A 142533-nucleotide genomic window follows, 5' to 3' on the forward strand; every position below is an offset into this window, starting at 1 on the left:
TTCAAAACCCTTCGACCCAATTGACAAAATGGCGCCAAATTAACCCTAGAACACCCTGGAAAGAGATGACACCTACCCTAGGACGCTAGACACGACTTGACACCACTTTTGTCTCGGTTCGGGCCTAGCTGACACAGCAAACTTCTCCCCTCTCTATCTCCCTACCCCGACCATATCTCGACTTGGAACTCACAGCAAAAAGATAGGATTTGGAGCAGAGAAGTGACCGTACACAGTGACTTTGCCAAGATACGCACGCTATGGCGCTCTAATCCGCCGTTGAACCATGACAGAAGCAAGCTTCCACGTGTTCGACGCGAGCTGACATCCGGGGGCGCGCTCAGAGCACGCCCGTGCGCGAACCCCCGCGCGCCCACGGTCGCCCATGACCACGCCCACGCCACGGCTATAAAGCCCGCCCCAGTGCTTGGCTGCCTTCCCCGTTGCCTCCTCCGTACCTCGCCGGACTTACCCGAGCCAGCCATTAGCTCCGGCGACCTCCCCGCGACCCGCCAGTGCCGCCCGAGAGCAACCACCGTGGCCAGCCCCTCTCCCGTCCTCCTCCGTTCGATCCCAGCCCCCAGATAGCTTCCTGGTGAGGCCGTGAGGCTTACTCAAGCTTGACCCGTGGACCCGCGTCACCGGAATAGCTCAATCATGCTCACCGGTGTTCAAGAACCCGCCGGCGCACGTGGGCCGGGTAAGCCCCTGCACCGTTTTCCAATTCGTTGCGCGCATGGCCTCTACATCACCCCGTGAAGCTCCCCGTGCACCTTAATTGAACTATACCGCCGTGTTTTGGCCGGAGCAGGAGCCGCCGACGACCCCCGCCGCCTGTGTTCGTGGCCAGGGTAGCTCCGACCACCTCCGACGCTGACCCGCACACCGGTGTGACCGTCGCGACCTCCCGGACGTCACTGACCACCCCGCCGGAGCTCTACTGCCGCCGGTAAGCCCCACCGCCGTAATCTATGTCGCGGGTACTGTTTAAGCCGGTCAGGGAGCGCGGGTTAGATTTCAGTTAAGTCCAGGGGGCTTTGCGCAATGTCAGTGACCCAAGCCAATAGTGGACCGAGGGCTGTTCTGTGAGAAAAGAAAGAGATAAACCCCAGGGGCCTCAGCGTAACTTGTTTTCTTTTTCCATTTTCGAATTTATTTTTCTTTTGATATAACAGGTAGCTAAATAAATGCATAACTTGATGAATAATCATCCAAAAATGTTCAAACCAGTTTTGCTAGATTCTGGAAATTATGAACTATCAGATAAAAATAATAGAACCCATGGTTTCTGTATTTCTTTCTGAAGTTTTGAATTAAATAAGAAAACTACTCAAAACTCAATATTAGGAGGAAAAATAGGAATAATGTTTGACCAAGGTTAGAAAAATTTTGAGAAGTTTGTATCTACCTACTAAACCAAATAAAAAAATGTTAAACCTCTCTGTCCACTTCATTAAGTTAGTTTTTACCCCTTATTTCCAAATATGCTTAAGGGTAAGAAAAATAGAAAATGTACTTTAAACAAAGAACCAGAGAGTACCTCTATTTTTGTTAAGATACTTATTCAATATAGTTCACTGGAAAAATATATCATACCCTGTTTTAGTATAAAACAAGTAGGATCCCTTTTGTTTTAATAAAACAAGTGAAACTTAGAAAAACCCTACAAAAATGACCCCAAGGTAAAAACACCCCCACCCTTGGGATAACAAATGTTTTATTAAGGAGAATTTGGGAAAAATAGGAAATCTGCTGTTTGACATTTTTCAAATAATAATGTAGTAGAAAGAGCCTTTTTGACCCTAAATTTGAGAAAATCATAACTAAATAACCACCCCTTAGTTTTCTGTGTTTTTTAACATAGAGACCTATTATTGCTATGGGATGCCAGCAAAAATAACCTTTAGGACAGAACCTACCCCTAACTAAGAGGTGTAGTGTAAAGTGGCCCATTTTGCCTAACTTTTGTTATTTTTGTTTAAAGCCTAGCTTTTGTACTTTAAGCCTCAAATTCTTAAAACAAGCTAGAGTAGCAAGTGACAACCCACTGTAATTTTTACAGAATTGTTAGAAATTTTTAAAACACTGTCGTAGTTCAAACCTACACTAGAAACCCTAAATGGAAATTAAAGAAAGGAAAATGAATAATGGAAATTAATGTCATCCTAAAACCTTTATAAATTGTCCACTGAAATCTATAAAGACAATACCAATCCACTATGTTATCCTCACTGAAAACCCAAGCCTAAGGAGTATTAAGCCTAACCCACTGGAAGCCCCGCATGACTAAGAAAACCCTAAGTTACTTCTTAACTTAGTTCTCTTCCGCATAATATTATTAAATCCTGCATAATCATGACATACATGTTCATTGCATTTCGGTAGACTGTAATCTTGCTGACGGAGAGTACATCCTCGTGCCGGAGCAAGGAGCTGCTCAGGAGGTAGCCCCAGATCCAGCACCCGAGCCTGCTCCAGAGGACCTGCCAGCCACTGCTTTGGAAGGCAAGCCCCGGTTTTATGCATAACCTGTTATTTATGCTATTTTACTTCACTTAATGATTGTAGGATTGATTGTGCACTTAGGTGTAGGAATTGTTTGAAACCCTAGTTGCATGATCTCAGGAATCCTTTTGAGATGAATACTAGTATGACAGGTCGAGTAGTTGCTTTATTTAATTAGGATCTCGGTAGAAGACGAGTGATTTTTCTAGCACTCGCGCGAGATCAGGAAATTGATTGTACACACTTTCACACTGTCATGATACTAGTTGATGGACAACAATCCATGGGGATTGGTTGTTCACGAGATGGAAAATGGAATAAGGATTAACGTGCGGATACCTGTGTCAAGCGTTTGAACGTACTAAACACATACCGAGAAATATGGTAAATCGGTAAGCCTAGTACCTGAGTGAACCTGCCCGCAGATTGCCCTCCTCACGCGACCTGAGACGAGGTCTCCCATTCCGGTTATGGTGGGTACAAGTGCGGTCACTGCACGACGGCCAGTCGGGGTCAGTGAGGCATTGTACGCCAAGGCGGTGAGCCCCTTTCTGTTGCCAGGGAATCGATGGGGACGGTTGATATGTGTGGGGATGGAGTGCCCCTGCATGTCGTGTGTTTAGGTTTACCTTGCAAGGATAAAAACTCGATTCGAATCGTCTGCTTCTCGCAGCTAATGAGACTGCTTGATCCATTGTACTGCATTGAGTAATAAGTGGAAGTATGATGAGTTGAGATAAGATGTTGATTGTTAATAATGCTTGCTACCATGTATGAGTAGATAGTCCACTTTTAGCCTTAAGAGAGTCACACTTAACTTGACTAAGTTAAAATCTTGATTTAGAAACTCAGCTAGTGCTTTTGGCAACCAAACCCCACAGCCAAACAGCTGCATGTCTAGAGGTAGAGGAGTAGACTCCTCACACCGGGTAAGTCTAGCTGAGTATTAGTATACTCAGCCTTGCTTGTGGCATAATTTTTACAGGTTCTCTGGAGGAGATGGTTGCTAGGATAACTTGGCCGTCCACCTTGCCACCGGGTTGGACTGTCGAGTGGGACCCTGCCTCGGCTGAGGAGGAGCATGAGGAGTGATGGGACAGGCTTCCCCATCTCTCTATTTATTTACCGTTAGTTTATTTCCGCTGCACTTCGAACAATGATGGTTAATTTTGCCAAAAAAAACTCCGATGATGATGATGATGTAATAATTTAATACTCTGATATGTATGGTTTTATGCTTTATTGTATTTGCTCTGTGACTCACCTTCGAGTGAGATTGTGGTACTTGATCCTGTCAGTGGCCGTGTCGGACTAGATCCGAGGGATTGACGGGTTATTCCCATTTAAGTGTGGTCTAGCCTCTAAGGCGGGGCTTAGGCACTTAAGTTGGAATAATTCGGGCAGTTCCGCCACAGAGTTGGTTTTTGTTTGCAGGAAGAAAAACGTATCCTTGCTGCTTCTCGTGACAATTTAGACAGATTGTATCGTGATTCTAGCAGCTCGCTGTCAATCTTGGAGAGGAGTCACCGCTTTACAATGGAGGAACTGGACAATCAGCGTTGTAAGCTGCAAGAATCTGCGGACGAAGTGACCCGCCTTAAGCAATTGATATCAGCGAAGGATGCCACCATCAAAGAACTCCGAGCTTCCAAGAAATCCATTGCCCAGGAGTTAGAGGCTGCTCGGCTGGCTGCTAAAGTTGCCGAAGAAACTGCTGCTACTCTCAAAGCCCAGCGCGATAAAGCCATGGACAAGGCTATTCGGGCTGGACGAATCTTAATGAGGAGACCCGGCGTGGTTGTTCCTGAAGACATAAAGGCTGACGTGAATGCTGCCCCCGATTCCTCGAGTCGTCCTTCTTCGTCGGTCGCTCCTGAGAAAGACATTGCGAAATAGAGAAACATTTTGCGTGCTCTGAGCGCGCGGTTAGCATGATCGAGTATTTGTTAGAGGACATCAGTTTATCATTCGAATGACATAATTACTCTCTTATTGTATCAGAATTTATTGGTTCGTAAATTTGTGGTAATGACGCATGATGATTATGAAATTTGTTTGCGGGATATGGAAGTCATCCCCTGAATTACATAGGCGCGAGTATGTTGCACCGGCTTAAGCCGCCACTGACTTTAGCCGATAGCTCCGTTAGTAGGGTATAGTGGTCACCCCAAGTTGAGTAAGCGTGAGCATGCTGCACCGCCTTAAGTCGTTGTCGACTTAAGTCGATTGCTCCGTTTGTAGGGCATAGTGGTCACCCCGAGTTAAGTAAGCGTGAGCATGTTGCACCGCCTTAAGTCGTTGCCGACTTAAGTCGATTGCTCCGTTTGTAGGGCATAGTGGTCACCCCGAGTTAAGTAAGCGTGAGCATGTTGCACCGCCTTAAGTCGTTGCCGACTTAAGTCGATTGCTCCGTTTGTAGGGCATAGTGGTCACCCCGAGTTAAGTAAGCGTGAGCATGTTGCACCGCCTTAAGTCGTTGCCGACTTAAGTCGATTGCTCCGTTTGTAGGGCATAGTGGTCACCCCGAGTTAAGTAAGCGTGAGCATGTTGCACTGCCTTAAGTCGTTGCCGACTTAAGTCGATTGCTCCGTTTGTAGGGCATAGTGGTCACCCCGAGTTAAGTAAGCGTGAGCATGTTGCCCCGCCTTAAGTCGTTGCCGACTTAAGTCGATTGCTCCGTTTGTAGGGCATAGTGGTCACCCCGAGTTAAGTAAGCGTGAGCCTGTTGCACCGCCTTAAGTCGTTGCCGACTTAAGTCGATTGCTCCGTTTGTAGGGCATAGTGGTCACCCCGAGTTAAGTAAGAATGCAAGTCAATCGTAAACGAGCCGAGTATCTTTGAAATCTCTCTTTATTGATGACATATTTCCACTTTACAGAATACATTGTCGCCCCAGCAGTTTTGAAATACAGCTAGGGATAAAACTTTCTGAGGTGCTCTATGTTCCAGGAGTTCCCAACTTCTGTGCCATCCATCTGAGTGAGGCGATACGATCCGGGCCAAGTGACTTCTGCTACTATGAAGGGTCCTTCCCATAAGGGTGATAACTTGTGCCGTCCCTCCCCCGTTAGAATTCGGCGGAGGATGAGGTCTCCTAGTGAAAAGAACCGTTGCCGCACAGCCTTGTCGTGATAGCGCCTTAGAGTCTGCTGGTACCGTGCTGATTGGATTACCGCATTCAGCCGTTCTTCCTCAAGTACGTCAATGTCCTCCAACCTGGTGGCCTCAGCTTCTGCTATGCTTTCGAAGATCAACCTTGGCACCCCAAACTTGAGATCAGTAGGTAGCACTGCCTCCGACCCATAGACCATGAAAAAAGGAGTGTTTCCATGCAGAGCTCGGCTAGGTTGGGTTCTTAGGCTCCAAACAACATAAGGCAATTCTCTTATCCACTTTCCTGCGAATTTTTCATTCTTATCGAAGACCTTTTTCCTGAGTGCCTCCAATATCATTCCGTTGGCTCGCTCAACCTGCCCGTTGGCTCTCGGATGTGCTACAGATGCGTACTTGATCTGAATGCTCTTTTGCTCGCAGAAGTCGAAGAATTCTGAACTGGTGAAGTTGGATCCTAAGTCGGTGATGATGTTGTTTGGTATCCCGAATCTGAATATTATGTCTTGTATGAATTCCACGGCCTTAGCAGAGGTTAAAGAAGCAATGGGCTTGAACTCTATCCATTTAGTGAATTTGTCAATCGCCACCAATACATGAGTATATCCCCCTTGAGCTTTCTTGAAAGGTCCAATCATATCCAGTCCCCAGCATGCGAAAGGCCAGGTTACTGGTATGGTCTGTAGTCGCTGTGCTGGCATGTGTTGTTGCTTTGACAAGTATTGGCAAGCTTCACACCTCTGGACTAACTCGGCCGCATCGTTCTTCGCTGTCGGCCAATAGAATCCTGACCTGAAAACCTTCCCGACTAGTGTTCTGGATGCCGCATGTATTCCACATTGCCCTGCATGGACCTCCTCCAGAAGTTGCTTCCCAGTGGACGGGAGAACGCACTTCATGAGGATGCCTGATGCGCCCCTTCTGTACAATATCTCCCCAATGAGTGTATAGTGAGCCGACTGCCTGGCAATGCGCTCTGCCGAGTTCTTGTCGTCTGGTTCTTCTTCATTCTTTATATACTTAATAATCAGCCTTCTCCAGTCATCAGAGTCTGACTCGGGTTGATCTATGATGTTGCACTCTTCTGTTTGATCCATTGAGATACTCGGCCGCAGAATTTCTTGCACGAAGACTCCGGGTGGGACCTGAGTTCGACTGGATCCGAGCTTGGACAGTACATCGGCTGCTGTGTTCCGATCTCTTTCTATATGATGAAATTCCAGACCCTCGAATTTATCTTCCAGCTTTCAGACGGTAGCGCAGTATTTTCCCATTGAATCGCTTGAACAATCTCATTCCTTGTTTATCTGGCTGATGACTACCAGAGAATCTCCGTATACCATCAATCTCTTGACGCCCAGTGATATGGCGATGTTCAATCCGTGTATCAAAGCTTCATACTCGGCCGCATTGTTAGAGGCCGGGAATAGCAACTGGAGGGCGTACTTGAGGTGTTCGCCTCCAGGTGCAGTGAAGAGAATCCCTGCTCCTGCTCCCTGCAGCTTCAGCGAGCCATCAAAATACATTCGCCATACTTCTGCAGTTTCTGGATTATCCGGTACTTGCTGTTCTGTCCACTCTGATACGAAATCTACCAGTGCTTGAGTTTTGATGGCAGTGCGAGGTCGGAACTCGATGTCGTGGGATTCCAGCTCGCAAGCCCACTTGGCTATTCGGCCAATGGCTTCCTTGTTGTGAAGAATATCCCCTATTGGGAAACCAGTGACTACTATGACTTTGTGGTCGTCAAAGTAGTGACGCAGCTTGCGGGCAGTTAGAAGTACTGCGTATAATAGCTTCTGAACCTGAGGATACTTTTTCTTCGAGGGGCCTAGAACTTCATTGATGAAGTAAACAGGATGTTGTACTGGATAGGCATGTCCTTCTTCTACTCGCTCGACTACCAACGCGGTGCTTACCACGTGAGTCATGCAAGAGATATACAGTAGCAAATCTTCAGCCGGTTGAGTCGACGTAGCTCGTCGGGGTGGTTTCAGTACTGGTGGTGTTGTCAAGAATTTCTTCAGTGCATCTAGAGCTTCTTGTGCTTCTGAAGTCCATTGAAACTTATCCACCTTCTTGAGTAGCTTGTAAAATGGCAAACCTTTTTCTCCCAGCCTGGATATAAATCTGCTCAGAGCTACCATACATCCAGTAAGTCGCTGAACCTTCTTTTGTGACCGAGGAGCTTCCATCTTCATGATAGCTTCAATTTTATCTAGATTAGCCTCAATTCCCCGGTGGCTGACAATAAACCCGAGCAATTTTCCTGCTGGTACCCCGAAAACACATTTTTCGGGATTGAGCTTCCATCTATATCGTCTCAAGCTGTTGAAAACCAGCTGTAAGTCTTCGATGAAGTTTTCCGAATTTTCTGTTTTGATTACCACATCATCTACGTAAGCCTCCACACGCTTGCCCCAGTGATCGGCTAAGCATGTTTGAATGGCTCTCTGATAAGTCTCTCCAGCGTTTTTGAGGCCGAACGGCATGGAGGTATAACAGAAAGCACCAAACGGAGTGATGAACGCCGTTTTTTCCTCGTCTTCTTTTGCCAAACTAATCTGATGATACCCGGAATAACAATCTAAGAAAGACAGCACAGAACATCCAGCGGTGGAGTCCACCACCTGATCTATCCTCGGGAGCCCGAAGGGATCCTTCGGACAGTGTTTGTTGAGATCAGTATAGTCGACGCACATGCGCCAATCCACTTTATTCTTTTTGAGTACAAGAACAGGGTTGGCTAACCACTCGGGTGTAATACTTCTCTAATAAATCCAGCCGCAACCAAGCGAGCTAACTCGGCGCGAATGGCCTCTCTCTTGTCGGGCGTGAAACGACGTAGCTTTTGCCGGATCGGCCTCGCCTGGGGATAAACCTTCAACTTGTGCTCGACCAGTTCTCTTGGGACTCCCGGCATATCCGCAGGTTGCCATGCGAATACATCTCGGTTATCTTGCAGGAACTGGACGAGCGCGCTTTCCTATTTGTCGTCCAAGCTGGAGCTGATGATGGCTGTCTTGCGCTCATCAGCGAACCCCGGGTTAATTCGCTTGGTTTCTTCAGTCGGCCGCATAGAGGTCGCGGCCTGAGCTTCGTTTGCCGGTACGGCGAGGTCCTCCTCAGGCTTAGAATTCGCCAGTGTAGAAGGGACCGTTGACGGCTTGGTGGTGAGGGCTGCTTGGATGGCCACTCGGAAACATTCAGCGGCGCCTTGGAAGTCGGCGCGCACAGTTATGATCCCTTGCGGTCCTGGCATCTTCAGTATCATGTATGTATAGTGCGGAATGGCCATGAATTTGGCCAATCCCGGCCTTCCAATGATGGCGTTGTACCCGCAGTCGAAGTTTGCCACTTCAAACCTCAGGAACTCGGTTCTGTAGTTCTCCGGAGTTCCGAAGGTGACCGGCATGTAGATGTGGCCCAGCGGGTATTCCCCCTCCGTCGGCACGATGCCGAAGAAAGGAGTGTCCGACTTGTGGAGCTCTTTGAGGTGAGCCTCCAAGCCTTGGAGTGTCCGGGGGAAGGTGACGTTGATGCTGCTCCCCCGTCCACTAGCACCTTCTTCACCCGGCTCTCTCGGATCATCGGATCGACGAGGAGCGGGTATTTGCCCGGATGGTCGAAGTTGAGCCATTGATCCTCCCGAGTGAAAGTGATCGGGTGCTCCGACCACCGATATGGGGCGGGAGGACCGGTGGTCGCCACCAGTATCTGGCGGTCGTTGAGCTTTTGTTGTCTTTTGTTCTCCTGCGACCCATGTCCGCCGAAGATGACGTTGACCTCCTTGTCGACGCGTGGGAAAGCTCCTCCTCCTCCCTCCTCCGGCTGATGAGGTTGTCGTGGTTCATCCGGTCCTCCCCTCGGCGGAGGAGGAGGTAGAGGTTGGAAGGGTCGGCCATGCCCAACGGAGTGCTTGAAGTCCCGACAGTTGCGAAGAGTGTGGCGCATGTCCTTGTGGTATGGGCACTGGGCGTCGAGGATGTCGTCCAGCGTGCGCTCGCCTCCGCGAGGTCCTCCTCGGGCGCGAGAGGCAGGTGGTCCGGCGGCGTGTACTTCTTCGCGAGGCCTCTTCTCCCAGCGTTTGTCGGGTGGCTGGTTCGCGTCGCGTCGTGGGGCTGCCGGTGCAGGCTTTGCTCCTCCGATGAGGTCCTGAGCTCGCTCGTCGGCGGTGATGTAGAGGTCGGCTTCCCGGAACAGCTCCTCGGAAGTAGTCGGCGCCTTCTGCAGTATGGCTCGGACAAAAGCCGAGTCGTTGGATCCTCTGTAGAAGTCCTCGATCACGGCCGCCTCCGTGACCTCGGGGATGCGATTTCTCATGGTCTGGAACCTTTTGAGGTACGACCGGAGAGTCTCATCCCCCCGGCGCTTGATGGATTTGAGGTCCCACGGTTGCGTTGGCTTGTCGGAGAGGGACTGGAAGTTGGCGGTGAAACGTCGACTGAAGTCTCCCCAGTCGTCGATGCAGTGTCGGGGTAGATGTCGTAGCCACTGTAGCGCATCTTGCCCAAGGACGATGGGCAAATACGCGGTCATAACGTCCTCAGATGCCCCGGCAGCTCGAGTAGCGGTGGTGTAGACAGCTAGCCAACCCCCTGGATCCTGCTTAGGTTCATATTTGTCGACATTGGATACCTTGAAGTTGGGAGGCCATTGGATGGCCCTAAGGCGCGGAGTAAGAGCGGACACTCCGCACGTGTCCTCCTGTCGTCGGGGACGATGTCTGTCCCGGGGAGAGGAGTTGTGATTGTGGTTCCTCGACCGTCCCCGAGTGGTACCGCCAGTTGAGGCCGTTGCCGACTCAGTCCTGGTGGCCTGACTCTGAGTCGGGATGCCATGATCCCGGTCGTACTCCTCCCGACGGCGAATCTCGTTCTCATGCCGCCGTTCGCGCGAAGCATTGATGGAGCTTCGCGTGTCTCGATGACTGTTGATGGCGTGTCGTAGATCGTTCGGCGGGTGAGCGAGCGGTAGAAGATGGTTGGCTGCCTGGGTGAACAGGCGTCGGTATCCCTCGGCGTCGGGAGTTCGAGGAAGTCCGTCAGCTATCCGAGCTAGTACCCCTCCGACTTCACTCGGCGTGTTCATAGCTCGGGCGAAGTCGGGATTCAGGTTGCGCCCGAAGAATGGATTCTCCCGGCGTTGCCTTGCGTCTTGCTCGGCCTGTTCCTGAGCCCGCCGGCGATCACGTCGTCGGGAGTTCCTTCGTTCTCTGAAGACGCGTTCTTCCGGAGTTTCTCCTATCTCCGAGACCTCGTCTCGCGAGACAGGCTGCTCCGGATCCCGTTCTCCGGCCGCGTGATGTCGTCGAACGTTCCTGCACCGGTTCCTCCGTCGGCGGGATTCTCGTTGAGGCGGTTCTTCTCCGGGCGCGGTCGGTTCGTCGTCAGAGACGGTGGGCGACTCCACTCTCCCGATGAAGAGGACGTCGGGGTAGAATGGTGCTGCTGTCGTGGCGACTTTCTTTCCGTTCTCCTTTGAGGCCGGAGGAACGGAAAGAACGACTTGCTTTTCCCTGGTCTCCTTCTTCCTCGTGATCCGTGTCCATTCTTTTGTCGAGGAAGTAGACAACGGAGTCTTCCGGGTCAGCGAGCCCTCGGCCCTCGACTTTCCGGAGACGATCTTTTTCCGAAGAGCTGGAGGTTGCACCTCTCCGGCATTTTCGGAGTTCGTTGGAGGAGACTTCTTTTTCGGCGGATCCTCGATACGGTGTAGAATTCCCTCTTCGTCCGCTACAGATGAGATTGTCCCAAAGCAGAATACGGATCCGGGACGCATGGTGATCTTGCTGTTGAAGGTGACGGCCATTGAGCTAGCTTGGATCGTCGACACACCCCCTACCTGGCGCGCCAGCTGTCGGTGTTTTGGGTCCGACCGCACACCCGGGGTTGCCCCTCAAGGTGTTTCTAGGAGTAGGACGGTGTCGACGACTGTAGCAAAATGGTTCGTGCCGATCGCACGAGGGACAGTGGACAAGATTTACAGGTTCGGGCCGCTTAGAGATGCGTAACACCCTACGTCCTGGTGAGTATGTGAGCGTGGTTACAAGAGGGCTCTCTGGATTGAAGACACAGAGAGTTGATGTGGGTGGCTAAGTAAGATAGGGTCGATCGTTCTGAAGGGGTGCCCCCTAGGCCTTATATACTCGACCGTGGGGCAGTACACGTGGATATGATAACAACAAGTAGCTAAAAGGTAGTGAACCTCTTGAGTTTATCCCTACGTAACCCTCGCCGACTTATCCTCGCATGGCTCCGTTGCATGGGGGCTTCAGCGCGGGAAAGTCGGGTCTCTGTTGCGATTTACTCGCTCGACGTTGTGGGCCATCCGGGTTTGCACCAATCCGGTATCACGTCGCTCTGCTTTGTTGGTTGTTTCTCCCCAGGCCCACGAAAGAATGACCTTACGATTTATTGGGCCCTTGGGCCTTTCGTGAGGTCTTTTACTCCTTTAGTGGACCCGGGGGATATCTATCCCCCACACCGTGCGTGCAACCAGCCTTCATAAAAGCAACAGTTGTGCCACAAGAAGCTAGCAGAGCGCAGAAGTCACCATGCCCAGCTATGACTTCATCATGAGCATCAACTTCGCCTTCAATATGATCAAATATGCCTAGCAGGTCTTCAGCTGAAGGTTTAAACTTTTCAGAACTAGCTCCAACTGAGTTGAAGACCTGCTTCAGTCGTTGCATGCAACGGTTGCCGAAGTTCAGACATTTATCTTGAAGTTCCTTCAATGACTTTTGCAAGTTCGAACTCTTTGCAATTTCAGCTTCAAGCTTTGCATCAAAATCCTTCTTCTCTTGTTCGAATCTTTTTGATTTCGTGGAGAGTTCATTGTTTAATCTAGCAATCTCGGCTTGGGCTTCTGCTAGCGAACCCTCCATTGTTTGAATCACGAAATCCTTCTTCTCCAGAGCAGCTTCGTGATCTTTAATTTTGCCCTCTAAGCCCTCAATTATGATCTCATTTTTCTTGTCTTCGAGGTCTTGTTGCATCCTCAAGGTTTTACTTAGCAGTAGACTCTGAAAAAATAACCTTCATCAGAAGTAACCTTCATCTCGAAAACAATAAAAAGTTAAGGTAAGAACTTTATGTTAAAATTAGAATAAAACAAGTTGTCGGCGATATGTTGCCGCTGGTATCTACTGAGGTCGGCCTCAAGCTTCGGAAAGCCAACACTCTTCGATAGAGTGCTGACAACCTTCGCTCCAGTCCAGTCCCGGAGACATCCAAAGCTCTCTTCGTCAACGCCACCAAAGAGCAATGCTCCTGGTTGATAGCCGCATGATATTGCATAATCCCTCAGCTCTTCCTTCTCAGCCTTAGACAGCTTTTGCCCAAGTATGTTTTGAAAATTAAAATCCTTTTCCTCTGAAGTATCTTCGGCAATCTCCTTCTTTTTCCCCTTCTTTTTCCCGAGCGCTGGGGCCAGAGTCTCTTCGGCAGCTATAGCAGCTTCTTCTGCAGCCATGTTCAAAAGCATCTTATCAATATCAGAAAAAGTGCCCTCCAGATTTGTATCTTCGGTCGTCTCAGCTTCGGCAGTTGTAGCTTCGGCGGAGGCAGCCTCGGTAGCTGCAGTGTCTTCGGCAACCGGTGCTTTTGACGCCGAAGCCGATGGTGGCGTTTCTTCAATAGCATCAATAACAGTAATAATCCTTCGCCTTTTTTCAGCAGGCTTCTTGATTGCCGCAGGCTCCTCCTTCTTCTGTAAAAGCTTCATCAGTTGTGGCCCTAGTGGACTTAGCATGAGAGGTAAAGGCTCGGTCATTACCTTTAAAATTTCCTCCACGTCAGCAGCAGGAGGCATTGAAGGAATTTCTTCCTCTATATCAGTTGTTTTTGGCTTCGCAGCCGAAGCTTTTCTTTTCTTCAGAACAGCCACCTTCGGCTCGGGGCTGGATCTTTTCTTTTTCAAAGCTTTCTCATCTTCTTCTATTATTCTAGCAGCTTGCCTCTTCATAACACTGACAACTCTTTTTCGCTTTGGCCCTTTGGCACCCTTGCTTAACCGTTCATAGTCAGGGTATTCAAATTTCAGGGCATCCATTACTCGGTTCAGCCTTCGTTTCGGTCGGGTGCCAAAGGCCGCGGTCATCAATTGATCTTCTTTCTTAGTATAGTTGCCCAAAATTTCATTGCACATGGCTTCAATCATTTCCAACCATTCTTGGCAAGGCTCTTTGAAATGTTTCTTGAACTTGAAGTGATAGGGCAATCGAACAAGTTCATTCTTTTTCTTTTCTCCTTTAAGCTTCGGCATATTCCATTTCTTTAACGTTAGAAATACTCTATTGGCTAAGTATTCCTGCACCAAATCTCTAGTACCGATATGCTCAGACACAACTCGAAATTCGCCCACAGCTTCTCGGCATGGTGACCCTTGCAGCATGTCGCACAGGGGCCTGGTTAACCCGAAGGTTAGGTCCAGTGGGCTATGAACTATATTCTCCTTCTTCTCATCAACCTTAACATAAAACCACTCATTCTTCCAACCGGTTGGCCATTTGGTGCGATAGCTGATCACCGGAGTCTTCATATCTTTGCGGTAAGCAAAGTTGTAACAGCCGAAATTCTCATGTAGCCCATCTTCTCTAGCCTTCGTCTGATAATGAAGCTCGTGCACCCGGCAAAAAACTTCGGCAAGCGGCTCCACTCCTTGGCTTCGAAGAGCCCAGATAAAGACGCTGAGCCTAACGATGGCGTTAGGAGTCAGCTGATGTAGATAAATTTCGAAATCTTTCAAAACATCCCCAATTATTTCATGCAAAGGAAACCTCAATCCTGCTTTGAAGAAACTGTCACACCCGTTTCTAAGGGCAGAGCCGGGTGCATCGCATATGTGTGCTAGGATCTATTTCCACACATATGTTGATGTCACAAGTGTAATATATCAAAAGAACAATGCATAAAAGCGTATATAACGATTATATTAACATATTACACTTCGAACAGACATAATGTCTTAACCTTTATTCATCAAAGTACAGCGAAACATGGACATCCATCCACAGGAAGATGACCGGGGGTATCACTAGACTAGCATCCATGGAGGTCAGCATCATATCTTCATCTACAACTTCTGATCAAAATTAAGCAAGGGTGAGCTCACTTATGGTCGGGGCTCAGCAAGTGGGGGAAAAACTAATGCAGGTATAACAAGGTGAGGCTAAGGTTGAGCAGTAAGCATTTTAGTTGGTCAACATTTTATTAACAACACTTGTCTTACTAATAAGTGTGAATCCCAAGTATTCCCATTAAACAAAGGTACAAGAGTATATCAAAAACACTTAAGTGAAACCACTTAAGCAAACCATTGGCAGGTCATCGGATCTCGATTTATTTCCATCTTCAAGTTCAATTATCATGTGAGGAGTCCAGGCTGCTCATAACCGTGAGCACGGCTGATATATCAGTTTTACACTCTGCAGAGGTGGTACAACTTTACCCACAAGCCGTGTATCCCCTCTAGCCTGGGTCGGCCAAAACCCGTAAACACTTCCGAGGTGAGTGTCTAGGGATCCACTATGAGGCTTTCACAAAATACACTTAATACGAAGCAACCCGCTATGGTTTCTAAAGACGATGGTGGAAGCCCCCTAGGTGAGGTACCTTAGACAAGAATACGTCCCCATGTTAACGTGGGTTGCCACCACCTACCGCTCCCCCTCTTGCCCATATTTCAGGTAAGGTTGCCAGGCACTAAGCATATAAAGCTAATTACCAAAGCCAGAGCCATGATAGCACTCGTGGTTGCACTGTTTTCCCGGGTGGTCACTCCATGTTCCAATTAATATGCAATAATCTTGTTTAACCATCGGGTTAACAATAATAATGTAAACTTACCACTTTGGAACATTAATATCATAAGCGGGAGTGACTGCATAAAGTTAAGTTGTAGCAATAGCATAGCTATGAAGGTAGAGTATAATTCCCAGGTTTGATCAAGGAATAAGGTTGGAAAGGTTATCTAAATAGGTAACCCGTCAAATTATGCATATATATCCAAAAGAATAAACTTTATTAAATGTATTGTTTGGGATCAAACAGAGTATGCATAGGGAGAAGTCCACTTGCCTTTCTTATTGAAAATTTGAGGTTCTTCCACGGAATAGCACTTGATTCTCAACTATTAGATCAATCACTGAATATCACACAAACAAACAAGAAGAAACAAACACCACTCAATAACATACAACATTCACCATACGTAAAGCTAAAAGAAAGCCTAACGAAAAGAGCGTTCGCTTTTCAAAAACATCGCAAGTAATAGTTATAATGAGAGGGTATTCTTATCAAAAATGTGTGATCTATATACTTTATAAAACAAGACTTGAGCTAAAATATCTTAATTAAAATATACAAATATTAGGTTCACCAAATTAATCTTTTATAAAACGTTATATGTGATATGCCTAAGATTAAGGGTTTATAAGATGATAAAACATGTTATAACAATATTAAACCTTTTTAGAAAAGATATAAGTTATATATCTAGGATTAATGCGTTATGAAATACATTGTTAATTTATGAAGCATTATGGAACATATAATTCATTGTTAAACCTATCACTTATGATAAATTAAGATATAAGTCTAAATAGGTTTTATGTGAAAAGGTCATTATTATTATTAAACACCTATTTATGGAAAGTTATGGTATATGCCTTAAATGAACTTTTATGAACAAACAATTATCTTTTAATTTCATTTGAAAACACATAGCCTATATTATTATATTCGAAGTCAATATATAAAGTAACATTTTAAGTTATAAAAGAACTTAAACTCTTATTACTTTATTTTATCCTTTAGGAAAAGCTAAGTGATTTATATAATGTGGACTAAATTCTATAAAACCATTAATCATGCCATAAATCTAGTTAAGAACAAATTGACTATCGGTTTAACTAATAAATTATGATAAAGGATAATTAATCTATTAATTATCTTAAATTCTATTGTAGGAACAAATGATCTAAATGATCTAATTCATTAGAAAGGAAATTATACATAAACTATCATTTTAGTTTATAAAAGTAATGACCCTTGTTATCTTTTAATTAAGAAAATATAAATAATATATTAATTGGACATATATGTATCTTCTATTTTTAATAAGAAACATATGGTCTACATATTCTTTTAAGTTTTTGTTTAACATGGCTATTCTTAAATATCTATAACAAACCTTGTTAAATATGATATCTATTAAAAAGGTCATTTTTAAATTAGAAACAAATTATCTATCTTATTAGTAAGAAACCTATGTTTAACAACATAACTATCAATCTCTTTATTAGAAAATCATAAGCGCCTAGTTAAGTCATTATTAGAAATTCTACTCTTTCGATTTCTCCTTTCTTTCTAAATAGAATTTATACGTATAACTAAAAATTGTTTATTTATAATTCTATTAACATTAATATACTAGAATTAATTGTAAATTCCTAAATGAGACTTTTAATAACATAATCATGGTTATTATGACATAAATAAGCATTTTACTATTCTAAGTAATTAAGTGCTATACTTATAAATTCATTTATTATGAATAGTAAAATCTATATCCTCATTTGACCGGAAATACGTGGCTTAATTCCTATTTCAATTTCTTATATCACCAAAGTTATACTTATATCAATACTAACCAACTATCGCTCCACACACTAAAGCGAAATTTATTATAAACATTTCTAGTATGAAAACCACTGAAGTAATAAATAGTGACCGTGTTCATTTTTAGAATTATAAAATCATATGCATATACAAAATAGTGCCACGGGGTTTGATTTCGGTTACACGTATACATCGCAACTCTCTAAAATCGTACACGTGAATCGCTAAATCACATCATCTCAAAATTACAACAATAATTCACAAAATTCATAACTTCAAACATGATAAAAATAAACTCAAGTTGTTTTGGGTTGTCTCCAACCTTTGATGAACGGCGAATGGCTCGACGGGCAGGGAACGACGAGGTTTGACGGGGTTTGGACACGTCTCTGACGAGACACGATAGCGAGGCACGACGGCGAGCAGGTCGCTGCTCCGGCTTCCGTCCACAACGGCGTTGACAGTGAGCGAGCGTAGTGGCAGACACAGGCGAGGGGCGTGGACGGTCCAACGAGTCGGCGAAGGCGCGGGTGACGGGACGTGCTCCACTGCGAGAAGGAGGAAGGCACGAGGTGGCTGGGGTTGGGTGCGGATGACAGGGCGCGAGCTCAGGTGAACGACGAACACGTGCGGGTGAGGTAGCGATGGGGAAAAGCTTGGACAGGGGAGGGAGAAGACAGAGGAGCTCGACGGATTTTATAGGGAGAGGGCGCTACGGAGAGAAGAAAAACGGCCATGGCTTAAAGGCACCATGAATGTCGTTCATGAAGGAGAGGGAGTAACAGGGAAAACGAACGCACTGAATCACCATTAACGCAGAAACGGTCGCGGGCGGTTTTGGCTGCTCGGTCGGTGCAGCGCGCGTGGTCGGGATTGGTCGGGCGGCGTGCAGGGCGTCGAGGTGAGCGGGGAAGGGCGCGGTCGGCTGGGTGCGGGTCTTCGGCGCTGCGAGTCGAGTGTGCAGGTTGGCCGGCTCCATGGCGCGTGCGCTCGGCTGGAGAAGTGTGCGCGTCGGGCGGGCTCAGTGCAGTCGCGCGGGGGCTGGGCGCCGGTGTCGGGGCACGCCTGGGCGTGGCGGCTGGGCCGCTGTCGGGCTGAACAGCCAGGGGCGCGTGCTGCGTGGCGCTCCAGAGAGAGAGAAGGGAGGAGGAGGGAGTAGGAGAGCATGGAAGGAGAGAGGAAGGTGGGGCCCGCACGCAGAATAGGGGAAAAATTGTCCCTGGCGGCGGTGGCTTGGAGGAACCAGGGGCGCGCGGCTAGGTCAAGGTGGCGCGGCTAATGGGCCCTAGTGGGCTGATTAGAATTAGGGTTTTGTTTTTTTCTTTTTTTTTATTTCGAAATACCTACTCAAATAATCATAAAATTTATAATAATCAAACCAAAATTATTTATAAATAAAATATTAATTCTTGGACTAATATTTATTATATTATTTATGTGAATTTTAATTTAAGAAGAAATTATATTCAATATTCAAAATTACTTATGAGCAATCAAAAATCATTCCGAATGAAATAAATAACAAACACTTCAATGGAAAATTTATTATCATAAATACCATTATTAACTAAATGTATTAGTTTTATTTAATGATTTTCATAGTGTCACAGAAACTTCTGAAAACTACCACCTCATCAATTTCTGGCTTCGGAGTGGTTTCTTCCCCGCCAAAACGAATCAGCTTCTTCTCGGCTTCCCCGAAGTAGCCTAGCTTTAATATCATGGGCATATCAGCCTCAGAGACAGTAGACTTTCCAAAGTCCAAGTGGCTGGGTTTGGATGGCATGACGGTGTTATAATCTATCTCTTCTTCATCAGCATTACCCTCTTCAATGTCAGCCTGTTCGGCTTCGGCAGTAGGTGCACCTTCCTCAGAAGCACCCTCTATCACAACCAGTCCCGATTGCCTCATTACTTTTGAGATTGGGGCAGTCTCAACAACTTCGGCCTCCTCTCCGTCGCGCGTAATTCTAGCTATTGAACGCACTCTGGCCATTTGATACTGAATTTCTCACGGTTTTGACGAAGTTGATGACTTTTTGCAATTATGCCGAAGCTCCCTCTTATGATGAAGCTAAAACAAGACGATGCTTTGATTGAGAATACGATGAATAAGCTTCGGCTATGGTCAAATTTTTCAGCAGCACAACAGTGCAATAGTAATAAATGTTGTGGTAACTTCACACCTACCCGTCTGTTTATATAGTGCTACAGGTGGGAAGGTGAATCGTCAAGCCGCTCGCACACGCTGAACAGTCGCTCGCAACCACTAAACGGTGGACCATAGTGCACAAGAAGGTGAATCACCAGATCGCGCGTACCCGTCATATGGCGGGACCGCCTCGCACTCGGAATATTTAATCGTTTCTCGACAACGAGCTTAGGGAATGTGTTTTTTGGACCTTCGGCATTCCAAAGCCTAAGCGAATTTTCACGGGTCGAGCTCGTTACGAAAAACGATCTGGCACCGTGAAGGGGCTATACTGTTGGGGGTGTGCTTCGTCGCCGAAGGTCCTGTGAGAAGAAACACCTTCGTAAGATCAAAACAGAAGCAGTGCCGAAGCTACCAAACAGGGAGCTTCGTAGCGTACCTTCAGATGCACCGACTTAAAGATAAAAAGATCAATTGGCCCATGATAATTTGTGTTATGATTGTAACTGGTTGTAAAGGACACAAATGTAAATCCACATAGGCTGCGCCCTGTGCCTATAAATAGATGAACAGTACCTATATACTGTTCATGCTGACTGGTATTCACTCGCACGTTGTCGGGGACCATAATTAGGGGTACCCTCAAGGCTCCTAATTCTCAGCTGGTAACCCCCATCAGCATAAAGCTGCAAAGGCCTGATGGGTGCGATTAAGTCAGGGATCAGTCCATTCGAGGGACTCGATCACGCCTCGCCCGAGCCTAGCCTCGGACAAGGGCAGCCGACCCCGGAGGATCTCCGTCTCGCCCGAGGCCCCCCTCCAGCGGCGAACTTATTTCCGGCTCACCCGAGGCCCTGTCTTCGCCAAGAAGCAACCCTGACCAAATCGCCGCACCGACCGACCAAATCGCAGGAGCATTTAATACAAAGGTGGCCTGACACCCTTATCCTGACGCGCGCCCCCCAGCCGACAGAGCCGAAGTGACCGCCGTCACTTCACCGCTCCACTGACCGGCCTGACAGAAAGACAGCGCCGCCTGCGCCGCTCCGACTGCGGTGCCACTTGACAGAGTGAGGCTGACAGGCAGTCAGGTCCGGCCGCAGGCACCATAGGAAGCTCCGCTTCGCCCGACCTAGGGCTCGGACTCGGGCTAAGCCCCGAAAGACGGCGAACTCCGCTCTGCCCGACCCAGGGCTCGGACTCGGGCTAAGCCCCGGAAGACGGCGAACTCCGCTCCGCCCGACCCAGGGCTCGGACTCAGGCTAAGCCCCGGAAGACGGCGAACTCCGCTCCGCCCGACCCAGGGCTCGGACTCGGGCTAAGTCCCAGAAGACGACGAACTCCGCTCCAGGGCTCGGACTCGGGCTCAGCCCCAGAAGACGACGAACTCCGCTTCGCCCGACCCCAGGGCTCGGACTCCGCCCTGGTCTCAGCCGACGGTCTCCACCTCGCCCGAACCAGGGGCTCGGACTCGACCTCGGCCACGGAAGACAGACTCGACCTCGGCTTCGGAGGAGCTTCCACATTGCCCAACCTAGGGCGCAGACAAGCCACGTCAACAGGAGGCGCCATCATCACCCTACCCCGAGCTGACTCGGGCCACGGGGAACAAGACCGGCGTCCCATCTGGCTCGCTCCACCAGATAGGCAATGATGGCGCCCCGCATACTCTGTGACGATGGCGGCTCTTAGCCCCCTTATGGAAGCAAGAGGACGTCAACAAGGACTCAACAGCCCCGACAGTTGTCCCTCCGCCAGGCTCCAGCACTCCTCCGACGGCCACGACATCACACCAGCTGGGTGCCAAAATCTCTCCGGCTGCCACGACGGCATGTACTTAGGGCGCTAGCTCTCCTCCGCTAGACACGTAGCACTCTGCTACACCCCCATTGTACACCTGGATCCTCTCCTTACGCCTATAAAAGGAAGGACCAGGGCCCTCTTAGAGGGGGTTGGCCGCGCGGGGACGAGGACGAGACAGGCGCTCACGTGAGGCCGCTCGCTCCCTCTCCCGCGTGGACGCTTGTAACCCCCTACTGCAAGCGCACCCGACTTGGGCGCGGGACGAACACGAAGGCCGCGGGATTTCCACCTCTCTCACGCCCATCTCCGGCCACCTCACTTCCCCCCTTCGCGCTCGGCCTCGCGTCCACCCATCTGGGCTGGGGCATGCGGCGACATTCACTCGTCGGCTTAGGGCCCCCCGGTCTCGGAACGCCGACAGTTGGCGTGCCAGGTAGGGGCCTGCTGCATGCTGACGAACAGCTTCCCGTCAAGCTCCAGATGGGCAATCACCAGCGACCTCTCCAACCCGGGACGGTGCTCCGTTTCGGGAGTCTTGAGTTCATGTCCCTCGACGGCAGCTACGACATGATACTCTTTCCACCGCCGGGCGGCAGCGACAATGGCGGCCGACAGCCCGCCCGCCGGCGGCGGAATCGACGACGTCTTCCCCACGTGGTGGAAGAACAACATTCGAGCTCGCCCCGTCCTCTCCCCCGCCAACGGAGGAGGAGGCGGGGCAACCAAGGCCAAGCGGGAGGCAGCGCCCCGTCGACTGTCGAGCGAGTCGACGGCCCCAGCGCCCCAACGGGGGGCGCGTTGGGCATCGACCTCGCGTTTGAGACGAAGGCGAGCGCCGTCTCCCCGCGACTCGCCAACTCCGGGCAAACGGACGACGCCAGCGCGCTCGCGAAAGGCTTGCTGGACATCACTCTCGTACCTGAGACGACGGTGCAGTCAGTCCCCGACGTGACTTCATCACCGCCCGTCGACCAAGAGGTACCGACCGATTCCCATCCCACGTCTTTCGGATTCAGCCTCGACCCGCCTAGCGGCTTCGCTTTGGCGGACGCTCTCGTAAAGGCGAGTCCGAACCCTCTGGGGTTTCGTATGCGGTCGCCTTGGGACCGGCTGACGGACGTCTTGACCTACGGGCCCTCTAGGTCCGAGGAAGACGACGAGCCCAGCTTCTGTTGGGATTTCTCTGGACTTGGCAACCCCAGTGCCATGCGGGACTTCATGACCGCATGCGACTACTGCCTTTCCGACTGTTCCGACGGTAGCCATAGCCTCGGCGACGAGGACTGCGGCCCAAGTCGCGAATGCTTCCACGTCGATCTAGGGGGTCCCTCCGAAGGCAACCATCTCGGCATGCCAGAGGACGGTGATCTCCCTAGGCCGGTGCCTCGCGTTGACATCCCACGGGAGCTAGCTGTGGTCCCCGTTCAGGCGGGGGGGGCACGACCCACAGCTCGAGCAAATCCGCGGGGTGCAGGCCAGGCTCGACGAGGGAGCAGAAGCGCTTGAGCCGATCCGCCGGGACGTCAGGCAGGCATGGGCGGGCCAACCTCCGGCCGGAGAAATACGTCATCTACCCCAGGGCTTCCAGCACCGCATCACCGACGACGTCAGGGTCAGGCCGCCACCCGCATCTAGTGGGGTCGGCCAGAACCTGGCGGCAGCGGCAATGCTTCTCCGCGCGATGTCGGAGCCATCAACCACCGAGGGGCGGCGAATCCAGGGAGAGCTCAAGAATCTCCTGGAAGGCGTCGCGGTCCGACGGGCCGAGAGCTCCGCCTCTTTAAGGCAGGGGTACCCCTCGGAACATCATGCCGCGACTTCTCGATTCATGCGGGAAGCCTCGGTCTACACCGGGCGCACGCGCAACACAGCGCCTGCGGCCCCGGGTCGCCTCGGCAACGAGCACCATCACCGCGACCGTCGGGCCCACCTCGACGAGAGGGTGCGCCGAGGCTACCACCCCAGGCGTGGGGGACGCTACGACAGCGGGGAGGATCGGAGTCCCTCGCCCGAGCCACCCGGTCCGCAGGCCTTCAGCCGGGCCATACGACAGGCGCCGTTCCCGACCCGGTTCCGAACCCCGACTACTATCACAAAGTACTCGGGGGAGACGAGACCGGAACTGTGGCTCGCGGACTACCGTCTGGCCTGCCAACTGGGTGGAATGGACGATGACAACCTCATCATCCGCAACCTCCCCCTGTTTCTCTCCGACACCGCCCGCGCCTGGTTGGAGCACCTGCCTCCGGGGCAGATCTCCAACTGGGATGACCTAGTCCAAGCTTTCGCCGGCAACTTCTAGGGCACGTACGTGCGCCCCGGGAATTCCTGGGACCTCCGAAGCTGCCGACAGCAACCGGGAGAGTCTCTCCGGGACTACATCCGGCGATTCTCGAAGCAGCGCACCGAGCTGCCCAACATCACCGACTCGGATGTCATCGGCGCGTTCCTCGCTGGCACCACCTGCCACGACCTGGTGAGCAAGCTGGGTCGCAAGACCCCCACCAGGGCGAGCGAGCTGATGGACATCGCCACCAAGTTCGCCTCCGGCCAGGAGGCGGTCGAGGCTATCTTCTGAAAGGACAAGCAGCCCCAGGGCTGCCCATCGGAAGATGCCCCCGAGGCGTCAACTCAGCGCGGCACCAAGAAGAAGGGCAAGAAGAAGTCGCAAGCGAAACGCGACGCCGCCGACGCGGACCTTGTCGCCGCCGCCGAGTACAAGAACCCTCGGAAACCCCCCGGAGGTGCCAACCTCTTCGACAAGATGCTCAAGGAGCCGTGCCCCTATCACCAGGGGATCGTCAAGCACACCCTTGAGGAGTGTGTCATGCTTCGGCGCCACTTCCACAGGGCCGGGCCACCCGCGGAGGGTGGCAGGGCCCACGACGCCGACAAGAAGGAAGATCACCAGGCAGGAGAGTTCCCCGAGGTCCGCGACTGCTTCATGATCTACGGTGGGCACGCGGCAAACGCCTCGGCTCAGCACCGCAAGCAAGAGCGCCGGGAGGTCTGTTTGGTGAAGGTGGCGGCGCCAGTCTACCTAGACTGGTCCGACAAGCCCATCACCTTCGACCAAGCCGACCACCCCGACCATGTGCCAAGCCCGGGGAAATACCCGCTCGTCGTCGACCCCATCATCGGCGACGTCAGGCTCACCAAGGTCCTCATGGACGGAGGCAGCAGCCTCAACATCATCTACGCCGAGACCCTCGGGCTCCTGCGTGTCGATCTGTCCTCGGTCCGGGCAGGCGCTGCGCCTTTCCATGGGATCATCCCCGGGAAGCGCGTCCAGCCCCTCGGACAACTCGACCTTCCCGTCTGCTTCGGAACACCCTCCAACTTCCGAAGGGAGACCCTGACGTTCGAGGTGGTCGGGTTCCGAGGAACCTACCACGCGGTACTGGGGAGGCCATGCTACGCGAAGTTCATGGCCGTCCCCAACTACACCTACCTGAAGCTCAAGATGCCGGGCCCCAACGGGGTCATCACCGTCGGCCCCACGTACAAACACGTGTTCGAATGCGACGTGGAGTGCGTGGAGTACGCCGAGGCCCTCGCCGAGTCCGAGGCCCTCATCGCCGACCTGGAGAGCCTCTCTAAGGAGGTGCCAGATGTGAAGCGTCATGCCGGCAACTTTGAGCCAGCGGAGACGGTTAAGGCCGTCCCCCTCGACCCCAGCAGTGATGCCTCCAAGCAGATCCGGATCGGCTCCAAGCTCGATCCCAAATAGGAAGCAGTGCTCGTCGACTTTCTCCGCGCGAACGCCGACGTCTTCGCGTGGAGTCCCTCGGACATGCCCGGCATACCGAGGGATGTCGCCGAGCACTCGCTGGACATCCGAGCCGGAGCCCGACCCGTCAAGCAGCCTCTGCGCCGATTCGACGAGGAGAAGCGCAGAGCCATAGGCGAGGAGATCCACAAGCTAATGGCGGCAGGGTTCATCAAAGAGGTATTCCATCCCGAATGGCTTGCCAACCCTGTGCTTGTGAGAAAGAAAGGGGGGAAATGGCAGATGTGTGTAGACTACACTGGTCTAAACAAGGCATGTCCAAAGGTTCCCTACCCTCTGCCTCGCATCGATCAAATCGTGGATTCCACTGCTGGGTGCGAAACCCTGTCTTTCCTCGATGCCTACTCAGGGTATCACCAAATCAGGATGAAAGAGTCCGACCAGCTCACGACTTCTTTCATCACACCCTTTGGCATGTACTGCTATGTCACCATGTCGTTCGGCTTGAGGAATGCGGGCGCGACGTACCAGCGGTGCATGAACCATGTGTTCGGCGAACACATTGGCCGCACGGTCGAGGCTTACGTCGATGACATCGTAGTCAAGACGAGGAAAGCCTCCGACCTCCTTTCCGACCTTGAAGTGACATTCCGATGTCTCAAGGCGAAAGGCGTCAAGCTCAATCCCGAAAAGTGTGTCTTCGGGGTGCCCCGAGGCATGCTCTTGGGGTTCATCGTCTCCGAGCAGGGCATCGAAGCCAACCCGGAGAAGATCGCAGCCATCACCAGCATGGGGCCCATCAAGGACTTGAAAGGCGTACAGAGGGTCATGGGATGTCTCGCGGCTCTGAGCCGCTTCATCTCACGCCTCGGCGAAAGAGGTCTACCTCTGTACCGCCTCTTGAGGAAGGCCGAGTGCTTCACTTGGACCTCTGAGGCCGAGGAAGCCCTCGGGAACCTGAAGGCGCTCCTCACGAAGGCGCCTATCTTGGTGCCCCCAGCTGCCGGAGAAGCCCTCTTGGTCTACGTCGCCGCAACCACTCAGGTGGTTAGCGCCGCGATTGTGGTCGAGAGGCAAGAAGAGGGGCATGCATTGCCCGTTCAGAGGCCAGTCTACTTCGTCAGCGAGGTACTGTCCGAAACCAAGATCCGCTACCCACAAGTTCAGAAGCTGTTGTACACGGTGATCCTAACGCGGCGGAAGCTGCGACACTACTTCGAGTCTCATCCGGTAACTGTGGTGTCATCCTTCCCCCTGGGGGAGATCATCCAGTGCCGGGAGGCCTCGGGGAGGATTGCAAAGTGGGCGGTGGAAATCATGGGCGAGACAATCTCGTTCGCCCCTCGGAAGGCCATCAAGTCCCAGGTCTTGGCGGACTTCGTAGCTGAATGGGTTGACACCCAGCTCCCAACAGCTCCGATCCAGCCGGAGCTCTGGACCATGTTCTTCGACGGGTCGCTGATGAAGACAGGAGCCGGCGCAGGCCTACTCTTCATCTCGCCCCTCGGGAAGCACATACGTTATGTGCTACGCCTCCATTTCCCGGCGTCCAACAATGTGGCCGAGTATGAGGCTCTGGTCAACGGGTTGCGGATCGCCATCGAGCTAGGGGTCCGACGCCTCGACGCTCGCGGTGACTCGCAGCTCGTCATCGACCAAGTCGTGAAGAACTCCCACTGCCGCGACCCGAAGATGGAGGCCTACTGCGATGAGGTTCGGCGCCTGGAAGACAAGTTCTACGGGCTCGAGCTCAACCACATCGCCCGGCGCTACAACGAGACGGCGGATGAGCTGGCTAAAATAGCCTCGGGGCGGACAACGGTTCCCCCGGACGTCTTCTCCCGAGACCTGCATCAACCCTCTGTCAAGATCGACGACACGCCCGAGCCCGAGGCACCCTCGGTCCAGCCCGAGGTACCCTCGGCTCAGTCCGAGGCACCCTCGGCTCGGCCCGAGGCGCCCTCGGTTTAGCCCGAGGCACCCTCGGCTCGGCCCGGGGCGCCCTCGGTTCAGCCCGAGGTACCCTCGGCCCCCGAAGGCGAGACGCTTCACGTTGAGGGGAAGCAAAGCGGGGTCGCGCCTGATCAAAACTGGCAGGCCCCGTACCTGCAATATCTCCACCGAGGAGAGCTACCCTCCGACCGAGCCGAAGCTCGGCGGGTGGCACGGCGCGCCAAGTCATTCGTCTTGCTGGGAGATAAGAAGGAGCTCTACCACCGCAGCCCCTCTGGCATCCTCCAGCGATGCATCTCCATCGCCGAAGGTCAGGAACTCCTGCGAGAGATACACTCGGGGGCTTGCGGCCATCACGCAGCGCCTCGAGCCCTTGTCGGAAATGCTTTCCGACAAGGTTTCTACTGGCCGACGGCGGTGGCCGGCGCCACTAGAATTGTCCGCACCTGCGAAGGGTGTCAGTTCTACGCAAAGCAGACCCACCTGCCCGTTCAGGCTCTGTAGACGATACTTATCACCTGGCCTTTTGCTGTGTGGGGTCTGGACCTCGTCGGCCCCTTGCAGAAGGCACCCGGGGGCTACACGCACCTGTTGGTCGCCATCGACAAATTCTCCAAGTGGATCGAGGTCTGACCCCTAAACAGCATCAGGTCCGAGCAGGCGGTGGCGTTCTTCACCAACATCATCCATCGCTTCGGGGTCCCGAACTCCATCATCACCGACAACGGCATCCAGTTCACCGGCAGAAAGTTCCTGGACTTCTGCGAGGATCACCACATCCGGGTGGACTGGGCCGCCGTAGCTCACCCCATGTCAAATGGGCAAGTAGAGCATGCCAATGGCATGATTCTACAAGGGCTCAAGCCTCGGATCTACAACGACCTCAACAAGTTCGGCAAGCGATGGATGAAGGAACTCCCCTCGGTGGTCTGGAGTCTGAGGACAACGCCGAGCCGAGCCACGGGCTTCACGCCATTCTTTCTGGTCTATGGGGCCGAGGCCATCTTGCCCACAGACCTGGAATACGGCTCCCCGAGGACAAGGGCCTATGCCGACCAAAGCAACCAAGCTAGTCAAGAAGACTCGCTGGACCAGCTGGAAGAGGCTCGGGACAGGGCCTTACTACACTCGGCGCGGTACCAGCAGTCCATGCGACGCTACCACGCCCGAGGGGTCCGGCCCCGAGACCTCCAGGTGGGCGACCTGGTGCTTCGGCTGCGACAAGACGCCCGAGAGCGGCACAAGCTCACGCCCCCCTGGGAGGGGCCGTTCGTCATCGCCAAGGTTCTGAAGCCCGGAACGTACAAGCTGGCCAACAGTCAAGGCGAGGTCTACGGCAACGCTTGGAACATCCAACAACTACGTCGCTTCTACCCTTAAGATGTTTTCAAGTTGTTCATATACCTCGCTCCTACGCAAAGTTTAGTCATCAAGGAAGGGTCAACCTTGCCTCGGCAAAGTCCGACCCTCCCTCAGGGGCTAAAAGGGGGGAACCCCCTCTGCGTCGAATTTTTTCCTCGAAAAAAGATCCTTTCTGCCAGGAAGTCTTTCGTGCTTTTTGACTACTTCGAAAGTGGATCCTGAAAACGACGGAGTACACGTAAGCAGCCAAGGCTGACCGAGCCGAGGGACTCCTACGCCTCCGGGATACGGATACCTCACTCATCACCTTCTGTGATAAGTAACTCACGTTCGGATAAGTGATTCCGTGGACCGAACAAGTCTTCACGCTCGGAAGCTCTTCTGCCGGAGCGATTCTTCGAGCCTTCTCGACTGCGTCGGTGACAGAACCCCATGGACGGGTAAGAGTGCGCGTAAGCGGCAAGGCCGACTGAGCCGAGGGACTCCTACGCCTCCGGGATACGGATACCTCACTCGTCACCTTCCGTGAGAAGCAACTCTCACTCGCACAAACAATTCTGTTACCGACAAAAAAGTCCGGGTACTCGAAACAAGAGGAAAAGAGACGCAGCTTTACAACACAGCGAGGGTGTGTTTTGGCCTCGGCGGCCGCAGGAAACACACGCTACAAGACAATCCGATCCTGCAGGCTCGGATCTTGACGCTTGAAGGGAGCAGCAGCACCCTCAGCGTCGACAACACCTTCGGCGAGGTCCGACCTAGCCTCGGACGGCGACGCGGTCCGAAGATCTCCACTCTGAAGGACGGCGTCATCACCAAGCCCGGGCCGTCGCCGCCAGGGTCTTCTTCGAGAATCCGGCTCGGGCAGGCGACTTGGCTGGCCACCCCTGAGGCCTCGGCCAGCTGTCCCCCGAGGACATCAGCCCGACCCGAGGCCTCGGCAGGTCAATTCCGGCGTCGGTCCCGCTAACGGACGACCCAGACAGGGTCCAGCCGACCAGGTCTCCTTTCCGAGCCAACTCTGCCTCTGATCGCGCTGACACCGCTACCCCTGGCCTCGGCTCATCGAAGAGCGGCCGAGGGGTTCCTTTAACTGAGCAAGAGAAGCCTCGGGTAACAAGGCCGACCGAGCCGAGGGACTCCTACGCCTCCGGGATACGGATACCTCACTCGTCACCTTTACACGGGGCGACTCACACTTGGTGAAGCGGTTCAGACAACCAACAGGCGAGTCTTAGCGCTCGAAAATGAGGAAAAAACACGGCTCCGTGCCGAAATTACATACATGTTCAGGCCTCGACAGCCATAATGAACAAAAACGCTGGCATTCAAAGTGCCATTACAAACGGAACTCCAGTTCCACCTTCGCAGGTACGAACAACCCCACTCGATGGGGGGGGCCTGCGGAGCAACAGAAGACCGACGAACGGCGCGCCGTCGCCCGCTCCGGCAGCGGCGACGATAACGACTTCTGCTCCGGGGGGCCGAACAGTGGCAGCGATGACCTCAGGGTGGATGCTGCTGCCAGGAGGCCCCCGCCCATGCCCAAACTCGTGAGGCAAGGACTGGCAGAAGGCCGTAGAGTTGGAGGTCGGTCTGTGGGCGGCCCTGGCTATCTCGTCGGCGGAAGAACCTCTTCCAGCTGTCGTGGCAGACGCCGGCGCCGGGAGCGGCTCCGAAGCCACTCGCGTCCGAGAGCCAGGCACGTGGCAGCTGCCAGCACCACGGACAACAACTGCCCTTCCCCCCGATCACTGAGGGAAGGAGCGGGCCGCCGCCCACGCAGGGGCCGACCCCAACTCGGCACACTCCCCTCCCCAGCCTTGGTGATGAAAACCCTTGAGGCTGAGGGAGGGGCAGAGGCCGCGGCCCGGTTTGCTTTCCCCCGCCATCGAACTGGAGGTCACCATCTTGGGTGACCGCCGGTGGAGGGGTGCAACCGGGCCGCATGATGAAAATTCTTGAAGTCGAACGATGGCTGAAAGGTGCCAACTCCCATGGAGTTGCATTCTTTCAACGACGAGGCGGGAAGACGGCGGGTATCCCCCATCCGGGGGCTTGGAAGGTGGAAAGACACGATGCGTAAGGGAGCGCGAAGACATGGTCGCCTTCCAAGGGGGTCACCCTCCTTTTAAAGGCGACTCTCCCTACTTGCGTCCCCAGCCGTCGCGGGCTGAGTCTTCTCCAACACGCTCCAAGGTCCTCCCCTGCGGCGCGGGGGCTGGGTCCCACACGTCATGCAAGCCGGCTCAGAACAGAAGAAGCCAAACCGCCGTGCGCGGTGCGTACAACCGCCCAGCGGTTACAAGCGACTCTCCACTTTTGCCCAGACCAGCGGGCGAAAGGGGCGGGCAGCCATGCAGGCGGCATGCAACCGCGCCAAGTGGGCGCACTTCTCCGACTCCTAACACGCCCAGCATGGAGGCCCAGGCCCACGCGTCATGCAACCGGCGCGCCGAATGCTTCGTGCATGCAACTGCACCGCCACTTGCGCCACTACCGCGCCTCCTCGACTGCGGAACCAATACCGCGACTCGAGGCGACCCAGCAGCGCCAGCCTGGTGCGACGGTCAATGCGGCCAAAAATGGGCCGGCAGTAATGGCGGTGGCAGGCGGGCAGGACCAGCGGCCACGTCATCAGCCAAGCTCACGTCCCATCTGGGGGCAGCGAGAGAACCCTCTCTCACGGCGTGAAGACAACGCGCCCGTGTTTTGTTCCTCGAACGGCTCACGCACGCGCAACGGACGCCCCGCCAACCACTCGCCCCATCGCATTAACTTCGCGGCGGGACAGGCGGCGCCTCTGGCAGGAGAAGCGGGCGACGCTTCACCTTCGCCATAATGACCGCGTCAGAAAAGGTACGCCGCGTCGTTCGATTTCGTATCCTTTTCCTTTTTTCCTCTTTCTCTCTCTTGCAACAGGGATCGGGAAAGGGGGATACCCTGGTAAGGATCCTTCCCCGTGAAGGAACCAGGCTCCGAGCCTCCCTACTGATCAGAGGTTCGAAGGCTGGCCCCTCGGAGGGGTTCAACAGCCGCCTCAGATCGCGTGGGCTCCACACCCACTACTGGTCAGAGGTTCGAAGGTCGGCCCCTCGGAAGGGTTCAACGGCCGCCTCAGGCTACTCGGGCTCCGCGCCCACTACTGATCAGGGGTTCGAAGGCTGGCCCCCGAAGGGTTCACAGCCGCCTCAGACACAGAGCGAGGGATGACCATGGGTACGTTCGATACATAACCGAGGCTCGGGCTGTGCTCCCGAGGTACCCTAGGACATTTCCGAGACCAGTGGGAACGATCTTGTAACGGAATCCCATCGGAGGGAGGCATCAAGCCCTCGGACCCCGTCGCCAGGGGACCGGGTCCGGTAGATCACCCGCAGGTACTTTTGGGCGCGCCTCTGGGCCCCTAGCCAACCCCTAACGAATGGGGCACGGACGTCCACTCGGATTACCCGCTTGCAGCTCACCGGAGACACCATGTTCGGCGCCCATCGAGGGCAACATGGCGCTTTCCCCCCCCCTCCTCCTTGCGGAAAGGCGACGCAGGGGCGTATGTAAAAAAGTCGAGTCTGTCCCTGATCGACCTCTCGCCCTGTGCAGAGGCTCGGGGGCTGCTCTCGCAAACCCGGCTCCGGCCGAACCGTTGACAGCGTCAACATACCAGCCCGAGAACTTGGGACCCGACCGTACACCCGGGCTACGGCCAGCTCACATGAGGGAACGACCAGACCAGTCGAAGCATTGCGCGAGGCATTAAGACCTCGGAGGAGTCAAACCACTCCTCCGAGGCCTCGAGGGCTACACCCGGCGGGTGCGCTCGCGCGCACCCACCGGAACAAAACACAACCAAGATAGGCTGGTCCCCTTGCAAAAAAGTGCGACGAAAGCCTCCAAGCGAGTGCTAACACTCCCTTCGAGGCTCGGGGGCTACTGTCGGGGACCATAATTAGGGGTACCCTCAAGGCTCCTAATTCTCAGCTGGTAACCCCCATCAGCATAAAGTTGCAAAGGCCTGATGGGTGCGATTAAGTCAGGGATCAGTCCATTCGAGGGACTCGATCACGCCTCGCCCGAGCCTAGCCTCGGACAAGGGCAGCCGACCCCGGAGGATCTCCGTCTCGCCCGAGGCCCCCCTCCAGCGGCGAACATATTTCTGGCTCGCCCGAGGCCCTGTCTTCGCCAAGAAGCAACCCTGACCAAATCGCCGCACCGACCAACCAAATCGCAGGAGCATTTAATGCAAAGGTGGCCTGACACCCTTATCCTGACGTGCGCCCCCCAGCCGACAGAGCCGAAGTGACCGCCGTCACTTCGCCGCTCCACTGACCAGCCTGACAGAAAGACAGCGCCGCCTGCGCCGCTCCGACTGCGGTGCCACTTGACAGAGTGAGGCTGACAGGCAGTCAGGTTCGGCCGCAGGCACCATAGGAAGCTCCGCTTTGCCCGACCCAGGGCTCGGACTCGGGCTAAGCCCCGGAAGACGGCGAACTCCGCTCCGCCTGACCCAGGGCTCGGACTCGGGCTAAGCCCCGGAAGACGGCAAACTCCGCTCCGCCCGACCCAGGGCTCGGACTCGGGCTAAGCCCCGGAAGACGACGAACTCCGCTCCGCCCGACCCAGGGCTCGGACTCGGGCTAAGTCCCGGAAGACGACGAACTCCGCTCCAGGGCTCGGACTCGGGCTCAGCCCCAGAAGACGACGAACTCCGCTTCGCCCGACCCCAGGGCTCGGACTCCGCCCTGGCCTCAGCCGACGGTCTCCGCCTCGCCCGAACCAGGGGCTCGGACTCGACCTCGGCCACGGAAGACAGACTCGACCTCGGCTTCGGAGGAGCTTCCACATCACCCAACCTAGGGCGCAGACCAGCCACGTCAACAGGAGGCACCATCATCACCCTACCCCGAGCTGACTCGGGCCACGGGGAACAAGACCGGCGTCCCATCTGGCTCGCTCCGCCAGATAGGCAATGATGGCACCCCGCATACTCTGTGACGACGGCGGCTCTTAGCCCCCTTACGGAAGCAAGAGGACGTCAGCAAGGACTCAACAGCTCCGACATCTGTCCCTCCGCCAGGCTCCAGCACTCCTCTGACGGCCACGACATCACACCAGCTGGGTGCCAAAATATCTCCGGCTGCCACGACGGCATGTACTTAGGGCGCTAGCTCTCCTCCGCTAGACACGTAGCACTCTGCTACACCCCCCATTGTACACCTGGATCCTCTCCTTACTCCTATAAAAGGAAGGACCAAGGTCCTCTTAGAGGGGGTTAGCCGCGCAGGGACGAGGACGAGACAGGCGCTCGCGTGAGGCCGCTCGCTCCCTCTCCCGCGTGGACGCTTGTAACCCCCTACTGCAAGCGCACCCGACCTGGGCGCGGGACGAACACGAAGGCCGCGGGATTTCCACCTCTCTCACGCCCATCTCCGGCCACCTCACTTCCCCCCTTCGCGCTCGGCCTCGTGTCGACCCATCTGGGCTGGGGCACGCGGCGACATTCACTCGTCGGCTTAAGGACCCCTCGGTCTCGGAACGCCGACACACGTCACCTAGATTTTCACCTTCTGTCAAGCCGAAGGTACAAATGTAATTCGATATTGTTCATATTTGTTCATGATGATATAATAAAAATATCTTAATGATGTCATATGATTATTCATGTTATTTTCCATGTTTCATATGCTTCTACTTTCATTATTATAATACTGAGATGATGAAGGTACATCCTTCATAACCTTTGTTTGAAGATCATTATATCCTAAGGGAGATAATGCTTCGAAGGGCGAAGGTCTTTAACCATTAATACTCTATGTTGCCTTGTTCTTATCTCATAGCATTTGAGAACAAGTCCCCAATAGAACTCATGTTTGTTTGATGATCATGTAATAATATGATGGACATGGCTGAGACCAATTTTTTTTCATTCCCATTTGTCTTTTCTTGTTATGCTGATATTATTATCCTAATTTGTACATGCAAACCAGTGGTAAGATGCCTTCAGTCCCAGCTGGTGATCAGGGTGGGTTTGTCCCAGCTACTGATGTGATGACTGAGATGATAAGGGTTGGTGCTAGTGCAGCAGCTAACGCTGATGATGCTACTGCATCTAGTGCCGGTGCTGCTCCAGTAGCAGCTGGTCTTGTTGCTGCTGTTCTTGGGGGTCCTACGGCAATGAGATGGAACAACAACACCTTTGGATTTATTCTTAGGAGGATGGCTCAACTTCTTAGTGATGGTAGCAGGCCTAACAAGGTCTTCAAGGACAAGGATGTCAACTCTGTGGCCAAAGCCCTTAAGGAGTACAGTGGGGAGGCAGTGAGCCCAACTCAGGTGTATAACCACTTGAGGAAATGGAGGCAGAAATGGTCTAGGGTGTCTAAGCTCAAAGACCTTAGTGGGGCTTTATGGGATAGTGACTCCAATGCTATCTTGCTTGATCAGGAGCACTACCTTGGCCACTGCCAGGTAGCACTATGATTTGTTTCCTATGTCTCCTTGCTTTTTTACTTGTCTAAAACAATATCTTTTCAATTACTTGATCAGGACCATCCAAAAGATGCAGAGTTCCTAAACTGCCCTATTAGGTTCTACACTGATATGGAGGCCATTTTTAGCCATGATATGGCCACTGGCAAATTTGCACTTGGTTCTGGTGAAGCCTTAGGACAAACTGATGTTGGAGAGGGTAGCAAGGCCACCGAGATCCCCTCCATAGCTATGGGTAGGAAGAGGAAGAGAGGGAACTTCAGTGAGGATGAGATGCTTATGTTGACCAATATGTCTGATGCAGTGAACAATGTGGCTAATGCTCCTAGAGATACTAGACCTGTTCATGTGTATGCTAACCTCTACCTAGCTGTGATGGAGATGCCTGGCTATTTTGAGGAGGCACTGATTGTTGCCTACACCTTCCTCCTGGACAACAAGGCCCAAGGCAGGGGCCTTGTTCACATGACTGAGGCACATAGAAACATTTGGCTTAGGACCTTCCTAGCCAAGAACTACTACATGTAGGTGAATTACATATTAGTGTGCACCACCACCCACTCTCTCTTCCTACCCACTCTCTCTTTTGACTACAGCTGGGAATAGTTTGTTGTAGACATTTTGGTGTGCAGTCTGGTTTACTCCCACCAGTCCTTTTGTCTAATTTACCTAGGAGGGTGGCTAACAATAGGTAACATTTGGGTGTCGTGGACACCATTTGAACCCTAAGCTATTGGGCTCAAACTTATTGTAAGGCACTATTTGTGTAGCCTCTGTTAGCTAATGTGGTAAGTTTATATTATTTCATCCATTTCATACTATGATTGAAGTTTTTACTTGGCCAATGATGCTATATACACTAATCTGAGGTACATTTGCATTTGATGTGTTGTACTGCAGCTGAGGCCCATGTTTACTTGTGCTTTCCTTTATGCCTATGATGACATAATTGCCATGGAACCATGTTGTCATTATTGCCCGTGTTAATGTGGATGATCTTTAAATTATGAGGTACTGGGCATATGCTGAAAATTATGTTGTTTCCACCATGTTGTGATTATTGCCATGGAACCATGGGGCACATCCATGCCCAATGCAATTGTTATCCACGAAAGATGACTTGATGGCTGGGTTGGATGAATATCATGGTTTCATGGCTGCCCAGCTATGTTCCTTATGCCCCAAGTTAAAAGATCACATGAAAATGGCAATTATATTTGAGGAAAATCATTACTGTTGTTAATCTTGCTCTTTTCATTTCATCGATGATGACACAATTGGTGGATGCATTTGTTGGATACATGTGCTGCCTGACTATGTTGCAGATGGATATGTTATTCTTTCATGGCTTCTTTGATTGTAACTTGTAGCCAGCAATGACAATAATTGATGAAGTTAAGTTAAATTTGTCTGAGGCTAACTCAGCTGATGCTTGTATTGTTCAATTGACATATGTTGTTGTAATGCTCTTGCAAACTCATGCTCATTCTTTTGTATTCATCTATGTATATCTCTATTTTCTGTCTATGGGCCAGGCCAACCACAGCCAGCTGCCAAACACATTCCCGGTTTGGCACTTCAGCAGTTGGCCTCTTAGCCCAGCTGTCAAAAAGGGTCACAAACACGATCTTGCCTGGGTTGAGCTCATTTTGTACAGGAACACAAACAAGGTGACTTGCACCAACTGGACCAAACCAACCTAGGGCTGGGGCCAGTAGGGCAGGCCGAGCCAGCCTGGTACAGGGTCGCAAACACGGCCTAAGTGTGAGTGTGTGACCATCTCTACTCCACCGTCACCCGCCAAGCGCCAAGCCAGGGGCCGAAGAGGCGAGAATGGAAGCGGGCTCAGAAGGCCCATACTACTGTACATGGTCCAAGGTGGGCCAATCTTTAGAAGCGACCCTTCGCGGGGCCCGTATTAACTCGCCCGAATGGCCCGTGGGGGAGCTGAGACAGTCAGACAACGCGCACACTTGCCGCCGATGCCCAGGCAGGTGACAGTGAAAACGCCGCACCAAATTGCCACACTCGGTCGCACGGTGGGACGGTGAGAAATAGTTGAAGCACTTCCCACGTAAATCAGCGGGAACGGGTCTGGGGGATGTGAGGGAAGAGGGGGATAGGGACTCCGATGGTGAGACCGACGTCCCACTACCCTCACCCAGCCACCGTTACCAACGTCAGCGCCGCAGGCAGTGGACCTTCCATCCACCAGCGCCTCCTTATAAGAGCGACGTAAATCACTCCGACACAGGGAAGCAGCCAAAGGAAAATCATGTTCACACCATCGTTGTGCCTTTGAACGGCCACCAGGAAGAGCCGCAACAGACTGGGCGGTGAGAGGAGAGGAAGATGACGCGGGGGTAGCAGGTGGGGTGGCCGCCGGCCTTGGGAGGAGGACCGGCGTGAGGCTGTGGGGTGGAGGGGCTGAGGCGTCGGCCGGAGGTGGAAGGTCAGGGGGCGGGAGCGGAAGGGACGGGAGCGGAAAGGACACCATTATGTCATCATGATTGAATCTCTGGTACTCACCTTTAGAAATTTTTCAGGTTGGTCTAGCTGGTGTAGCCCTCACTGATGAATAGAAAATCAAAATTTCTATTGCTCGTGTTGTGCTAAACCAGAAATTATTGAGGCATTGGTTTGTTGTAAAGATTGGAAGATTGCTTCAGAGAAAGGTATTGTTATATTTATAGCGTTATGAACTTATGATTCACCGCATCATCATGACTAATAAACATGTTTTCTATTAATTTCAGATTTGGAGATTGAAATTATGGATGCTGTTGACTTGGAGGATGATTTTGCAATTGGAACTTGAGATGTTCAACTTCAAGTTACCATGGATGATGTTGAACTAATGAACTTGTTACTTATTTGTAATGTTGTGGAGCGGAGGCTTGCTGGCTGTTTGGTTGTTGGAACTATATTTTCTTATTTGCACTTCTTCACTTGTGTTGTTCTGAACTGAACATGATCAAATGACTCTATCTATTGTGATTTGTGTTGTTTCATTTTGTGATGTGAAAGTGTTGAACACTTGAACATGTTAACTAATGTCAAGTTGTCAACTATCTACTATCTGTTATATACTTGTGGCCTTGTGGATTATGCCTAAAACAGGGGACATGCTGCTGAATTTTTTTAATATTGTGTTGTTGGTTCCACAATGTCTTTGTGATTAGTAACTTTGAACTGCATGATGACAATTTTATCGGTTTCTATCATATACATGATTATGTATTGCTTAATTTATGTGTTTGTTGGTTGGTTGGACAATTAATGTCGTCGGTACGAACTACCCGACAACTATCCGGTACATACCCGTGTAATATTCGTTATCCGTTTCTTACCCGTCCGGATTATTACCCGGTCCCGTCCTGTATCAGTCCCGATTCTTAACTACCCGTATCCGAGAGAAATACATTATGGTAGGATACGAGATGACCCTCTATCCGGCTGTATCCGTCCCGTTTTCATCTCTAGGTTTAGGTCTCCATTATTTTAGTACAATTATCTTCTTGCTCTCTGTTGGAGATCACGAGAGAGAGACGCTCCACCAGTTCACCGCCTCCGTTTGCCGCTACTGGGTCTATTTACTGCATGATTGGTTGGGTGTACCTCTCTAGCATGGCTCTCTGCGTGCGTTGACTAGCTCCGAGAGCATGTTCGGTTAACTGCATGCACTTGGTTAGACATGCATGCGCAGATACAACTCACCTATTTGCGGTAGCTTTTTGCCTGCATGCACGGATACGGGTAAAAGTCACGTATCTATTAGGCTAGGCTCATGCGAGCACACCTACACAGTCATCCAATCACACGTTAAGTGAGTGTGTGACCATCTCTACTCCACTGTCACCCGCCAAGCGCCAAGCCAGGGCCAAGGACCGAAGAGGCGAGAAGGGAAGCGGGCTCGGAAGGCCAATCCTACTGTAAACGGTGCAAGGTGGGCCAGTCTTTAGAAGCGACCCTGCGCGGGGTCCATATTAACCCGCCCGAATGGCCCGTGGGGGAGCTGAGACAGTCAGACTCAGACAAGTCATGAACCGAGCGCGCACACTTGCCGCCGTTGCCGGCGGTGGCGGCTGCGGCTGCGGCTGCGGCTGCGGCCATTGTCCGATTATCTATCCAGTCCCACTCCATGATTACTAGCGATCTCGAGTTTCCTATTGAGTTCGGCAACAGCCTCTTGCGGCGCCGGCGGACACACAGGCGGCAGAATTGATACAGACGCTGTTCAAGCCCTTGGCTGTGTCGGCGCCCGCGGCAGGTCCATTCCGTCTTGGTCGCAGACTTGTAGGCACCTTCGGATCCCCTCCTGGCGGAGGCCAATGCTCTGGTCAGGCCTGTTAAAGGTATGGATTCCAATTCCATCATTTTTCCATGCGTTCTTAGTGCCCTGAATCATGTTCTCAACCTCGTCACGTCAAGTTGTCCTGTGATACTAGAAAATGGTATGAAATGTTGGGTACATTAGAGACTCTGAAATAGCGTTGTCAAATGCATCGTACAGACTCTAAGGATTCCGAGTTCGAAATGGTTCCGAATAATTATAGTGTACTGCGACAGCATTATCATAGGTAAACATTATTAACTGGGTGTTGACGCTTTTTCGGAGCGCCAAACACTCAACAAGAACCGTGGCGGTGCCCTCTGCACAGGGGCGGACGGTCCGCGCGCAGGGGCCGGACGGTCCGCGGCCTGGTGCGAGGCGCGGTGGTGCTCTCTGCGCAAGGGCGGACTGTCCGCGGCCTGGGGCCGGACGGTCCGCGGCCTGGTGCGCGGCTGGGACTTCTGCCTGACGGCCGGACGGTCCGCGCCCTGGGGCCGGACGGTCCGCACGTACGCAGGGACGACGGAAGATCGCCGACGGCGCCTGGATCTCGCTCCCGGGAGGGACCCCGTCGGGGAGTAGAGATCATAGGTGGTGTCTAGGCTCGGGCAGACCGACCTAGACTCCTCTAATCGACGTAGAGTCGAGGAGAGGCGGAGAATTTGGGGATTGGGAGGCTAAACCTAAACTAGACTAGAACTACTCATAGGATAAAATGCGAATAAAAGTTGTATTGATTCGATTGTTGATGCTTACAAATCGGCCGTAGACCTCTCTATTTATAGAGGAGGGGGGCTGGACCCTTTACACAACTGATTCCGAGCTAATCCCGCGAATATAGCTAACAACCGTAGCACAAAACTCGGAACCCTAATCTATTCTGCGCACGCGCGGACCGTCCGGCCCACAGGCGCGGACTGTCCGGACCGCGGACCGTCCGGCCTCAGGGCCGGACCATCCGCAGCTCAATTCTGGTTCGAACATATGCCCCCCTGCCTTTTGGTGGAGCTGGGCGAACCAAAAGCAACTAACTCGATGTGATCACATCGGTTCTCTTAGGCATCTTGCCACATACTAGGATGGTACTGTTTGAGGAAACGCCCATTCAAAGCCTTTGGTAAATCCTTGCCTTGTAATGTTTGTAGCAAATAGGTGTTACCAGACATTACCTGTTTTACTTTATAAGGACCCTCCCAGCTTGGCGACCATTTTCCAAACTTCCGGTCTTTATTCCATAGAGGCAAGATGGTCTTCCACACCAGATCCCCTACTTGAAATGACTTTGCTTTGACCTTCTTATTGTAGGCCCTGGCTACCATGATCTTGTCCTTTTCTATTGCTCCTAAAGCTATCATCCTCTTGTCGGTCACCTCATCAATATTATCCATCATTGAATTATAATAATCAGTAGCAGTTAGATCATTTTGTCTGGCAAACCTGACAGCATTCAAACTTATTTCCACAGGTAACACTGCTTCCTGCCCATAGACAAGCTCAAAAGGAGATACCTTAGTAGCACTATGTTTAGATATTCTATGAGCCCATAAAGCTTCGGACAAAATCTTATGCCAATGTTTAGGATTATCAGATACCTTCTTCTTTATCAAATTAATCAACGTCCTATTACTAGACTCGGCCTGTCCATTGGCCTGAGCATAATATGGAGACGAATTGAGCAGCTTAATTCTGTATAATTTAGCAAATTCACGTACCTCCTTTGACATAAAAGAAGTACCTTGATCTGTAGTCAAGGTCTGGGGGATGCCGAATCTATGAATAATATGCTCAGTTATGAACTCAATTACCTCCTTGTGCGTCATGTTCTTTAGAGCAACGGCTTCAGTCCATTTGGTGAAATAGTCAGTGGCAACTAACACAAACCGATGCCCCTTTGATGATGAAGGATGAATTTCTCCAATAAAGTCTAATCCCCATCCTCTGAATGGCCAAGGCTTGATGATAGGATGTAATTCGGCTGCAGGGACCAACTGTAGGTCGCCGAATTTTTGACACACTTGGCACCCCTTGTAGTACTTGAAACAATCAGCTGTCATACTAGGCCAATAAAAACCAGACCTTCGCAACAACCACTTCATCTTTGGAGCTGATTGATGGGTACCACAAATTCCTTCATGTACTTCGGCCATGGCTAATATAGCATCATCTGGGCCCAAGCACTTAAGCAGGACATCATTAACCGTTCGGCGGTAAAGTTCACCACTCATCAAAACATACTTGAAAGCTGTTCGCCGAATGTTCTTATCTGTCCTGATATTGGGATTTTGCAAATAATTAAGTATAGGTGTCCTCCAATCACTTGCATCGGCTTCATTGTCAGCCGAATCGATTAAGAGAACCTTTCTGGTAACCTCGGACGGTCCGGCGTCAACACGCGGACGGTCCGCGACCTGGGAATTTGGCTCTGCACTGGTTATCAGATTTTCAGTCTTATGAAATTTCCCTCTCTTTATCCGATAACCCGATGCATCTTGTGCCAAGTCGTTAGCTCTATGATTCTCAACTCTAGAGATATGCCGAATACTGAATTCGTCAAAAGAATGGATTATGCTCCAACATTTCTCAAGATAACTATTTAGAGTACCATCAAGACATTGATATTCTTCTAACACTTGTTGGACAACCAGCTGAGAATCACCAAATACCTTCACATGTTTTACTCCCATATCATTTAACAGTTCTAAACCGAATAGGAGGGCCTCATATTCAGCTTGATTATTAGTGCAATACGTTTTCAATCGGCTAGAGAAGTCAAAGGAGACATTACTTGGTGAAACAAGCACAATGCCAATTCCTTGCCCTTCATTGCAAACCGATCCATCAAAATATAAAGTCCAAGGAGTAATAGTGAGGTATGATATGTCTAGTTCATGAATATCATTAACCCGATGTTCTACCAAAAAATCCGCTATGACTTGGCCTTTCATAGATTTCAATGGTTCATAAGCCAAGTCATATTCTATGAGTGCATAAGCCCACTTACCAATTCTACCACTCATAATTGGGTTATGCAACATGTACTTGATTACATCGGCTTGACCAGAAACAGTGCAATGACTAGACAGTAAATAACATCTACATTTGGTGCATGCATAAAACAAGCATAAGCATAACTTTTCAATAAAAGTGTACCTTGTTTCAGCATCCACCAACCTTCGGCTTAGATATGTCACCACATGCTCCTTCCCCTCAGTTTCTTGTGTCAGAACAGCCCCAATAACCTTGTCTTCAGCTGCAATGTATAATCTGAATGGTGCTCCTACTTGTGGTGCTTTTAACACGGGAGCCGAAGACAAGTATTTTTTAATGAGATCAAATGCTTCCTGCTGCTCTGTCCCCCAAGTGAATTCAGCATCATTCTTAAGCCGAAGGATAGGGGTGAAGGCATCAATCTTCCCGGCTAAGTTAGAAATAAACCTTCGTAAATAATTCACCTTGCCGAGAAACCTCTGCACTTCGACCTTACACGTCGGAGGCCCCACATTCCGAATAGACTTGATTCGGTCAGGGTCTATTTCTATACCATGTTCATGGATGACAAATCCTAAAAACTTACCAGCCGACACTCCAAAAGCACATTTACGTGGGTTCATTTTTAAACCATGCCGACGCATTTTATCAAAGGCTTTGCGCAAATCAGCTATATGAGAACTAAACTCAGCCGATTTGACTACAATATCATCAATGTAGACTTCCACAGTGTTTCCTAACAACTCATGGAAGATCAGATTCATAGCCCTCTGATAAGTAGCACCAGCATTTTTAAGACCGAATGTCATGACAACCCATTCAAATAAACCAATGAAGCCTGGACATATAAAGGCCGTTTTAGACGCATCTTCTTCGGCCATGAAAATCTGATTATATCCGACATTACCATCAAGGAAGCTAATAATTCTATTTCCTGATGCATTATTGATTAATGTGTCGGCTATGGGCATGGGATATTCATCTTTAGGAGTTGCTTTATTTAAATTACGAAAATCAATGCATACTCTAAGCTTACCTGACTCCTTCTCCACCGACACAATATTGGAGACCCACTCTGCGTATCTGCAAGGTCTAATAAAATTAGCTTCTAGCAGCCGGTGGATTTCGTCCTTGATTCGTGGGAGAAGATCTGGACGAAATGTTCTAGCTTTCTGCTTGAAAGGTCTGAAACCAGGCTTAATAGGCAGCCGATGTTCGACAATTTCTCGGCTTAGTCCAGGCATTTCAGTGTAATTCCAAGCAAAACAATCTGAATATTCCTTCAATAGACCGATCATCTCATTTCTAGAATCGGTCTCCAGGGTCTTGTTTACAAAAGTCGGCCTTGGAGTTTTACCATCTCCTATGTCAATCTCCTCCAAAGGATCGGCCGATGTAAACCCCTGTCCTAGTTTATCAAGATCTCTGAATTCCTCTATCATGTCCCCCACAGAGGAATCAGATGATCTTTGTGTGATGGCGGACTTTCCGGTCTCGGGGATCGGATGATCCGTAATACTGTCTTTTCGCTGTGGTAGATGTTCGGTCTTAAAGTCCGAACTCTTTTGTGAAAGGCCAGACCATCCGGCCTTAGCGGCCGAACTGTCCGTGACCAAAGACTCATGAACTTTGTGTGTATTCATCATTTAACTTTATTTAGGATTTAGCCGATTCTCCATCGGCTCTAGCATTACAGGAATGAAACCTTTCTTATCTATACTTATGAATTGATAATCAGAAAAGTCTACTCCTGTGAGACATGTAGCAGTCTCATAAGTCCAGAGTACAGGGGCATCGGCCACAGCGATGCAGGCCGATACATCAACATGTACTTGTTCTATGTCATCGCCTACCCATTGTATCAGCATTTGATGTAATGTAGAAGGTATACATTGATTGGCGTGAATCCAATCTCTGCCTAGGATTAAACTGTAATTTCCTTCTACATCAGCGACGAAGAATGCAGCAGCAAGGGTCTTAGTCCCGATGGTTAATTCAACGGACGTGACTCCCCTGGCTTTGATCGAACTATCAGTTCCAACACCGCTGAGGGTCATGTTGGTCTTGACAAGTTCGTCATCTTGTTTACCTAACTTTCTGTACAATGAATAAGGCATTAGATTTACAGCCGCCCCTCCATCTACCAACATCCTAGCAATCGGTATCCCATCAATGTGGCCGCGCACGAAGAGCGGCTTTAAATGGTTTACCTAAAGGCGGCTTCTTTAGGACCAAAATCAAACTGGGCAACAACAGGTTCATCGTCGCCGATAATAGTACAATCAGCAGAAAATGTAATGATATTTACATCCATACCTGGGCGTTCTGGAGAAGCCTCGTAGTCGACCAGGTCTTCTCCCAGCAGGTCGTCCTCCTCCATTGATGTTGTCGTGTCGTCGGAGGCCTCCTGGTGAACGGTGGACGATCCGCGCGCGGAGGCCGGACGGTCCGCGCCTGGTGCAGGTTGTCCAGATGCTTCCTGGTGAAAGCCGGACGGTCCGTGCGCAGGGGCCGGACGGTCCGCGCCTGGTGCAGGTTGACTTTCTATTTCCGTGGCCGTTTGTTTTTTCTCGACGGCCTTTGGTCTCCATTTCTTTTGCGGTGGCGGGTATAGTGGATGCGTGTCATTGAATATCTTTTCCGCCTCTTTCTCCTGGCTCTCCTTCACTCTTAGGCGCTGTAATTTTCTCTTTTGGGATCGTGTCAATCCCGCCGGGCACCATCGAGGCATGGAGTATTTTGGATCGGCTGTTTTGACGATAGCCGTATCCTTTTTGGTTGTGTTATCCTTTTTGGTTGTGTTGGCCGATTCACCAAAAATCATCGGCCCTTTATTGTCCCCCTGTATGACAACATCTGCAGTGCCTATTTTGATGATGTCTTTTTTCGTTGTTCTTTGAGTTGCTACAGACATATGCCCCCCTGCCGGATTGGTCGGCCTAGGAGGTCGAGTAGTCCGGCAATCTTGTTGGGCCTGTGCCTGGTGACCAGATTCGGCAGCGCTCAATCGGTCTTGCACTAGCGGCGCCAACCTATCAAAAACGGATGTTTGGGGTGCCCCCCAGGCGGGGTACTGAGGCATCCCAAATGGATATGGTGGCATGCCCCACATCTGATTTGGGACATATGGTGGAGGTAAGTATGTGTATGGATATGGCATAGATGGATAAGGGGGTGGAGGGGTCCATGTCGGTATGTTAGGTCTCAATTGTACGATAGGACCTTTCATTTCTTCCGATTGGTGAGGTGGTCCAATCGGCCTGACCTGACGTTGCTCATGAATGGGTGAGCGGGGTCGCTTTGGTGGCCGGTCACTGGGGCCGGCCTTCTTTTTCACGTATTTAGACAACAATTGATCGAAAGTCGGGCCAGGCTTGATCAGCCGACCAGCTGCTTTAAATGTATTTGTTTTCCACGTACCTATCTCGGGTCGTCGTGGTTTGAAGGTACGTGGTTGCTGCGGGTCCTGAGCACGGCCAGACCGTCCGCTGGAGTTCGCCGGACCGTCCGGAGAAGCGTCGGACCGTCCGCGTCTGGATGGCGGACCGTCCGCGATGCGCAGAATGGGTTCTTGCGCCTGTCTCCCTATCTGTGTTTGCCCCCCAACGCCAGAGGCTGTGATGGTCACCTTCAAGGTCTCCCCTCCATCAGGAGTCTTCTCGGCCACCACTTTTCTGCAAGAAGTTTTATGATTCCCACCGGCCTCTCTTGCATCGCCGATGACTATTTCTTTGCCTTTGCCTTCATCGGCTGTGTTTGGCCGAGTCAGGACTTTCTTGCCCTCAAAGTCGATCATGTTCATTGGAAAGGGCTCCGTGTCCACCTGCATTTCCTGAAATTTCAATCGTCCTTCGTTAATGGCCGATTGAATCTGTCGACGGAATACATTACAATCATTAGTGGCATGAGAAAACGAGTTATGCCACTTGCAATATGCACGACGTTTTAGCTCGTCGGCGGATGGAACAGTGTGATTTATTTTAATGTTGCCATTTTTAAGTAATTCATCAAATATTCTATCACACTTACCAACATTAAATGTAAACTTAACCTCCTCTTGCCGTTTCTTTTGAACCGGCTGTAAGGAGGCACAAGCCGAAGATTTGGCCTGCTTTGGCCAAACCATTTCAGCAGCATACACTTCTGCTGATTCGTCTTCTGAGCTACTTTGGTCGTATTCTACTACATGTACGTTGTGACGAATTGTTTTAGCAGTTTCTTTGCTTCGGCTTTCACAAGCCAAAGCTCTCTGGTGTAATTGTGCTAGTGTAAAGAATTGGATGCCTTCTAATCTTTCTTTTAAATAATATCGCAGACCATTAAAGGCTAATCCTACTAGCTGTTTCTCTGCTAAATGAATTTGAAAGCATCGGTTTCTTGTATCTCGGAATCTCCGGATGTAATCATTAACCGATTCATCTTTTGTTTGTCGCAACGACACTAAATCTACCAAATCCAACTCATAGTCACCGGAGAAAAAATGATCATGAAATTTTTGTTCTAGATCCCCCCATGATGAAATGGAATTAGGAGGTAAAGTGGCATACCATGCAAACGCGGTTCCTGTTAGCGATAATGAAAATAAACGTACGCGAAATGCCTCTGTGTCGGCCAATTCTCCCAATTGTGCTAAGAACTGGCCTATATGTTCGCGTGTGTTTTTCCCTTGATCACCCGAAAACTTTGCGAATTCGGGTATCCTGGTTCCCTGTGGGTATGGGTGGTGATCAAATCGGCTGTCATAAGGTTTCCGATATGATTGCCCCCCAGGGACCATGCTTACTCCGAGCTTATCTCGGAACGCCCCGGCTATTTCTTCCCTTACTATATCAATGGCAGCCGGTGCGAGACCACCGGCTCTCTGGTCAAACATAGGTGGGGTCGGTTGCATGTTGGTATGTTGTCGTTCCCCCCATTGGTTTGAGCTACGTGGTGCATTGTCACTTGCCCTATATGGTTCGTATGTTTGATCGTTCCTTTCCGGCCTTCTAGGTGGGGCCGGAAAGTTTTCCTGGGTTCTAGATCTCGAATTAATAGGTTGATGCATTGTATAGTGCGATGGGAAGTGTTGCTGGGACGGGTGAGGATTCAGGTAGCAATCCTCCTCAAAAAGGTTATATGCGGACTGTCCGGTCATTAGTCCGGACCGTCCGTGATTATGTGCAGACCGTCCGTCGTTGTACGCGGATGGTCCGACTGGGTAGTTTGGGTTCTGTGCCGTGTGTGGTGGCTCGGGCGCATATCTAGGTAACTCATTAAAAATAGGCCCGACTGTTGCTGGCCCGGACGGTCCGCGCTCACGTGCGGACGGTCCGGGCATGTGCAGATCGGCTGGTTTGCTGCCGATTTGCGGTTGCTTAGGGTATGTGTCCATCGGCATCCCATAAAGGGGTTGCGACTGGTCGTGACAACCTGTAGCCGATGTGTTACGCGCGTTATCTCCTAACTCAACCTCGTGCGAAGGAAAATTTGCGGTACTAGATTTATCAAATGCACGTACTAGTCTCTTAAGATCGCTTTGCATACCCCCTATGATGTCCTGCATTTGTTCACGCTGATCTTCTACATAATTTCTAAGAGATTGCAGATCGTTGGTATTACTTACATTGGGGATATCTGGCGTGGGTTGGAGCGAAGCCGGATCCGTCGCCCGATGTCGGACGACCTTGTTGTTCCTGTCCACTTTGAAGTTGGACAAGAACTTTGCTTTCGCCTCCTGGATCATCCGCTCCTTGTGCTCCTCAAACTGGAGCTGCTCGTCAGCCGACAAGGTTTCCCAAGTCGGCTCTATGATGTTGCTTGGAGAAATATCAGAGCTTTCCCTTGAACCGGCCATTGAGGGCCGATTTGATGAGCTTAGATGTTTTCTCCCCAGCGGAGTCGCCAAAAAGTATGTTGACGCTTTTTCGGAGCGCCAAACACTCAATAAGAACCGTGGCGGTGCCCTCTGCACAGGGGCGGACGGTCCACGCGCAGGGGCCGGACGGTCCGCGGCCTGGTGCGAGGCGCGGTGGTGCTCTCTGCGCAAGGGCGGACTGTCCGCGGCCTGGGGCCGGACGGTTCGCGGCCTGGTGCGCGGCTGGGACTTCTGCCTGACGGCCGGACGGTCCGCGCCCTGGGGCCGGACGGTCCGCACGTACGCAGGGACGGCGGAAGATCGCCGATGGCGCCTGGATCTCGCTCCCGGGAGGGACCCCGTCGGGGAGTAGAGATCCTAGGTGGTGTCTAGGCTCGGGCAGGCCGACCTAGACTCCTCTAATCGACGTAGAGTCGAGGAGAGGCGGAGAATTTGGGGATTGGGAGGCTAAACCTAAACTAGACTAGAACTACTCCTAGGATAAAATGCGAATAAAAGTTGTATTGATTCGATTGTTGATGCTTACAAATCGGCCGTAGACCTCTCTATTTATAGAGGAGGGGGGCTGGACCCTTTACACAACTGATTCCGAGCTAATCCCGCGAATATAGCTAACAACCGTAGCACAAAACTCGGAACCCTAATCTGTTCTGCGCACGCGCGGACCGTCCGGCCCACAGGCGCGGACTGTCCGGACCGTGGACCGTCCGGCCTCAGGGCCGGACCGTCCGCAGCTCAATTCTGGTTCGAACACTGGGCTTCATGTTGCCTGCCGGCTACGCTTCCTCTTTGGTGCTTTCTGCTCGAAGGTTTGGATCCTAGGTACATGGATGACATGACATGCCCTTCACCTTCAGTGCTGCTTTCTGCTCGAAAGTTTGGATTCTACCGCTGCATTTCATCTTCACAGTAATTGCCCAAGCTCAAAACAGCCATCATGAACCTTTCGCCAATGCAACCCGCCCTATTTTCGGTGGAGGCACATAAGGTTACCCGTAGACACACAAACGAACCATACTGCAAAAGGTGATACCAATTGTCAATGCTTTCATATGGTGCTGAGTGTGATTTTTGCAAAGTGATTTGTGACCAATTTGCTTAGCGTCTTGTAAGCTGCTAACAGACGAGACAAACTAAAGTAATTAGTGAAGGCCGCATCCATAGTCTTATGGTTGCACAGTTATACATCCTAAGTGGCCACTCCATGGACCAGTCATTTCTTCATTACATTACAGCAAGCAGACATAAGCATCTCTAACAATGACCTAGATGCTCAGTGCCCTAAGATCTAAGTTGCTAACAAATCACATTTTAGTTACTATAGTTGCATAAAAAATTAGTCACAAATCTTCTCATTTATCATCCATGTTCGGCTATCTAAAAAAATATCATCTATGTCGCCGAACAAAAAAACTTCAAAGTTATTGATGTTTGTAGTTTTAATGTTTGACCAAATCTTATCTAAACATATTTTTGTGGTTGTGGGGAGTATGGTTTTTAAAGCGGTATGGCGAGACAAGGTCTTGGACCGCCGCATGGATGCCTAGGTGGCGCCTAGGCGAGGTAGGCGAGCAGGGCCCCTAGGCGTTGGACCGCCGCATGGACGCCTAGGCGCCCGCCGCCTTAAAAACAGTGGTGGGGAGTAGTTATTCAGGGGAATTTTCATTAATTGCAAGAGGACTTTACACTTGTAGCCCTACACAAGAAAACATCCAAACTTAAAAACAGTTAAGTGGTTCCTCAAGGTATCTGATGACATATAAAGCTTAAAAAATTTAGTAAAGACATGAAAATAGTTTAAGCTGTAGGTTGAGAAGCTTTCACTTGCCTTATGACGATGCCATGTATATGTATGGGATATGATCTACATTTCCTTTAGAATGCTGCTTTCAAAATCAGGATGCATATTACGAAAAAGTTTTGTTTTTAGGGACTTGAGATATCTGAAACCGACTGGAACCTGCTGTAGCTCCCGGAGGCGAACAATTCCTATACGTTCAAGGCTGGCCAAAGCTCCCTCTTGTATGTGTATTTGATTCAGACGGGGCAAATCCTCCAAGTAAAGATCCTTCAAATTTAGGAACCAGCCTGCTTCGAAGTATAATTCCTGGCCGGTGTATGCCTTTACAAGAGATAACTCAGTCAAGTTTGACAGTTCAGAGAGGCGTGGTACTGGATTTTCTGAAAGCTGACTGTAACCCAGCCTTAGCCTAAGAAGCCCATTGTTGGCACCTTTTTGGGGCGCCAATCACTCAATACGAACCAGCGGCGGTGCTCTCTGGTCAGGCATGGACGGTCCGCGGCACAGGATCGGACGGTCCGCGACCTGGCGCAGGGCTAGGGTTCCCTGCCTGATGGCCGGACGGTCCGCGACCTGGCGACAGGGTCGTCTTCCTCCTCCTTGCTAGAATCTAGATCTCGTCCCCTGGGGGGAAAAGATCTTAAGGTGCTCCAGGTCGACAGGTCACCCGGGGCGTCCCTAGACGACGTGGAGTCGCCTAGGAATTAAGAGATCAATTCGAGGAAGAGGTCTTGGATGGACAACTAGATCTTGCCCCCCGGGAGGGGTGAGATCCTAGGGTCGTCTTGGGATCGGCAGGCCACCCAAGACGGATCTAGACGACGTAGGGTCGAATAGGGATGGAGGTGGATATGTGGAAGACTACAACTAGAACTATGCTACATCTACTCCTAGGGTAGGAAAAGTAAATAAGGTAATTGGTTCGATTAGAATGTGTTCGGGGGTTCTCAATCGGCCGTACCCCTTTATATTTATAGGGGAGGAGGTCTGGACCTTTTCCTAATAGATAGCCAACAAACTCTCACGTGATTAGATGGATAACCACGCACGAGATAAGGATAAACATCCGAGTTAATCTAATCTCGGGACACGCGGACCGTCCGGACCCATGGGCCGAACCGTCCGCTCATTTTGGTGTCCAACATATGCCCCCTGCCTTTTGGTGGAGCTTAGCGAACCAAAAGCATCAGCGAAAACTTCAGAAACAATTGACCTCATGAGGTTTTGTTCCCGAAGTAAGGACTCAGCTCGATGCAAGTCATCGGCTCTTACGATCAGATAATATAAATACTTGATGGGACTTTAATGTATAGAGGCCGTTTCGGATCGCATCCTCTTCGGCCATGTCTACCTGATCAACCTGTCAATAGGCAAAAACTTGTGGTGCCCCTAGCCCAAATAAGCAAACGGATTGGGCCAGTAATACGAATTCATCGCCGTACCACCCCACACATGAGCAGGACGACACATCGGCGATGGATAGAACGGGACACACCATGCCATCCCTGGAGGAGGATGACAAGGCGATCTTGGTTGTGCTACCCTTTGGGTCCGTTTAGTCGGCTTTTGCTTTCGCACAGGTCGCCCTTTTGACTTCGTTTGTTTTACTGGCCGGTTGTGTGGAACGGCCTTCTTCATATATTTGGCAAGCAACTGACCAAAAGTAGGGCCGACTCTACTGAGTCGTCCAGACATCTTAGTAGTGTTTTGTTTCCTAACACTTGTGTTGGAACGTTGTGGTCCGATGGTCTGAGGTTGCTGCTTCTGACCATCTGCGGGCCGGACTGTCCGCGCCTGTCTCGGACTGTTCGACCTTAGTACCCGGATCGTCCGGCGTACGCAAGACAGGTGACCGTGATCGGGTGTCCGATCGTGCTTGCCCCCCGGTGCCTCCGGTCTTTCTTTTGTCCGGAGCCTTCAGAGTAACCATTCTGCGTGACATATTTGGTGTGCGAGGATCACCAATGACGATATTTTTATTTTTACTTTTATCGGCCGCACAAGGCCGAATTATGGCCTTTTTGCTCGTTGGCTCTAATGTGGTGACAGGAACAGGTGGCCTGTCAATTTTCACCTCTTTTTGAAACCTCAACCGGCCTTCGTTTATAGCCGATTGTATTTGCCGACGGAAGACGGCACAATCATTGGTGTTATGGAGAAAGGAGCCATGCCATTTGCAATAAACACGCCCTTTTAATTGTTCAACCAGAGGAATTACATGTGACAATTTAATATTACCATGTTTAAGCAACTCATCAAATATTTTATCACATTTAGTAATATTAAATGTGAACTTAACCTTTTCCTTTTGTGTCGAGTGCGGGTGAGAGCGAACAGAAGGTTTGGCCTTAGTGGGCCAAACAAGCTCAGGGACGTGTGACTTTTTTGGTTCTTGGGGCTTGGGTGGCCGGTTATATTTATGCCGGCCTTCCGCACTAGGCGGATCACAGGTGACTTCTGATGCTCCGGACGGTCCGACCTGCGCAGTCGGACGGTCTGTGGATGGATCGGACGGTCCGGTACTATCCTCGGACTGTCCGGTCACGTCAGGTAACACATGTGACCCTTGTGGTGGGCTCTGTGTAACTCCGGACTGTCTGGCGTAGGGTGCCGGACGGTCTGACGGAGGGCCGGACGGTCCGCTATTGTGTGCGGACGGTCCGGCCGCGCTCAGAGTTAACTCACCATTTAGCGAAGATAGTGGTGACGGTCGTCCTGGATATGAGTCCATCGGCATACCAGAGTATGGCTGGGGAAACCCATTTGTTGCCGATGTGTTTGGCGCAATTGTTTTGGCGCCTAATTTATGTGATAAAAAACTAGGCATGTGAGTTTTTCCTAATGCATGTGCCATCCTTTCTATATCCTCTGTGATACTTTTAATCCGATTATCAAAAGAAATTTTAATAGATGGAATATCATCGGCTGACCTGACATCACCTATCGTGGGGAGCTGTTGCAGCACAGCTAACATATACTCGGCGTTTATCTCCCTCTCTTGGACGGTCTTCTGGTGGCAGTCTACCCTGAAGTGCGAGAGGTACCACTTATCCGCCACTTTGAGCACCTGATCCTTTTGTCGATGGGCCTCCTCGTCTATTTTCTTCATGTCATCTTCTAATCTTTTATGCTCAGCGGCCGATAAATTAGTCAGCCTTGTGTTGCTGTTTGGAGAAGCACCGTTGAGATCTTTAGAATCGGCCATATAAGCCTGATTTTGTAGATCTGCAACTTCTTCCCCAGCGGAGTCGCCAAAAAGTATGTTGACACCTTTTTGGGGCGCCAATCACTCAATACGAACCAGCGGCGGTGCTCTCTGGTCAGGCATGGACGGTCCGCGGCACAGGGCCGGACGGTTCGCGACCTGGCGCAGGGCTAGGGTTCCCTGCCTGATGGCCGGACGGTCCGCGCCCTGGGGTCGGACGGTCCGCGACCTGGCGACAGGGTCGTCTTCCTCCTCCTTGCTAGAATCTAGATCTCGTCCCCTGGGGGGAAAAGATCTTAAGGTGCTCCAGGTCGACAGGTCACCCGGGGCGTCCCCAGACGACGTGGAGTCGCCTAGGAATTAAGAGATCAATTCGAGGAAGAGGTCTTGGATGGACAACTAGATCTTGCCCCCCTGGGAGGGGTGAGATCCTAGGGTCGTCTTGGGATCGGCAGGCCACCCAAGACGGATCTAGACGACGTAGGGTCGAATAGGGATGGAGGTGGATATGTGGAAGACTACAACTAGAACTATGCTACATCTACTCCTAGGGTAGGAAAAGTAAATAAGGTAATTGGTTCGATTGGAATGTGTTCGGGGGTTCTCAATTGGCCGTACCCCTTTATATTTATAGGGGAGGAGGTCTGGACCTTTTCCTAAGAGATAGCCAACAAACTCTCACGTGATTAGATGGATAACCACGCACGAGATAAGGATAAACATCCGAGTTAATCTAATCTCGGGACACGCGGACCGTCCGGGCCCATGGGCCGGACCGTCCGCTCATTTTGGTGTCCAACACCCATTTTCCTGATTTAAGAAAAAGGGAGATGCGAAAGTTCCTTCTGACAGTCGTCCATATAAAGTAAGGGTTTGAAGCGAATTTGGAAATGTCGAATCATCCAGCTGTAGCGCTTCATCTTCATTGCATGCTCTTATCATTAATCGTGACAGCTGACACATCTTTGACAAAGAGCCACACAATTGTGCACAGAAGTTACTCCTTACATCATAAATTGTAAGGCTCCTCAGTTGGGATAAGTTTCCAAGTTTTGCAACTAATACTTCACTTGCAGTAATGGCAAACAGAGTTTGCAGTTCAACCAAACTCCACAAGCCCTTAAATGGCTCCACAGCTTCCCAATATTTGAAACTGCTGTAAATTACATCTCGCAACCGTGAAACCATAAGATGTCGCAATTTCTTCAGGTTTGAAAACCCTTGTGGGAACTTCACTAACTCTGCCTGCTCAAGGCTCGATGTTTGTAGGTTTTGAAGCTTTGTTATAGATTTAGGGAGCTCTTTCACTTTGGTGTCATCGAGGCACAAAAGCCTAAGGTTGAATAGCTCCCCAATTGAATTTGGAATAGTCTCAATAGGCAAGCCTGATAAGTCTAATACTGCAAGGTACTTTGGTTTGGAGGAAATAGAAGAATACCACAAAGATAATGTCGTGCTGGTGTCGAACGTTATGAAGGTGCGAAGCCTGGATGGATCAATGGTTGATAGAATGTCCTTGCTTCATTGGAGCACAGCCACTCGTCGGGAATATGATTCCACTAGCATTGCTTCATTATTTCCATCATAAGTTGTACTAAAACCCTCTCGTTTAGATTGGAAAATGGCTAGTTCACGCACAAGGTCATGCATTCGGATACATCTAATCCTACCAAAGTTGTTCCTCTCTGCAACGTGAAGCATGCTCCGTCGTATGAGTTCTCTAAGATAACTTTCAGCAGTGTCTTCTAAGCTGCATGCCCCTTTTTGTTCAATAAATCCTTCAGCTATCCACAATCTAATCAATCTCTTTCTGTGTATTAGATAGTCTTCTGGAAACATGGCACAATACAGGAAGCAGTTCTTCAAATAGTCTGGTAAGTATTTATAGCTTAGATTTATAATTTCTCCACGCGATTAAGGTTCTCATTGTTGTGTAGCTCCCAGATAAGCTGATCATAAAATAGCTTCCACTCAGCAACATTCTTTGGTCACAACGACAATATGCTTCCTATTGCCACAAGGGCTAATGGCAGACCATCACATTTCTCCACAATGCTTTCACCACACTGACGTAACTCTGAAGGGCAGATATGGTTTTCAACTTTAGGAAATGCCTTCCTACAAAATACAAGCCAGGAATCATGGTCACCAAGAGGTTCTACTTTGATCTTACAACTATCCTCAGCTAGTGAAGCTACCTCCTCAGTTCTTGTTGTGATTATTACTCTGCTTCCAAGGCCATTATCTACAAGAACTTCTTTAATTCTAAAAAAAACATCAGCCGTCCAGACATCATCCAGTATGATCAAGTACCGCTATTTGTCTAGAGTTTTTATTAATTTCTCCCTTAGTTCTGCACTATCCATTGTTCCAAGATCAAATTCTTTCTTATCTTTCTTGAGGATATCTGTCAGCATTTTCTTCCATATATCTTCGAGTTTATATGACTGAGATATAGAAACCCATGCACGGCAGTCAAAGTTGAACCCTTCATTTTTGTACACATTATTGGCAAGACTGCTTTTTCCAATGCCACCCATACCCCAGACAACAATGATTCGAAGTGATGGATCTTCAAATTTTAATGAACTAATCAAGGTTTGCTTATTTTTATCAATTCCTGCAAGCTCCTCATCTCTGATTGAGTAATCGTGTCCAGGAAGATACATTTCCTTTTCTGTTTCATAGCTTCCTGCAGGTACATCAGTCCCGCCATCCAATGGTTTAGTCCAGCGGTCTTTACTTTCAGATAGTTGTATAAGCTCTTGCTTTATCTTCTTAATCTCACTAGCAATTTCATCTAGTGAAAGCAGACGCTGAGGCTTCTTGGCTATCTTCTTCAAGTAATCCAAAGGTGATCCTATCTGATTATGTGTACCAACTACATAAATAAAATGGTCTACAGTGTCTTCCATATTGTAAGCCAGTCTTCGGACTTGCCCTATCCATGTTTCTTTTTTTTCTCGAAAGCGCAGGGGAACTGCGCCTTAAATATATTAAGAAGAAGATAATAAGGTCTAAAATAGACCTCAGGTTACAGCATGAACTCCTTACGGAGGCCAGTAACGCACATAAGCGAAAGAATCCATGGAAACCGGACTCAAAAACACTACTAGAGATGAAAGAAACCAGGGGGGTTCAGTCATCAGACAATGGAGCTGCCAAAAAGGAGGGACCCTTGGTCCCAGCTAATTCCCAAAGTCTTCTCTCGTCGTCAGCCTACCGAAGGATAGAGGGGAGACTGGGAGTTTGACCATCAAACACACATCTATTACGGTGATTTCAGATCATCCAGGCCCCCAATGAGATCAGAGAGCTCAATCCTTTCTTGACCATTCCTTGAATTGTTTCAGAAGTTGTCTCCCACCAGTCCAAAAAGGATGTCAGGCCCGGTTGGGGGGCAAGGTTATCCAACCCAAATGTTCTGAGCAGATTATACCAGAAAATCCTTGCAAACACACATGAGACCAGCAGGTGGTTAATGGATTCAGGTTCTTGGTCACATAATGGACAATTGCTTGGATGAGTGAGCCCCCTTTTTGCCAATTTGTCAGCAGTCCAGCACCTGTTATGAGCCACCAGCCAGAGGAAGAAACGACATTTTGCTGGAGCCCAAGTTTTCCAAACCCTCTTATAGTGGCCAAATGAGCAGGATCCCAGGAAGAGGCCCTTGTAAGCTGCTTTAGCTGAATACTTTCCATCTGGGGCTACACTAAAGATATGTCTGTCTTCAGTGAGAGGGTGCAACTCAATTTCGGAGAGACAATCCCAGAGCTTTAAGTAATCTGCCAAAGCTCCAACACTAAGACTACCTCTAATGTCGGATATCCATCTTCTGTTTAACAATGCCTCATGGACTGTTCTACTTTTTGTTATCCTCTTTGGGATTATAGAGTGTAGACTAGGGGCAATGGTCGAGATGCTTTTACCCTGCAGCCAATTATCAGACCAGAAAAGGGTACTATACCCATTTCCCACCTCAGAGACAAGGATCTTACTGAAGAAAGTTCTGGCTTTACTTGGAACCTGAATAGGAAGCCCTGTCCAAGGTCTACTGGAGTCTGTTTTTTGAAGCCACAACCAACGCATCCGGAGGGCCCATCCAAGCTCTGGGAGGCTTGATATTCCCAGACCTCCAAGCTGAAGAGGACGACACACCTTGCCCCAAGCCACCAAACAGTGTCCTCCTTTGGCATCCTTTCTTCCTCTCCACAGAAAGCCCTTTCTTATTTTATTAATCGCATCAAGGGCCCAGTGGGGTATATCAATTGCCATTGCAAGATATACAGTCATACCTGTAAGAACATGTTGCACTAGGATTCTCCTGCCTGCTCTGGTCATCAAATCAGCTTTCCAGTTAGGAAGTTGGTCAGCAAATCTATCAACATATGGCTGGAACTGCTGCTTGGACAACTTGTGTAAGGATAGAGGAAGCCCCAAATATTTGCAAGGAAAAGCTGCAAGATCACACGGTAGCAAGTTTTGGACTTCCAATAGAGTTTCCTCTGAACACTATATGGGGTAGACATTAGATTTTTGCACATTATTTTTCAGACCAGAAGCACTGCCAAAGAGCTGCAATATATCTAAGGTAGTGGTAATTTCATCAGCCGTAGGGTGTAAGAAAAGGGCTACATCGTCTGCATAAATGGATACCCTATGTAACTTTCTTCTTGCTGCTAGCTGTTGTAGTAGACCTGCCTCCTCTGCCTTCAAAAAGAGGTAGCCAAGGACATCCATGACCAATATGAATAACATCAGGGAAAGGGGGTCCCCTTGTCTAAGCCCTCTTCTATGCTGAATTTGATCTCCAGGAAACCCATTGAGCATGACTTGTGTGGTGGAGGAAGCAAGGAGACCACAAACTATGTCTCTCCAGATCTGTCCAAACCCAAGCTGCTGCATGACTTCAATTAAAAAAGGCCAGGAGACTAAGTCAAAGGCCTTGGTGATATCCAGTTTGAGGAGCAGCCGGGACATTCTCTGTTGATGAAACAACCTTGATGTCTGTTGCACTAACATAAAGTTGTCTTGGATGAATCTCCCCTTAATGAATGCACTTTGATTCGGGGAAACCAATTCACCCAACCTTGGTGCCAATCGGTTTGCGAGGGTTTTTGTAATCAGCTTTGCGAAGCTGTGGACGAGGCTAATTGGCCTGAAGTCCTTAACTTGCTCAGCCCCTTCTTTTTTCGGTACCATAGTGTCGGGTGAAAGGATCACGATGCCCAAGAGGGGGGATGAATTGGGCTTTTCTTAAAATCAACACTAATTAAAACCTAAGCAAGAGCTAAACAAGAGCCCAACTTCACCCCAACAACTAGCACTTAGAATATAATACTAGAAATGTAACAAAGCTAAGATAATACTTCAAATACTTGCTAAACAAATACACAATGTAAAGTGCTTGAATTAAGTGCGGAATGTAAAGCAAAGTTTAGAAGACTCCTCCAATTTTTCCCGAGGTATCGAAGAGTCGGCACTCTCCACTAGTCCTCGTTGGAGCACCCGCGCAAGGGTATCGCTCCCCCTTGGTCCTCGCAATAACCAAGTGCTCACTACGAGATGATCCTTTGCCACTCCGGCGCGGTGGATCCCTCGAGACCGCTTACAAACTTGAGTCGGGTCACCAACAAGATCTTCACGGTGATCACCGAGCTCCCAACGCCACCAAGCCGTCTAGGTGATGCCGATCACCAAGAGTAACAAGCCGTAGACTTTCGCTTGACCAAGAGAAGCCTAATGCAAGTGGTGTGTGCTCTAGGTGGCTCTCACTAGCGCTAATGAGGAACAAGCGCGGATTATGATTCTCTAATCTCCTCACTAGGCATTTGGTGCTTGCAATGCTCTAGCAATGTGCTGGAATAAATGTGGAGTGCAAGACATTGAATATGGTGGGTGGAAGGGGTATAAATAGCCCTCACCCACCAACTAGCCGTTACAGGCAGTTCACTGCGCGATGGTGCACCGGACAGTCCGGTGCGCCACCGGTGCGCCAACGGTGCGCCAACGGTCACTTCCAACAGCTAGTTCTGACAGAGAGCCGTTGGACTCATGGCGCACCGGACAGTGAACAGTCCACTGTCCGGTGCACACCGGACAGTCCGGTGCGGTGTCCGGTGTGCCACTAAAATTCATCTCTGAGAGCTGCGCTCTCGGGTTCCTGCGAAGGGGAAGACTCTGTCGTGGACCAGCCTGGCCCCACCTGGCAGAGGGTGCACCGGACAGTCCGGTGCCCCAAAGCCAGAAACACTAACTCTTGTTTTTCAGCTGATTTTCAAATCGGTTTTCGTTCTAACTTGTGTGTGAGTTCTAGAGTGACACCTAGCACTGTATATGAGTGTGATTGTGCACCAACACTACACTAGAACTCTCTTGGTCAAACTACTCATCGACAACCCCTCTTTATAGTACGGCTAAAAGAGAATAAAAGACCTAACTAAATCGCGAGTGTCCACATCTCCTTGACACTCGGACTCCGTAGACCTTCACCTTTTGTTCCGTCGTTTTAGCCGTCGCTTCGAGTTCTTATCTCCGGGATTGTTTCCACCGTTGTAGTACTTCTACCTGTCATGCGACCTAACTTACCATTTGTTTCTGCAAAACACACGTTAGTCACATATATTATTACGTTGTCATTAATCACTAAAACCAACCAGGGGCCTAGATGCTTTCAATCTCCCCCTTTTTGGTGATTGATGACAACCCTACAAGTTTTGTGAGAGTAGTTTGTTTTGAAGTTTCTGTCAATAGAAAGAATGGTTAGTTATTCTCAGTAATCTTTGACAGAAAGAACGTGTACCATAATAATAAGAGTGAGCGCATACACATCATCAGATTCTTGTTCATATAAAAGTGAAGTTAAAACAATGAAACAAGAACTAGAGGACTGGTGATATATGACGAGTCAATCATAAGCAACGAGAGAGTATATGACGAGTTTGTGAGCCAAAAACATCAAGCTAGTACAGAGAGTAGCAAGCACATATATTACATCAAAATGAGTCTCTCTCTAACTCTAACTCCCCCTAGCTCTCACAACTTATATCTCTCCCCCTTTGGCGTCAAACACCAAAAGGGACCTGAACCTAAACATCTGAAGCAGGAGGAGGCGGCGGGGGCGCATCCGGTCGAGGTCGAGGTAGCAGAGCGAACGCCGACGGAGGGTCAGAGTCAGTCTCGGATCCAGGATCTGCGGCAGAAGCTGGAGCTGGTACTGACTCGGACTGAGGCTGCGCCGCAGGAGCTACCGGAATAGAAGCGGTCACAGATACTGCCACAGCGGTAGTGATAACAGCAGATGCTGGTGGCACTGGCGGCTGCGGACAGACAGAGCTGAGAACCGGAGAGGTGAACGCCAAAGTGACCGGCCGGAGCGGAGAGGTACCAACAGGGGGTCCTGACAAAATCGATGGCACCACTGGAGCGTGAAGCGGAGGAGGTGGAGCAGACTGAACCGGAGGTGCTGAGATACCAGAATGCTGAAGCATAAGAGCCATGAATGCCCTATTCTCAGCCCGATCCTGAAGTAGCTGCTGCTGAAGTGCATCCTGCCTGTCCTGCATGCTTTGAAACATCGAGAGCATCGTCTCGGATAACCGGGCCTGCTCGGCTGCCAGGTTGGCCAGAATCGTCGCAAGAGCAGGGTCCATAGCCGGAGGAGGAGCAGGGGCAGCACGAGAACTCCCAGCCTCATGATCATGTGAGCGTGGAGGCATAGGAGGCGGAGGCGGAGGAGGAACCCCAAAATCATCATCATCATCATCATCATCATCATCAGCTGCTGTACCCTGAGTGTCAAACTGTCGAAGAGCTGCATCCTCGGCCTGAGAGTCAAATACAGTAGCAGAAGCTGGCACAGGAATCTCAGGAGCAGGACGATAGGATCCAAAAACAAGGCGAGAGGCCTCAAGGGTGCTCTGAAATCGAGGTGGCTGAATCAGCTGCGCAAAGATGTGGCACAAGTAGTGAGCATACGGCAACTGCCGACGAGCACGAATCCCATCCAGAACGGTGTCCTCAATCTCACAAATCAGGAAGTCCACAACGTCAAACTCAGAGTGGGAGACCAGGGCACCAAGGAGCCAAAGCTGAATATGAGTGGTAGCCTCCCTGTATCCCATCCTCGGCAACAGAGTCTGTCTGATGAGCTCATATAAGTACTTCGCTGCTGTAGTAAAGTCTGCCGGTGAACGTCGCGACCCATCTGAGAAAGGCGGGCGGAACAGAGCCGCGACATGAGCTGTCCCCGGAGCCACACCGCCGTGAGGGCGACGAGGCGGGTCAGAAGTGCCGTAGCAGAGGCTGTGAAGGCGAGTCGTCGACTCTGGGAATCCAAATAGCTGACGGATCTGACTGGCAGTAATTGTGACATCCTCTCACTCAAAGCGGAACCTCATCCACTGATGATCCGGGTCAATCCAAACAGAGGCATAAAAGACGCGGACCCACTCCTCAACATATCTGCCGCTGATAGTCAGAAGGGTCTGAAGGCCAGGCAGATAGGTGAGATGCGCCTCAGAGTCAGCACCGGCTGCAAGCAGAAAAGCTGGGAGATCCAAAAGGCGGTGCACTCGCAGAGCTATCTGAGCAGACATCTGAGCTCTGAAAAACGACTCCTGAATCCTTGTGCTGAAAAGATCACTTGCTGCAGGGTCTCTCTGAGCTGGTAGCCAAGACTCCACGGGTACGTATCTGAACCTACGTACCCGTGCCGCAGTAGCACGCTGAAGGTCAAACAGACGAGGATCCGAAACCAGAGGACGAACCTCAGTCTCATCACGCTCCCGGAAGCGAGGTGGAGGGACAGGAGGAGCTGAAGCGGGAGCAGGAGCAGTGGAAGCTGGCGTAGAGGAGGTAGCGGGTATGGCTGTGGAGGTGGATGCAGCAATAGGAGTGGCGGGAGCAGGCAGAGTGGGTGGCGGAGTGGAAGCGGAGGTGTGAGTGGAGGAGCGAGGCCGGGAGGTGAGACGACGAGCACGGAATGCAATCTGATCGGATGGAGTCTGCGGCTGATCTCCAAGTGCGGCCTGCGCAGCGGCTGCTGCAGCTGCTGCCGCTACACGGGCTTCTCTGTCCGTACGCCGCTTCTTGCGGCCTTCCTGCTGCTCCAAGTAAACAATCTTGCCCTTGACCTGCCTGAAGGGGCGACGAGGATCCTCATCATCGCCACCCCCTAGCGCCGACGCATTCTTCGTGCGTGGCATCCTGATCTGATGTCTGCAAATGAGAGAGAGAGTGACTAAGCACAGAGCAAAAGTGACCGATAGATTTAGCAAAGAATGAGATGTCTACCTGGAAAGCTCACACGAGATGTGACGATCCAGGCAGGACGGGAGACAGCACACGATCAATCAAGGTCACTGAAATGACAGAAGAGGTGAGCACGTATTAGTCACATAGTCATAAGCATATGAAATGTGAATAAATACATACACAAAGAGATATGGCACGAGACGAGACGATCAAGAAGTCAAATGACGTGAAAACGGCGTTTGACGGATAAATGGTGTCATAGGATGTTTGGAATTCGAAATGAGGCACGAAACGATATGGAATTGAGCCGATACTTCACGAATAGGTTTATATAGGTGAATATGAGTGAAGTGTGTGCTTGGTTTGAATTTAGGCGAAGAAAAAGGAATTTGGGCACTCGGCTCGGAAACGATCGCTCAAAACGGAAAATTTGGTGAAATTTAAGCCTGGAATCTCGGATTGGCGTGAAATTTGGCAAGTAGGTTACTGGAAGTGTTGTGAAGGTGCCTGAAAAATTTGGGTTCAATTGGAGCAAGTTTGGCTGGTTTGGGCATTTCACCGAGCACGTGGTGTGCGGGGAATTAGGGTTTCGGTGAAATGGCTATTTGAGGTGGGAAAACCCTCCCGAAGGAGCTAGGAACCTGCAAGGATGTTTAAGGCACACATAGGAACACAAATGGCCACATGGTTTCACTGGATTTCACAGAGATTCGAGATTTGCGCAAGAGGAGAGAAAGAAGGGCTTCACTGCCTTTCAGTCAGAGAACAAGAGAGAAAGAGAGAGGAGAGCGGAGAGCAGCTCACCGAGGGAGGGAAGGAGAGCACCAGGCACACGATTGCCGGAGCAGGGTGGTCGCCGGTGGGGGAGATCGCCGGCGACGGGGAGCAGACGCCAGAGACAGAGAGGAAACAGGCGCAGCAGGGAGAAAGACTGAGCCTCTGGCTCGGTCGGGCTGGAGGCCTTTTTTTAAAACGCGATATGGGCGCACCGGACAGTCTACAGTGCCTGTCCGGTGCACACCGGACAGTGCACAGTAGCTGTCCGGTGAACCACCGGACAACGCACAGGAAAAATGAATTTTAGCGCGCGGCAGCCGGTGCACCGGACATTGCACAGTGTAGTGTCCGGTGCACACCGGACTGTCCGGTGAGCCCAGGCAGAGGAGAGTTTGGAGAAATTTGAATTTTTCTATCTAACTCCCAACCAAACCAAATCCCAACTTATAATCACTCAAAATAACACTTGTTGGGACAGGTATTGGCACCCTCATATATTTTTCAAAATATTTCGCCATAGGCTAGATAATTTTTAGAGAAAATAGGCAAATGGTGAAATTTGCATTTTGGTTTGCACTAGGGGTTTTCATGAGTGATTTGAGTTTTGAATACTCCCCCTAAGTGCAGTACCTAATGCATATTTCAAGAACCAATAATTGCATAAAAAGTAAGAATTTACGTGCTAAAAGCTTAAAACTAAGACTTGTCAGGTTTGACCCGTGTTAAGCTTTTTCACTCGCTTTGTTGGCGGTTATCTCAACTAGGTTAGACAAGTCCTAGATGCAATACAAGGAATTTAAACATGCAATGCAAGCTTGACAACACCATTTGACATTTCACATAAAATTTCTGAGATCAAGAATATTTAGTTCATTCCTCAACATGCAAAACCGGGTCTTATCAAGTGGCTTAGTGAAAATATCCGCTAATTGATCTTCCGACCTCACTCCTTCTAAAATGATATCTCCTTTAGCAACATGATCTCTAAGGAAGTGATGACGGATATCAATGTGCTTGGTGCGAGAGTGTTGTACAGGATTATTAGCAATTTTAACAGCACTCTCATTATCACACAACAAATGTACCTTTTCTAGAACTACGCCATAGTCTAGAAGAGTTTGTTTCATATATAAAATCTGTGTGCAACAAGCACCTGCGGCAATGTATTCCGCTTCGACAGTTGACAAGGCAACACTATTTTGCTTTTTGGATGACCATGAAACCAGTGATCTACCAAGCAGATGGCATCCCCCAGAAGTACTTTTCCTATCAATTTTGCAACCGGCATAATCCGAATCGGAATAGCCAATTAAATCAAAATTAGCTCCTTTGGGATACCACAGACCAACGCTTGTGGTGTGCCTGAGATACCTAAGAATTCTCTTAACAGCGCGAAGATGAGCTTTCTTAGGATTAGATTGGAATCTAGCACACATGCAAACACTGAACATAATATCGGGCCTAGATGCGGTAAGGTACAATAAACTACCAATCATAGAACGGTAGAGAGTTTGATTAACCGGGTTACCTCCCTCATCTAAGTCGAGATGTCCATTTGTAGGTCCAAATAAATCCATATGAAGTAGTTCCAGTGGCCTGGATGTTGACATGAAAGCTTTAGTGGGATGTGTATTAGCAACTTGCTTTCCAGCTTGACATGCACTGCATGGCTTGTCTTTTTCAAACACCACATCCTTTAATCCTCTAACCATATCTTTCTTTAATACCTTCTTGAGTGTGCTCATTCCAACATGTGCAAGCCTCCTATGCCAAAGCCATCCAAGAGAAGCTTTGGTGAAGAGGCAAGTTCTTAAGTCTGCATCTTCTGAAGTGAAATCCACTAAGTAGAGGTTGTTGTACCTAAATCCCTTGAATACCATTGATTCATCATCCATTTTTGTTACAATAACCTCTGATGGAGTGAATAAGCATTGAAGTCCAAGATCACAGAGTTGTCCCACTGATAATAAATTGAAGCTCAAGGGTGCAACTAAGAGAACATTTGATATTGATAAGTCATTTGAGATTGCCACCTTGCCAAGTCCTTGCACTTTTCCTTTTGAGTTGTCTCCAAATGTGATTTTATCTTGACCATCAACATTCTCATCTAGTGAGGTGAACATCCGTGGGTTGCCTGTCATATGTTGTGTGCATCCACTGTCAATAACCCAATGGCTCCCACCGGTCTTGTAGTTCACCTACATTCACAGACAATTCAAGCTTGAGTTTTGAGGGCCCTATATTGCATAGGACCAGTGACTCTCTCAATCAAGGACTTTGCCACCCAGATTTGTCTAGGTCTACTCTTATTTGGTGGACCTAGGAATGTAACCTTAATCTTTCCATTTGCAACCTTTCTTAGAACATAGTGAGCATTGAAAGCAAATGGTCTTGAGTGCTTAGGCAAGGGAGTTGGTGGTTTAGCTTTGCAGTTGTGGGCAAAATGACCTTCATTTCCACACTCAAAGAATTTGATAGGCTTGTGAGTCTGCTTTGGCTTGTATTGAGTGATAGCTTTCTTTTGCACAAAAGCATTGTATCCAATACCACTCTTGTTATTTTTCATAACAGTGTTCATAAGCAGCTCATTTTGGAGGTATTGACCCTTGTTGAACTTTTGCACACTTGTTGCAAGATGTTCATTTTCACTTTTTAGTTTCTTGACCTCATTCTTAAGCCTTTGATTATCCACTGCCAACTCATTGTTGAAATCATTGTTCTCAATAGCAACTTTTCCTCTAGTAGTTGCATCAGTCAAGTAATTCTTCAATTTTTGGTTGTCTAAAGTCAGGACTTCAACTTTTTCAGTCAATTCAGCATGTAGACTAGTTTGCTCTTCTTGAATCAAATCATCACATGAGGTTGCTACATCAAGCTTAACAACAGGGTTAATAGCCTCATGTGTTTTGCAAGATAAAAGTTCATTTTCAACAAGAAGATTGTCATGATCAAATTTAATTTGAGTATAGTCTTCCTTGATCTTTACTAGTCTATTTTGCAACTCCCTATTAGCTTCATTTAATTTGTCATATTTTTCCTTAGCATCTTTTAGGGAGTTTGTGAGCTCATTTACAGTTGATGACATAGTTTTATTTTCTTCTTTTATTTCATCACTAGCCTTTATAACTATGTCATACTTGGCATTTAAAGATTCATTTTCATTTTTCAACCTATCACATTTAGCTTTTGACTTTCTAATGATTTGAGTATATTCTTTAAGTAAGTCAGCTAACTCATCATATGAAGGTGAAGCAAATTCCTCATCACTATCACTATCACTATCATTAGCAATATTAATATCATTTTGTACCTTCCGTTCACCCCTAGCCATGAGGCATAGGTGAGAAGTGGATGATGGCGATGGTGGTGGTGAAGAGAAGTCCCCGGCGATGGCGGCAACTTTTTCATCATTCTCTTCTTCACTTGAAGAAGACCCACTTGATGATTCGATGTCGGTGAGCCAGTCGCCAACAATATATGCCTTTCCATTCTTCTTCTTGTGGAACCTCTTTTGCTTCCCATCCTTTCTCTTGAAGAATTTCTTTTCCTTCTTTTCATCATCGCTGTCATCTTCTTTCTTGCCCTTGAACTTGTTCTTCTTGGGCTTGTTACATTGATGAGCAAGATGACCAAGCTCACCACAGTTGTAGCAGTCCATCTCAGAAATGGGCTTTCTTTTGTTGGAAAAGAACTTCTTCTTTCTTGAATCAAATTTGATGCCTTCTCTATTTAGCTTCTTCAACATCTTGGTGGTCTTTCTTACCATCAAGGCAATGTTTGCATCAAGGTCATCATCACTTGAGAACTCTTCCTCAACTTGTATTTTTGCTTTTCCTTTTCTTTCATGATTTGCTTTGAGAGCCAAATCCTTTCTTTTGGAAGATGATTCTTCTTTGTCGTTGATGTGCATGTACATTTCATGGGCATTGATCTTTCCCAAAATTTGTGTAGGTGTGGTAACTGAAAGATTCATTTGATGTAGCACAGTGACAATGTGTCCATATTTGTCTATTGGGAGGACACTGAGAATCTTCCTCACAACATCCGGTTGTGAGATTTGAGTAAGCCCCAATCCATTGACTTCCTCTACAAGAATATTAAGTCGTGAGTACATAGCATTTGCATTTTCATTAGTAAGCATTTCAAAAGAATTTAACTTTCGCATGGCTATGTGATATCTTTCCTCACGTTCACTTCTAGTTCCTTCGTGTAGAGCACAAATGTCCATCCACAAATCATGAGCATTTTTATGATTCCTTACTCTATTGAACACATCTTTGCAAAGGCCTCTAAAAAGGGTGTTTTTGGCCTTAGCATTCCATTTCTCATAATTGAACTCATCACCTACAAGATTTGTGGCATCTCTAGGTTCGGGGAACCCTTGTGTGGCGGCTTTATAGACACCGATGTCTATAGCCTCTAAGTATGCTTCCATACGAATTTTCCAATAAGGAAAATCGTCACCATCAAAAACGGGAGGAGGTCCATCCCCACCGGACATCGTAACTCTAGCGGTTAAGCTAATCTATGAGCAACAAGGTTCTGATACCAATTGAAAGGATCACGATGCCCAAGAGGGGGGTGAATTGGGCTTTTCTTAAAATCAACACTAATTAAAACCTAAGCAAGAGCTAAACAAGAGCCCAACTTCACCCCAACAACTAGCACTTAGAATATAATACTAGAAATGTAACAAAGCTAAGATAATACTTCAAATACTTGCTAAACAAATACACAATGTAAAGTGCTTGAATTAAGTGCGGAATGTAAAGCAAAGTTTAGAAGACTCCTCCAATTTTTCCCGAGGTATCGAAGAGTCGGCACTCTCCACTAGTCCTCGTTGGAGCACCCGCGCAAGGGTATCGCTCCCCCTTGGTCCTCGCAAGAACCAAGTGCTCACTACGAGATGATCCTTTGCCACTCCGGCGCGGTGGATCCCTCGAGACCGCTTACAAACTTGAGTCGGGTCACCAACAAGATCTTCACGGTGATCACCGAGCTCCCAACGCCACCAAGCCGTCTAGGTGATGCCGATCACCAAGAGTAACAAGCCGTAGACTTTCGCTTGACCAAGAGAAGCCTAATGCAAGTGGTGTGTGCTCTAGGTGGCTCTCACTAGCGCTAATGAGGAACAAGCGCGGATTATGATTCTCTAATCTCCTCACTAGGCATTTGGTGCTTGCAATGCTCTAGCAATGTGCTGGAATAAATGTGGAGTGCAAGACATTGAATATGGTGGGTGGAAGGGGTATAAATAGCCCTCACCCACCAACTAGCCGTTACAGGCAGTTCACTGCGCGATGGCGCACCGGACAGTCCGGTGTGCCACCGGTGCGCCAACGGTCACTTCCAACGGCTAGTTCTGACAGAGAGCCGTTGGACTCATGGCGCACCGGACAGTGAACAGTCCACTGTCCGGTGCACACCGGACAGTCCGGTGCGGTGTCCGGTGTGCCACTAAAATTCATCTCTGAGAGCTGCGCTCTCGGGTTCCTGCGAAGGGGAAGACTCTGCCGTGGACCAGCCTGGCCCCACCTGGCAGAGGGTGCACCGGACAGTCCGGTGCACACCGGACAGTCCGGTGCCCCAAAGCCAGAAACACTAACTCTTGTTTTTCAGCTGATTTTCAAATCGGTTTTCGCTCTAACTTGTGTGTGAGTTCTAGAGTGACACCTAGCACTGTATATGAGTGTGATTGTGCACCAACACTACACTAGAACTCTCTTGGTCAAACTACTCATCGACAACCCCTCTTTATAGTACGGCTAAAAGAGAATAAAATACCTAACTAAATCGCGAGTGTCCACATCTTCTTGACACTCGGACTCCGTAGACCTTCACCTTTTGTTCCGTCGTTTTAGCCGTCGCTTCGAGTTCTTATCTCCGGGATTGTTTCCACCGTTGTAGTACTTCTACCTGTCATGCGACCTAACTTACCATTTGTTTCTGCAAAACACACGTTAGTCACATATAATATTACGTTGTCATTAATCACTAAAACCAACTAGGGGCCTAGATGCTTTCATCGGGGACCATAATTAGGGGTACCCCCAAGACTCCTAATCTCAGCTGGTAACCCCCATCAGCACAAAGCTGCAAAGGCCTGATGGGCGCGATTCCGGTCAAGGCTCCGTCTACTCAAGGGACACGACCTCGTCTCGCTCGAGCCCAGCCTTGGGCAGGAATAGTAGACCAAGGCAGATTCACGCCTCGCCCGAGGGTCTCCTCAAGCAACGGGCGCACCTTCGACTCGCTCGAGGCCCAGTTCGGACAGGCTTCGCGGAGAAGCAACCTTGGCCAGATCGCCACACCAACCGACCGTATCGCAGAAGCAATCAATGCAAGGATCGCCTGACACCTTATCCTGACGCGCGCTCTTCAGTCGACAGAGCCGAAGTGACCGCAGTCACTTCGTCGCTCCACTGACCGACCTGACAGGAAAACATCGTCGCCTGCCCAGCTCCGACTGCTGTGCCACCCGCTAGGGTGAGGCTGACAGCAGCTAAGTCCAGCCTCGGGCGCCATAGGAAGCTCCGCCTCGCCCGACCCCAGGGCTCAGACTCAACCTCGACTCTGGAAGACGGTCTCCGCCTCGCCCGAACCCGGAGCTCGGACTCAGCCTCGACCTCGGAAGACGGTCTCCGCCTCGCCCGACCCCAGGGCTTGGACTCAGCCTCGACCTCGGAAGACGGACTCCGCCTCGCCCGACCCTAGGGCTCGGACTCAGCCTCGACTCCGGAAGATGGTCTCTGCCTCGCCCGACCCCAGGGCTCGGACTCAGCCTCGACTCCGGAAGACGGTCTCCGCCTCGCCCGACCCCAGGGCTCGGACTCAGCCTCGACTCCGAAAGACGGTCTCCGCCTCGCCCGACCCCAGGGCTCGGACTCAGCCTCGACTCCGGAAGACGGTATCCGCCTCTCCCGACCCTAGGGCTCGGACTCAGCCTCGACTCTGGAAGACGGTCTCCGCCTCGCCCGACCCCAGGGCTCGGACTCAGCCTCGACGTCGGAGGAGTCACCGCCTCGCCCGACCTCGGGCTCGGACCGACCACGTCACAGGGGGGCCATCATCAGCAACATTAGGCTTACCAAGGTCCTCATGGACTGAGGCAGCAGCCTCAACATCATCTACGCCGAGACCCTCAGGCTCCTACGGATCGATCTATCCTCGATCCGGGCCAGCGCGGCGCCCTTTCACGGGATCATCCCCGGGAAGCACGTCCAGCCCCCTGGGCAACTCGATCTGCCCATCTGCTTCGGGACTCCCTCCAACTTCCGAAAGGAAACCCTCACGTTCGAGGTGGTCGGGTTCCGAGGAACCTACCACATAGTGCTGGGAAGACCATGCTACGCCAAGTTCATGGTCGTCCCCAATTACACCTACCTCGAGCTCAAGATGTCGGGCCCCAACGGGGTCATCACCATCGGCTCCACGTACCGACATGCGTACGAATGCGACGTGGAGTGCGTGGAGTACGCTGAGGCCCTCGCCGAATCCGAGGCCCTCATCGCCGACCTGGAGAGCCTCTCCAAGGAGGCGCCAGATGCGAAGCGCCACGCCGGCAACTTCGAGCTAGCTGAGACGGTTAAGTCCGTCCCTCTCGACCCCAGCAACGACACCTCCAAGCAAGTCCGGATCGGCTCCGAGCTCGACCCCGAATAGGAGGCAGTGCTCATCGACTTTCTCCACGCGAACGCCGAAGTTTTTGCGTGGAGTCCCTCGGACATGCCTGGCATACCGAGGGATGTCGCCGAGCACTCGCTGGATATCCGAGCTAGAGCCCGACCCGTGAAGCAGCCTCTGCGCCGATTCGACGAAGAAAAGCGCAGACCCATAGGCGAGGAGATCCACAAGCTGATGGCTGCAGGGTTCATCAAAGAGGTATTCCATCCCGAATGGTTAGCCAACCCTGTGCTTGTGAGAAAGAAAGGAGGGAAATGGTGGATGTGTGTAGACTACACTGGTCTAAACAAAGCATGTCCGAAAGTTCCCTACCCTCTGCCTCGCATCGATCAAATCGTGGATTCCACTGCTGGGTGTGAAACCCTGTCTTTCCTCGATGCCTACTCAGGGTATCACCAAATCAGGATGAAAGAGTCCGACCAGCTCGCGACTTCTTTCATCACACCTTTTGGCATGTACTGCTACATTACTATGCCATTCGGTTTGAGGAATGCGGGTGCGACATACCAAAGGTGCATGAACCACGTGTTCGGAGAGCATATTGGTCGAACGGTCGAGGCTTACGTCGATGACATCGTAGTCAAGACGAGGAAAGCCTCCGATCTCCTCTCAGACCTTGAAACAACATTCAAGTGTCTCAAGGCGAAAGGCGTAAAACTCAATCCCGAGAAGTGTGTCTTCGGAGTCCCCCGAGGCATGCTCCTGGGGTTCATCGTCTCCGCGCGGGGCATCGAGGCCAACCCGGAGAACATCGCGGCCATCACCAACATGGGGCCCATCAAGGACTTGAAAGGAGTACAAAGGGTCATTGGATGCCTTGCGGCTCTGAGCCGCTTCATCTCGCGCCTCGGCGAAAGAGGCCTACCTCTGTACCGCCTCTTAAGGAAAACCAAGCGCTTCACTTGGACCCCCGAGGCCGAGGAAGCCCTCGGGAACCTAAAAGTGCTCCTCACAAATGCGCCCATCTTGGTGCCCCCCGCTGTCGGAGAAGCCCTCTTGATCTACGTCGCCGCTACCACTCAGGTGGTTAGCGCCGCGATCGTGGTCGAGAGACGAGAAGAGGGGCACGCATTGCCCGTCCAGAGGCCGGTCTACTTCATCAGTGAGGTACTGTCCGAAACCAAAATCCGCTACCCACAAATTTAGAAGCTACTGTACGCGGTAATTCTGACGCGGCGAAAGTTGCGACACTACTTCGAGTCTCATCCGGTGACTGTGGTGTCATCCTTCCCCCTGGGGGAGATCATCCAGTGCCGAGAGGCCTCGGGTAGGATTGCAAAGTGGGCGGTGGAGATCATGGGTGAGACAATCTCGTTTGCCCCTCGGAAGGCCATCAAGTCCCAAGTCCTCGCAGACTTTGTGGCTGAATGGGTCGACACCCAGCTTCCAGCAGCTCTGATCCAACCGGAACTCTGGACCATGTTTTTCGATGGGTCATTGATGAAAACAGGAGCGGGCGCGGGCCTGCTCTTCATCTCACCCCTCGGGAAGCACCTCCGCTACGTGCTGCGCCTCCATTTCCCGGCGTCCAACAACGTGGCCGAGTACGAGGCTCTGGTTAACGGGCTGCGCATCGCCATCGAGCTAGGGGTCCGGCGCCTCGACGCTCGGGGCGACTCGCAGCTTGTCATCGACCAAGTCATGAAGAACTCTCATTGCCGCGACCCGAAGATGGAAGCCTACTGCGATGAGGTTCGGCGCCTAGAGGACAAGTTCTACGGGCTCGAGCTCAACCACGTCGCCCGACGATACAACAAGACTGCGGACGAGCTGGCTAAGATAGCCTCGGGGCGGACAACGGTTCCTCCGGACGTCTTCTCCCGAGACCTACATCAACCCTCAGTCAAGACCGACGACACGCCCGAGCCCGAGAAGGCCTCGGCTCAGCCTGAGGCACCCTCGGCTGGGCCCGAGTCACCCTCGACCCCCGAGGGTGAGGCACTGCGCGTCGAGGAAGAGCAGAATGGGGTCACGCCTAACCGAAACTGGCAAACCCCGTACCTGCAATATCTCCACCGAGGAGAGCTACCCCTCGACAGAGCCGAAGCTCGACGACTGACGCGGCGCGCCAAGTCGTTCGTCTTGCTAGGTGACGAGAAGGAGCTCTACCACCGCAGCCCCTCAGGCATCCTCCAGCGATGCATATCCATCGCCGAAGGTCAGGAGCTATTACAAGAAATACACTCGGGGGCTTGCGGTCATCACGCAGCGCCTCGAGCCCTTGTTGGAAACGCCTTCCGACATGGTTTCTACTGGCCAACCGCGGTGGCTGACGCCACTAGGATTGTACGCACCTGCCAAGGGTGTCAATTCTACACAAAGCAGACCCACCTGCCCGCTCAGGCTCTGCAAACAATACCCATCACCTGGTCGTTTACTGTGCGGGGTCTGGACCTTGTTGGTCCCTTGCAGAAGGCACCCGGGGGCTACACGCACCTGCTGGTCGCCATCGACAAATTCTCCAAGTGGATCGAGGTCAGACCCCTAAACAGCATCAGGTCCGAACAGGCGGTGGCATTCTTCACCAACATCATCCATCGCTTTGGGGTCCCGAACTCCATCATCACCGACAACGGCACCCAGTTCACCGGCAGGAAGTTCCTGGACTTCTGCGAGGACCACCACATCCGAGTGGACTGGGCCGTCGTAGCTAACCCAATGAAGAATTTGCAGGTAGAGCGTGCCAACGACATGATTCTGCAAGGACTCAAGCCACAAATCTACAACGACCTCAACAAGTTCGGCAGGCAATGGATGAAGGAACTCCCCTCGGTGGTCTGGAGTCTGAGAACGACGCCAAGCCGAGCCACGGGCTTCACGCCGTTTTTTCTAGTCTATGGGGCCGAGGCTATCTTGCCCACAGACTTAGAATACGGATCCCCGAGGACGAGGGCGTACGACGACCGAAGCAACCGGACCAACCGAGAAGACTCACTAGACCAGCTGGAAGAGGCTCGGGACATGGCCCTACTACACTCGGCAAGGTATCAGCAGTCCCTGCGACGCTACCATGCCCGAGGGGTTCGGTCCTGAGACCTCCAGGTGGGGGACTTGGTGCTTCGGCTACGACAAGACTCCCGAGGGCGCCACAAGCTCATGCCTCCCTGGGAAGGGCCATTCATCATCGCCAAGATTTTGAAGCCCGGAACATACAAGCTAGCCAACAGTCAAGGCGAGGTCTACAGCAACGCTTGGAACATCCGACAGCTACGTCGCTTCTACCCTTAAGATGCTTTCAAGTCGTTCAAACACCTCGTTTACATACACAAATAAAGTCTAACCATCAAGGAAGGGCCAGCCTTGCCTCGGCAAAGCTCGACCCTCCCTCGGGGGCTAGAAGGGGGGAACCCCCTCTGCGTCAAAATTTTCCTCGGAAAAAGTCTTCCACCAAAACGACTTTCGTGTTTTCCGGCTATATCAGTAACAGAACCCTGAGAAACGAATAAGAGTGCATGTAAACGGCAAGGCCGACCGAGCCGAGGGACTCCTACGCCTCCGGGATACGGATACCTCACTCGTCACCTACCGCGAAAAATAACTCTTACTTGGGTAAGCGATCCTGCTACTGACGAACAAGTCTGGATACGCGAAAGAGGAGGAAAAGAGACACAGCTTTATATCACGACGACTAAGTGTTCAGGCCTCGGCGGCCGCGAAAGACACATACATATTCAAAATAAACTGCTCCGGTAGAATCAGGCGTCGCCCGGGGGAGGAGCTGCACCCTCGGCTTCGTTTCCACCCTCAGCGAGATCCGCCCCGCCCTCGGACGGCGGCGCAAGCGGAAGGATCTCTGCCTCGAAAGTGGACGCCAACACCGCGCTTGGGCCCGCGGCGGCCGCGTCAAGCCTCTGAACTTCGGCCAGGGCAGCTTCGTCTTCATCAGGGAGGCAGTACCCCTCGCTGACCCGCTCGAGATCCACATCGTAGTGGGAAGCGAGCACGGCGAAGGCCCGCCTAACGGCGTGATGTAGCGCCTCGCGGAGTCTGCCGCGCACGTGGTCACCCAAGGCCTGCAGGCGACTCTGGGGGAGCTTCCCGAGGGGACGTCGTCAAGACCGAAGATCTGGTAGAAGGCCGAGATAGCCTCGGACATGGCCACGCGGTCGGCCTCCTTCTGCTCAGTCGCCTGGGCAAGTGCCTTGGCGGACTCGTCGAGGGCAGACTCGAGCTCTGCAAACAGCCAAAACAGAATTCTTCAAACGCAAGTTGAAGAACGAGGCTAAATCAAAATCTCAAAAACAGCCAAGACATACCTTCGGCCCAGGCACGCTGCTCCGAGGCTGCGGCTTGGGCGGACTGAGCAGACCCGACGGCCACGGCCAGGTCCGCCGCAAGGGCTCCGGCCCGAGCAGACGCCTCGGCTAGCTGGCCTCCAAGGGCCTCAGCCCAGCTCTCAGCCTCGGCGGCCCGGCCCCGAGATTGGTCCCGCTCGCCGATGACCTAGCCAAGCTCCAACTGCCGCCGATGCGCCTCTATGCGCGTCGCTGCTGCCTCTGCCCCTAGCTCGTCATAGAGCAACCAAAGGTCTGCCGCCTCGGCGCTCGGTTGGGAGAGGCGCTCGGTGGTCTCGGCAAGCGTGGTCCTCAGGAACCGCAGCGAACCCCAGACGTCGGCCTCGCGGCGGATGAACGACGACTTGGCGGTGCTCAGATCCGTCAGATCCTGAGGAAGGGAAGCGGGGCGTCACAAAGAATGCCTTGATCACATGAAAGGTATGCCTGAAATCCTTACCTGGAGGATCCTGGGAACGTCATTGGAAAGGACCTCTAGGGTCGACCGAAGCGACCCCACCGTCGCCTCGGCACACTCGCGAAGCTCGTCCCAAGTCTGCTCCTCTCGCTCATCATCAAGAACGAGGAGGGGTTCCGAAGCACCACGGGTCCAGAACCGGAGCCTCTCCCCACGCCGCTCATTGGGACCTCGCCGCGCGAGGATGGGGTCGCCGCTCCCCAAGATGGGCCGCGGTTCTGCGCCTCCCTCCTCCAAGGCGTCGGTACCTCCTGCAGCCAGCACATCGGGTACCTCCTCGGCCAAGGGGGCAGGTTCCCGATCGCCGACCTCGAGTGGCGGCGCCTCGGCCATCTCAACATCGGCGGCGACGGGTGGCTCCACGGCCAGAACGGCAACAGCCTCGGCACAAGCTGGTGCTAGCACCGGCAACCCGCCCGGTGGGCTCGAGGCCGCGGCCGCGCCAGCAGCCTCCCTCGGCACGACGACCGCCTCGACGGAGGGGTCAGCCTCGGGAACTCGCACCACGACAACTTGTGCCGCCTGAGCCCCCTGCTTGGGGGCACCTTGTCTAGAGGCCGGCCGGCCGGCGAGGCCCGGTGCGACACCGGCTGCAGAAGTTGGCGCCGTCTTAAGGGCCTTTCGGGGAGCCAGACCGGTCGAACCGTGCCTCCGTTTGCTGGGAAGAAAGGGAAGAGCAGGATCAGGATACACGAAGAAGGAGCCAGGACAGAGGTATCCTCAGATACTTACCCACTCCGGGCCACGACCAATCGTGCCTGCGGGGAGGCCCCTCGAGCCTCGATCCCCGCGGGTACCACCAAGGTTCGCCCCGCTGCCGGCTTTGGCACCGTCCCTGCCTCGGGCGCCCGAGGCGCCAGAGGGACGGTCTGCCTAGACGCAGATACGATGACCTGAGGATCAGCCTCCTATGCAGTCGGCACGGGCAACGACTCTTGGGGAGCGGGCGGGTCGGCCTGACTCCCCAGGGTCACCTCAACTACCTCGGCCAAGGGGTCAAGTACCCCCTCGGCCTGCCCCCGTTCTTCGGACCGGGACCTCGACGTCCCGGCCCCGGATACCGACGGCGCCAGCCCACTCGGGGGCTGGCTCGACGACCCCTGGCCCAGCCTCAGATCCGGGCTGAGGCCGAGGCGGGCAGCCATGTCATCGTCTTCATCATCATCATCGTCGTCGTCGTCGTCATCATCGGGCGTCTCCGGCGACGGCTCCCTCGGGAGCCCGTCCCTCTCCTGTCGACGACGACGCCTCTCCAAGGCATCCCGAGCCCGCATTCGCTCGCGGGCCCGAGCCTTCTTCGCGTCCTTCTTCTCCTTCTTCTCCGCGGCAACCCTCCGCGCGGCTCGGTCCACCGCGTCCTCCGGGATCGGCGGTAAGGAAGGCTTGTGAAACCCCACCTCCTGGAGACGGACGAAAAGTCTCGGCTGTGAGAACCAAGGGCAATCCGACACAAGAAGGAAGAAGGAGCGGACACTCACCAGGGATATGCACCCGTGCTCGGGACGCATCGAGGGCTGGGTAAGGACGCCGGCATCCAGCCTCCCTACCGTGCCAGGTACCCGCCTGTGGAGGTCATCGGCGGGGAGGGGGACCGAGGACATCTGCGAACCCTCCAAGTCAACCCTCGGCGTCATCTCTGAAAGAAGCAGTCGCCGCTCCGTCAAGGGGAGCACCCTCCGGCGATGGATGGCGGCAACCACCCCCGCGGCGGTGAGCCCTCCATCTCGCAGCTCCTGCAAGGCCTCCAGAAGGGGCTAGAGATTCTTCTGTCTCTTGCGTGGGGCCCCATAGCACCAGTTGGTGCCGGCGGCGGTCACCACTCGTTGAGAAAACGACGGGAGCCTCCCATCGTCATTCCAGAGATAAAACCACCGACGCTGCCACCCCTTGTTCGAAGACACAAGGATGGCAGGGATGTACTGCTGCGCACGTGCCTACCTCAACTGGAGGATGCATCCACCGGCCCGCACCGCCATGCGAACTCTCCTCTCCCTCGTCGCCAAGGCAAAAGGCTCCGCGGAGAAGAGATGGGTCCACAGATCCCAGTGGGGGTCAATCCCCAAAAACCCTTCGCAAACCGCCGCGAAGATGGCTGCTTGCGCGATGGAGTTAGGGTTGAGATTGTGCAGCTCCACCCCATAGAAATGCAGAATCGCCCGCATGAAACGACTTGCTGGCACTATGAACCCCCGCTCATGGAAAGAGACGAAACTCAGCACGTACCCCGACGGCGGGGACGGGGCGGCTCCCGCTCGGAGGGGCCATCCACTCCGGCTGCGGGTCACCGGAGAGGGGACGAAGCAAACCATCGGCAACAAGGGCCTCCAGATCGTCCGTCGTGACGGTGGAGAAAGGCCACGGGTCGCGCGGCGGAACGACGGTTACCCGGTCGGCCATCACCAAGCGAAGGAGGTGGCGGCGGAGCGGACAAGGTGCGCGGTTTTCTTTCTCTGGCTATTCCCTCAGGTTGCGGAAACCTAAGTGATAGTCGCCTAGAGGGGGGGTCAATAGGGCGAAACTGAAATTTACAAATATAAACACAACTACAAGCCGGGTTAGCGTTAGAAATAAAATCGAGTCCACGAGAGAGGGCGCAAAACAAATCACAAGCAAATGAAGAGTGTGACACGCGGATTTGTTTTACCGAGGTTCGGTTCTCGCAAACCTACTCCCCGTTGAGGAGGCCACAAAGGCCGGGTCTCTTTCAACTCTTCCCTCTCTCAAACGGTCCCTCGGACCGAGTGAGCTTTTCTTCTTCTCAATCACACAGGAACAAAACTTCCCCGCAAGGGCCACCACACAATTGGTGCCTCTTGCCTTGGTTACAATTGAGTTTTGATCACAAGAACAAGTGAGAAAGAAAGAAAGCGATCCAAGCGCAAGAGCTCAAAAGAACACGACAAATCTCTCTCGCTAGTCACTAAAGGCTTGAGTGGAATTGGAGAGGATTTGATCTCTTTGGAGTGTCTAGAATTGAATGCTAGAGCTCTTGTAGTAGTTGGGAAGTGGAAAACTTGGATGCAATGAATGGTGGGGTGGTTGGGGTATTTATAGGCCCAACCACCAAAAGTGGCCGTTGGGAGGCTGTCTGTTCGATGGCGCACCGGACAGTCCGGTGCACACCGGACATGTCCGGTGCCCCCGCCACGTCATCACTGCCGTTGGATTCTGACCGTTGGAGCTTCTGATTTGTGGGCCCGCCTGGATGGCCGGTGCACACCGGACATGTACTGTTCCTTGTCCGGTGTGCCAGTATGGGCACGCCTGACTTCTGCGCGCGCTGCGCGCGCATTTAATGCTCTGCAGGTAGCCGTTGGCGCGAGTTAGCCGTTGCTCCGGAGTCGCACCGGACAGTCCGGTGCACACCGGACATGTCCGGTGAATTATAGCGGACTAGCCGTTGGAGATTCCCGAAGCTGGCGAGTTCCTGAGGCTGCTTCTCCTTGGCGCACCGGACACTGTCCGGTGTACACCGGACAGTCCGGTGAATTATAGCGTGAGTGCCTCTGGAAATTCCCGAAGGTAGCGAGTTCGAGTTGAAGTCCTCTGGTGCACCGGACATGTCCGGTGGTGCACCGGACACTGTCCGGTGGCACACCGGACAGTCCAGTGCGCCAGACCAGAGGTGCCTTCGGTTGGCCCTTTGCTCCTTTGTTGAAACCAAAACTTGATCTTTTTATTGGCTGAGTGTGAACCTTTTACACCTGTATAATCTATACACTTGGGCAAACTAGTTAGTCCAATTATTTGTGTTGGGCAAATCAACCACCAAAATTATTTAGGAACTAGGTGTAAGCCTAATTCCCTTTCAATCTCCCCCTTTTTGGTGATTGATGCCAACACAAACCAAAGCAAGTATAGAAATGCATATTTGAACTAGTTTGCATAATGTAAGTGTAAAGGTTGCTTGGAATTGAGCCAATATGGAATACTTACAAGATATGCATGGATTATTTCTTTCTTATTTAACATTTTGGACCACGCTTGCACCACATGTTTTGTTTTTGCAAAATCTTTTGTAAATCTTTTCAAAGTTCTTTTGCAAGTAGTCAAAGGTGAATGAATAAGATTTTGCAAAGCATTTTCAAGATTTGAAATTTTCTCCCCTGTTTCAAATGCTTCTCCTTTGACTAAACAAAACTCCCCCTAAATGAGATCCTCCTCTTAGTGTTCAAGAGGGTTTTGATATATCATTTTTGAAATACTACTTTCTCCCCCTTTTGAACACAATAAGATACCAAATGATAAAATTCTTTGATAACAAGAAATTTTTTGAAATAGGTGGTGGTGCGGTCCTTTTGCTTTGGGCTCATACTCTCTCCCCCTTTTTGGCATGAATCGCCAAAAACGGAATCATTAGAGCCCTCGAAGTGCTTTTCTTCCCCTTTGGTCATAAATAAATGAGTTAAGATTATACCAAAGACGAAGTCCTTTTGCTTTGGGCTTACCCTCTCCCCCAAAGACGAAATCCTTTTGCTTTGAATTCTCCCCCTAAAGATGGAGAGAAGCTTGGAGTGGCGGCGAAGGATGAGTTACGGAGTGGAAGCCTTTGTCTTCGCCGAAGACTCCAATTCCCTTTCAATATTCCTATGACTTGGTTTGAGATAGACTTGAAAACCCATTAGTCATAGCATATAAAAGAGATACGATCAAAGGTATATAGATGAGCTATGTGTGCAATCTAGCAAAAGAAATTGCGAGAATCAAGAATATTGAGCTCATGCCTAAGTTTGGTAAAAGTTTGTTCATCAAGAGGCTTGGTAAAGATATCGGCTAATTGATCTTTAGTGTTAATGTAAGAAATCTCGATATCCCCCTTTTGTTGGTGATCTCTAAGAAAATGATACCGGATGGCTATGTGTTTAGTGCGGCTATGCTCGACGGGATTGTCGGCCATTTTGATTGCACTCTCATTATCACATAGCAAAGGGACTTTGGTTAATTTGTAACCGTAGTCCCGCAGGGTTTGCCTCATCCAAAGTAGTTGCGCGCAACAATGACCTGCGGCAATATACTCGGCTTCGGCGGTAGAAAGAGCAACCGAATTTTGCTTCTTTGAAGCCCAAGACACCAAGGATCTTCCCAAGAACTGGCAAGTCCCTGATGTGCTCTTTCTATTGATCTTGCACCCCGCCCAATCGGCATCCGAATAACCAATCAAATCAAATGTGGATCCCCGAGGGTACCAAAGCCCAAACTTAGGAGTATAAGCCAAATATCTCAAGATTCGTTTTACGTCCGTAAGGTGGGATTCCTTAGGGTCGGATTGGAATCTTGCACACATGCAAACGGAAAGCATAATGTCCGGTCGAGAAGCACATAAATATAGCAAAGATCCTATCATCGACCGGTATACCTTTTGATCCACGGACTTACCTCCCGTGTCGAGGTCGAGATGCCCATTAGTTCCCATGGGTGTCTTGATGGGTTTGGCATCCTTCATCCCAAACTTGGTTAGAATGTCTTGAGTGTACTTCGTTTGGCTGATGAAGGTGCCCTCTTGGAGTTGTTTGACTTGGAATCCTAGAAAATACTTCAACTCCCCCATCATCGACATCTCGAATTTCTGTGTCATGATCCTACTAAATTCTTCACATGTAGACTCGTTAGTAGACCCAAATATAATATCATCAACATAAATTTGGCATACAAACAAGTCATTTTCAAGAGTTTTAGTAAATAGAGTAGGATCGGCTTTTCCGACTTTGAAGCCATTAGCAATAAGGAAATCTCTTAGGCATTCATACCATGCTCTTGGGGCTTGCTTGAGCCCATAAAGCGCCTTAGAGAGCCTATAGACATGGTTAGGGTACTTACTATCTTCAAAGCCGGGAGGTTGCTCAACATAGACCTCTTCCTTGATTGGTCCATTGAGGAAGGCACTTTTCACGTCCATTTGATAAAGCTTAAAGCCATGGTAAGTAGCATAGGCCAATAATATGCGAATTGACTCAAGCCTAGCTACGGGTGCATAGGTTTCACCGAAATCCAAACCTTCGACTTGGGAGTATCCCTTGGCCACAAGTCGAGCTTTGTTCCTTGTCACCACACCATGCTCATCTTGCTTGTTGCGGAAGACCCATTTGGTTCCTACAACATTTTGATTAGGACGTGGAACTAAATGCCATACCTCATTTCTAGTGAAGTTGTTGAGCTCCTCTTCCATTGCCACCACCCAATCCGAATCTTGAAGTGCTTCCTCTATCCTGTGTGGCTCAATAGAGGAAACAAAAGAGTAATGCTCACAAAAATGTGCAACACGAGATCTAGTAGTTACCCCCTTATGAATGTCGCCGAGGATGGTGTCGACGGGGTGATCTCGTTGGATTGCTTGGTGGACTCTTGGGTGTGGCGGTCTTTGCTCTTCATCCTCCTTGTCTTGACTATTTGCATCTCCCCCTTGATCATTGCCATCGTCTTGAGGTGGCTCATTTGATTGATCTTCTTCTTCATCAACTTGAGCCTCTTCCTCATTTTGAGTTGGTGGATGTTGGCGTTTCGAGACAGGGGGGTCCCTAAGCCGACGAGTGAGTGTGCTGCGTGCCCCAGCCCAGATGGGTCGAGCGCGTGGGCGAGCGCGAAGGGGGGAGAGGCGAGGTGGCCGGAGTCGGGCGTGAGAGAGGTGGAAGTCCCGCGGCCTTCGTGTTCGTCCCGCGCCCAGGTCGGGTGCGCTTGCAGTAGGGGGGTTACAAGCGTCCACGCGGGTGAGGGAAGCGAGCGGCCCCAAGAGAGCGCCTGTCCCGTCCTCGGTCCCGCGCGGCCAACCTTCTCTAAGAAGGCCCTGGTCCTCCCTTTTATAGTCGTAAGGAGAGGATCCAGGTGTACAATGGGTGTAGCAGAGTGCTACGTGTCTAGCGGAGAGAGAGCTAGCGCCCTAGGTACATGCCAATGTGGCAGCCGGAGAGGTCTTGGCACCTTGCTGGCGTGATGTCGTGGCTGTCGGAGGAGCGACGGAGCCTGGCGGAGGGACAGCTGTTGGGGCGGTCGAGTCCTTGCTGACGTCGCTCTGCTGCCGTAAGAGAGCTAAGAGCCGCCGTCGTCATAGAGCTTGGGGGGTGCCATCATTGCCCATCCGGCGGAGCTGGCCAGATGGGACGCCGGTCTTGTCCTTCGTGACCCAAGTCGGCTCGGGGTAGGTTGGTGATGGCGCTTCCTGTTGACGTGGCGGACCTGTGCCCTAGGCAGGGCGACGTGGGGGCTCCTCCGAAGTCGAGGTCGAGTCTGTCTTCCGTTGCCGAGGCCGAGCCCGAGCCCCCGGGTCGGGCGAGGCGGAGATCGTTCGGCCGAGGCCAGGGCGGAGTCCGAGCCCTGGGGTCGGGCGGAGCGGAGTTCGCCGTCTTTCGGGTCTTAGCCCGAGTCCGAGCCCTGGGGTCGGGCGGAGCGGAGTTCGCCGTCTTCCGGGTCTTAGCCCGAGTCCGAGCCCTGGGATCGGGCGGAGCGGAGTTCGCCGTCTTCCGGGTCTTAGCCCGAGTCCGAGCCCTGGGATCGGGCGGAGCGGAGTTCGCCGTCTTCCGGGTCTTAGCCCGAGTCCGAGCCCTGGGGTCGGGCGGAGCGGAGTTCGCCGTCTTCCGGGTCTTAGCCCGAGTCCGAGCCCCGGGGTCGGGCGGAGCGGAGTTTTCCATGGCGCCTTTGGCAGGGCCCGACTGCCTGTCAGACTCACTCTGTCGAGTGGCACTGTAGTCGGAGTGGCGCAGGCGGCGCTATCCTTCTGTCAGACTGGTCAGTGGAGCGGTGGAGTGACAGCGGTCACTTTGGCTCTGCCGGGCGGCGCGTGTCAGGATAAAGGTGTCAGGCCACCTTTGCGTTAAATGCTCCTGCAACCTGGTCAGTCGGCGCGGCGATTTAGTCAGGGTTGCTTCTAAGCGAAGCCAAGGCCTCGGGCGAGCCGGAGGTGTGTCCGCCGTAAAATGGGGGGCCTCGGGCGAGACGGAAGTCTCTCGAGGTCGGCTGCCCTTGGCTGAGGCTAGGCTCGGGCGAAGCGTGATCGAGTCACTCGTGTGGACTGACCCCTGACTTAATCATACCCATCAGGCCTTTGCAGCTTTATGCTGATGGGGGTTACCAGCTGAGAATTAGGCGTCTTGAGGGTACCCCTAATTATGGTCCCCGACAGTAGCCCCCGAGCCTCGAAGGGAGTGTTAGCACTCGCTTGGAGGCTTCCGTCGCACTTTTTTGCAAGGGGACCAGCCTTTCTCGGTTGCACTTCGTTCCGGTGGGTGCGCGCGAGCGCACCCGCCGGGTGTAGCCCCCGAGGCCTCGGAGGAGTGGTTACACTCCTTCGAGGTCTTAATGCCTTGCGTAATGCTTCGGCTGGTCTAGTCGTTCCCTCATGCGAACTGGCCGTAGCCCGGGTGCACGGTCGGGGCCCAAGCTCTCGGGCTGGTATGTTGACGCTGTCAACGGTTTGGCCGGAGCCGGGTTTGCGAGAGCAGCCCCCGAGCCTCTGCACAGGGCGAGAGGACGATCAGGGACAGACTCGGCTTTTTTACATACGCCCCTACGTCGCCTTTCCGCAAGGAGGAGGGGGGGAGTGCGCCATGTTACCCTCGATGGGCACCGAACATGGTGTCTCCGGTGAGCTGCAAGCGGGTGATCCGAGTGGACGTCCGTGCCCCGTTCGTTGGGGGTCGGCTAGGGGCCCAGAGGCACGCCCAAAAGTACCTGCGGGTGATTTGCCGGACCCGGTCCCCTGGCGACGGGGTCCGAGGGCTCGATGCCTCCCTCCGATGGGATTCCGTTACAAGATCGTTCCCGCTGGTCTCGGAAATGTCCTAGGGTACCTCGGGAGCGCAGCCCGAGCCTCGGTTATGTATCGAACGTACCCCTGGTCATCCCTCGCTCGGTGTCTGAGGCGACTGTGAACCCTTCGGGGGCCAGCCTTCGAACCCCTGATCAGTAGTGGGCGCGGAGCCCGAGTAGCCTGAGGCGACCATGGAACCCTTCGGGTGGCTGGCCTTCGAACCCCTGACCAGTAGTGGGTGTCGGGCCCACGCGATCTGAGGCGACTGTTGAACCCTTCGGAGGGCCAGTCTTCGAACCTCTGATCAGTAGGGAGGGGCTCGGAGCCCGGTTCCTTCGCGGAGAAGGATCCTTTTCGGGGTATCCCCCTTTCCCGGTCCCTGTTGCAAGAGATAGAGAAAGAGGAAAAAAGGAAAAGGATATGAAATCGAACGACGTGGCGTACCTCTTTTTGACGCGGTTATTACGGCGAAGGCGAAGCGTCGCGCGCTTCTCCTGCCAGAGGCGCCGCGTGTCCCGCCGCGGAGTTAATGCGACGGGGCGAGTGGTTGGCAGGGCGGCCGTTGCGCGTGCGCGATCCGTTCGAGGAACGGGTCACGGGTGCACCGTCTTCACACCGTGGGAGGAGGCTCTCTTGCTGTCCCAGGATGAGACGTGAGCCTGGCTGACGACGTGACTGCTGCGCCCGCCCGCCTGCCACCGCCATTACTGCCGGCCCACTTTCGGTCGCTTTGACCAACGCGCCAGGCTGGCGCTGCTGGGTCGCCTCGAGTCGCGGCATAGGCTCCGCAACCGAAGAGGCGCGACGGTGGCACAAGTGGCGGTGCGGTTGCTTGCATGCAGCAACTGGCGCGCCGGTTGCTTGACGCGTGGGCCTGGGCTTCCAAGCTGGCGTGTCAGAAGTCGGAGAAGCGCGTCCACCTGGCGCGGTTGCACGCCGCCTGCATGGCTGCCCGCCCCTTCCGCCCGTTGGTCTGGGCAAAAGTGGGGGGTCGCTTGTAACCGCTGGACGGTCGTGCGCACCACGCGCGGCGGTTTGGCTTCTTCTGCCCTGAGCCGGTTTGCATGACATGCGGGACCCAGCCCCCGAGTCGCAGGGGAGGGCCTTGGAGCGTGTTGGAGAAGACTCAGCCCGCGGCGTCTGGGGGCGCACGTAGGGAGAGTTGCCTTTAAAAGGAGGGAGACTCCTTTCAGAAGGCAACCATGTCTTCTTCCTCCCTTATGCGTCGTGTCTTTCCATCTTCCAAGCCCCCGGATGGGGGGTATCCGCTGCCTTTCCGCCTCCTCGTTGGAGGAACGCAACCCCATGGGAGTTGGTACCTCTCAGCCATCGTTCGGCTTCAAGGATTTTCATCAGGCAGCCTGGTTGCTCCCTTCCGCCGGTGGTCACCCAAGACGGTGACCTCCAGCTCCTGGATGGGGAGAGGCAAACCAGGCTATGATCCCGCCCTCAGCATCGGGTGTGTTCGTCATCCTCGCTGGGGCGGGGGTCGTGGCGAGCTGGGGCTCTACCTCATGTGCGGGTCGGTGCACCACCTCCTCTTCCAGCTTCTGGTGGTGGCAATCGTCCTCCCGCGCTACGACGGGGTCGTCCTCCAGTCATACCGGGGAAGGCGAACTGTTGCTGTTCAGCTAGGATGCAACATTCCGTCTTCCCCCTCGCATTCGAGGCGAGGACGGCAGCGAGGATCTACCGGAGCGCTTGGGAGCGGCTCGCTCTTTGGCTTTGATGGCTTGTTCGCGTCCCTTGAGCGGGACCGCGAACAAGAGCCTTCCAGTGGCCGCGTTCACCTGGGGCCATGGCTGCTGCTGCAGAGGTCGCTGGCGAGCCTCCCGGCGTTCGTCGCCCCGCAGGCCCGAGGTCGCTCGTACCCACGGGGACGGAACCGGAGTTCCGTTTGTGATGGCACCTTGAATGCCAGCGTTTTTTGTTCATTGTGGCTGTCGAGGCCTGAACATGTATGTAATTTCGGCACGGAGCCGTGTTTTTTCCTCATTTTCGAGCACTAAGTCTCGCCTGTTGATTATCTGAACCGCTTTACCAAGCATGAGTCGCCCCGTGTCAAGGTGACGAGTGAGGTATCCGTATCCCGGAGGCGTAGGAATCCCTCGGCCCGATCGGCCTTGTCGTCCGGGGCTCCTCTAGCTTAGTTAAAGAGACCCCTCGGCCGCCCTTCGATGAGCCGAGGCCAGGGGTAGCGATATCAGTATGAACAGAGGCGGAGTTGGCTCGAGAATGGGAACCTGGTTGGCCGGAGCCTTGCCGTGTTGTCCGTCAGCGGAGCCGACGCCAAAGTCGATCAGCCGAGGCCTCGGGTCGGGCTGGCGCCCTTGGAAGCCGGCAGGCCGAGGCCCCAGGGGTAACCGGCCGAGCCGCCTGCTCGGGCCGGATTCCCGGAGGAATCTCTGGACCGCGTCGCCGTCCGAGGCTGGGTCGGACTTTGTTGAAGACGTCGTCGATGCCGAGGGTGCTACGGCTCCCTTCAGCGTGAAGACCCGAGCCTGCAGGATCAGATCGTCTTGTAGCGTGTGCCTTCTGCGGCCGCCGAGGCCAGAAAACACACCCTCGCCGTGCTTGCGAAGCTGCGTCTCTTTTCCTCTTGTTTCGAGCATCTGGACTCTCTGTCGGTAACAGGGATGTTTGTGTGAGCGAGAGTTGCTTCTCGCGGAAGGGACGAGTGAGATATCCGTATCCCAGAGGCGTGGGAATCCCTCGGCTCGGTCGGCCTTGCCGCTTACGCGTACTTTCACCCGTTCATGAGGCCCTGTCCCCGACTTAGTCGAGAAAGCTTGAAGGACTGCTTCGGCAGGAGAGCTTCCGAACGTGAAGACTTGTTCGGTCCACGGAGTCGCTTTATCCGAACGCGAGTTACTTATCGCAGAAGGTGATGAGTGAGGTATCCGTATCCCGGAGGCGTAGGAGTCCCTTGGCTCGGTCAGCCTTGGATGCTTACGTGTACTCCGTCATTTCCAGGATCCGCTTTCCGAAGTAATCAAGAAGCACGAAAGTAATCCTGCTAAAAAGAGATCCTTTTTTCGAGGAAAAATTCGACGCAGAGGGGGTCTCCCCCCTTTTAGCCCCCGAGGGAGGGTCGGGCTTTGCCGAAGCTAGGCCGACCCTTCCTTGACGACTAAACTTTGCGTAGGTGCGAGGTATGTGAATAACTTGAAAACATCTTAAGGGTAGAAGCGACGTAGCTGTTTGATGTTCCAAGCGTTGTCGTAGATCTCGCCTTGATTGTTGGCCAGCTTGTATGTTCCGGGCTTCAGAACTTTGGCGATGACGAATGGCCCTTCCCAGGGGGGCGTGAGCTTGTGCCTCCCTCGGGCGTCTTGCCGCAGCCGAAGCACCAGATCGCCCACCTGGAGGTCTCGGGACCGGACCCCTCGGGCGTGGTAGCGTCGCAGGGACTGCTGGTACCGCGCCGAGTGTAGTAAGGCCCTGTCCCGAGCCTCCTCCAGCTGGTCCAGCGATTCTTCTCGGCCAGCTTGGTTGCTTTGATCGGTGTAGGCCCTCGTCCTCGGGGAGCCGTATTCCAGGTCAGTGGGCAAGATAGCTTCAGCCCCGTAGACCAGGAAAAACGGCGTGAAACCCGTGGCACGACTCGGCGTCGTCCTTAGGCTCCAGACCACCGAGGGGAGTTCCTTCATCCACCGCTTGCCGAACTTGTTGAGGTCGTTGTAGATCCGAGGCTTGAGCCCTTGTAGAATCATGCCGTTGGCACGCTCTACTTGCCCATTCGACATGGGATGAGCCACGGCGGCCCAGTCCACCCGGATATGGTGATCCTCGCAAAAATCCAAGAATTTTTTGCCAGTGAACTGGGTGCCGTTGTCGGTGATGATGGAGTTCGGGACCCCGAAGCGATGGATGATGTTGGTGAAGAACGCCACCGCCTGCTCGGACCTGATGCTGTTCAGGGGTCGGACCTCGATCCACTTGGAGAATTTGTCGATGGCGACCAGCAGGTGCGTGTAGCCCCCGGGCGCCTTCTGTAATGGACCGACGAGGTCCAGACCCCATACAGCGAAGGGCCAGGTGATGGGTATCGTCTGCAGAGCCTGAGCGGGCAGGTGGGTCTGCTTCGCATAGAATTGGCACCCTTCGCAGGTGCGGACAATTCTAGTGGCGTCAGCCACCGCCGTTGGCCAGTAGAAGCCTTGCCGGAAAGCATTCCCGACAAGGGCTCGGGGCGCTGCGTGATGGCCGCAAGCCCCCGAGTGTATTTCTTGCAGCAGTTCCCGACCTTCAGCGATGGAGATGCATCTCTGGAGGATGCCCGAGGGGCTGCGATGGTAAAGCTCCTCTTCATCGCCCAGCAAGACGAACGACTTGGCGCGTCGCGCCACCCGCCGAGCCTCGACTTGGTCGGGGGGTAGCTCTCCTCGACGGAGATATTGCAGGTACGGGGCCTGCCAATCTCGATCAGGCGTGGCCCCGCTCTGCTCTTCCTCGACGTCCAGTGCCTCGCCCTCGGGGGCCGAGGGTACCTCGGGCTGAGCCGAGGGTGCCTCGGGCCGAGCCGAGGGCGCCTCGGCCTGAGCCGAGGGTGCCTCGGGCTCGGGCGCATCGTCGATCTTGACAGAGGGTCGATGCAGATCCCGGGAGAAGACGTCCGGGGGGACCGTCGTTCGCCCCGAGGCTATTTTAGCCAGCTCGTCTGCGGTTTCGTTGTAGCGCCGAGCGATGTGGTTGAGCTCGAGCCCGAAGAACTTGTCCTCCAGGCGCCGAACCTCATCGCAGTAGGCCTCCATCTTCGGGTCGCGGCAGTGGGAGTTCTTCATGACTTGGTCGATGACGAGCTGCGAATCACCGCGGGCGTCAAGGCGTCTGACCCCTAGCTCGATGGCGATCCGCAACCCGTTGACCAGAGCCTCGTACTCGGCCACATTGTTGGACGCCGGGAAGTGGAGGCGCAGCACGTAGCGCAGGTGCTTTCCAAGGGGCGAGATGAAGAGCAGGCCCGCGCCGGCTCCTGTCTTCATCAGCGACCCGTCGAAAAACATGGTCCAGAGCTCCGGTTGGATCGGAGCCGTCGGCAGCTGGGTGTCGACCCATTCGGCCACGAAGTCCGCCAACACCTGGGACTTGATGGCCTTCCGAGGGGCGAACGAGATTGTTTCGCCCATGATTTCCACCGCCCACTTTGCGATCCTGCCCGAGGCCTCTCGGCACTGGATGATCTCCCCCAGGGGGAAGGATGACACCACAGTTACCGGATGAGACTCGAAGTAGTGTCGTAACTTCCGCCTCGTCAGGATCACAGCATACAGCAACTTCTGAACTTGTGGGTAGCGGATCTTGGTTTCGGACAGTACCTCGCTGATGAAGTAGACTGGCCTCTGAACGGGCAATGCATGCCCTTCCTCTTGCCTCTCGACCACAATCGCGGCGCTAACCACCTGAGTGGTCGAGGCGACGTAGACCAAGAGGGCTTCTCCATCCGCCGGGGGCACCAAGACAGGCGCCTTTGTAAGGAGCGCCTTCAGGTTCCCGAGGGCTTCCTCGGCCTCAGGGGTCCAAGCGAAACACTCGGCCTTCCTTAAGAGGCGGTACAGAGGCAGACCTCTTTCGCCGAGGCGTGAGATGAAGTGGCTCAGGGCCGCGAGGCATCCCATGACCCTCTGTACGCCTTTTAAGTCTTTGATGAGTCCCATGCTGGTGATGGCCGCGATCTTCTCCGGGTTGGCTTCGATGCCTCGCTCGGAGACGATGAACCCCAGGAGCATGCCTCGGGGCACCCCGAAGACACACTTCTCAGGATTGAGCTTGACTCCTTTCGCCTTGAGACATCGGAATGTCACTTCAAGGTCGGAGAGGAGGTCGGAAGCCTTCCTTGTCTTGACTACGATGTCATCGACGTAGGCCTCGACTGTGCGACCGATGTGTTCGCCGAACACATGGTTCATGCACCGCTAGTACGTCGCGCCTGCATTCCTCAAACCGAACGGCATGGTGACGTAGCAGTACATGCCGAACGGCGTGATGAAAGAAGTCGCGAGCTGGTCGGACTCTTTCATCCGGATCTGGTGATACCCTGAGTAGGCATCGAGGAAGGACAGGGTTTCGCACCCAGCGGTGGAATCCACGATTTGATCGATGCGAGGCAGAGGGTAGGGAACCTTCGGACATGCTTTGTTGAGACCAGTGTAGTCTACACACATCCGCCATTTCCCCCCTTTCTTCCTCACAAGCACAGGGTTGGCAAGCCATTCGGGATGGAATACCTCTTTGATGAACCCTGCTGCCATTAGCTTGTGGATCTCTTCGCCAATCACTCTGCGCTTCTCCTCGTCGAATCGGCGCAGAGGCTGCCTGACGGGTCGGGCTCCGGCCCGAATATCCAGCGAGTGCTCGGCGACATCCCTCGGTATGCCGGGCATGTCCGAGGGACTCCACGCAAAGACGTCGGCGTTTGCGCGGAGAAAGTCGACGAGCACTGCTTCCTATTTGGGGTCGAGTCCGGAACCGATCCGGATCTGCTTGGTGGTGTCGCCACTGGGGTCAAGAGGGACGGCCTTAACCGTCTCCGCTGGCTCGAAGTTGCCGGCATGGCGCTTCACGTCTGGCACCTCCTTGGAGAGGTTCTCCAGGTGGCGATGAGGGCCTCGGACTCGGCGAGGGCCTCGGCGTACTCCACGCACTCCACGTCGCATTCGAACGCGTGTTTGTACGTGGGGCCGACGGTGATGACCCCGTTGGGGCCCGGCATCTTGAGCTTCAGGTAGGTGTAGTTGGGGACGGCCATGAACTTCGCGTAGCATGGCCTCCCAAGTACGGCGTGGTAGGTTCCTCGGAACCCGACCACCTCGAACGTCAGGGTCTCCCTTCGGAAGTTGGAGGGCGTCCCGAAGCAGACGGGGAGGTCGAGTCGCCCGAGGGGCTGGACGCGCTTCCCAGGGATGATCCCGTGGAAGGGCGCAGCGCCTGCTCGGACGGAGGACAGATCGACGCGCAGGAGCTTGAGGGTCTCGGCGTAGATGATGTTGAGGCAGCTGCCCCCATCCATCAGGACCTTGGTGAGCCTGACATTGCCGACAACGGGGTCGACGACGAGCGGGTATTTCCCCGGGCTCGGCACATGGTCGGGGTGGTCGGCCTGGTCGAAGGTGATGGGCTTGTCGGACCAGTCTAGGTAGACTGGCGCCGCCACCTTCACCGAGCAGACCTCCCGGCGCTCTTGCTTGCGATGTCGAGCCGAGGCATTCGCCGCATGCCCTCCATAGATCATGAAGCAGTCACGGACCTCGGGGAACTCTCCTGCTTGGTGATCTTCGTTTTTGTCGTCGTCGCGGGCCCTGCCACCCTCGGCGGGTGGCCCGGCCCTGTGGAAGTGACGCCGAAGCATAACGCACTCCTCGAGGGTGTGCTTGACGGGCCCCTGATGGTAGGGGCACGGCTCCTTGAGCATCTTGTCGAAGAGGTTTGCACCTCCGGGGGGCTTCCGAGGGTTCTTGTACTCGGCGGCGGCGACAAGGTCCACGTCAGCGGCGTCGCGTTTCGATTGCGACTTCTTCTTGCCTTTCTTCTTGGCGCCGCGCGGAGCAGACGCCTCGGGAGCCTCTTCCGATGGGCGGCCCTGGGGCTGCTTGTCCTTTCGGAAGATAGCCTCGACTGCCTCCTGGCCAGAGGCGAACTTGGTGGCGATGTCCATCAGCTCGCTCGCCCTGGTGGGGGTCTTGCGACCCAGCTTGCTCACCAGGTCGCGACATGTGGTGCCGGCGAGGAACGCGCCGATGACATCCGAGTCGGTGATGTTGGGCAGCTCGGTGCGCTGCTTCGAGAATCGCCGGATGTAGTCCCGGAGAGACTCTCCCGGCTGTTGTCGACAGCTTCGAAGGTCCCAGGAATTCCCGGGGCGCACGTATGTGCCCTGGAAATTGCCAGCGAAGGCTTGGACCAAGTCGTCCCAGTTGGAGATCTGCCCCGGAGGCAGGTGCTCCAACCAGGCGCGAGCAGTGTCGGAGAGGAACAGGGGGAGGTTACGGATGATGAGGTTGTCGTCGTCCGTCCCACCCAGTTGGCAGGCAAGGCGGTAGTCCGCGAGCCACAGTTCCGGTCTCGTTTCCCCCGAGTACTTCGTGATAGTAGTCGGGGGTCGGAACCTGGTCGGGAATGGCGCCCGTCGGATGGCCCGACTGAAGGCCTGCGGACCGGGTGGTTCGGGCGAGGGACTCCGATCCTCCCCGCTGTTGTAGCGCCCCCCACGCCTGGGGTGGTAGCCTCAGCGCACCCTTTCGTCGAGGTGGGCCCGACGGTCGCGTCGATGGTGCTCGTTGCCGAGGTGGCCCGGGGCCGCAGGCGCGGTGTTGCGCGTGCGCCCGGTGTAGACCGAGGCTTCCCGCATGAATCGGGAAGTCGCGGCATGAGGTTCCGAGGGATATCCCTGCCTTCGGGAGGCAGTGCTCTCGGCCCGTCGGGCCGCAGCGCCTTCCAGGAGATTCTTGAGCTCTCCCTGGATTCGCCGACCCTCGGTGGTTGATGGCTCCGGCATCGCGCGGAGGAGCATCGCTGCGGCTGCCAGGTTCTGACCAACCCCGCTGGATGCGGGCGGCGGCCTGACCCTGACATCGTTGGCGACGCGGTGCTGGAGACCTTGGGGCAGGTGATGTATTTCTCCGGCCAGGGGTTGGCCCGCCCATACCTGCCCGACGTCCCGACGAATCGGCTCAAGTGCTCCTGTTCCCTCGTTGAGCCTGGCCTGCGCCTCGCGGACTTGCTCGAGTTGTGGGTCGTAACCCCCCGCCGGAGCGGGGACCACAGCTAGCTCCCGTGGGATGTCGGCGCGAGGCACCGGCCTAGGAAGATCACCGTCCTCCGGCATGCCGAGATGGTTGCCTTCGGAGGGATCCCCTAGCTCGATGTGGAAACATTCGCGGCTTGGGCCGCAGCTCTCGTCGCCAAGGCTGCGGCTTCCGTCGGAACAGTCGGAGAGGCAGTAGTCACATGCGGTCATGAAGTCCCGCATGGCACTGGGGTTGCCAAGTCCGGAGAAATCCCAACAGATGCTGGGATCGTCATCTTCCTCGGACCCAGAGGGCCCGTAGGTCGAGACGTCCGTCAGTCGGTCCCAAGGTGACCGCATACGAAACCCCAGTGGGGTTGCGCTCGTCTCAATGAGAGCGCCCGCCAAAGCGAGGTCGTTTGGCGGGTTGAGGCCAAGTCGAAATGACGTAAGGTGGGAGTTAGTCGGTACCTTTTGGTCGACGAGGAGCGACGTAGTCACATCGGGGACTGGTTGCACCGTCATCTCAGGTACGAGGGCGACGTCCTGCAGGCTTTCCGCGAGCGCGCCGGCATCGTCTTCTTTCTCGGGGTCAGCGTGTCGCGGGGGGACGGCGCTTGCCTTCGTCTTGAACGCGAGGTCGACGTCCGGCGTGCCTTCCGTCGGGGCGTCGGGGGCGTCGATTCGCTTGACGGCCAACGAAGCGCGGCCTCCCGCTTGGCCTTGATGGCCCCGCCTCCTCCTCCGTTGGCGGGGGAGAGAACGGAGCGAGCTCGAATGTTGTTCTTCCACCACGCGGGGAAGATGTCGTCGATTCCGCCGCCGGCGGGCGGGTTGTCGGCCGCCATTGTCGTCGTCGCGCGGCGGTGGAAGAAGTATCATGTCGTAGCTGCCGTCGAAGGACATGAACTCAAGAGTCCCGAAACGAAGCACCGTCCCGGGCCGGAGAGGTTGCTGGAGACTGCCCATCTGGAGCTTGACGGGAAGCTGTTCGTCAGCACGCAGCAGGCCCCTACCTGGCGTGCCAACTCTCGGCGTTTCGAGATAGGGGGTCCCTAAGCCGACGAGTGAGTGTGCTGCGTGCCCCAGCCCAGATGGGTCGAGCGCGTGGGCGAGCGCGTAGGGGGGAGAGGCGAGGTGGCCGGAGTCGGGCGTGAGAGAGGTGGAAGTCCCGCGGCCTTCGTGTTCGTCCCGCGCCCAGGTCGGGTGCGCTTGCAGTAGGGGGGTTACAAGCGTCCACGCGGGTGAGGGAAGCGAGCGGCCCCAAGAGAGCGCCTGTCCCGTCCTCGGTCCCGCGCGGCCAACCTTCTCTAAGAAGGCCCTGGTCCTCCCTTTTATAGTCGTAAGGAGAGGATCCAGGTGTACAATGGGTGTAGCAGAGTGCTACGTGTCTAGCGGAGAGAGAGCTAGCGCCCTAGGTACATGCCAATGTGGCAGCCGGAGAGGTCTTGGCACCTTGCTGGCGTGATGTCGTGGCTGTCGGAGGAGCGACGGAGCCTGGCGGAGGGACAGCTGTTGGGGCGGTCGAGTCCTTGCTGACGTCGCTCTGCTGCCGTAAGAGAGCTAAGAGCCGCCGTCGTCATAGAGCTTGGGGGCGCCATCATTGCCCATCCGGCGGAGCTGGCCAGATGGGACGCCGGTCTTGTCCTTCGTGACCCAAGTCGGCTCGGGGTAGGTTGGTGATGGCGCTTCCTGTTGACGTGGCGGACCTGTGCCCTAGGCAGGGCGACATGGGGGCTCCTCCGAAGTCGAGGTCGAGTCTGTCTTCCGTTGCCGAGGCCGAGCCCGAGCCCCCGGGTCGGGCGAGGCGGAGATCGTTCGGCCGAGGCCAGGGCGGAGTCCGAGCCCTGGGGTCGGGCGGAGCGGAGTTCGCCGTCTTCCGGGTCTTAGCCCGAGTCCGAGCCCTGGGGTCGGGCAGAGCGGAGTTCGCCGTCTTCCGGGTCTTAGCCCGAGTCCGAGCCCTGGGATCGGGCGGAGCGGAGTTCGCCGTCTTCCGGGTCTTAGCCCGAGTCCGAGCCCTGGGATCGGGCGGAGCGGAGTTCGCCGTCTTCCGGGTCTTAGCCCGAGTCCGAGCCCTGGGGTCGGGCGGAGCGGAGTTCGCCGTCTTCCGGGTCTTAGCCCGAGTCCGAGCCCCGGGGTCGGGCGGAGCGGAGTTTCCCATGGTGCCTTTGGCAGGGCCCGACTGCCTGTCAGACTCACTCTGTCGAGTGGCACTGTAGTCGGAGTGGCGCAGGCGGCGTTGTCCTTCTGTCAGACTGGTCAGTGGAGCGGTGGAGTGACAGCGGTCACTTTGGCTCTGCCGGGGGGCGAGTGTCAGGATAAAGGTGTCAGGCCACCTTTGTGTTAAATGCTCCTGCAACCTGGTCAGTCGGCGCGGCGATTTAGTCAGGGTTGCTTCTAAGCGAAGCCAAGGCCTCGGTCGAGCCGGAGGTGTGTCCGCCGTAAAATGGGGGGCCTCGGGCGAGACGGAAGTCTCTCGAGGTCGGCTGCCCTTGGCCGAGGCTAGGCTCGGGCGAAGCGTGATCGAGTCACTCGTGTGGACTGACCCCTGACTTAATCATACCCATCAGGCCTTTGCAGCTTTATGCTGATGGGGGTTACCAGCTGAGAATTAGGCGTCTTGAGGGTACCCCTAATTATGGTCCCCGACAGTGGAGATGCTTGCGTGGAGGAGGACGGTTGATCTTGTGCATTTGGAGGCTCTTCGGATTCCTTAGGACACACATCCCCAATGGACATGTTCCTTAGCGCGATGCACGGAGCCTCTTCAATACCTATCTCATCAAGATCAACTTGCTCTACTTGAGAGCCGTTAGTCTCATCAAACACAACGTCACATGAGACTTCAACTAGTCCAGTGGACTTGTTAAAGACCCTATATGCCCTTGTGTTTGAGTCATAACCAAGTAAAAAGCCTTCTACAGTCTTAGGGGCAAATTTAGATTTTCTACCTCTTTTAACAAGAATAAAACATTTGCTACCAAAGACTCTAAAATATGAAATGTTGGGCTTTTTACCGGTTAGGAGTTCATATGATGTCTTCTTGAGGATTCGGTGTAGATATAACCGGTTGATGGCGTAGCAGGCGGTGTTGACCACCTCGGCCCAAAACCGATCCGAAGTCTTGTACTCATCAAGCATGGTCCTTGCCATGTCCAATAGAGTTCTATTCTTCCTCTCCACTACACCATTTTGTTGAGGGGTGTAGGGAGAAGAGAACCCATGCTTGATGCCCTCCTCCTCAAGAAAGCCTTCGATTTGAGAGTTCTTGAACTCCGTCCCGTTGTCGCTTCTAATTTTCTTGATCCTTAAGCCGAACTCATTTTGAGCCCGTCTCAAGAATCCCTTTAAGGTTTCTTGGGTTTGAGATTTTTCCTGTAAAAAGAACACCCAAGTGAAGCGAGAATAATCATCCACAATAACTAGACAGTACTTACTCCCGCCGATGCTTATGTAAGCAATCGGGCCGAATAGGTCCATGTGTAGGAGTTCCAGTGGCCTGTCGGTCGTCATGATGTTCTTGTGTGGATGATGAGTGCCAACTTGCTTTCCTGCCTGGCATGCGCTACAAATCCTGTCTTTCTCAAAATGAACATTTGTCAGTCCTAAAATGTGTTCTCCCTTTAGAAGCTTATGAAGATTCTTCATCCCAACATGGGCTAGTCGGCGGTGCCAGAGCCAACCCATGTTAGTCTTAGCAATTAAGCATGTGTCGAGTTCAGCTCTATCAAAATCTACTAAGTATAGCTGACCCTCTAACACACCCTTAAATGCTATTGAATCATCACTTCTTCTAAAGACAGTGACACCTATATCAGTGAAAAGACAGTTGTAGCCCATTTGACATAATTGAGATACAGAAAGCAAATTGTAATCTAAAGAATCTACAAGAAAAACATTGGAAATAGAATGGTCAGGAGATATAGCTATTTTACCAAGACCTTTGACCAAACCTTGATTTCCATCCCCGAATGTGATAGCTCGTTGGGGATCTTGATTTTTCTCATAGGAGGAGAACATCCTTTTCTCCCCTGTCATATGGTTTGTGCACCCGCTGTCGAGTATCCAACTTGAGCCCCCGGATGCATAAACCTACAAAACAAGTTTAGTTCTTGAATTTAGGTACCCAAATGGTTTTGGGTCCTTTGGCATTAGACACAAGAACTTTGGGTACCCAAACACAAGTCTTGGAGCCCTTGTGCTTGCCCCCAACATATTTGGCAACTACCTTGCCGGATTTGTTAGTCAACACATAAGATGCATCAAAAGTTTTGAATGAAATGTCATGATCATTTGATGCACTAGGAGTTTTCTTCTTAGGCAACTTAGCACGGGTTGGTTGCCTAGAGCTAGATGTCTCACCCTTATACATAAAAGCATGATTTGGGCCAGAGTGAGACTTCCTAGAGTGAATTCTCCTAATTTTGCTCTCGGGATAACCGGCAGGGTACAAAATGTAGCCCTCGTTATCCTGAGGCATGGGAGCCTTGCCCTTAACAAAATTAGACAATCTTTTAGGAGGGGCATGAAGTTTGACATTGTCTCCCCTTTGGAAGCCAATGCCATCCTTGATGCCAGGGCGTCTCCCACTATAGAGCATACTTCTAGCAAATTTAAATTTTTCATTTTCTAAGTTATGCTCGGCAATTTTAGCATCTAATTTAGCTATATGATCATTTTGTTGTTTAATTAAAGACATGTGATCATGTATAGCATCAATGTTAACATCTCTACATCTAGTACAAATAGATACATGCTCAATACTAGATGTAGAGGGTTTGCATGAATTAAGTTCAACAATCTTAGCACGCAAGATATCATTATTATCTCTAAGATCGGAAATTGTAACATTGCAAACATCTAGTTCTTTAGCCTTAGCAATTAAATTTTCATTTTCTACTCTAAGGCTAGCAAGAGAAATGTTCAATTTTTCAATCCTAGCAAGCAAATCATTATTATTATCTCTAGGATTGGGAATCGAAACATTACAAACATGAGACTCAACATTAGCTAACAAATTAGCATTTTCATTTCTAAGGTTGTCTATTGTTTCATGGCAAGTGCTTAGCTCACTAGATAATTTTTGACATTTCTCAATTTCTAGAGCATAAGCATTTTTAACCTTAACATGCTTCTTATTTTCTTTAATAAGGAAGTCCTCTTGGGTGTCTAAGAGGTCATCCTTTTCATGAATAGCACTAATCAATTCATTAAGTTTCTCCTTTTGTTGCATGTTGAGGTTGGCAAAAAGGGTACGCAAATTATCCTCCTCGTCACTAGCATTATCATCACTAGAAGACTCATATTTAGTGGAGGAGTTAGATTTAACCTTCTTCCGTTTGCCGTCCTTTGCCATGAGGCACTTGTGGCCGACGTTGGGGAAGAGGAGTCCCTTGGTGACGGCGATGTTGGCGGCGTCCTCGTCGTCGGAGGAGTCGCTAGAGCTTTCGTCGGAGTCCCACTCCCGACAAACATGGGCATCGCCGCCCTTCTTCTTGTAGTACCTCTTCTTCTCTTTTCTTCTCCCCTTCTTGTCGTCGCCTCGGTCACTGTCACTAGATATGGGACATTTAGCAATAAAATGACCGGGCTTACCACATTTGTAGCAAACCTTCTTGGAACGGGACTTGTAATCCTTCCCCTTCCGTTGCTTGAGGATTTGGCGGAAGCTCTTGATGACGAGCGCCATTTCCTCATTGTCGAGCTTGGAGCCGTCGATTGGTTGTCTACTTGGTGTAGACTCCTCCTTCTTTTCCTCCGTCGCCTTGAACGCGACGGGTTGTGCTTCGGACGTGGTGGGTTCGTCAAGCTCATTGATTTTCCTTGAGCCTTCGATCATGCACTCAAAACTTACAAAATTCCCGATAACTTCCTCGGGGGTCATTTTAGTATATCTAGGATTACCACGAATTAATTGAACTTGAGTGGGGTTAAGGAAAATGAGAGATCTTAGAATAACCTTAACCATTTCGTGGTCGTCCCACTTCTTGCTCCTAAGGTTGCGCACTTGGTTCACCAAGGTCTTGAGCCGGTTGTACATGTGTTGTGGCTCTTCCCCTTTGCGAAGCCGGAACCGACCGAGCTCCCCCTCGATCGTTTCCCGCTTGGTGATCTTTGTTAGCTCGTCTCCCTCGTGCGCGGTTTTGAGCACATCCCAAACCTCCTTGGCGCTCTTCAACCCTTGAACTTTGTTATACTCCTCTCTACTTAAAGAGGCGAGGAGTATTGTTGTCGCTTGAGAGTTGAAGTGCTCGATTTGGGCCACCTCATCCTCATCATAGTCTTCATCCCCTACGGATGGTACCTGTGCACCAAACTCAACAACATCCCATATACTTTTGTGGAGTGAGGTTAGATGGAATCGCATTAAATCACTCCACCTAGCATAATCTTTACCATCAAAAGTTGGTGGTTTGCCTAATGGGACGGAAAGTAAAGGTGCATGTTTAGAAATGCGAGGGTAGTGTAGGGGGATCTTACTAAACTTCTTACGCTCTTGGCGTTTAGAAGTTACGGAGGGCGCATCGGAGTCGGAGGTCGATGTTGACGAAGTGTCGGTCTCGTAGTAGACCACCTTCCTCATCCTCTTGTGCTTGTCACCTTTCCGATGCGACTTGTGGGAAGAAGATTTTTCCTTCTTCTCTTTGTGGTGAGAAGAAGATTTCTTCTCCTTCCCTTTGTTGGAGGAGCTCTTCTTCTCCCTCCTCTTGGTGTGGGACTCTTCCGATGAAGTGCTCCCGTGGCTTGTAGTGGGCTTTTCGCCGGTCTCCATCTCCTTCTTGGCGTGATCTCCCGACATCACTTCGAGCGGTTAGGCTCTAATGAAGCACCGAGCTCTGATACCAATTGATAGTCGCCTAGAGGGGGGGTGAATAGGGCGAAACTGAAATTTACAAATATAAACACAACTACAAGCCGGGTTAGCGTTAGAAATAAAATCGAGTCCGCGAGAGAGGGCGCAAAACAAATCACAAGCAAATGAAGAGTGTGACACGCGGATTTGTTTTACCGAGGTTCGGTTCTCGCAAACCTACTCCCCGTTGAGGAGGCCACAAAGGCCGGGTCTCTTTCAACCCTTCCCTCTCTCAAACGGTCCCTCGGACCGAGTGAGCTTTTCTTCTTCTCAATCACACAGGAACAAAACTTCCCCGCAAGGGCCACCACACAATTGGTGCCTCTTGCCTTGGTTACAATTGAGTTTTGATCACAAGAACAAGTGAGAAAGAAAGAAAGCGATCCAAGCGCAAGAGCTCAAAATTACACGGCAAATCTCTCTCGCTAGTCACTAAAGGCTTGAGTGGAATTGGAGAGGATTTGATCTCTTTGGAGTGTCTAGAATTGAATGCTAGAGCTCTTGTAGTAGTTGGGAAGTGGAAAACTTGGATGCAATGAATGGTGGGGTGGTTGGGGTATTTATAGCCCCAACCACCAAAAGTGGCCGTTGGGAGGCTGTCTGTTCGATGGCGCACCGGACAGTCCGGTGCACACCGGACATGTCCGGTGCCCCCGCCACGTCATCACTGTCGTTGGATTCTGACCGTTGGAGCTTCTGATTTGTGGGCCCGCCTGGATGTCCGGTGCACACCGGACATGTACTGTTCCTTGTCCGGTGTGCCAGTATGGGCACGCCTGACTTCTACGCGCGCTGCGCGCGCATTTAATGCTCTACAGGTAGCCGTTGGCGCGAGTTAGCCGTTGCTCCGGAGTCGCACCGGACAGTCCGGTGCACACCGGACATGTCTGGTGAATTATAGCGGACTAGCCGTTGGAGATTCCCGAAGCTGGCGAGTTCCTGAGGCTGCTTCTCCTTGGCGCACCGGACACTGTCCGGTGTACACCGGACAGTCCGGTGAATTATAGCGCGAGTGCCTCTGGAAATTCCCGAAGGTAGCGAGTTCGAGTTGAAGTCCTCTGGTGCACCGGACAGTCCGGTGCGCCAGACCAGAGGTGCCTTCGGTTGGCCCTTTGCTTCTTTGTTGAATCCAAAACTTGATCTTTTTATTGGCTGAGTGTGAACCTTTTACACCTGTATAATCTATACACTTGGGCAAACTAGTTAGTCCAATTATTTGTGTTGGGCAAATCAACCACCAAAATTATTTAGGAACTAGGTGTAAGCCTAATTCCCTTTCACTAAGCGAGAGGCGAGCAGCAGAGTAAAGAACCACCACCGACCCCTCTTCCGAATATATAAAGGCCTGGGCGAGACCCGTTCAACACTTCGCCCGAACCCACAGCGAAATACAAATTTCGAAGGCGAAACACCCGTTCCTCGAACGGTTCGCGCATGCACGACGTGTCACACCCGGTTCCAGGGGGTAGAACCGAGAGCATACCATATGTGTGTCAGGATCCATTTCCACACATATGTTGACGTCACAAGTGTAATATATCAAAAGACAATGCAATAAAGGCGTAAAGAGAGTAATACTTTATTACATCATCTGAAACATTGTATCTTTAACAAGTATCACATCAAAGTAAGCGGAAATAAACAACTGGGCAATCTCCCACAGGAAGATAACCGGCGCATCGTTAGACTTAGAAATCATCGTCGTCGATAAAATCTCCATCAAAGTCTCCAGCATCACCCTCTGATCAAAATTAAGCAAGGGTGAGCTCACTTATGGTCGGGCTCAGCAAGTGGGGGAAAATTAATGCAGGTATAACAAGGTGAGGCTAAGGTTGAGCAGTAAGCATTTTAGTTGGTCAACATTTTATTAACAACACCTGTCTTACTAATAAGTGTGAATCCCAAGTATCCCATTTACAAAAGGAATATGAATATAACAAAAACACTTAAGTGAAACCACTTAAGCAAATTATTGGCAGATCATCGGATCTCAATTTAATTTCATCTTCAAGTTCAATTATCATGTGAGGAGTCCTGGTCGCTCATAACCGGGAGCATGGCTGATATATCAGTTTTACACTCTGCAGAGGTGGTACAACTTTACCCACAAGCCATGTATCCCATCTAGCCCGGGTTGATCGGACCCTTAAACACTACCGAGGTGAATGGCTAGGGATCCATTATGAGGCTTTCACAAAATACCTTAATACGAAGCAACCCGCTAAGGTTTCTAAAGACGATGGTGGTGGCCCCCTGGGTGAAGTACCTTAGCCAAGAATACGACCCCATGTTAACGTGGGCTGCCAGCACCTACCGCTCCCCCTCTTGCCCATCTTTCAGGTAAGGTTGCTAGGCACTAATCATATAGAGCTAATTACCAAAGCCAGAGCCATGATAGCACTCGTGGTTGCACTGTTATCCTGGGTGGTCACTCCATGTTCCAATTAATTTGTAATAAAGTTATCTTAACCATCGAGTTAATGCCATAATTGCCAATTAAATCATTGGAACATTAAAACCAATTAATGAGTGACATTAGGAAATCATTAAGTTGAGCGATAGCACAAATCCTTGCACAGCTTAATAATTTTCCCAGGTTAAACAAGGAATACAGGTAGTAAATCTAGGAAATCCTTAATTAGGCTATCCCATCAAGTTATGCAATATATCAAAAAGTAAACATTATTATATGCAATGAATAGGTACAAACAGAACATGCAGAGGGAGAATCCACTTGCCTTGCTCAAAGGTGTTATGCGGATCGTCCTCAAACGTATTCAGGTCTTCTACCTAATAGTAACTTACGTTTCAATATTAGAAACATTAATTACTTTAGTTTATTTTTTAGGAAAATCTAAGTCACACTTATGACATGGACTAAGTAGGATGAAATGACTAATTAAGCCCATATATCTAGTTGTGAACAAATTGAGATATAAGTTTAGTAAATTATGAAAAAATTATCTATTAGTTATCTTCGTTTTTAATTTTAGGAACTTATAGTATAATTTATTAAAAGGGAATGTATGATCAACAATATATAGTCTATTATTTTAGTTATCTAATCGAGACATTTTAATATTTATTAGAAAACTATATCTTCTTAATGTGGTTAAACAATTCATTTTCGCATATAAATATATGAGACTACATTATAAATCTAAATCAAGGTTTATGGATAAAGATAATCATCCATCTATTATTCCTAGCTAAAAAGTACGTTCTACATTTCTTTTATTATTTTTTTATTAGGAAAGATATGAGTAAATAATTATGATAGTTATAATTCGAATTAAATTATAAAATATGTAGATTTTCGAAACACTAAATAAATATAATTAACTTACTGGTATGAAGATATCAAACCAAACAAAAAAAATTGATTAATTCATACGTCAAATACACATTCTAAATTGAAATCGAACTTGCACTGGCTAGCTCAAAAATAACCATATACTAAAGGGCTAACCTGAAATTATTGCTTCATCTACCTCGGAGAAAGAAAGGAACGGTGGGGCAGTGGCCAACGGAAGGGCACGACGCACGGAGTTCTGGCGAGCTAGAACGGCGTCGACACGGGAAGGTGCGGCACGGCGACGGCGTGGCCTCTGGTGTGGCGTAGGACACCGACACAGCTTGGACAATGGCGTGAGAGGCTCCTAGCAAGCGGCGCAGCAGCAGCTCGCGTGCAGAATGCGATGCAGCAAGGTGAACAGGTCTAGTTCCTCGGCGACGGTCAGCACACCAGATCAAGGCACCTTCGAGGGGGTCGACGGGGTCCTGGGAAGCCACGCGCCGGCATCCAAAGCGGCTTGGAGACTAGTGATCGGTGGATAGAGGCGGCGCAGTTGGCCGTGCAGGTTGCAAGCTGTGGCATGAAGGGTGGAACAAAGAGGCAAGGGATGGCTGCTCGGGATGCGAGCTCGCATTTTATAGGGGCGAGAGCGAGCAACTAGGTGCTAGGAAGAGAATAATGGGGAGAGAAGAAACTGTCACCATTGATGACAGTGGGAAGGAAAACGGCAAAAATAAAACGGGACGTCGGCCATTGATAGCTAGAAACAGGTGGAGGTGGGAAGGGAAGAGGAGAAGGCACGACATTAGTGAAGGGGAAGAGACGGACGACTGCTCCACTCCGATGGCTGGTCGAGTGTCGTATCCGTGCGTGTTGTGTGATAAAATAGAAGGAGACGAAGGGCTTTATAGATGGAGCCTACTCGCCATCCAATGGGAAAGAAGTTGGGTCTGCTAAACCGTCCAAGGCCGAACGCACAAGCATTCTAACGTTCTTTTTTTTCTTTTTCTAAATAGATATATTTAAATATATATATATATAACTAAAATATATTTAAATATTTTGAAAAAATTATAATAATTCAAAATATCCTATTAATACATTTTTAAAAAAATTATTATTTAATAAGTTAAGCTTCACAAAAGAATAAACAAATAAAACAGAATAAAAATCCTTGCACTTCATGAACACACAAAAATCGTGCTCCAATAATGAATGCATCAATCACTTGATAGATTTTAATCATTCACAAAATTTGTTACACTTAGTTATATCACTACTTTAATTATTCAAAAAAAATTCCTTCCTAATGAAAGTGAATTAAATTAGATTATTTTTAATTGATGGATTTGAGGTGTTACACGACGGCTGCCCCGCGAACCACTCGTCCCGTCGCGTTAACTCTGCGGCAGGACAGGCGACACCTTTGGCAGGCGAAGCAGGCGACGCTCCACCTCCGCCATGATGACCACATCAAAAAAGGTACGCCACGTCGTTCAATTTCGTATCATTTTCCTCTTCCCCTTTCTCTCTCTTGCTACAGGGACCGGGAAAGGGGATACTCCGAAAGGGATCCTTCTCCACGAAGGAAGCGGGCCCCGAGCCCTCCTACTGATCAGAGGTTCGAAGGCTGGCCCCTCGGAAGGGTTCGACAGCCGCCTCAGAGCACTCGGGCTCCGCGCCCACTACTGGTCAGAGGTTCAAAGGCTGGCCCCTCGGAAGGGTTTTACAGCCGCCTCAGGCCACTCGGGCTCCGCGCCCACTACTGATCAGGGGTTCGTAGCTGGCCCCCGAAGGGTTCGACAGCCGCCTCAGAGCAAGCAGAGCGACGGATGACTCTGGGTACGTCTGATACATGGCCGAGGCTCGGGCTACGCTCCCGAGGTACCCTAGGACATTTCCGAGACCAGCAGGAGCGATTCTGTAACGGAATCCCATCAGAGGGAGGCATCGAGCCCTCGGACACTATCAAACGGGACCGGGTCCGGCAAATCACCTGCAGGTACTTTTGGAGCGCGCCTCTGGGCCACTAGCCGACCCTTATCGAACGGGGCACGGGCGTCCACTCGGATCACACGTTAGCAACTCACTGGAGACACCATGTTCGGCGCCCTCCGAGGGCAACATGGCGCTTTCCCCCCTCCTCCTTGAGGAAAGGCGACGAAGGGGCGTATGAAAAAAGCCGAGTCTGTCCTTGACCGTCCTCTCGCCCTGTGTAGAGGCTCGGGGGCTGCACTCGCAAACCCGGCTCCGGCCAAACCGTTGACAGCGTCAACATACCAGCCCGAGAACTTGGAACCTGACTATGCACCCGGGCAACGACCAGTTCGCATGAGGGAACAACCAGACCGGCCGAGGCATCACGAAAGGCATTAAGACCTCGAAGGAGTCAAACCACTCCTCCGAGGCCTCGGGGGCTACACCCGGCGGGTGCGCTCGCGCGCACCCACCGGAACGAAATGCAACCGAGAAAGGCCGGTCCCCTTGCAAAAAAGTGCGACAAAAGCCTCCAAGCGAGTACTAACACTCCCTTCGAGGCTCGGGGGCTACTGTCGGGGACCATAATTAGGGGTACCCCCAAGACTCCTAATCTCAGTTGGTAACCTCCATCAGCACAAAGCTGCAAAGGCCTGATGGGCGCGATTCCGGTCAAGGCTCCGTCCACTCAAGGGACACGATCTCGTCTCGCCCGAGCCCAGCCTCAGGCAGGAACAGTAGACCAAGGCAGATTCACGCCTCGCCCGAGGGTCTCCTCAAGCAACGGGCGCACCTTCGACTCGCCCGAGGCCCAGCTCGGGCAGGCTTCGCGGAGAAGCAACCTTGGCCAGATCGCCACACCAACCGACCGTATCGTAGGAGCAATCAATGCAAGGATCGCCTGACACCTTATCCTGACGCGCGCTCTTCAGTCGACAGAGCGGAAGTGACCGCAGTCACTTCGCCGCTCCACTAACCGACCTGACAGGAAAACAGCGCCGCTTGCCCTGCTCCGACTGCTGTGCCACAGGCCAGGGTGAGGCTGACAGCAGCTAAGTCCAGCCTCGGGCGCCATAGGAAGCTCCGCCTCGCCCGACCCTAGGGCTCAGACTCAACCTCGACTCCGGAAGACGGTCTCCGCCTCGCCCGAACCCGGAGCTCGGACTCAGCCTCGACCTCGGAAGACGGTCTCCGCCTCGCCCGACCCTAGGGCTTGGACTCAGCCTCGACTCTGGAAGACGGTCTCCGCCTCGCCCAACCCCAGGCTCGGACTCAGCCTCGACTCCGGAAGACGGTCTCCGCCTCGCCCGACCCCAGGGCTCGGACTCAGCCTCGACTCCGGAAGACGGTCTCCGCCTCGCCCGACCCCAGGGCTCAGACTCAGCCTCGACATCGGAGGAGTCACCGCCTCGCCCGATCTCGGGCTCGGACCGACCACGTCACAGGGGGGCCATCATTACCCTACCCCTAGCTAGCTCAGGCTACGGGGAACAAGACCGGCGTCCCATCTGGCTCGCCCCGGTAAAACAAGTAATGATGGCACCCCGCGTGCTCCATGACGACGGCGGTTCTCAGCCCCTTACGGAAGCAAGGAGACGTCAGCAAGGATCCGACAGCCCCGACAGCTGTACTTCCAAAGGGCTCAAGCGCTCCTCCGACGACCACGACATCACATGAACAGGGCAGCAACACCTCTCCGACAGCCACGACGGCATGTACATAGGGCTCTGCCCCCCCCTTTGCTAGACACGTTAGCACATTGCTACACCCCCCATTGTACACCTGGGCCCTCTCCTTACATCTATAAAAGGAAGGTCCAGGGCTCTCGTACGAGAAGGTGGCCGCGCGGGAGAACGGGCAGACGCACAAGGCTCTCTCTCTCCCACGCGAACGCTTGTAACCCCCTACTGCAAGCGCATCCGCCCTGGGCGCAGGACAACACGAGGCCGCGGTTTCCCCTTACTGTTTTCCCCCTTGTGTTCCGTCTCGCGCCGACCCATCTGGGCTGGGACACGCAGTGACAATTTACTCGTCGGTCCAGGGACCCCCCGGGGTCGAAACGCCGACACATAGTAATGTAGGCAGTGTTAAGCTTCCAGAAATTGTCAAATCTCCTGCTCCAAACAGCTGAAACAACAACCATAACATCACCCTTTATAATGTTCCAGCATACTTTATAAAAAAGGCTAGTGAAGCCATCCGGCCCTGGGGCCTTATCGGAGGGTAACCCTTTGATGGTTTCCAGGACCTCCTGTTCTGTAAAGGGGGAGTCCAAGGCCGCCAGGTTGTGTCTAGGAAGGCCAAGGGCCTCCAGGTCAATTGTTGCATTCCTTTGTCCATCCTGCCCAATGAGTTTTTTTGTAGAAGAAGTCCACTGCTGCTGCTTTTTCACTATGCCCAGTTAGGATATGGTCCCCATCAATCAACTTGGTAACAAAATTTTTCTTCTTGCGGTGCCTAGCATAAATGTGAAAACTTTGTATTAGCATCACCTTCCCCAGCCATGTGATCCTTGATCTCAGCCTTGCCATAGTGCGTTTGAATGATGACAGCAGCAATGATTGTTTTTTGAGGCGATTCATGAACCAATTTTCGGCTGGGGAGAGGTGTCGGGGACCATAATTAGGGGTACCCTCAAGGCTCCTAATTCTCAGCTGGTAACCCCCATCAGCATAAAGCTGCAAAGGCCTGATGGGTGCGATTAAGTCAGGGATCGGTCCATTCGAAGGACGCGATCACGCCTCGCCCGAGCCTAGCCTCGGACAAGGGCAGCCGACACCGGAGGATCTCCTCCTCGCCCGAGACCCCCCTCCGGCGGCTAACATATTTCCGGTTCGCCCGAGGCCCTATCTTCGCCAAGAAGCAACCCTGACCAAATCGCCGCCCCGACCGACCAAATCGCAGGAGCATTTAATGCAAAGGCAGCCTGGCACCTTTATCCTGACGCGCGCACTTCAGCCGACAGAGCCAAAGTGACCGCCGTCACTTCGCCACTCCACTGACCGGCCTGACAGAAAGACAGCGCCGCCTGCGCCGCTCCAACTGCGGTGCCACTTGACAGAGTGAGGCTGACAGGCAGTCAGGCCCGGCCGCAGGCACCATAGGAAGCTCCGCTCCGTCCGACCCAGGGCTCGGACTTGGGCTCAGCCCTGGAAGACGGAGAACTCCGCCCCGCCCGACCCAGGGCTCGGACTTAGGCTCAGCCCCGGAAGACGACGAACTCCGCTCCGCCCGACCCAGGGCTCGGACTTGGGCTCAGCCCCGGAAGACGGCGAACTCCGCCCCGCCCGACCCAGGGCTCGGACTTGGGCTCAGCCTCGGAAGACGACGAACTCCGCTCCGCCCGACCCAGGGCTCGGACTTGGGCTCAGCCCCGGAAGACGGCGAACTCCGCTCCGCCCGACCCAGGGCTCGGACTTGGGCTCAGCCCCGGAAGACGGCGAACTCCGCTTCGCCCGACCCAGGGCTCGGACTTGGGCTCAGCCCCAGAAGACGACGAACTCCGCTTCGCCCGACCCCAGGGCTCGGACTCCGCCCTGGCCTCAGCCAACAGCCTCCGCCTCGCCCGACCCAGGGGCTCGGACTCGACCTCGGCCACGGAAGACGGACTCGACCTCGGCTTCGGAGGAGCTTCCACATCGCCCAACCTAGGGCGCAGACCTGCCACGTCAACAGGAGGCGCCATCATCACTCTACCCCAAGCTGACTCGGGCCACGGGGAGCCAGATCGGTCAGGCCATGGCTTCGCTTGCTGAGGGGGAAAGAAAAATCATGGTCGGGACATACGAATGAAAAGCCAGGACGAAGACGTTCCAAGATACTTACCCGCTCCGGGCCATGATCAACCGTGCCTGAGGGGAGGTCTCTTGGATCTCGACCCCCAAAGGCGCCACCAAGGTCCGCTTCGCCAGCAGCTTCGGCACCGCCCTTGCTTTGGGCGCTTTGGACGCCCGGGGGGGGGGGGCGGACTGCCCAGGCACTGCCACGGCGACCTGAGGGTCGCTCTCCTGCGCTGCCGGCGTGGGCGACGACTCTCGGGGAACAGACGCCTCGGCCTGGCTCCCCGGGGTCGCCTCAACTCCCCCAGCCGAGGGGTCAGGTACCCTCTCAGACTGCCCCCGCTCTTCGGGCCGGGACCCCGGCGTCCCGACTCCGGGGACTGACGGCATCAGCCCGCTCGGGGGCTGGCTTGACAGCTCCTGGCCTAACCTCAAGCCAGGGCTGAGACCAAGGCGGGCAGCCATGTCGTCTTCCTCGTCATCATCTTCATCATCGTCGTCGTCATCAGGCGTTTCCGGCGACGGCTCCCTCGGGAGCCCCTCCCTCTCCTGCCGACGACGGAGCTTTTCCAAGGCGTTTCGAGCCCGCATCCGCTCGCGGGCCCGGGCTTTCTCCGCGTCCTTCTTTTTCTTCTTCTCCTCCGCGGTAACCCGCCGCGCTGCTCGGTCCATCGCATCCTACGGGACCCGTGGCAGGGAAGGCTTGTGCCACCCTACCTCCTGAAGACGGATGGAAATCCCGACCGTAAAAACCAGGGGCAACCCGATGCAAGAGGAAGGAAGGAGTGGACACTCACCAGAGTCACGCACCCTTGGTCAGGGCGCATCAAAGGCTGGGAGAAGGCGCTGGGGTCCGGTTTCCCCAACGCGACGGCCACCCGCCCGTGGAGGACGTCGAATGGAAGAGGATCTGAGGACATCCGCGAGCCCTCCAAGTCAGCCTCCGGTGTCATCTCCCAAAGCGGCAACCGTCGCTCCGCCAAGGGAAGCACCCTCCGGCGGTGGATGGCGGCAATCACCCCCGTGGCGGTGAGTCCCCCCTTCCGCAACGCCTCCAAGGCCTTGAGAAGGGGTTCGAGGTTCTTCTGTCTTTCGTGCAGGGCCCCGTGGCGCCAAGCATCGGCGGCGACGGTGACTACTCGCTGGGAGAACGGCGGGAGCAACTCGCCGTCATTCCGGAGGTAGAACCACCGGCGCTGCCACCCCTTGTTCGAGGACACGAGGATGGCGGGAATATACAATGACGCCCGCAACTGCCTCAGCTGGAGGATGCAGCCGCCGGCCCGCACTGCCGCGCAGACCTCTCTCCCCCGTCGGCGAAGCGAAAGGCTCCGCGAAAAAGAGATGGGTCCACAAATCCCAGTGGGGGGCGATCCCCAAGTACCCCTCGCACACCACTACGAAGATGGCGGCCTGCGAGATGGAGTTGGGGCTGAGGTTGTGCAACTCCACCCTGTAATGGTGTAGGATCGCCCGCATAAAGCGGCTCGCCGGCACACCAAATCCCCGCTCGTGGAAGGAGACGAAGCTCACGATGTACCCCGGCGGTGGGGACGGAGCGGCTCCGCTCACCGGGGGAATCCATTCCGGCCGCCTCTCATCAGAGAGAGGGCGAAGTAAACCCTCAGCAACAAGATCCTCCAGATCACCCGCCGTCACTGTGGAGAAAGGCCATGGGTCGCGCGGCGAGATGATGGTCATCCGGTCGGCCATCACCTAGCAGAAGGGGTGGCGGCGCGAAGGACAGGGTGGGCGGTTTCCTTTTCTCTGGCTAAATCTCTCGGGTTACGAAAACCTAAGAGGGAGGCAGGAAGCGGAGCAAAGAACCATCGCCAGGCCCTCCCTCGAGTATATAAAGACCAAAGCGAGACCCGTTCAACGTTCCGCCCGGACCGGCCGCGGGATTCACAAACACGAAGCGAAATAGTCGTTCCTCGAACGGCTCGCGCACGCGCAACGGCCGCCCCGCGAACCGCGCGCCTCGTCACATTAACCCCGCGGCGGGACAGGCGGCGCCTCTGGCAGGAGAAGTGAGCGACGCTTCGCCTTCGCCATAATGACCGCGTCAAAAAAGGTACGCCGCGTCGTTCGATTTCGTATCCTTTTTCTTTTTTCCTCTTTCTCTCTCTTGCAACAGGGACCGGGAAAGAGGGATACCCCGAAAAGGATCCTTCCCCGTGAAGGAACCAGGCTCCAAGCCTCTCTACTGATCAGAGGTTCGAAGGCTGGCCCCTCGGAAGGGTTCGACAGCCGCCTCAGATCGCGTGGGCTCTACACCCACTACTGGTCAGAGGTTCGAAGGCCGGCCCCTCGGAAGGGTTCAACGACCGCCTCAGGCTGCTCGGGCTCCGCGCCCACTACTAATCAAGGGTTCGAAGGCTGGCCCCCGAAGGGTTCACAGCCGCCTCAGACACAGAGCGAGGGATGACCATGGGTACGTTCGATACATAACCAAGGCTCGGGCTGCGCTCCCGAGGTACCCTAGGACATTTCCGAGACCAGCGGGAACGATCTTGTAACGGAATCCCATCAGAGGGAGGCATCGAGCCCTCGGACCCCGTCGCCAGGGGACCGGGTCCGGCAGATCACCCGCAGGTACTTTTGGGCGCGCCTCTGGGCCTCTAGCCGACCCCTAACGAATGGGGCACGGACGTCCACTCGGATTACCCGCCTGCAGCTCACCAGAGACACCATGTTCGGCGCCCATCGAGGGCAACATGGCGCTTCCCCCCCCCCCCCTCCTCCTTGCGGAAAGGCGACGCAGGGGCGTATGTAAAAAAAAGTCGAGTCTGTCCCTGATCGCCCTCTCGCCCTGTGCAGAGGCTCGGGGGCTGCTCTCGCAAACCCGGCTCCGGCCGAACCGTTGACAGCGTCAACATACCAGCCCGAGAACTTGGGACCCGACCGTACACCCGGGCTACGGCCAGCTCGCATGAGGGAACGACCAGACCAGCCGAAGCATTACGCGAGGCATTAAGACCTCGGAGGAGTCAAACCACTCCTCCGAGGCCTCGGGGGCTACACCCGGCGGGTGCGCTCGCGCGCACCCACCGGAACAAAACGCAACCGAGAAAGGCTGGTCCCCTTGCAAAAAAGTGCGACAAAAGCCTCCAAGCGAGTGCTAACACTCCCTTCGAGGCTCGGGGGCTACTGTCGGGGACCATAATTAGGGGTACCCTCAAGGCTCCTAATTCTCAGCTGGTAACCCCCATCAGCATAAAGCTGCAAAGGCCTGATGGGTGCGATTAAGTCAGGGATCGGTCCATTCGAAGGACGCGATCACGCCTCGCCCGAGCCTAGCCTCGGACAAGGGCAACCGACCCCGGAGGATCTCCGCCTCGCCCAAGACCCCCCTCCGGCGGCTAACATATTTCCGGTTCGCCCGAGGCCCTATCTTCGCCAAGAAGCAACCCTGACCAAATCGCCGCGCCGACCGACCAAATCGCAGGAGCATTTAATGCAAAGGCAGCCTGACGCCTTTATCATGACGCGCGCCCTTCAGCCGACAGAGCCAAAGTGATCGCCGTCACTTCGCCACTCCACTGACCGGCCTGATAGAAAGACAGTGCCGCCTGCGCCGCTCCAACTGCGGTGCCACTTGACAGAGTGAGGCTGACAGGCAGTCAGGCCCGGCCGCAGGCACCATAGGAAGCTTCGCTCCGCCCGACCCAGGGCTCGGACTTGGGCTCAGCCCCGGAAGACGGCGAACTCCGCTTCGCCCGACCCAGGGCTCGGACTTGGGCTCAGCCCCAGAAGACGACGAACTCCGCTTCGCCCGACCCCAGGGCTCGGACTCCGCCCTGGCCTCAGCCAACGGCCTCCGCCTCGCCCGACCCAGGGGCTCAGACTCGACCTCGGCCACGGAAGACGGACTCGACCTCGGCTTCGGAGGAGCTTCCACATCGCCCAACCTAGGGCGCAGACCTGCCACGTCAACAGGAGGCGCCATCATCACTCTACCCCAAGCTGACTCGGGCCACGGGGAACAAGACCGGCGTCCCATCTGGCTCGCTCCGCCAGATAGGCAATGACGGCGCCCCGCATACCCTGTGACGACGGCGGCTCTCAGCCCCCTTACGGAAGCAAGAGGACGTCAGCAAGGACTCAACAGCTCCGACAGCTGTCCCTCCGCCAGGCTCCAGCGCTCCTCCGACGGCCACGACATCACACCAGCTGGGTGCCAAAATCTCTCCGGCTGTCACAACGGCATGTACTTAGGGCGCTAGCTCTCCTCCGCTAGACACGTAGCACTCCGCTACACCCCCATTGTACACCTGGATCCTCTCCTTACGCCTATAAAAGGAAGGACCAGGGCCCTCTTAGAGAGGGTTGGCCGCGCGGGGACGAGGACGAGACAGGCGCTCACGTGAGGCCGCTCGCTCCCTCTCCCGCGTGGACGCTTGTAACCCCCTACTGCAAGCGCACCCGACCTGGGCGCGGGACGAACACGAAGGCCGCGGGATTTCCACCTCTCTCATGCCCATCTCCGGCCACCTCACTTCCCCCCTTCGCGCTCGGCCTCGCGTCGACCCATCTGGGCTGGGGCACGCGGCGACATTCACTCGTCGGCTTAGGGACCCCCCGGTCTCGGAACGCCGACAAGAGGGCTCTTTCATCTTGTGCCATCTCAAGTCTATGCAGTAGTTCTTTTGTCAAAGCTAGCTGAATTCTTATGTGGCCCACCTGTTTGTTACTCCAGCTTTGAAGTTTTCTTGTTGTCGCCCCTAGCTTTCTGTCCAAGGTTTGAAATGGACATCTGATGTTTTGCACTGAATCCCAAGCTGCTTGGACAACCTCATGGAAACCTTCCAATTTTGGCCAAAACGCCTCAAAATGAAAGCGTTTCTTCCCCTGTTTGTTCCCTGTGAGGCCCAGAAGGAGCGGACAATGGTCAGAATCATGAGATGTCGTGCTCTGGAGGAGAACATTTGGGAACCAATGCTCCCAAGTCACAGAGCAGAACACTCTATCCAGCTTAACTAATACAGGACTTGCTTGTTGATTGGACCATGTATACTTGTGCCCATGTAGTGGAATCTCCTTAAGAGCAAGGTCGTTGATTACTCTTCTAAAACGGCCCATCATTGCCCTATTAATATTGGAATTGTTCTTATCAGCAAAGCTATAGATGAGGTTGAAATCTCCAGCCACCATCCAAGGACCATCGCATTCATTTCTAATATCTCTAAGTTCCTGGAGGAACTGGATTTTTCCTCCCTCTCCCTTTGGGCCATATACACATGTTAGCCACCAGGCCTGCCCCTCAGCCTTACAGAACTGGACTGAAATGCTATGGTGTTTAAGATTTTTTTTGTCCTGTGTGACCAATGTGTCTCCTCCAAGCAATCAAAATGCCACCACTTGCCCCCACAGATGGAAGGTACACATAATCAGAAAAATCAGCTCTCAACATCGACAAAATAGTCCTCCTAGTAATGATCTGCATTTTTGTTTCTTGTAAGCATACCACATCAACCTGAGAAGAATCCACCAACTCTTTAACTGAGTCTTGCCTAACAGAGGAGTTCAACCCCCTCACATTCCAGATCAGAAGTTTTGTAGGATCCATTAAAAACAAACACAAGAAACTACTGAAGTGCCCAGGTGGCCAAAAAATCTAATACACCAGGTCAGGTGGAGGGGTCCAGCCAAAGAGGGCTGCCAAAGCTTTCACCTGGTTATGTGACAAGGGTTGCTTGAAAACCCTTGCATAAGCTTCTGATGCGTCCTCGGTAGTACCTTCAGCCTCAGAAATGATATGCAGTGCTCTCAAAGCTTGTTTAGTAGCCCTGCTACCCCAGTCCTGCATATTAAATTCAACCCCAGCACCAGCAATACGTCGGCTTCGCCTAGGTACAGCTACCCGAGAAGATTGTGGAGATAATAAGGCATTCATATCTTGCTTCGATGCTGGCAGTAATTGTTCAGTTGTTGTACTGATTTTTCTGAAGAACTCGTCCTTTTTCGTTGTAGGTTGATTCATAGTCCTCAAGGCCGAGTGCAAGGTATCATTTATCTGAAATGAGCCTTCCTCTGTCCCCTCATTCTGACTGAATTGAAGGAGATTTGCTTTAGTTCTGCGAAAATAGACCTTGAGAGCCTTTGTTGCTTCATCGCTTGTTGCTGCCACCGTCCCAGCCATCCCAGTCAGCTGATGAGCCGAGCCAGAAATTGGACCCGTCGTCTCAGGAAATCCAGAAACTAGTTGGGGCGAGACATACGTAAGGGCGTTCGTCTCCAGCGGCCCATAGCGCAGTTGGGGCGAGACATGCATCGAAATGCATGTCTCCGGCGGCCCAACCGGCACCTGGGGCGAGACAGAAACTGGCCCAGTAGTCTCAAGCGGCCCAACCAGGCATCGGGGCGGGTCCAGCCCGAGGGACATCCCTGGCCCATTATTCACAATTCAGGGGGGTCCAGCAGAATCGCGGCCGTCGATCCACCCGCATCGTGCTCCGCAGGGTAGCTGCCTCGGGGACTGTTTATCTTCCCATCAAAACCTGTCCCGCTGCTTTGGAAATTGGTGAAGGTGTGTCGTCCTCATGAAGGGGCGCCTCGGACGCTGGAGACCCATCAATACAAGTCGTTAAATGCGCAACATCCTGAAGGGGCGCCTTGGACGTCGGAGACATATCAGTGCCTGGAGTTAATTGCATATCTCGCCCAAGATCTCCAGTCCCCGCCTTCGAGGCGCCTGGCGGCGCAGACGCCTCGGTGCCGCGGCCCTCAGTCGGCAGTGGGCCCAAGCAAAGGTGCAGTGGCTTGCGCAGCACCAGAGAGCCAACCGTACATCGAGGATGGGGGTCATGAGCGTCGTTTCCATCATCATCCCATGGGGGTTTATCACCGTCCGCGGATGGAGGGGGACCTTCTGGTGTGATGTGTGAACCAGCATGCAGGACTCTAATTTGGAGCTTGTATGTGAGGCATCTTTTCTCGAACATCTGTAACCTAGGCTCAATAATGTGAAGCTCTGAATTACGTTGGAGATTCTCCGGGTTAAAGCACCAGGCTCTGACTACAAACGAAGATAGCTCTTGCTTGTACATAGTATCAGGGTGCACTTCAGCGATCAAACAGGAATCAATCAGTATACTCTTCACCGTAGACAGAGACCAAGCATGTTTTGGGATCCCTCTTATCTCTATGTCTACCAGCCCTGACATGATTGAAGATGAGACATGTGAACATCGTGTCCAACGCTTGAAAATCAGACTAAATCGAGGTCCTCTCAAAATCTTGCCATCATTAAGCACCCTTGTTGTCGTAGCCTCGTCAGGTAGAAACAGAAGAAAATTGTGACACTATGAAAAATCATTAAATATATTTAGTTAATAATGGTATTTATGATAATAAATTTCCATTGAAGTGTTTGTTATTTATTTCATTCGGAATGATTTTTTTGATTGCTCATAAGTAATTTTGAATATTGAATATCATTTCTTCTTAAATTAAAATTCACATAAATAACATAATATTAGTCTAAGAATTAATATTCTATTTATAAATAATTTTGGTTTGATTCTTATGAATTTTATGATTATTTAAATATATATTTCGAAATTTGAAAAGGAAAAAAACGAAAAACGAAACCCTAGCCGTCGCGGCCGAATTCGGCCCATTTGGCCCAACAGCGCCGCCGCCACCTATTCCCTCCCCTTCCTCTCACTGACGAGCGGGCCCCACCCGCGCCTTCTCCTCCCTTTCCCCTTTCTCTCCCAGCCGAGCGCCGCCAGGGAGCCATGCGCGCAGACCCGGCCGCCCCTTCTCCCTGCCCTCTCCCCTTCCATCTCCTTCTCTATAAATTGGACAACCACGCCCACGAAACTCTCCCTCCCACAGCCAAGTTTGCCCCTCGCTCTCACTCTGTTGCTCGGGATCGCCGTCACCAGAGACGTGTCCGAACCCCGTCCAAGCCTCGTCGATCCCGCCGTGCTAAGCCTTCGCCATCGCACACTCGAGCTCGTTCGTCGTCGTCCATTAACCCAAGGTTGAAGACAACCCCAACCCGTTAAATTATTGTCTAAATCATGTGTTGAATTAATTTATGAATTTGTGAATTATCATTGTAATATTGTGCGACTTGGCGATTCATGTATGATTTTGGAAATTTCCGATATACACGTGTAACCAAAATTGAACCCGCGATAATATTTTAAATATGCGTATGATTTTATAATTCTAAAAATGAACACGGTCACTATTCTTTAACTCAGTGATTTTCATACTAGAAAACGTTTAGAGATTTGATTTCGCTTTTGTGTGGAACGATAATTGCTAGTAGTATGTTAAGTATAAACTTATTTGCATAAAGAAATAGAAGAAATACTAGACCACGTATTTTTGGTCAAATAAAGATATAGTTTACTATTCATAATAAATGAATTCATAAGTGTGGCACTTAAGTACTTAGAATTAGTAAGACATTTATTTATATCATAATAACCATGATTATGTTATTAAAAGTCTCATTTAGTAATTTGCAACTAATTCTGGTATATTAATGTTAGAAGAATTAAATAAACAATTTTTAGTATGCGTATAAATTCTATTTAGAAAAGGAAGGAGAAAACAGAAAGAATAGAGTTTTCTAAAGAGATACTAAAATAATAGAATTAGTGTTCATATCTTTAAAATGATGGTCTATCGGTTTGAATGTAGTTTTCTCAACAAATATAGATTCAGTGTTTTCTTAATAGAATGATAATTATTATCCCTTCACATAAAACTCATTTAGTCTAATGTTTAAGTACCCATAATAATATGCTTCACAATAGAATTATGCCATATAACTTTTCTAATAATGGCTTAATTAAGTGCTCACACCGTCATAACTAAAATGATAGTTAATAATATACCAATGAATATAGTATTCATTTCAAATGATTTAAGTCATATGTCCCTAAGTTGAAACTAAATATAATTAATAGATTAGTTTATAGGTTCTTAATTAAAAGATAACATGAGTCATTACTTTTATAAACTAAAATGATAGTTTATACATAACTTCCTTCTAATGAATTAGATCATTTGTTCCTACAATAGAATTAAAGATAATTAATAGGTTAATTATCCTTTATCATAATGTATTAATCAAACCTATAGTCAATTTGTTCTTAATTAGATTTATGGTGTGATAAATGATTTCATAGAATTTAATCCACATTATATACGAATCACTTAGCTTTTCCTAAACGATAAAATAAAGTAATAAGAGTTTAAATTCTTTTATAACTTAAAATGTTACTTTATATATTGACTTCGAATATAATAATATAGGCTATGTGTTTTTAAATGAAATTAAAAAATAGTTGTGTGTTCATTGTCTTTTACATAAAAGCTCATTTAAAGCATATACCATAACTTTCCATAAATAGGTGTTTAATAATAATAATGACCTTTTCACATAAAACTTATTTAGACTTATATCTTAATTTGTCTTAAGTGAAGGTCTAACAATGAATTATAATACATTCCATAATGCTTCTAAGATTAATAACATGTTTCGTAGCCCATTAACCTTAGATATAACTTATATGTGTTCTAAAAGGTTAAAAAGGTTTAATATCGTTATTACGTGTTTTGTCATCGTATAAACCCTTAATCTTAGACATATCACATATAATGATTTATAAAAGATTAATTTGGTGAAGCTAATAGTTGTATATTTTAATTAAGATTAAGATCTTTTAAGCTTATATCTTGTTTTATAAAGTATAGATCACACATTTTTGAAAAGAATACCCTCTTATTATAACTATGACTTGCGACGTTTTTGAAAAGCGAACACTCTCTTTTCGTTAGTCTTTCTTCTAACTTTACGTATGGTGAATGTTGTATGTTATTGAGTGGTGTTTGTTCTTCTTGTTTATTTGTGTGATATTCAGTGGTTGATCTAGTAGTTAAGAATCAAGATCTATTCCTATCCGTGGAAGAACCTCAAGTTTTCAATAAGCAAGGCAAGTGGACTTCTCCCTCTGCATACTCTGTTTGATCCCAAACAATACATTTAATAAAGTTTATTCTTTTGGATATATATGCATAATTTGACGGGTTACCTATTTAGATAACCTTTCCAACCTTATTCCTTGATCAAACCTGGGAATTATACTTTACCTTCGTAGCTATGCTATTGCTACAACTTAACTTTATGCAGTCACTCATGTATGATACTAATGTTCCAAATGGTAAGTTTACATTATTGTTGTTAACCCGATGGTTAAACAAGATTATTGCATATTAATTGGAACATGGAGTGACCACCCGGGAAAACAGTGCTACCATGAGAACTATCATGGCTCTGGTCTTAGCTAAATAACTAGGGAAGTCTTATGTTGGGTGCTGGTCGTGGTCGACAGGAACGGGGGCACCTGGCAAGCTCTTATAGTTCCTGCTCAGGCAGATTGGATACAGGCATAGTTCCCAAAGCTTTACCCTGTAGTCTGGACTATAAGTTGGTTACGGTAGGTGTGCCTTATGCAGTTTGACCATTTCCAGCATTTGCGTAATGAGGACTCTAGGGAGAAGCCTCGTAGTGAGACCCTGGCCATTCACCTCGGAAGTGAATACAGGTCTAGCTAACCCGGGCTAGAAGGGAATCGCGACTCATGGGTAATGATGCGCCACCTCTGCAGAGTGTAAAACTGATATATCAGCTGTGCTCACGGTTATGAGCAGCCTGGACTCCTCACATGATAATTGAACTTGAAGATGGAAATAAATCGAGATCCGATGATCTGCCAATGGTTTGCTTAAGTGGTTTCACTTAAGTGTTTTTGATATACTCTTATACCTTTGTTTAATGGGAATACTTGGGATTCACGCTTATTAGTAAGACATGTGTTGTTAATAAAATGTTGACCAACTAAAAGGCTTACTGCTCAACCTTAGCCTCACCTTGTTAAACCTGCATTAGTTTTTCCCCCACTTGCTGAGCCCCGACCATAAGTGAGCTCACCCTTGCTTAATTTTGATCAGAAGTTCCAGATGAAGATATGATGCTGAACTCCATGGATGCTAGTCTAGTGTTACCCCCGGTCATCTTCCTGTGGATGGATGTCCTTGCTCGCTGTACTTTGATAAATAAAGGTTAAGACATTATGTCTGTTCGAAGTGTAATATGTTAATATAATTGTTATTTACGCTCTTATGCATTGTTCTTTTGATATATTACACTTGTGACGTCAACATATGTGTGGAAATAGATCCTGGCACACATATGCGATGCACCCGGCTTCTGCCCCTTTGGGAAATGGGTGTGACAAAAATCTTCTGGCTTGGTTTGATGAATCTTCATATCCTCAGTCTTGATGTTGAAACTGTGAGCAACTTCCTCGATCACCTCAGAATCATCCACAGTTGGCCTGGTTCCCACTATTGTAACGAAGAGAGCCCTCCTGAGATTTGCCTCTTCCCGTGCCATGTCAGCATTGAACTCAAGAATACAAGATGACCTTGTCCCCCAGCTCATCTCTCCTTGATCATCCGGCCTCGGATCAGGGGACTGGCTAATCATCGGAGCTATGGCTTCATCAGACGAGGTCAGTGACGCCTGACCAGGGGCGGCGACAGGCTTCTTTGAACCTTTTCCGTGCTTCGACCGTCTTCTCTTTCTTTTGTTGCGGAGGCTTCTATGAGACTACCCCTCAGCAGCCATCCTAGGGGAATCCTCCATCTTCGCAACAACCTCTGGTGTGTTGATCTTAACCCACACCAAACGTCGCCTATGGGGGACAGCACACTCCGAGGTTGCTGACGAGGCCCCGCGCTGCTCCGAGAGGCGCTGCCACACAGACCCCCTTGCTTGTTGTTTTTCCAATCTCTGCCACACTGTCTTCTTCCTCTACACTTCTCGGCGGCCTAGACACCTGACAGCCTGATGTCCAGTCTTGAAACACTTGAAACAGCGCGTGGGTCGACGGCAGACAACAGCAAAGTGGCCAGGGGAGAAGCAGTTGAAACACCGACCCCGGAGATCCACAGGGGACTCTTGACGAGGCAGATGATCACCTCGACACCTCCTCTTACTCTGAACCACTTGCCAACTGTCGTCGTCACACCGAGGGGCAGCCCGCCGACTTTGCACCTCCGGTTGGATATCAGTCACCACCTTCACGCTTGGCGCCAGGGGAGGAGCCGCAGGACGCGAGGCGCAGGCTAACAGAGCCTCCTTATACGACGGAGGCGCCCGCCAAGAATCACCAGACGATGAAACCGGGCTAGAATCACTCCATCGTTGAGCCTTCAGGCGGCCCACCTGGGGAGCCTCTGATCGTCCTCCAGGAGAGACGCTAAGGGGATTTTCTAGGGTGGTCGCCGGGTCCAGGGTGGAAGCCGGCAAGAGGCAAGGATGGTGGATGGAGGTGGGAGGGTTGGGGCCAGGGGGAGGGGGCGAGGGAGGGAAGTGGGGGTGGAGGAGGTGGCGTGGTCATGTTGGCTCCCCTTTGCTTCATTTGGTGTTTGCGGACTTTATATCCATGTTTCTATCACTTCATCTTTCCGGCCCGTATGGCCAATTTTCTTTAGAAATGCCCGAATAAGCTCAAGCTCATTACTAATCAGTTTCATGTAATCTGGAAGCGCTGCCACCAACTCAGATTTCTTTGCAAGCAAATGTTTAGCAAAACTTAGGGTCTCTCCTGCCAGAGCTATTGCAATCTTCTTCAGGACAAGAAGAACAACAATCTCTACCATCTCTTCTTATTCGATTGACTTGGAATAATTTGTTCTTACTGCTCATGCCCCTTTGTATATATTTGCTGTGATATATATGTCAGTATGTCACTTTGCTTGGTTCTGGCAACACCCAGGTCCCACCTGGCAGCCACCTTATGCATATTCTAGGTTCGGGTACAAACGAAGACTTCGACTCAGTGTCCAGTGGGTTGGTGGTCTATCTACACCACTTCCTTTTATTCTAGGAGTGCGGCAATCATCATCTGATCATCGTCCAACCAACCAGGCACGGTAGGACCCATTTGATCAATGAGAGAAATTCTTCTATACCATTGGCTAAAACTTCTATCATCTGCTAAAAAACCAAATCCTGCCAATATTAAGGGGTGTTTGGTTTGTTCCCTTAGCTGCCACAACATGCCTAACTTTTATACCTAAGCTTAGTTCTTCAATTTGAGCGACTAAGGTTAGGCAAATTGTGGCACCTTAGGTAGGAAACCAAACAGGTCCTTAATGTCCGTGGATTTTAATCTCTTTCACGCCATTATTCCGATAGTCTTGGCTACTACTCCTTCGGTGTCAAAAAAGTATCGCCATAGGATTCGTGTTACTAGTCATACCTAATTAGATTTGTAAAAAATAGTAATGTTTATATCTTGGACTAAGTTTATTATAAACATATACCTAGCAGTTCGTATGATTATAGTACACCCTAAATATTAATATTTTTTAATATATATTTAGTCAAAGGTGAAACATTTGGCTTGCCAACAAATAAGAACGGCACTACATCTCCCTCTGAAACTTGTGTCGTTTGCATGCAGCTGCCATGAGGCCAGGCCTGTTCCGAGGGATGGTTGTTGACTTGTTGGCATCTAGTCCTTAGGCACTCATACTGTTATCCTTTGTAGTGGTACAGACGTTCTGTCAATTGTATGCATTCCTAAATGAACAGTCCTTTGTAATTTCTGACCTGTACTCTTTGCAGGGCATGTGTGGTAGGTAATGAGAAACTATTTTTATGATTGGTGGACATGAGGGAGACTTTATGGCTAAACCAGGATCACCTGTTTTTAAATGTTGGTGGAACTACAGAGAAGCATGCCATCACCAATAAGCTTATTCTTGTTGGTGAAGTCTTCCGTTTTGATTTGGAAGCATTGGTAGGTCATGTCCTCCAGACCATTTTTTCCCTTATGGATGTTTTTAGTTTTTTATTGTGAGTCGATGCCACTTTCCTCTGAATTTTGAGGGTCCAACTAGATGAATTAAAAAGTCTCTATGCCAATTTTGCAGACCTGGTCAGTCATTGGGCGCATGCCTTTGTGAGTCGATGCCACTTTCCTCTGAATTTTGAGGGTCCAACTAGATGAACTAAAAGTCTCTATGCCAATTTTGCAGACCTGGTCAGTCATTGGGCGCATGCCTTTCCGAATCAAGACATCCTTATCTAGGTACTGACTACTGAGAGGGGAGGGGGGGCTCTGTTTTACTTCTAGGCAGCGAGATCATGGGCCTGACAATCCAGCTCCAAAGAAAATTGTTGGGAGTCTGGGACTATGTGGAGAACGAGGCTGCACTTGTGATGGCAGAAGTTGTGACAGTTTGTTTCCCCTGAAAATTGTAGATTTGCATCTGATTTCCTGTCCAACAGCTAGGTCCCTTTCAGAGAAGAGAGTTGTTTGTTTTGATTCTGTTGGTACCCTAAATCAGGGGTACCCTCTCCTACAGCATGGAGACATCGCACCCATGCGACGTCTCCTAGCCACGCGGAGGACCGCGCCTGACCCCACTGGATGGGCAGGCCAAAAGGCGCCACGTGGCAAGAAAAGGCACCACACCTCAAAAGGACACCGGGCCCCTATATACATACAAGTCCGGAGCCCCCGGGTAGGTCCGAACCCCAGCAGGGTTCCGGAACGAGAAGGACCTTGGTGTGTGCAGGGGTCCGGTGCTGACACGTGTGCGGGCCTTGCTCTCCGCTTCCCGCACAAGCGGAGACCCGCTGCTTGTGGCCCATGACATAAGCTATTGGGCCGAACCTGACGAGAAGTCGTGCAGTCCCTGCATTTATTGAGGAAAAGACGCGCCGCCTGCCACTGTGCTGACGAGCGACGTGCCCTCTCAGCATTTAATGCGTCCCGTCCCATCCGCTGGCAGGCAGTGTCAAGGTCGTCCAGCAGGCGGCGCGCCTGCTGGGTCTGCTGGCGGACAGTGCGCCTGTGCCGAGCGGCGCACTATACCCATCTTCTCTTCCGCAAATAGCTTCCCCTGTACGCCAAGGATACGCAGATCTCGGGCGTCAGGGCACAAGAAGATTGTCTCGACAACAGATATTAGAGAATCCAAGCACTATATTCTTTATGTCCCTGGGCCCACATGTCGGGGCCCAGACCCTTTGTGCATGCCCCCCTTCAGCTATAAAAGGGGAGGCATGCGATGTTACACACACGCAATCTCAGACTCGCTAGCTCATACAAGCTCTCAAGCAATACATCTCACAGTGGAGTAGGGTATTACGGTCCGGCGGCCCGAACCACTCTAAACCCCTGTGTGTTCTTGTGTTCTTCCCCTTCACTCCAACGATCAAGCGAAACGCCTAAGCCCCTCCTCATGTCACACCCGGTTTTAGAAGGCAAACCGAATGCGAACCATGTACGTGCCAGGATCAGTTATTCACGTACACAGCAGTTACATAATATGGACATCATCACACAGTGCTCAAAATAGTATTAATAAGGGAAATAGTCGATTACATCATACGTCTGAGACGTCCATATAGGTCTTACAATAAATCAAAGTGCGGAAAAGAAACGTAGATAACCGCGGCCTTCACAGGCAGCCGACGGGGGGTTGCCGCTAACCCACACCTAGAACTCGTCGTAATCTTGGAACTCCTGGAAGTCTCCTTCCACAGCTTCATCTTCGCCTGAGCAGTGGTTGCAATGCTGACAACCTGGGGGGGGTTCGGTGTGTAGAGCAAGGGTGAGTACACATCAACATACTCAGCAAGTATCCTGTTTGGCTGTAGTGGACTAGCTGTATGTGGGGATAAGTCAAGCAGTTGCTTTTAGTTGGTCAGATTATTACTTACTAGTAGAAAGCCAAGTTTTAGCATTAACCCAAGTTATTAACCCCAAACGTACTCCTTTCCAAACGGAAAGAGTACCACTTACCAGCATCATAATCATAACCAGAATCAACAATCTCATAACCACCTGTACCAAAGTATCTCTGATCAAGTACCACTAATCACTGGAGCTCCCTTGGCCGCTCATAACCGTGAGCACGGCTGATATATCAGTTTCATAACACTCTGCAGAGGTTGTGCACTTTACCCACAAGCCGTGATTCCCTCTCTGGCCCGGGCTTGCAAGACCCTTATTCACTCCCGAGGTGAATGGCCAGGGATTCACTACGAAGCCTTTACAAAGATTCCCCGGGGCTGTAGCCACCCGTTAGGTTTCCTAAATGCACCGCACTCCTCCCCAAGGGGCGAACCCAAACTTGGCAGAGCGAGCCGCATACACCGAGCCCCATTGACGGCACGACGGCTAAGTGAACTACACCCCGGATCCTCTAATTAATCAGCTAAGGGCACCCCATTCCACCCTTATGGTTGCATTGTTTTCCCGGGCGGTCATCCATAGAACAGGTCCTTACGGAGAGGCACTCGAGAAACCGCTCGAGCCCCCTTGAAGACCACAAGTATCACATCATCATAAGAGAAGGGAAAACAGCGTATCATAGATATATCTCATCATGTTCATTAATTAGAGTTTGAGCAATAGCATAAAGCTAAACAGTAATAATCCAACCCAGATAGGTAAACAAGGACATGGATAACAAAAGCTAGTCAATCCTTAGGCATAAATGTGTAAAGCGGGAGGTGAATTAAATAATGAATAGGACATAGATAGGTCAAAGGACACTTGCCTCCACCAAACGACTGCTGCTCAGGGGCTTCTCCTGCGGGTTCCTCGGGCTCTTCGACCGGATCGTTCTCTATGCGAGCGCAAACATACATACATCCATCCACATTTAATACAAAAGAACAGTACACCATACAAGGGAACAAATAAAGTAAGTATGCATCAAGTATGACATTCGATATCGCATTTGTTATGGTTAGAAAGAAACGGGAAAGGGTCTCGCAGGGGGTTAAAGTTTTATGCACTAACGATCAATTACAATTGGTTCTTAACAAAAGAATTCTGTTATATGCACTAATGGAAACCTAATCACTTTAAGTTGATCAACATTGCACGAGATAAACAATTAACTACATGAATCAATTAGCATAACGGAATTTTAAATTAAACTTCCTATTTCCATGGCATGAACAATGATTAACCTACCTAAAATAAAGTAACTAGGATCACAGAAAGTAAATAAAATAAAATAACAAAAAAATAAAAAAAAACAGAGGGGGGGGCGGTTGAACCGGCCCTAGGGGCGGTTGAACCGGCCCGGTTGAACCGGCGGCCAGGCGAGCGCGCGGGGGGGGGGGGGGGGGGGGGCTGGCCAGGCAGCCGAGCCGGCCAAGCAGCCAGGCGAGCGCGCGGCCAGCGGGCGGCCGAGGGCGGCCAGCGGCCGGCTGGGCGGCTGGGGGCGCGGCCGGGCGGCCAGGGCGCGCCGGGCAGGCGGCCGGGGCTGGGGCGCAGCCGGGCGGGCGGCTGGGGCGCGGCCGGGCGGCCAGGGCGCGCCGGCCATGGCGGCGGCCATGGCGCCGAGCGGCGAGGGGAAAGGGGAGGGGGGAAATGGGGGAGGGAGGAGAGGGGGAGGGGGCTCACCGGCGACGGGGACGGGGCGGGGCGGCCGGCGGCAGGGGCGGCCGAGGGCGGCGGTTGGGCAGGGGGCGGCGGCGGCTTAGGGCAGGGGTAGGGGCGGCGGCTTAGGGAGAGGGAGAGAAAATGAGAGAAAATGAGAGAAAATGAGAGGGAGGGAGAAAGAATTGGGGGAAAAAGGGGAGGTGGGGGGGCGGTTGGGCCTTTTGGGCCCAAGGGGGGGCGCCAGGGGCGGCTGGGCCGGCCGGGGTCGGCCCACGGCGCGGGAGAGAGAGAGAAAAAGAGGAGAGAGGAAGAGAGAGAGAAAAAGAAAGAAAAGATCTTCTCCTCATTTTCGAAATCCGATCTTTCTACATGAATGCATTTGCACTTTCAAAGCAATCAAAAGAAATGCAAGGTTCGGCATGGTGCATCAAGCAACATAAAGTATTTAGGGTTTTCTTACACGGGAAATCCAAACCGAATCCCGCTAGAACTTTGGAAAAGGTCAAGGTTTAGCGAGGGCAAAAGAAAAAGAAAAGGTAACGCCCGAATTTTGGCGAGTAAAGAAAAGAAAAAAAATTCAACTGCAAAAATTCGGGGCGTTACAAACCTATCCCCCTTAAAAGAATCTCGCCCTCGAGATTCAGGGCTGGCTAGCAAAGAGCTCTGGGTACTTGGCCACTAGATCATCTTCACGCTCCCAGGTTGCTTCTTCCTCAGAGTGGTGATTCCATCTGACTTTGCACATTCTGATGGTCTTCCTTCGGGTGACTCTGTCTGCAACCTCAAGGATCTGCATTGGCTTCTCAACGTAGGTCAAGTCCTCCTGGACCTCCAGACCTTCCACTGGCAACTGCTCTTCCGGCACACGCAAGCACTTCTTCAACTGAGACACATGAAAGACATTATGCACAGCAGACAAATTCTCGGGCAAACTGAGCTGATAAGCCACTTCTCCTCGTCTTGCAAGAATCTGATACGGACCAATGTAGCGGGGTGCTAGCTTGCCTTTCACTCCGAATCTTCTGACTCCTCTGATCGGTGATACTTTCAGATAGACAAAGTCTCCGACTTCGAAACTCAGCTCTCTTCTTCTTGTGTCTGCATAGCTTCGCTGCCTCGATTGCGCTATCTTCAGATTCTCTCGAACCATCCTGATGTTCTCTTCGGCTTCAAGCAAAATGTCTGGCCCAAACACTTGCTTTTCTCCAGGTTGATCCCATTGCAACGGAGTTCTACAACTCCTTCCATAGAGCGCCTGAAATGGTGACATCTTCAAACTGGCCTGGTAACTGTTGTTATAGGAAAACTCTGCATAAGGCAATCTCTTATCCCATCCGGACTGATCTTGCAGCGCACAGGCTCTCAACATATCTTCAAGAATTTGATTGGTCCTTTCAGTCTGGCCATCTGTCTGCGGGTGATAAGCTGAACTGAAATTCAGATGCGTGCCCAAGGCTTCATGCAACTGCTGCCAGAAATGAGAGGTGAACTGCGTTCCTCTGTCTGACACTATCTTCTTTGGCACACCATGAAGACAAACGATCCGAGACATATACAATTCTGCCAATACTGCACTGTTGTAGTTGGTCTTGACAGGTATGAAGTGGGCTGACTTGGTCAAACGGTCCACTACTACCCAAATAGAATCGTAGCCGGCTCGAGTGCGAGGCAATCCGACTATGAAATCCATACCGATTTCATCCCATTTCCACTGAGGGATCTGCAACGGTTGCAACAATCCAGCTGGTCTCTGGTGTTCTGCCTTAATTCTTCGGCAACTATCGCACATAGCCACATGCTCTGCGATTTCCCTCTTCATTCCGTACCACCAGAATTTCTTCTTCAGATCCTGATACATCTTCTCACTGCCAGGGTGAATCGAATAAGCTGTCTCATGAGCTTCCTTAAGAATCAACTCCCGAATAGACTGGACATTGGGAACACACAAGCGGTCTTTGAACCATATCACGCCTTCTGCATCTTCTCGAAAATCTTTGCCTTTGCCTTCCAGAATCAGTCGCCGGATCTCACTGATTTTCTCATCATTCTTCTGCGCTTCTTTGATTTCGCGCTCCAAGGTGGGTTCCAACTCAACTGTGACTCCTCGCGAATTGTTCAGAAATCCGAGACTCAACCTGTCAAACTCTTTGGCCAACTCATAAGGCATCGGACGAGCGACCATCAGATTGACTTGACTCTTTCTGCTCAAAGCATCTGCCACTACGTTTGCTTTGCCTGGATGGTAATGAATCTCCAACTCATAGTCTTTTATCAGCTCTAACCATCTTCGTTGCCTCATGTTCAACTCTGACTGAGTGAATATGTACTTCAGACTCTTGTGATCTGTGTAAACATCGCATTTCTGTCCATACAGATAGTGCCTCCATGTCTTCAGTGCGTGAACCACTGCTGCCAACTCTAGATCATGGATTGGGTAGTTCTTCTCATGAACCTTCAGCTGCCGGGACGAGTAAGCCACAACTCTTCCCTCTTGCATCAACACGCATCCCAAACCTGTGTAACAAGCATCACAATACACCGAGAAGGGCTTGTGCACATCAGGCAAGACTAGGACAGGCGCTGTAGTCAACTTCTCTTTCAGCGCTTCAAAGGCCTCTTGACATTTCTGGGTCCACTTGAACTCAACTTTGTTGCCTAGCAACGCTGTCATAGGTTTCGCGATCTTCGAAAACCCTTCAATGAATCGCCGATAATATCCGGCCATTCCAATGAAGCTCTTGATTCCTCTAGCATCTGTTGGCGCTTTCCAGTTCAAAATGTCTGCCACTTTCTTCGGATCCACAGCCAATCCTTCTTTGTTGATTATGTGACCCAAGAACAGGACTTCACTGATCCAGAACTCACACTTACTCAACTTTGCATACAACTGGTGCTCTCGCAATCTCTGTAATACCATCCTCAAATGATCTACGTGCTCTTCTTCGCTTTGAGAATAAACCAGAATGTCATCAATGAATACCACCACAAACTTATCAAGGTAATCCATAAATACACTGTTCATCAAGTTCATGAAGAATGCTGGCGCATTGGTCAAACCAAAAGACATCACTGTGAACTCGTACAAACCATACTTGGAAATGAATGCCGTCTTCGGAATATCCGAAGGTCGGATCCTGAGCTGATGATAACCTGACCTCAGATCTATCTTGGAGAACACACTGGCTCCTCTCAACTGGTCGAACAGATCTTCTATTCTGGGCAAAGGATACTTGTTCTTGATCGTGACCTCATTCAAAGCTCGATAATCGATGCACATCCTCTTGGTGCCATCTTTCTTTTCCACAAATAGGACAGGGGCGGCCCAAGGCGAGGTGCTTGGCCGGATGTAACCTTTCTCTGACAGCTCATCGATTTGCTTCTTAAGCTCAACCAACTCTGGTCCAGATATTCTGTAAGCTCTCTTGAAGATAGGGGCGGTTCCAGGAAGAAGCTCTATGGCAAACTCAACTTTCCGCTCTGGCGGCATACCCGGTAAGTCCTTTGGAAACACATCCGGGAACTCGGACACAACCTTGATGCTCTCGATTGGGTCTGCTTCACTGCTATCAACAGCTATCTGATAACAACTTCCTTTCTTTGGCTCAGGCGGGACTAACTCGGTCACCACTTCTCCTCCTAGTGGGGACACCAACTTGATTGTCCTTTGATCACAACTGATAACTGCCTGATACTTATCTAGCCAATTCATCCCTAGGATAACATCTATTCCCTGAGTACCCATTACTATAAGGTTGGCGGTAAATGCTATCCCCCTTATTTTCACACTTATATTCAAACAAATGCTATCGGCTCGAATTCTACCACCGGCTGAGTCAATTTGAATGGGGGTTGACATGGTAGTAATTGGAAGATTATGTGCTTCTACCCATGATGCAGTAATGAAAGAATGCGTTGCTCCAGTATCAAATAACACTTCTGCAATATGGGAGTCGACTGGGAACATACCTACTATCATGCCGGGGGTCTCCTGAACTGCTTCAGCCTCCAAGTGATTCAATCTTCCATGATTATAGCGCTGTTGAGGGCGGTTGCCTGCTCCAGGCTGAGACACATTCTGCTTTGCTGGGGCATTGGGGCCTGACTGCTGCTGGGCTGCCTTCTTCGGACATTGCATCACCCAATGGCCCTGCTCTCCACAGTGGAAACATGCTCTGTTTCCAACTTGAGCTGGTGCTGCCTGATTGTTCTGCTGGGCTGCTGGGGCAGGAAGACGAAGTGTCTGCTGATTCTGCCTCTGAAACTGACCTCCTGACTGATTGCTCTGACGGTTCTGATACTGGTTCTGAGGGTACTGCCTTTGAAACTGCTGATGCTGCTGAGGTGGACGCTGGTTCTGCCTGAACTGCTGAGGTTGATTGCCTGAGAAACGAGGACGGCTGCTGCTTCCAGGCTGGGGTCCACTGATCTTGCGCTTACGATCTTCCATCTCCTTGCGCTTCCTTTCTGTCATGATTGCTCTATCAATCAGGTGCTGGAATGTCGGGAATGTGTGATTCATCAGTTGGTACTGCAGAGGGTCAACCAAGCCTCTCAGGAAACGGTACTGTCGCTTGGCGTCGGTGTTGACATCTTCAGGAGCATAGCGAGACAACTGCAGAAACCTGTCTCGGTACTCACTGACAGACAATGGCCCTTGCTTGAGAGCCAGGAACTCCTCCTTCTTCACTGTCATCAGACCTGCAGGCACATGGTACTGACGAAAGCTACCTCTGAACTCTTCCCAGGTGATGGCGTCAGGATGGGCATGGGTGGCGAGGTAAGACTCCCACCATGACTGGGCTGCTCCTCTCAACAGACGGGGACCATACAGAACTTTCTCCCTGTCATCGCACTGAGCGGTATGCAACTCCCGCTCCACAGTGCGCAGCCAATCTTCAGCATCCATGGGGTCAGAAGAATGAGCGAACGTTGGTGGATGACCTCTCATGAATTCAGCTCGCTTGTCTCTGGGCATCTGAGGCATCTGAGGCTGAGGTGGTGCTTGCTGCTGTTGCTGCTGCTGCTGCTGCTGAATGGCGGCCAGAGTCTGACCGATGGCTTGAACTGCCTGAGTCTGCATCAGAAACATCTGCTCGATGGACATCGGGGGCGGGGGCGGCAGGTGCTGCTGCTGGGGCACCTCCTCCTGTTGAGCGGCTCGCTCCTGCTGAGCACGCCTTCCTCCTCTGCGCCTGTTCTCTGACATCTGCAGAATGCAACCACACATCAGAACTGATTCTGGCAGATCTTGCAGCATAAGAAAAGAGAAGAGAATTCTTCAACAGCACTGAACAGATGAGCATCTTCACTGATCTCCAACACAGACCACACAGCTTCTCAGATAAAGAGGAAAGTGGAATAAAAGGGGGTTTCCCAACTATAATACTAACTCCATTAACATAATAGGTAAACCAAAGTGCAGGGGATACCCACACTCTGGTGACAGTCATTACAAAGATCCAAACCAAACATAGTTCATCATGACAAACATAGATGCACAGGATATAGCAAACTACCCTGTCTAACTAAGACTAACTAAGACTGAGACTAATGCTAAGACTGAAGCTTCTATGTATATATATTTCGTATTAATTACAAGATCCAACTCCAACGATCTATGGTTCTAGAGTTATCTTGGTCTTGCAGGCGGGATTGCCATAAGACTGGTGTCCACGCTGAGGTGAGCGGTACGGGTGCTGAGTCCCAACGGGAGCGGGGGAACCACCATCCAGATGACGACGTTCCGCGCGCTCAGCCCGCAGCAGGGCGATCTCAGCACGAGCCCTACTCAGCTCGTCTAATGCATGGTCCAGCTCCGTGTTTAGCACGACGGCTAGGTTGACTGTGCTACTCAACCTAGGATTGCCCTCACCGACGGGTGAGACAATCACGCCTCCTGTGCTGCCAGATGGACGGCGGGGGTAATACTTCAGGTCAAGACCGTCAGCTGCCCCACCGAAAACCGAGCAGTAGTGCGAAAGCGCACGCCGTGCAGCATCTTGCATGGCTGCCTCAGCTGAGTCCCGCTCAGAGATAGAATAGTGCTCTGAACAGGCCTCTGCACCCTGGAGACTGTTCTCCGGGCAGCGCACCAAGCAAGTTGCCTCCCAGCGATCCGGGTAGACCCCGCGACTGTGCTGGTAGACCACACAGCGATACTCGACGGACCAAGTATGCCGGTCGAATGCCCGACGTAGCAGGGTGTCGAGCGCATCATGGAAGTGACACCCGCGAGCAGCGTCGCGAGTGATGGGTCGAGCAACCCATCCTTCCGGCTCAGGGTTAGCAGAGAAGTCGGTGTCGTGGCTCGAGCTGTCGTCGCCATCTCCGTCGTCTGGGTCTCCTCCAGCAGCTACTCCAGAAGCTGGGGCGCCCAGTGGTGGTGCAGGGGGCGGCTCCAGAGGAAGCACAGGGGAGCAGCTCCTCACAGACTCTATCTCCTGGTGGAGCGAGAAGGAAGAGCTCTGCTGCTCCTGTCGTCGACGCTCCTGCTCCTCACGCAGGCGGTGGTGTAGTCTCTCCAGGTGGCTGGACTGTCCGGCCACGCGACGGCGAAGCGGACGCTCAGCAAGGCGGGAGGGTAAGAAGGGGATGACTGACTTTCGTGCAGTGTGTCTAAGTCGAGCCATCTACAAAAGACATCGCAAGCAAAAGGGTGAGGACAGAATTAATATGACCAGCAAATAATGAATCATAAGTAAATGAAGGATTAGAATAAAACATGATTTTCAGCAAGGTATTATATATAGTAGAACATAGGTTTGGTCGGTATGACCAACTTTTGAAGGGATATCAAAGTCAAGGCAGAGACAAAGGTCTATAGTCCTTAGAACGACCATTCTACTCTAGGTTAGCGGTCCTACAGTCAGCACGGCTTTGATACCACTTATGTCACACCCGGTTTTAGAAGGCAAACCGAATGCGAACCATGTACGTGCCAGGATCAGTTATTCACGTACACAGCAGTTACATAATATGGACATCATCACACAGTGCTCAAAATAGTATTAATAAGGGAAATAGTCGATTACATCATACGTCTGAGACGTCCATATAGGTCTTACAATAAATCAAAGTGCGGAAAAGAAACGTAGATAACCGCGGCCTTCACAGGCAGCCGACTGGGGGTTGCCGCTAACCCACACCTAGAACTCGTCGTAATCTTGGAACTCCTGGAAGTCTCCTTCCACAGCTTCATCTTCGCCTGAGCAGTGGTTGCAATGCTGACAACCTGGGGGGGGTTCGGTGTGTAGAGCAAGGGTGAGTACACATCAACATACTCAGCAAGTATCCTGTTTGGCTGTAGTGGACTAGCTGTATGTGGGGATAAGTCAAGCAGTTGCTTTTAGTTGGTCAGATTATTACTTACTAGTAAAAAGCCAAGTTTTAGCATTAACCCAAGTTATTAACCCCAAACGTACTCCTTTCCAAACGGAAAGAGTACCACTTACCAGCATCATAATCATAACCAGAATCAACAATCTCATAACCACCTGTACCAAAGTATCTCTGATCAAGTACCACTAATCACTGGAGCTCCCTTGGCCGCTCATAACCGTGAGCACGGCTGATATATCAGTTTCATAACACTCTGCAGAGGTTGTGCACTTTACCCACAAGCCGTGATTCCCTCTCTGGCCCGGGCTTGCAAGACCCTTATTCACTCCCGAGGTGAATGGCCAGGGATTCACTACGAAGCCTTTACAAAGATTCCCCGGGGCTGTAGCCACCCGTTAGGTTTCCTAAATGCACCGCACTCCTCCCCAAGGGGCGAACCCAAACTTGGCAGAGCGAGCCGCATACACCGAGCCCCATTGACGGCACGACGGCTAAGTGAACTACACCCCGGATCCTCTAATTAATCAGCTAAGGGCACCCCATTCCACCCTTATGGTTGCACTGTTTTCCCGGGCGGTCATCCATAGAACAGGTCCTTACGGAGAGGCACTCGAGAAACCGCTCGAGCCCCCTTGAAGACCACAAGTATCACATCATCATAAGAGAAGGGAAAACAGCGTATCATAGATATATCTCATCATGTTCATTAATTAGAGTTTGAGCAATAGCATAAAGCTAAACAGTAATAATCCAACCCAGATAGGTAAACAAGGACATGGATAACAAAAGCTAGTCAATCCTTAGGCATAAATGTGTAAAGCGGGAGGTGAATTAAATAATGAATAGGACATAGATAGGTCAAAGGACACTTGCCTCCACCAAACGACTGCTGCTCAGGGGCTTCTCCTGCGGGTTCCTCGGGCTCTTCGACCGGATCGTTCTCTATGCGAGCGCAAACATACATACATCCATCCACATTTAATACAAAAGAACAGTACACCATACAAGGGAACAAATAAAGTAAGTATGCATCAAGTATGACATTCGATATCGCATTTGTTATGGTTAGAAAGAAACGGGAAAGGGTCTCGCAGGGGGTTAAAGTTTTATGCACTAACGATCAATTACAATTGGTTCTTAACAAAAGAATTCTGTTATATGCACTAATGGAAACCTAATCACTTTAAGTTGATCAACATTGCACGAGATAAACAATTAACTACATGAATCAATTAGCATAACGGAATTTTAAATTAAACTTCCTATTTCCATGGCATGAACAATGATTAACCTACCTAAAATAAAGTAACTAGGATCACAGAAAGTAAATAAAATAAAATAACAAAAAAATAAAAAAAAACAGAGGGGGGGGCGGTTGAACCGGCCCTAGGGGCGGTTGAACCGGCGGCCAGGCGAGCGCGCGGGGGGGGGGGGGGGGGGGGCTGGCCAGGCAGCCGAGCCGGCCAAGCGGCCAGGCGAGCGCGCGGCCAGGGCGGCCAGCGGGCGGCCGAGGGCGGCCAGCGGCCGGCTGGGCGGCTGGGGGCGCGGCCGGGCGGCCAGGGCGCGCCGGGCGGGCGGCCGGGGCTGGGGCGCAGCCGGGCGGGCGGCTGGGGCGCGGCCGGGCGGCCAGGGCGCGCCGGCCATGGCGGCGGCCATGGCGCCGAGCGGCGAGGGGAAAGGGGAGGGGGGAAATGGGGGAGGGAGGAGAGGGGGAGGGGGCTCACCGGCGACGGGGACGGGGCGGGGCGGCCGGCGGCAGGGGCGGCCGAGGGCGGCGGTTGGGCAGGGGGCGGCGGCGGCTTAGGGCAGGGGTAGGGGCGGCGGCTTAGGGAGAGGGAGAGAAAATGAGAGAAAATGAGAGGGAGGGAGAAAGAATTGGGGGAAAAAGGGGAGGTGGGGGGGCGGTTGGGCCTTTTGGGCCCAAGGGGGGGGCGCCAGGGGCGGCTGGGCCGACCGGGGTCGGCCCACGGCGCGGGAGAGAGAGAGAAAAAGAGGAGAGAGGAAGAGAGAGAGAAAAAGAAAGAAAAGATCTTCTCCTCATTTTCGAAATCCGATCTTTCTACATGAATGCATTTGCACTTTCAAAGCAATCAAAAGAAATGCAAGGTTCGGCATGGTGCATCAAGCAACATAAAGTATTTAGGGTTTTCTTACACGGGAAATCCAAACCGAATCCCGCTAGAACTTTGGAAAAGGTCAAGGTTTAGCGAGGGCAAAAGAAAAAGAAAAGGTAACGCCCGAATTTTGGCGAGTAAAGAAAAGAAAAAAAATTCAACTGCAAAAATTCGGGGCGTTACACCTCATCTCAGGACTTAGGGCGGGTGCACTCCGCCACCTGGCCGGAGATCCACTCTCCGACATTTGGCGCGCCAGGTAGGGGCCTAGACATTAAGTTTTTGCTTGATTCCTTGCCCAAGCATGATGGTGCAGATCGTAGAGCACCACGCCGAGACTTCGTTAGACTTTGCGGTGGAGGGAGAAGTTGTTTCCTCCACACCGCAAGCTCCCAGTCGCCCGGCACCAGTCACTCCTGCGGTGCACGCCGCACGACAGCACACGGTGGCACAAACATCCCGGACTCCATCAAGGGCGTCTCCGGGGGCGTTGTCAGCAGCCAGGGAGTTGTTGCGACACCCTCCAAGCTCCACGGCTTCACTAGGAGCCATGAAGCAGTGGCGGGACGACGTTGACCGGCTACTCAGTATGGCGCATTCTACCTCGACCAGGTCGAAGGCGCGGTCATCACGGCGCCAACACGAGGCATCAGCATTGGTGCGCTCACCCTCAGTAAGGGGCGCGCAGACCAACGACTTCCGGGCAGAACTCAACCACAGGCGTGCGGGAGAGGATGCACGAGTATCCTTGGAAAGGGCGCGCGAGCGCCGCCAAAACATCAATGGACGCAACCTCGATCAAGACTTCGCTACGGTTGTACCGCAGACACCAATGGGCACCCGGTCCCAGACGGGTGTCCCCTTGGCCGGAGTGGGCTGTGCCGCACTGGCGGATCACCTCCGCGCGGCATCCTGGCCACCCAAGTTCCGGCCACACCTGCCGGAAAAATACGACGGAATATCAAACCCGTCGGAGTTCCTGCAGGTGTACGTCACCGCCATCACGGCAGCAGGTGGAAACACCACTGTGATGGCAACATACTTTCATGTGGCCTTGTCTGGACCTGCCCGGACCTGGCTCATGAACCTCACCCCGGGATCAGTCTATTCCTGGGAAGAACTCTGTGCGCGGTTCGTAGCGTACTTCGCCAGTGCTTACCAGCAGCACGGTGTGGAAGCCCACCTCCGTGCAGTGAGGCAGGAGCCCGGGGAAACCCTCCGGAAGTTCATCTCCCGCTTCACCAAGGTACGAGGTACGATACCTCGTATTTCTGATGCTTCTATCATCACGGTTTTCCGACAGGGAGTACGTAATGAAAAAATGTTGAAGTTGGCCACACATGACGTGGAGACTGTCCCTACGCTCTTTGCCCTGGCCGACAAGTGCGCCAGAGCCGCCGAAGGCCGTGCATGGCACTCGGCCCCGCAAACTGGGGCTGCCTAGTCAGGTGGCTCGGGGGCCGTCCTCCGGGACGGAAAGAAGAAAAAGAAGGACCGCGACTACCAGAAGCCGCGGTCCACCGCTCTGGTGGTCGCAGCAGCGACCGGAGGCCAGGGCGACCGCAACAAACGCCCGCGACCACAGAAGGGTGGCAGCGGTTCATGCCTTGTGCACCCGCATGGTCGCCACAACGCCGCGGAGTGTCGCGAGATCATCGACCTCGCAAAATGCGTCAACGAGCGGCGTGAGCAGTCCTCCAAAGACGGCTCCCCGCCTCGCCGCCGGCCCGGCAAGGAAAAGGTGGACGACGGCGAGGTGGCTGCGGCTGAATGGGACCTCGGGTATCAGTCGCCCGAAGGGGACCTGAAGGATATCTTCACCGGAGGCTCCTACTCCGGTGAAGACAACTAGACGGACCCCAGAGGGACCTCGTGTTCCCCGGTCTACAGAGCTGAAGCACGCCTTTCCTCCGGAGGCCCTCCCGGACCCCGCACGGGTCCGAGCTGCAGACAGGTGTATGCAGAAGTGATCACAGCCAAGGATGAGGGCTCCTGGATCAAATACAGATGGGAACCCTGGGTCAGGGCTTAGTCCCACGGCAGATACCATACCAAGAGGGGCTCCGCAACTCTCCCCCAGCCAGGAAGGACCCTTTAAGGTAACGGGGGTACACCGACCCAGGGGGAACCATCTAGCTACGACTGGAGGAGTACCTTACCCTGATGCCAAATATCTCTGTAAGTTCTATCCATAGAGCAAGACTAAGGGGTCGAGTCTGTTTCCTTCTTTTCAGTAACTAGATAACGCATACGTGTACGACAACCCGGTGGGTCTGCCCCCATGAACCCGAACTATTGGTCTGCACACATGCACGATAAGTTATGAAGAAGAAACTACCCCCTCGGCCGTGCTCTTGTGATAGTTCCATCTTGCTGCTCCATGGTCCTATATTGCAATCTTTCAGATAATACCTTTCAGCTAACCCGCCTGTACGGTTTCCATCCGTCTGACATGGCGGCATCCGAATTGAACAACCAGGCTTGCAGATTAGGGCCTCTGACGCGAAAGTAGGGAGGTCCGACAGCCTGGGGGCCGGCTCCAGAGAACGGGACCCCGTTCCATAGGGTGGTCCGGAGCCTGTGTAGCCGCTTTGCCAGGTCCTGTACCGTGGGCCTACATGCTCCGCCACCTCGTGACGGGGACTAAGTATCTAGAGTTATAAGTCCTGCGGGTCCGACAACCTTGGGACCGGAGCTAGAGAACGGGCATTGGTCTCCTAGGGTGGTCCGAAGCCCGTGTAGCCGCTCAGCCAGGTCCAGTGTCGTGGGCCTGCACGCTCCACCGCCCTACGACAAGTGTCCTAGTATCTAGAACCGCGACCCAAGGGGGTCCGGACACGCAACTTGGCCACCCGAACTAAAACCTGCAAGTCCCGAGTATGTATCAAAGGACGACCAATGTCAGACGAAGAGCCCTATGAGGTGTACTACTAATGCTTCCTAGCTAAAAGTTGTGTACAGATTCAGATCCTGGTGAGGTTGCCTCCCGAGGATTGTTGACAACATTTTTCAAAAACGCTGGTATCCAACCTCAACACATCAAGCCTGCATCCCAGGCGGGAGGCCAGGTACCAGGGAGGAGTCAACAACATCGCTCACGACAGGAACAGACGTTACACAAATAAGTGTTAAATGTTGCTTAGAAGACAATATTTATTTCTTTACAAAAAACAGGGAAAGGCCTGGGGGCGGTTCTAAAGAACGGATGCCCGTTCCATAGGGTGGTCCGGAGCCTGTGTGGCCAGTTAGCCTGGTCCCGTACCCAAAATCCTGCACACTCCACCACTCCATGACGGGTGTCCTAGTATTTAAAACTAAAGTCATGTGCATCCAACAACCTGGAGGTCCGGCTATGAAAAACGGACACTTGTCTCCTAGGGGGTCCGGAAACCATGTAGCCGTTCAGCTTGGTCCCGTACCGTGAGCCTGCATACTCCACCCCCCTGCGGCAGGTGTCTTAGTACTTAAAGCCACCATCTAGGGGGTTCGGACACATAACTGGGCTTCCCAGGCTAAAATCCTGCGTACGTATGTTATTATATTTTGCTCTCAAGCAGATGTCATTACATTCCCTTACAAGCGGGACCCCAGCTCCATTCCTGCAGGAATGAACTACCTCCACACCAGCAAGGGCCGCGGGATAACAAGCCTCGAGCGGCTCACCGGCAGAGGCGACGGCCGCTGCTACACCGACGACTCGCCGGCAACGGCAATCATCCCAGCATGAGCGCCGCTGCAGGTAGGACCTCGCCCCCGTCTCTCTACGGGGGGCGACAACAGGCCATTAAAGCCAAAGAGCCGAAGGTCCGGCAGCAGGTGGCACTGACGGTCTCGCCGGCGGAGGCAACCACCTCTGCAGTGGGGAGCCTCACCAGCGGTGGCGACCACCTCAGCACTGACGACAGCGGCCACCTGCGTGCCAGTACCGTACCAGCGAACGGCGTCCGCACCAGCGCGCACGAAGAGGTCTTCGCTCCCGTCCTCACTACGGGAGTAAGGACAAGACCATCCACGAACGCTGCCCCCACCCGCGCGGCGTACGACGTCTTGTACGACCTCCCAGTACGGCTGATGCCGCAGGAGAAGCCGTGGATGTGGCCAACCCGTGCACGGCGCGACCGTCGCCCGTGCGGTGGACGGACAGCCACGCTCTGGCCTAACGGTAGAGAAGCAGCGTCGGAGGCAGCACCAGAGCCGCCCAGGCCGGGGAGCCAGACACGCGGCAGCTGACAGCGCCACAGACCGCGAACGCCCTTCTCCCCCGAACACTGAGGGAAGAAGCGGGCCGCTACCCACGCGGAGGCGGGCCCCAACTCGGCACACCCTCCTCCACAGCACGGATGATGAACATCCTTGAAGCTGAGGGCAGGAGGGAGGCCGCAGCCCAGCTTGCTTCTCCCCACCACAAGGCTGGTAGTCATCCTTCTGGATGACCACCGGCAGGGGACTGCAGTCGGGCTGCGTGATGAAAATCCTTGAAGCCGAATGATGGTGGAAGGATGCAAACTCCCGTGGGGTTGCACCCGTCCAACAGCAGCAAGAAGACAAGATCAGCGACACCACCACGAGCGCACGCTCTCCGACAGTGAAGTCGCCGGAAGAGACGACCTTGACGCGGATCCCTCCAGAGAACACCGGCGCACCCCATCTGGAGGCCCGGAAGGCGAAAGGGCGCGGTGGACGCAAGAGGAGTGAGGCATGTCTACTGCCCAGGGGATCGACCCCTTTTTAAAGGCAGATCCCCCCACTCGCGCCCCTGAAGCGTCACGGGTGAAGTCTCCCCCGGCGTGCACCAAGGATCTCACCTTATGACACGGGGGCCAGGCCCCGCATGTCATGCAAACTAACCCAATGAAGGAGCGGGCGACTACCCTGCGGTTACGCGCCCCTACATTCCCGGGGCAACCAGCAGTCAAGAAGGCGAACCGCCGCGTAAGGGGCATGCAGCCGCCCCGCGATTGAGCACCTCCTTCATCTTCGCCGTATCCAGCGGTCAAAGAGGCGACCCGCCGCGCAAGAGGCGTGCAACCGTCCCACGGCTGTGCGCCCCCTCAGCTCCGCCACAACTGGCGGTCGACCTCAGGGGCCCAGGCCCACACGTCATGTAACCAACGAGCCGGTTACCGTGTGCAAAGAAACTGCACCGCCGCCTGCGCCAATGCCACGTCTTCTCGGGACTGTCACGGGTATCTGAAAAGGTAAATTTTTCAGAACCAGTGCAGCGACTTGAGGTAGCCGCGCGCATGGCCCAACAGTGCCATTAAGTACGACGATCACGGGTCAGTCAGCCGTGGGAATAAGCACGACAGTTGGCGTGGTCATAGGCGGGCCGACAGTAATTGCAGCAACAGGCGCACGGAAGCAGCGGTCCAACCACCAATCAGACTCTGGTCCCGCCTACAGGCTCGCATCCTCCCCTAAGGCGGGACCGGGGGCCACTGTCGGTACCCTAAATCAGGGGTACCCTCTCCTACAGCATGGAGACATCGCACCCAAGCGACGTCTCCTAGCCACGCGGAGGACCGCGCCTGACCCCACCGGATGGGCAGGCCAAAGGGCGCCACGTGGCAAGAAAAGGCACCACACCTCAGAAGGACACCGGGCCCCTATATACATACAGGTCCGGAGCCCCCGGGTAGGTCCGAACCCCAGCAGGGTTCCGGAACGAGAAGGACCTTGGTGTGTGCAGGGGTCCGGTGCTGACACGTGTGCGGGCCTTGCTCTCCGCTTCCCGCACAAGCGGAGACCCGCTGCTTGTGGCCCATGACATAAGCTACCGGCCGAACCTGATGAGAAGTCGTGCAGCCCCTGCATTTATTGAGGAAAAGACAGGCCGCCTGCCACTGCACTGACGGGCGACGTGCCCTCTCAGCATTTAATGCGTCCCGTCCCATCCGCTGGCAGGTGGTGTCAAGGTTGTCCAGCAGGCGACGCGCCTGCTGGGTCTGCTGGCGGACAGTGCGCCTGTGCCGAGCGGCGTGCTATACCCATCTTCTCTTCTGCAAGAAGCTTCCCCTGTATGCCAAGGATACGCAGATCTCGGGCGTCATGGCACAAGAAGATTGTCTCGACAACAGATATTAGAGAATCCAAGCACTATATTCTTTATGTCCCTGGGCCCACATGTCGGGGCCCAGTCCCTTTGTGCATGCCCCCCTTTAGCTATAAAAGGGGAGGCATGCGACGTTACACACACAACAATCTCAGACTCGCTAGCTCATACAAGCTCTCAAACAATACATCTCACAGTGGAGTAGGGTATTACGCTCCAGCGGCCCGAACCACTCTAAACCCCTGTGTGTTCTTGTGTTCTTCCCCTTCACTCCAACGATCAAGCGAAATGCCTAAGCCCCTCCTCATCTCAGGACTTAGGGCGGGTGCACTCCGCCACCCGGCCGGAGATCCACTCTCCGACAGATTCCCACAACCGGAATCTGAAGTTCAGAGATGTCTCCAAACAACCAGAAGATATGTACGTAAGCAACTACCAAAGATCATTCTTATTGGAGATATTCAGCGCAAAGCCCAGCTGTGGCGGAACTGCCCGAATTATTCCAACTTAAGTGTCCAAGTCCCGCCTCAGAGGCTAGACCACGCTTAAATGGGAATAACCCGTCAATCCCTCGGATCTAGTCCGACACGGCCACTGACAGGATCAAGTACCACAATCTCACTCGAAGGTGAGTCACAGAGCAAATACAATAAGGCATAAAACCATACATGACATAAGGTTAAATTATTACATCACCATCATCATCATCAGAGTTTTTTTGCAAAAGTATCCATCATTTGTTCGAAGTGCAGCGGAATAAAACTAACGGTAAATAAAACAGAGAGATGGGGAAGCCTGTCCCATCACTCCTCATGCTCCTCCTCAGCCGAGGCAGG

General features: G+C 52.1%; 1 protein-coding gene and 1 pseudogene across 1 annotated transcript; one reads left to right on the forward strand and one right to left on the reverse strand.

Moving 5' to 3' along the window:
* The first annotated feature begins 34208 nt into the window (after positions 1 to 34208).
* On the forward strand, positions 34209 to 35254 carry LOC118472153 (uncharacterized). The gene is made up of 2 exons (XM_035959867.1): positions 34209 to 34705; positions 34784 to 35254. The coding sequence occupies exons 1-2, from the start codon at positions 34214 to 34216 to the stop codon at positions 35252 to 35254; spliced, it is 963 nt and encodes a 320-aa protein (XP_035815760.1). The 5' UTR covers positions 34209 to 34213.
* Positions 35255 to 53693: 18439 nt separating this feature from the next.
* LOC103630858 (disease resistance protein RPM1-like) lies at positions 53694 to 121439 on the reverse strand (annotated as a pseudogene).
* Positions 121440 to 142533: the final 21094 nt, after the last annotated feature.

Source organism: Zea mays, chromosome 6 (genome assembly GCF_902167145.1).
Source record: "Zea mays cultivar B73 chromosome 6, Zm-B73-REFERENCE-NAM-5.0, whole genome shotgun sequence".
NCBI classification, from domain to species: domain Eukaryota; kingdom Viridiplantae; phylum Streptophyta; class Magnoliopsida; order Poales; family Poaceae; genus Zea; species Zea mays.

Coding starts and splice junctions, on each gene's coding strand:
- LOC118472153 (XM_035959867.1), top strand. CDS start 34,214: ATGCAAACCAGTGGTAAGATGCCTTCAGTCCCAGCTGGTGATCAGGGT. Junction 34,706..34,783: donor ACTACCTTGGCCACTGCCAG/GTAGCACTATGA, acceptor TTACTTGATCAG/GACCATCCAAAAGATGCAGA.